The 132,966-nt window shown below is 38.0% G+C and overlaps 1 protein-coding gene across 6 annotated transcripts; it reads left to right on the top strand.

Moving 5' to 3' along the window:
* Positions 1–15,237: 15,237 nt before the first annotated feature.
* RBM46 (RNA binding motif protein 46) lies at positions 15,238–74,023 on the top strand. Of its 6 annotated transcripts, none has more exons than XM_024977324.2 (6): positions 15,238–15,326; positions 28,952–29,113; positions 30,002–30,469; positions 30,956–31,738; positions 60,348–60,407; positions 73,007–73,092. In XM_024977324.2, exons 2-5 carry the CDS (start codon positions 28,963–28,965, stop codon positions 60,401–60,403), a joined length of 1,458 nt encoding a protein of 485 aa, XP_024833092.1. In that variant the 5' UTR covers positions 15,238–15,326; positions 28,952–28,962; the 3' UTR covers positions 60,404–60,407; positions 73,007–73,092. The 6 variants fall into 6 exon arrangements, with proteins under 6 accessions (XP_024833092.1, XP_024833093.1, XP_059732051.1 ...); XM_024977325.2 differs by lacking the exon at positions 73,007–73,092 and adding an exon at positions 71,964–73,000; XM_059876068.1 differs by lacking the exon at positions 73,007–73,092 and adding an exon at positions 64,376–71,957.
* The last annotated feature ends 58,943 nt before the right edge of the window (positions 74,024–132,966 follow it).

Here is a 132,966-nt window from a genome sequence, read left to right as displayed (position 1 = left end):
GAGAAACACCAAATTAACAACCTAACTTTACACCTAAAGCAAGGAGAAAAAGAAGAACAGAAGAACCTTAAAGTTAGTTGAAGGAAAGAAATCATAGAAATCAGAGAAGAAATAAATGAAAAAGAAATGGAGACTATAGCAAAGATCAACAAAACTAAACACTTCTTTTTTGAGAAGATAAATAACATAGACAAACAGCCAGACACATCAAGAAAAAAAGGGAGAAGAATCAAATCAATAAAATTAGAAATGAAAATCCAGAAAACACAACAGACAACACAGAAATACAAAAGATCATGAGCCTACTATGAACAATTATATGACAATAAAATGGACAATTTGAAAGAAATGGACAAATTCTTAGAAAAGTATAACCTTTCAAAACTGAACCAGAAAGAAATAGAAAATCTTAACAGACCCATCACAAGCACGGAAATTGAAACTATAATAATAAAATCTTCCAACAAACAAAAGCCCAAAACCAGACGGTTTCACCAGTGAATGCTACCAAAACTTTAGGCAAGAGTTAACACTTATCCTTCTCAAACTCTTCCAGAAAACTGCAGAGGAAGATAAACTGCCAAACTCATTGTATGAGGTCACCATCACCCTATTACCAAAACAGACAAAGATGCCACAAAAAAAGAAAACTACAGGACAATATCACTGATGAACATAGATGCAAAAATCCTCAATGAAATGCTAGCAAAGAGAAACCAACAACATATTAAAAAGATCACACATCATGACCAAGTGGGCTTTATCCCAGAGATGCAAGGATTCTTCAATATTTGCAAATAAATCAATGTGATATACCATATTAACAAATGGAAAGATAAAAACCATATGATTACCTCAATAGATGCAGAGAAAGCCTTTGACAAAATTCAACACCCATTTATGATAAAAACTCTCCAGAAAGCAGGCATTGAAGGAACATACCTCAATATAATAAAAGCCATATATGACAAACCCACAGCAAACATTATCCTTAGTGGTGAAAAATTGAAAGCATTTCCTCTAAAATCAGGAATAAGACAAGGGTCCCCATTCTCACCAATACTACTCAACCTAGTTTTGGAAGTACTAGCTACAGAAATCAAAGAAGAAAAAGAAATAAAAGGAATCCAGATTGGAAAAGAAGTAATATTCTCACTGTATGCAGATGACATGTTCCACTACATACAAAACTGTAAAGATACTACCAGAAAATTACTAGAGCTAATCAATGAATATAATAAAGTTGCAGGATATAAAATTAATATACAGGAATCCCTTGCATTCCTATACACTAACAATGGAAAAAAAAAAAAGGAAGAAAATGTAAGGAAACAACCCTATTAACCATTGCAATGTAAAGAATAAACTACTTAGGAATAAATTTATCTAAAGAAAAAAAAGATGTATATATAGAAAACTATAAAACACTGAGGAAAGAAATCAAAGATGACATAAATAAATGGAGTAATACACCATGTTCATGGATTGCAAGAATCAATACAGTGAAAATGAATATACTACCTCAAGCAATCTATAGTTTTACTGCAATCCATATCAAGCTACCATTGGTATTTTTCACAGAAGTGGAACAAATAATTTCACAATTTGTATGGAAACACAAAAAACCTCTAATAGCCAAAGCAATCATGAGAAAAATGAATGGAACTGAGGGAATCAACCTTCCTGATTTCAAATACAAAGCTACAGTCATCAAGACAGGATGGTACTGGCACAAAGACAGAAATATAGATCAATGGAAAAAAATAGAAATCCCAGAGAGAAATCCATGCACCTACAGACACCTTATTTTTGACAAAGGAGTCAAAAATATACAATGGAGAAAAGACAATCTTTTTAACAAGTGGTGCTGGAAAACTGGTCAACTACATGTAAAAGAATGAAACTAGAATACTTTCTAACACCATACACAAAAATAAACTCAAAATGGATTAAAGATCTAAAGGTAAGACCAGAAACTATACAACTCTTACAGGAAAATATAGGCAGAACACTCCCTGACATAAATCATAGCAAGATCCTCTATGACCCATCTCTCAGAGTAATAGAAATAAAAACAAAAATAAACAAATGGTACCTAATTAAACTTAAAAGCTTTTAAGCTTTTAATGAAGGAAAATATAAGCAAGGTGAAAAGGCAGCCTTCAGAATGGGAGAAAATAATAGCAAACAAAATAACTGACAAAGAATTAACCTCCATAATATATAAGCAGCTCATGCAGCTCAATACCAGAAAAACAAAAAACCTAATCAAAAAGTAGGCCAAAGAACTAAAGAGACATTTCTCCAAAGAAGACGTACAGATGGCTAATAAACACATGAAAAGATGCTTAACATTACTCATTATTAGAGAAATGCAAATCAATACCCTAATGAGGTATCATCTCACATCAGTCAGAAAGATCACCACCAAAATGTCTACAAACAGTAAATGCTGGAGAGGGTGTGGAGAAAAGGTAACCCTCTTACACTGCTGGTGGGAATGTAAACTGATACATCCACTATGGAAAATAGTGTGAAGATTCCTTGAAAAACTGGAAATAGAACTGCCATGCTGCTGCTGCTGCTGCTAAGTTGCTTCAGTCGTGTCCGACTCTGTGTGACCCCATAGACGGCAGCCCACGAGGCTCCCCTGTCCCTGGGATTCTCCAGGCAAGAACACTGGAGTGGGTTGCCATTTCCTTCTCCAGTGCATGAAAGTGAAAAGTGAAAATGAAGTCGCTGAGTCTTGTCCGACTCTTAGTGACCCCATGGACTGCGGCCCACCAGGCTCCTCCGTCCATGGGATTCTCCAGGCAACAGTGCTGGAGTGGGGTGCCAGCCATATGAACCAGCAATTCCATTGCTGGGCATACACACTGAGGACACCAGAACTGAAAGAGACATGTGTACCCCAACGTTCATTGCAGCAGTCTTTACAATAGCTAGGATATGGAAGCAACCTAGACGTCCATCAGCAGACGAATGGATAAGGAAGTTGTGGTACATACACACAACGGAATATTACTCAGCTATAAAAAAGAACACATTTGAGTGAGTTCTAATGAGGTGGATGAAACTGGAGCCTATTATGCAGAGTGAGGTACATCAGAAAGAGAAACACCAGTACGGTATATTAATGCATATGTATGGACTTTAGAAAGAAAGGAATGACAATCCTATATGCAAGACAGCAAAAGAGACAAATGTACAGAATAGACTTTTGGACTATGTGGGAGAAGGTAAGGGTGAGATGATTTGTGAGAATAGCATTGAAACATGCATATTATCATATGTAAAACCAATCACTAGTGCAAGTGTGATGCATGAAGCAGGGCACTCAAAACCAATGCTCTGGGACAACCCAGAGGGATGAGTTGGGGACAGAGGTGGGAGGTGGGTTCAGCATGTGGGGACACATGTGCACCCATGGCTGATTCAAGTTGATGTATGGCAAAAGCCACCACAATATTCTAAAATAATTATCTTCCAATTAAAATAAATTAATTAATAAAGAAATTTACTCAAAAAGTGGAAAAAAAAAAACACTGATGAAAGAAATCAAAGGTGACACAAACAGATGGAGAAATATACCATGGTCTTGGTTTGGAAGAATCAATATAGTGAAAATAAATATACTACCCAAAGCATGCAATCCCTATCAAACTCCCAATGGTATTTTTCACAGATCTATAACAAATAATTTCACAATTTATATGGAACCATAGAAGATCCCAAATAGCCAAAGCAATTTTGAGAAAGAATGGAACTGGAGGAGTCAACCTTCCTGACTTCAGACTATACTACAAATCTACTGTCATCAGGACAGTATAGCACTGGCACAAAGACAGAAATATAGAACAATGGAACAAAATAGAAAGTCTGGAGATAAATCCATGCACCTAGAGATACTTTATCTTTAACAAAGGAGGCAAAAATATACAATGGAGAAAATAACAGTGTTTTCAACAAATGGTGCTGCGAAAACTGGTCAACTACGTGTAAAAGAAAGAAACTAGAACACTTTCTGACACAATACACAAAAGTAAACTCAAAATGGATTAAATATCTAAATGTAAGACCAGAAACTATAAAACTCCTAGAGGAAAACATAGGCAGAACATTCTCTGACATACCTCATAGTAAGATCCTCTATGACCCACCTCCCAGAGTAATGGAAATAAAAATAAACAAATGGGACCTAATTAAACTTAAAATCTTTTACACAATGAAGGAAACTATAAGCAAGGTGAAAAGAGAGTCCACAGAATGGGAGAAAATAATAGCAAATGAAACAAATGACAAAGAATTAATCTCCAAAATATATATGCAGCTCATGCAGCTCAATACAAAAAAAACAAAGAACTCAATCAAAAAGTGGGCAAAAGAACTAAACAGACATCTCTCCAAAAAAGACAGGCAGATGACCAATAAGGCACATGAAAATATGCTCAAGATCAGTAATTATTAGAGAATTGGAAATCAAAACTAAGAGGCATCACCTAATGTCAGTCAATATGGCCATCATTAAAAAGTCTAAATAAATGCTGGAGAGGCTGTGATGAAAAGGGAACCCTACGACACTGCGGGTGGGAATGTAAATTGGTACAGCCCCTATGGAGAACAGCATGAAGATTTCTTAAAAAAATAAAAATAGATCTACCATATGATCTAGCAATCCCATTCCTGGGCATATATCCAGAGAAAATTCCAACTCAAAAAGATATTAAGATGGTATGGAAAACATGAAGGAATTTTTGGCCAACCAAATACATGCACCCCAATGTATGTGTGTGTGTGTGTGTGTGTGTGTGTGTGTGTGTATGAATACTACTCAGCCATAAGAAATAATAAAATAGTGCCATATGCAACAACATAGATGGACCTAGAGGTTTTCATGGTAAGGAAATTAAGTCAGACAAGGGCTTCTCAGGTGGTGCTAGTCGTAAAGAACCCACCCACCAGTGCAGGAAATGTTAAGAGACCTGGGTTCGATCCCTGGGTTAGGAGGATCCCCTGGTGGAGAGCCTGGAAACTCAATCCAATATTCTTGCTTAGAGAATCCCATGGACAGATCAGCCTGATGGGCTACAGTCCATAGGGTCCCAAAGAGTTCGACATGACTGAAGCGACTCAGCACACATGCACACAAGTCAAAGATAAATATATTCTATCACTTATATGTGGAATCTAAAGAATGATACAATCAACTTATAAAACAGAAGTAGACTCACATACATAGAAAACAAATGATGGGCTCACTAAAGGACAGAAATGGTATGGACCTAACAGAAGCAGGAGATATTAAGAAGAGGTGGCAAGAATACACAGAAGAACTGTACAAAAAAGATCTGCATGACCAAGATAATTACGATGGTATGATCACTCACCTAGAGCCAGACATCCTGGAATCTGAAGTCAAGTGGGCCTTAGAAAGCATCACTATGAACAAAGCTAGTGGAGGTGATGGAATTCCAGTTGAGCTACTTCAAATCCTGAAAGATGATGCTGTGAAAGTGCTGCACTCAATATGCAGCAAATTTGGAAAACTCAGCAGTGTCCACAGGGCTAGAAAAGGTCAGTTTTCATTCTAATCCCAAAGAAAGGCAATGCCAAGCAATGTTCAAACAACTGCACAATTGCACACATCTTACATGCTAGCAAAGTAATGCTCAAAATTCTCCAAACTGGGCTACTGGGCTTCAGTAATATGTGAACCGTGAACTTCCAGATGTTCAAGCTGGTTTTAGAAAAGGCAGAGGAACCAGAGATCAAATTGCCAAAATCCACTGGATCATTGAAAAAGCGAGAGTTCCAGAAAAACACCTATTTATGCTTTATTGACTATGCCAAAGCCTTTGACTCTGTGGATCACAATAAACTGTGGAAAATTCTTCAAGAAATAGGAATACCAGACCACCTGACCTGCCTCTTGAGAAACTTATATGCAGGTCATGAAGCAACAGTTAGAACTGGACATGGAACAACAGATTGGTTCCAAGTCGGCAAAGGAGGCCGTCAAGTCTGTATATTGTCACCCTGCTTATTTAACTTATATGCAGAGTACATCATAAGAAATGTTGGGCTGGAAGAAGCACAAGCTGGAATCAAGATTGCCGGGAGAAATATCAATAACCTCAGATATGCCGATGACACCACCCATATGGCAGAAAGTGAAGAGGAACTAAAAAGCCTCTTGATGAAACTGAAGGAGGAGAGTGAAAAAGTTGGCTTAAAGCTAAACATTCAGAAAATAAAGATCATGGCATCTGGTCCTGTCATTTCATGGCAGATAGATAGGCAAACAGTGGAAACAGTGGCTGACTTTGTTTTTCTGGGCTCCAAAATCACTGCAGATGGTGACTGCAGCCATGAAATTTAAAGATGCTTACTCCTTGGAAGAAAAGTTATGACCGACCTAGATAGCATATTGAAAAGCAGAGACATTACTTTGCCAACAAAGGTGTGTCTAGTCAAGGCTATGGTTTTTCCAGTGGTCATGTATGGATGCGAGAGTTGGACTGTGAAGAAAGCTGAGCGCCAAAGATTTGATGCTTTTGAACTGTGGTGCTGGAGAAGACTCTTGAGAGTCCCTTGGACTGCAAGGAGATCCAACCAGTCCATTCTAAAGGAGATCAGCCCTGGGTGTTCTTTGGAAGGAATGATGCTAAAGCTGAAACTCCAATACTTTGGCCACCTCGCGCAAAGAGTTGACTCATTGCAAAAGACTCTGATGCTGGGAGGAATTGGGGGCGGGAGGAGAAGGGGATGACAGAGGATGAGATGGGTGGATGGCATCACCGCCTCGATGGACATGAGTTTGAGTGAACTGCAGGAGTTGGTGATGGACAGGGATGCCTGGTGTGCTATGATTCATGGGGTTGCAAAGAGTCAGACACGACTGAGCGACTGAACTGAACTGAACTGAAAGGGGAAAAATAGAGGAAGGAATAAATTAGGAGTTCGAGATTGACAAACACACACTACTATAAATAAAATGGATTAACAACAAGGACCTGTTGTATAGAACATGGAAGTATTTTCAATATCTTGTAATAACCTATAATGGAAAAGAATCTGAAAAAGAATATACATGCATACATATATATGTTTGTGTATAACTAAATCACTTTGTTGTATACCTGAAACTAATACAGCATTGTAAGTTAACTATACTTCAATTAAAAAAAAATAATAAAGAACCCCCCCCAACAAATAAACCCCCCTAAAATATACATACTGCATTGTGGATTATAAAGGCATTTTAAACATTTTCCCCTTAGAGTTCCATGGGCTTTGTGGTCCCTGCATATGAGAAAATGCAAACTCTTTTTGGCCCAAAGAACAAGTATCCTTCTGCTTCCTCTGCCATGACAAATGAGAGTTGGACAGGCAGAGCTGGAGTCATCAAGAGAGGGCACCACCTTAGATGGAGCAATAAAAGAGAAGTCACACCTGAGGTACTGCTTTGCCTCAGGCAGCCTTCCTGCCCAGGGGTACTAATGTCTCTGAACCAAAGCTGACTTCAGCCAAAGTCATTTTCTTCATTGAATATATTTATGGTGGCACTTTAAAAAGAATCTTTAAAAGTTCAAAGTCCAATTTGAAGTCTGTGAGAGCCAGTACATAAGACTGGAAGTCAGAGGTGAGCAGCTGGGCATCTGGTACTGCCACTGACTGGCTCTGGGACGTGGGCCCAGCGCTCCGGCTGCTCCCTACTGGCCTGATAACTCTTAAGGTGTCTGTAAGCTCTGGTACCACTGTACCTCATTATTCAACTACTCCAGTGAGTTAACATGGGAAAGAGTTTATCATGCTCTCTCCCCAAACAAGTGTTCACGTTTTTAAACTTCTGGAAAAGGTCAGTTTTCATTCCAATCCCAAAGAAAGGCAATGCCAAAGAATGCTCAAACTACCACACAATTGCACTCATCTCACACGCTAGTAAAGTAATGCTTAAAATTCTCCAAGCCAGGCTTCAGCAATATGTGAACCGTGAACTTCCTGATGTTCAAGCTGGTTTTAGAAAAGGCAGAGGAACCAGAGATCAAATTGCCAACATCCGCTGGATCATGGAAAAAGCAAGAGAGTTCCAGAAAAACATCTATTTCTGCTTTATTGACTATGCCAAAGCCTTTGACTGTGTGGATCACAATAAACTGTGGAAAATTCTTCAAGAGATGGGAATACCAGACCACCTGACCTGCCTCTTGAGAAATTTGTATGCAGGTCAGGAAGCAACAGTTAGAACTGGATATGGAACAACAGACTGGTTCCAAATAGGAAAAGGAGTCCATCAAGGCTGTATATTGTCACCCTGTTTATTTAACTTCTATGCAGAGTACATCATGAGAAATGCTGGACTGGAAGAAACACAAGCTGCAATCAAGACCGCCAGGAGAAATATCAATAACCTCAGATATGCAGATGATACCACCCTTATGGCAGAAAGTGAAGAGGAACTCAAAAGCCTCTTGATGAAGGTGAAAGTGGAGAGTGAAAAAGTTGGCTTAAAGCTCAACATTCAGAAAACTAAGATCATGGCATCCGGTCCCATCACTTCATGGGAAATAGATGGGGAAACAGTGGAAACAGTGTCAGACTTTATTTTTCTGGGCTCCAAAATCACTACAGATGGTGACTGCAGCCATGAAATTAAAAGACTCCTACTCCTTGGAAGGAAAGTTATGACCAACCTAGATAGCATATTCAAAAGCAGAGACATTACTCTGCCAACAAAGGTTCGTCTAGTCAAGGCTATGGTTTTTCCAGTGGTCATGTATGGATGTGAGAGTTGGACTGTGAAGAAGGCTGAGCACCAAAGAATTGATGCTTTTGAACTGTGGTGTTGGAGAAGACTCTTGAGAGTCCCTTGGACTGCAAGGAGATCCAACCAGTCCATTCTGAAGGAGATCAGCCCTGGGATTTCTTTGGAAGGAATGATGGTGAAGCTGAAACTCCAGTACTTTGGCCACCTCATGCGAAGAGTTGACTCACTGATAAAGACTCTGATGCTGGGAGGGATTAGGGGCAAGAGGAGAAGGGGACAACAGAGGATGAGATGGCTGGATGGCATCACTGACTCGATGGACTTGAGTCTTGAGTGAACTCCGGGAGTTGGTGATGGACAGGGAGGCCTGGCGTGCTGCGATTCATGGGGTCGCAAAGAGTCGGACACGACTGAGTGACTGATCTGATCTGATCAGAAAAATCTTTTTCCATATGTCAGTTTTGTCATGTCATGAGTTAAGTCAGAGGGGGAAAATGTTTTTTTCTGTATTGCCTAATACTATTTCTAATATTATAGTTTATTAAAAAAATTAATTGGATGACTAGATTTTTTTAACTGAAAATGGGATACCAAGGGTCAGATGATCAGCATAGCACTATCATTATTGACAGATGATACTACAGAAAGATGAGTTATTAGCATTGCATATTCTGATATTTATTGCACTTTTTCTATACTAAGAAGGCTACAACAAATTAATTTGGTGACCCCAGCATAATACTTCCTCCATTCTTTTTTTAAATTATTTTAATTTTTAAAATTGAGGTACAATTGACGTAACACTATGCTAGTTTCAAGTGTACAACATAATGACTCAATATTTGTATATACTGCAACATGATCACCACAGTATGTCTAATTAATATCTACCCCTATATATAGCTACAACTTTTTCCTTGTGATGAGCACTTTCACTATCTCCTTATAGCAACTTTTAAATATGCAATACAGTATTATTGACTAGATGTCATGCTGTACGTTACATATTACACTCCCTTGAATTCATTATTTTATAACTGGAAGTTTGTACCTTTTCACGTCCTTTACCCTTTTGCCTTCATTTCACTTCCTGCTTCTGGGAACCACTAATCTGTTCTCTGTATCTGTGAGCTTCTTTTCTTTTCTTTCTCCCATTTCTTCTTTCTTCCATTTCCCATCCCTACATTCCTCTCTCCCTCTCTTTCTTCTTTCTTTCCATATATAAGTGAAATCATCAGATATTTGTCTTTTATGCATGAGTTACTCAGTCTAATGCCCTAAGATTCCAACCATGTTGTCACAAATGGCAAGATTTCATTCTTCTCTTATGCTTAAGTAATATTCCATTGTATGAATTCATGTGCATTTATGTATGTATGTACATATATGCCACATTTTCTTTATCCATTCACCCACTGATGTGTGTGTCTCCAGGCCTTAGCTATGGGTTTATTCTCCATGTAGAGCATTAATCTATGTAGGAAGATCCAAAAGATTTGCTGCCTTGGAAAGACAGGTTGTTAATCATGGGAGATACACTGACTGGATTTAAAGACGGTGTGGTATAACCTATCACCCAAACTAAAGAACACACTATCGTACTTTCATCTTGGTACTGACATTCACATCCCAGAGTTATGAAAAATTCAAATTAAACTGTCAGGCACAAAGCAGCAAATCCGGGTGAGAAAGTAAGGGTCAGCGAATTGAATGAAACATATTTACTCTAAGTATTGAAAAAGCTCCTATACTTCTGAAAGGGTTTTGAGAGATCATTTAGATTGGAGGGTCACCAAATTAAAGGAGGTTCTCTAGCTCCCATGCTGTGTTCATTAATTTTATAAATATGCAAGTAGTTGCCTTTTTTTTTTGGTGGATCTGTGCCATCACTGCCAGGTATGGTTAAAGAAGGCTCCAACACATCGAAAACAAAGCAGACCACTGCATGATGCTCTTTCATATAAAACTGTTCACTTCTTTCCTTCTTTATTAGGACCAAGTTGGATTTTAAACATTTATAAGGACTTCTCATGGCTTTTTCTTTCCCTTTTGGGGTTTTGTATTTTACAGAAGGTAAATGAAGACAATTTAATCCAAAAAGCTTGCATTTAATATAGGGAAAATACATTTACATAGTAATCCAGATCACTTTATCTAACTATATTTTGTACACCCCTTCCAATTTTTTATTCTAACTTTTCCATTGCATTTTCCACAATATTATTGATCTTTTTGGCATTTACAGAGCTCCCTTTCTACTTTTTCCCTCACCAATAAGTATCTTTCAACTTTGGCTTTTCATTCAAAAACACCTCTACACAGTTTATCTTCCTGTTTATTTGTATCACATTTTCCATAAATTTGCAAATAAACTTCTAACAAAGCCTAACTTGGGATCTATTCCTGAAAAATAATTCAAGTTGGCATAACTGTTTTAGATTCTCTTTTCTAGGAGCCTTGAGAAACAAAGCTAAAGGTCACTCCTTCAATTTTACTTGTAGAGAGCACAGTTTTAATAGCTTTTGATAAATACAGAGGCAATGGGTAATAAAAGATTTGGGCTTCCCCAGTGGTTCAGCACATGCCCTGGAGAAGGAAATCGCAACCCACTCCAGTATTCTTGACTGGGAAATCCCACAGGCAGAGGAGCCTGGCAGGCTACAGTCCATTGGGTCACAAGAGGCTGACACGACTTAGAGACTAAACCACCACCACCACTGATGACTCGGCAAGTGAAGAATCTGCCTGCAAGGCAGGAGTTGCAGGAGACTTGGGTTCAATGCCTGGGTTGGGAAGATCCCTTGGGAGAGGGCATGGTAACTCACTCTGGTATTCTTGCTGAGAAAAATCACATGGACAGAGGGGTCTGGCTCCATGGGGTCGCAAAGAATCGGACATGAACTAAAGTGACCAAGTACATTGAGCAATAAAAGATTTTGAAGGAATCTGACAAAAAGGACATATAATGTAAGCATCAGATCAGATCAGATCAGTCCTCCGTCGTGTCCGACTCTTTGCGACCCCGTGAATTGCAGCACGCCAGACCTCCCTGTCCATCACCAACTCCCACAGTTCACTCAGACTCAAGTCCATCGAGTCAGTGATGCCATCCAGCCATCTCATCCTCTGTCGTCCCCTTCTCCTCTTGCCCCCAATCCCTCCCAGCATCAGAGTATTTTCCAATGAGTCAACTCTTCGCATGAGGTGGCCAAAGTACTGGAGTTTCAGCTTTAGCATCATTCCTTCCAAAGAAATCCCAGGGCTGATCTCCTTCAGAATGGACTGGTTGGATCTCCTTGCAGTCCAAGGGACTCTCAAGAGTCTTCTCCAACACCACAGTTCAAAAGCATCAATTCTTCGGTGCTCAGCCTTCTTCACAGTCCAACTCTCACCTCCATACATGACCACTGGAAAAACTATAGCCTTGACTAGACGAACCTTTGTTGGCAAAGTAATGTCTCTGCTTTGGAATATGCTATCTACGTTGGTCATAACTTTCCTTCCAAGGAGTAGGAGTCTTTTAATTTCATGGCTGCAGTCACCATCTGTAGTGATTTTGGAGCCTTGAAAAATAAAGTCTGACACTGTTTCCACTGTTTCCGCATCTATTTCCCATGAAGTGATGGGACCGGATGCCATGATCTTCATTTTCTGAAGTTGAGCTTTAAGCCAACTTTTTCACTCTCCACTTTCACTTTCATCAAGAGGCTTTTTAGTTCCTCTTCACTTTCTGCCATAAGAGTGGTGTCATCTGCATATCTGAGGTTATTGATATTTCTTCTGGCAGTCTTGATTCCAGCTTGTGTTTCTTCCAGTCCAGCGTTTCTCATGATGTACTCTGCATAGAAGTTAAATAAACAGGGTGACAATATACAGCCTTGATGGACTCCTTTTCCTATTTGGAACCAGTCTGTTGTTCCATGTCCAGTTCTAACTGAAGCATCAGAGGGGTCTTAAAATAACACTGTCTTATCTAAAGCAAGGTTCTTTGGCCTGACTCTAATGCCTATTGAGGAACTTTTCTTTATTTGATTTCCTTTATATTTATAGGAAAAGAAAAAGGAAAAAAGAAAACTGGAAATGTAAAACAATTTTTCAGTCTACTTCCAAGAATGTCTTGTGCAGCTCACAAGACAACATCTGCACTTTAGTGACAGTGAAGGATCTTCAGCAATTCCTTAAAAAATATTAAACTTGTCAGACTAATACGTCTAACACAATTTTAGTTGAACTTTGAAAATATGTATTTACAATGTGTATTACAGTGAATTACTTGGAATTGAGGAGGCACCAACATGAAAATTAAGAATGTAATTTTTTTTCAGAGAAATAAATGAGCAGCCACAAATAGTAATCAATATAAGAGAATAAGTATCATCCTTGTGGTTCCCAAAATATTTTTTTATAAAAAAAAATCTCAAGTATCAATAGGAATTGTCTATCAGTCTAGGTTTTCTGGTTTCTGTACTTTGAAGGCATGCAGCCTTCATAAATGAGACTGGTGTTCACTGCCTGAAGGGTAGAGAGTTTAGGGAAGAGTATTTCTTGAGCATCTAGTATGCACTTGGTTTTACGGCACTTGTTTCTGCACACATTTTGAAACAGTAAAACATACTTGTTTTGTCTGAAGGTTTCAAACTGGGGCCACTTACTTGCTAAACGACCTTCAGTAAACTACATACAGAGAAGGCAATGGCACCCCACTTCAGTACTCTTGCCTGGAAAATCCCATGGATGGAGGAGCCTGGTAGGCTGCAGAAGAGTGGGACACGACTGAGTGACTTCATTTTCACTTTCATGCATTGGAGAAAGAAATGGCAACCCACTCCAGTGTTCTTGCCTGGAGAATCCCAGGGACGGGGGAGCCTGGTGGGCTGCCATCTATGGGGTCGCATAGAGTTGGACACGACTGAACCGACTTAGCAGCAGCAGCAGCAAACTACTTAAGCTCTGTGTGTCTCATTTTCTTCATCTGAAACATGGGACTGCAGGGGGCTAGCATGTTTGCCAAAGTTACTTGGAGAAATAAATGAACTAATATGTGAAAATCCTTTAAAGTTGTTTCTGGCACACAGTAAGTACTCATTATTTGTTAACATAATCATTTAAACACCCTGTCCCATTTTAAACTGGGGCTCAGAGAAGTAATTCGTCCAAGGTATCATAATCATAAAATGGTAACACAGGGAGTTGAGCCCAAATCTGTATGATTCTAAAATTCTTATTCATTCTTTACTGTTGGAATATGTTAATATATATATTAAATGTACATATCTGTTTATATATATTATATATGTATGCACACGCTTGTTAACTAAGAAAATTTAAGACATTCGTTAGGCCTCCAACATATGGAATGATAAACTGAAATCACTAGTCTAGAAGAAAGCATCACGTGGTTGTGAATTAGGGGGCTGTGTTACTGTGTAACTAACTCAGTGGATTATTCTGGGCATCAAGTTTCTCCTTTGTTAATGGAGAAGCTACATGATCTAGGATCAATCTAGTTCTAATATTCTTTCAGTCTGTTTAGGAGCTGGTTCCTAAAGCCATCTTTTTCTTTTTTTGTCTGCCATATAAACCCAAGCTCTATCTTTAAAGGAGGCAAAATTCAGTATTATGCATGCAGAAAGCCACACAACTGTATCCTTGAAAAGCTGGTTTTACCCAAGCATACAATCTGGTGCATCAGCTTGGCCACAGCCAAATAACTTTCCAAACTGATCAGCGGTAGGTTACTAGGTCTCCGATTCAGCCCATTTTCTTGTGCACTTAAACCATTCAAACTTTGTGAGTCTACTGCAAATCCGCCTTATATTTCCCCAACCCCTCCACAAGTCTTTATTTAAAGAGGTCCATGGACAGAGGTGCCTCGTGGGTCACAAAGGGTCACAGAGTCCGACACGACTGAAGTGACTTAGTGCGTACGTGCACAAACGTACGTACGTACACAAACACACACACTCTCTCTCTCTCTGACCGTGCTGGGTCAGACTACCAGCTAAAGACTTGAAAACTCAGAAAACTTTTACAATGCATCCACATTCTTCCCAAGTAAAAGTTGTAATGAAGTTCAAGTCACAGCCCTTGCTTTATAAACACCTCAACAAAACAAGCACGATCTTTTTTTTTTTTGAATCAGTCTATGGGCACCTGCCCGGATAGCTGGCTCTTCTCCCTCCAATTGGCTAAAGTGTCTGTCACTCCAAGCATTTACCACCACCACCCCGCCCCCCCCAACTTCCCCCGCCCTAGAACTACCTTCGGATTTAAACCTAGGGCCAGGACCCCCGCCCTCCTTCCTGGGGCTGGTCGCTGATTGGTCGAGACGTCCCTCCACGTGCGCTGCCTAGGCCACCGCGCAGCGCCCGCCGGGAGCCGGGCTGTGAGGCTCGAGGACCTCGCGAGCGTCTCCTCGTGGACTCCCCTCCCCCTTGCTGCGACAACCCCCCTACCGCCCTCTACCCCCGCTCCGACCCCACTGGTCCCCGAAACGGTGGCGGCGGTTTGTGGTCGTTGGTCCCACGGATTTAGGACCAATATTTGAAGATCCGAAGGGGTGAGGAGGGGATGGGGGCCGCGGGGTCACTGCCAAACCGCCTGTAACGGCCGGAGACCGTGCCTCCTGGCCGCAGAAAGCCAGGTCCAGCTCCCCGTCCCGGCAGCCGCGCCGCTGGGACCCGCGCTTGGCTGCAGGCGGCGTCTGCGGGCTGCGCCGTACCCCCGTCCCCGTCTCGTGGAGCGGCAGGAGGACAGGTGCCCTCGGCCGGGCTCCCCACTCCTGGGCGCCTTCTGAGGTGCCTGCACCCGCGGTTGCCGCCAGCGCCCACTGCCCGTCCGGCCGTCGGGCCCCGGCCCCGGGCTCCCGTCGGGGCCCCTCGGCGGCGCCCTCCGCGGCGCCCGGCCCTCTCCCCGCCTTATTTCCGCTCTGTGCCGCCGCCTTCCGGCCGTCCCCACCTGCTGCCCTCCATGTTCTCCTAACACTCTCTCCGTCGACCGCCGCGGGTCCAGGCCGTCTGCCGCGTCCGTGCGGCCGTTGTCGGGCCCGCGCGTTCCTTCTGGAGGCTCTGGGACAGCGCCCCGGGCGTCTGACTGCTGGGTGAGGTTTGGCAATCGCGTCGTCCTTCCCATCGTTGAAACGGGGATGAGCCTCGAACTCTCTCCCTCGCCCTTGATGCCCCTTCCTTCCCTGCCCGAGGGTTCGCGTTTGTCGGGTGTTGACAGCCGAGGGCTGCGGGTGGAGGGGACCGTAACTGACCCCTCTCCCGAGACTAGCAGTGCGCGGCCATGGACGGCGTGCGGGCGGGCGTACACGCAGGGTACCATCTTGTTTCCTAATGCCAGATAGTTTTCATAACTAAGTTTAAAAATACTTTCTTTGGGGTACTGAAAAGACCTCTGAGTCTGGAGTCGGGAGACTTTAGAGTTCATCTTGGCATTGATATTCTGAAATCCTTGTGAAACTGCTTTATCTGGACAGTCTTGCCTCATATGTGAATTTAGTTTATCTAATGTTGACGTTTCTTTAAGCTATCTCTTTACACTCTTGATTAATGCTCTATAGCTTTTATCGTGTATGGCGATTCTAATACGGGTCAATATCAGACGGGGCATCTGCAGGTGCTTTTCAAGGACGTGATTTCTTTTACGGATCTTCCGCTTTGTGTTTGAGGATTGCTATAGAACCAGGAAGCAGGATACGTTGCGTGTAAAAGTAGGCTAACATAAATAACATTGGCGTGTTGATAGAATTTTGCTTAAGGATGTATTTTTCTTTCAAGAATCTTCAGTAGTTGGACCAACTTCCATTTAGAGCCTTTCAGGATTAAACTTCATCATGGGCTCTAATGATAGACTTCTTTCCAGAGAACACATTTAAAACATTGTTTGAAAATTAGCTTGTTTGCAATTACGTACCCTTATAGACATAAAGAGACTTCCCTGGAGGCTGAACTGGTAGAGTCCGCCTGCCGTGCGGGAGACCTGGGTTCAATCCCTGGTTTGGGAAGATCCCCTGACGAAGGGAAAGGTTACCCACTCCAGTATTCTGGCTGGAGAATTCCATGGACTGTATAGTCCACGAGGTCACGGAGCGTCGGATACGACTGAACGACTTTCACTTGCATAGACATAAAGATTACTACTGGTGCTTCAATCAGTGCTGTAATTAGAACTGTTTTGATTGCTAATTTTGACTTAAGATTGAGTATTCAACTTGAACATTATAATACTTGAAATATGAATGTGAAATGTGAAGTATGAGTTTTATTGAAATGTACGACGTAGCCTTACTGAATATATGATGAGGTAAAAATTATCAGGCATACAAGAATATGCCTAATTTATGGACCGAAATTAAGGTTTATATTTTTAGTGGTGTCATGTTTGTTGTTAGGAATCTTAGACATGCTTATTTAAGGAGGATTTGGTGTAAAATCTGACCAGATATGCATATTAATGCTGTGTTTTTTGTTTTATTACCTCATGGTTGGTGAGGAAAGAAAATACGACCAAAATCTGTTCAAATTATAACAGGTTTCACATGACATTGATTATAGAAGACCTTATATAAGCAATAGTAAATGCATAATTTTGTAGCAGTACACAAGAATTTTGGTTCTATTGTAAATAGCTTTATCCTGAGTTCAAAAAGCATATAACACTTCCGTATTCAAAGCACTATTTTAGACACTTATTAGTTCCAGTTATTTTTAAAGTAGTTCAATTTTTAAGTGTTTTCTGAATTTAAATCTGCCGTCCACAGTATTACTGCTGCTTCTACTGCTGCTGCTAAGTCGCTTCAGTCGTGTCCGACTCTGTGCGACCCCATAAACGGCCTCCCACCAGGTTCCCCCGTCCCTGGGATTCTCCAGGCAAGAACACTGGAGTGGGTTGCCATTTCCTTCAATGCATGAAAGTGAAAAGTGAAAGTGAAGTCGCTCAGTCGTGTCCGACTCTTAGCGACCCCACGGACTGCAGCCTAACAGGCTCCTCCGTCCATGGGACTTTCCAGGCAAGAGTACTGGAGTGGGGTGCCATTGCCTTCTCTGACAGTACTACTAGAAGTTGTGAAACACCGAGTTCTAAAACTTTTTATACATAGATATATTTAACTTAGGAGTAAAATGTAGGAATAAAAATACAGAAATAAAAATGTGCTCTCATCTGTAATAAAAGTAAAGTGGAAGGTAATGGAACCACTACACCCTTTTATTTTGAAATAAGCTTAGACTTACACATCCATACATTTTCGATTATCCTTCTCATTTTTCCAACCATATTGCTATAGTGCAGTCTGTCACTAAAATGAGTTGTTGCTAAAAAATCTCTGTTGATCTGCTAACCATGTACCACCGTCAATAACAACTGAACGAACAAGTCAGAAATTTAATGCCATGTAATTTAAGGGATACCTTAAAGATCTAATGTGCTTTTTATAAGTGTGTTTTGATATTTTTGAAATTAATATTTTTTCACTGTTAAATTAGTTTTTAAAAATCAAAATTTATAAAATGTTCATTTTCACAACTTCATAAATTTTTACGTAACAAGTTGAAGTTTGAATTTAAGTATAGCTTGAACACAACTGACATTCTTTTAGATGAATGATTTTCACTTATATTTTGTTAAAATTGTGTTTCTTATTTTTCATTAATATATTTTCTATTTTGAAACTCAGTAGGAGTTTGAAACTTGAAATTTTTGTTATTAAGATGCTTAACACTAATGAAGATACAGTTAACCATTTCAGGCTAAAGACTTGATTCAGATTGCTGCTTGAGTATCTGTCCTGTGATTGGCTAAATATTTTGGTCCTTCCACTTTGGTGGATTTTTTTTTTTTTCTTTTTTTCTTCTTTTACTTTAAAATAGAGATGAAGAGAAATCTTTGAAAGTCCAAAGTTTGGGGAAAAAAGACTTATCTATGAAAGCTAGAGTCCACATAGGGTACAACAACTTTTAATCTACCCTTCCCAGTTTTTGTTTTTTATAAACATGGTATGCCATTCCCATGTTCAGAATCCTCCTTCGTTTACTCAGATTATTTGGGTCAACAGGGGAAGGAGAAAACCTTGTAAAACACATAGCACTGTGAATCCACAGCTGAAAGTGCCAGAGGACTAATTGAGTCTTGGAACCTTCAATTGATAATATCAGCTTTGTCATAATGTATAGGACTGCTATGCCTCTTTGGAATTTTGGTAATTCTCAGATTCTGAAACATTTTGAAATGAGTATAAAAATACTGTATGCCTGCTTTAGATTTGACTTATGATTCTCTGGTTGAGGTTCTTGAATTCTGGCTCTTTTGTAAACATTTTGGCTAAATAAAGTATGGTCTTCATGTTAGATATTTTTCAGCTTTCTTAAATGTGAATTAGATATATGTATATGTTACTTTTGTTTGGGAGACTTTAAGATAAGAACATACTCTTTTTAAAGAGAGTGGGATTGGTGACTCTCCAGTGTATCTTATACTTCTGCAATTTCAAGTTTTTGTATTTTGATTGAGATTTCTTGAAATGTACTAAATATAGCATACATTTTTACTATCTCTTTAGAGAAAAAGTCTTTAATGTGGGGTCTGGCCTATTATTTAAACATGGGACTCTAGATAATATCTTTAAAACACAACTTTGGTGACATGGGCTAACTGAAGATATATATCTATAAAGTAATTGGGAGGGTGGGGTGGGTTGCAGAAATCAGCCATTTGGAGCAGGCTGTGCATTATACTTAAAAAAAAAAAAAAAAAAAAGTCCAGAACTGTTTTGGATAAAACAGAAGCAGAATCTGTATTTATCTGTTGTGCTTATAGGCAGTAAATTTCATGTGTGAGGTAACATATTAAACTAGAGTCTCTCTTTGCTCATCCTTTTTCTTGCAGCATGTTTAAAAAATGGAAATCTCACACTTTCCTTTTCTCTACATTGTGTCAACATGATGTCATTAGTGTAGTGGGCCAGTATGATGTCCTGTGGGATCCATTAAGGTCCCTCTAGAATAAATGATGGGCTTCCCTGGTGGCTCTGACAGTAAAGCATCCACCTGCAATGTGGGAGACCTGGGTTCAAATCCCTGGGTTGGGGAGATAGATCCCTTGGAAGAAGGCATGGAGAACCAACCAATTCTCCAGTATTCTTGCTTAGAGAATTCCCTGGATAGAGGAGCCTGGCAGGCTGTAGTCCGTGGGGTCGCAAAGAGTCAGACAGGACTGAGCAACACACAGAATAAATGATGGAAGAGAGCCAGAGTTTATAAATCTCTTAGAGTTTGAGGGTTTGGGTCCCAGGTCTTTTCAATGACTAGTTTTATGACCTTAAGCAAGTTTATTTACTCTTAATTTTCCAGTGTGTAAAATTTGAGGGATTTAAGGTCCACTTGCAATTCTAGTATTTTCTTACTGCAGAGTCTGCAGTAATGGTATAATGGCAAAACCTAGAATAAAACAGTCTTAAACTGAGAAATGTAGTTATATCATTTAAAATGCTCTTAATTTTAAAGGAATGATAGTAGAAAAAATTGTGTTTATTCAAAGACGAAAGGCTGGTTAGCTAATATTTAATGATTCTGATTGTCAAAGAGTATCATCTCGTTTATAAGAAACTATTAATAATAGTTTATTGGATTTATATCACATTAATAAAATATATTCCTAAAGTATAGTGTAAGATACACAGCTGGATATACAGACTTAAGACTTTTCCTTGGATAAGGCTTTTTTTCTACTTCTGTCAGTTAATAAATGTATGAGGCCAGTAAATTAGAAGAATCTGAAAAACGTATAAAGAGAAATGAGACATTACCAGCCATGGTGAAATGAACATGGAAGGAGAAATTGAAGAAAAGATGAACAGCTTTCTACCTTTTCTGGAAATGGGCCTTTACATAGTAGATGTATTATTTAAAACAAGAGTTCTTTAGGATACCAGTTATACCTGTTCTTCAAGTGTAAATACATTTTTAAAATGAATTGTTAGTACCCAAATAATATTAATGAGTAGATACTCTCTTTTATTATAAAGATGACAGAATGTTTTAATCTGAATCAAAGATGAATAAGAATGACTATTTAAACCAGTATTGAATTCTGTTACTATCACTAGTCAGACTTGGGAAGATTTAAGTTGCTTTTTGATTATCTTTGGAAAGATAGCTATTGATTAAACTTGAAAATATGTGAGAGTTGTGTCCTGGAAGAGGAGAATAAGTGAAGTCATTTCATGAATGGGGCACAAGTTGATAAAATATTAGAGAGGAGGGTTGGAGGAAGTGGTGAGTTGAACCTAAGAAGGTGAAATTCAGTATGAGTCTAAAGTCTGGTTACTTGTTATAGGCTAAGGCAGATGTAGGTTTTTTGTTTTTTTGACAGTTTGCTTAATTTGAACTGTCAGTGTCATGCAGCTGTGTCAAACACTAATGTCTTTCTTTGCACTGGTGGCCTTTTCAGTTTCAAAGGAAAGAGGTTAGTGAGGAAGCTTGAAACTATCATAGAAGCAGTTGATACACTCATTTTCCAAATGGCTCTCTAGAAAGCTAATTACCAAGGAAAGTTAGAATATCATATTGAAATGTTTGGGAAACACAGAGTTAAAGCGGAAAGATTTGTTTTTATTAAAATTTTTGTGGCCTTAAATATGCTGCTGTTCATTGTGATGCTCCTAAGAGGGAAGTATAGTGATTCCCAGGTATTAGGCATAAAACACATTTTTGAGGCCTGCTAATAGCTTCTAGAATAATCATTTTAGGAATATCATTTTAGAAAATGTTGGATTAAAGAAACTGAATCTGCCTGTCTTGTAGAAGACACGGGTTCGATCCCTGGGTCGGGAAGGAACCCTGGAGAAAGGCATGGCAGCCCACTTCAGCATTCTTATCTGGAGAAGCCTATGGACAGAGGAGCCTGGTGAGCTACAGTCCATGGGGTCGCAAAGAGTAGCTCATGACTGAAGCAGTTTAGTACACATGCACAATAATGTTTAGAAGGAGAGAATCGTTTTTCAAAAGCAGTTATATGAAAGGGGCATGTTCAGTTTGGCCAGAAGGATAAAGTCAGAACCTGTAGGTGAAAGTTAAAAGGAAAAAGATAATGATTCATTAAAAAGACCTTTATTAAAGAATTAGCCCAAGTTATGTTGTTATAAGTATTCAAAAATAAGATGGGTGACTGCTTTGCAGCAAAATTGGTTGAATTAAATGATTTTAAGATCTCTAATTAAAGTTTGAAGTTATTTTATTAGTTTTCCAGAAAGTTTCCATTGATGGATTCCCCCCCCCAAGTTTATACAGTATTTTTAAAAAATCACACTGTAGTTTTAATTGATTTGTTACTTTAAACATTTTTAAAAAAACTGTTATTGTGAAAAAAAAATCTGGATTCAGGTTATATGATCTCAAGTAAATTATGTTACTTTCTGGACATCTCAGATTTTTAAATAAGTAAAATGAGGGTAATATAAAGTAGGGGTTTAGGAATCCCATATTTAGGCAGATGGGCTTCTAATTTGCATGTCTACCCTACCAAGCACTATCAATTTATAGGCACTATGACTTTTACCTCTCTTATTCTCAGCTTATTTATTTTTAAAATGGAAAATAATATCTTAGAGAGTAAGTACTAGATGAGATAATGTGTGTAACATGCTTGTCATCATGCAGAGTATAAATGTGCTAAATAAATGAATGCAGAAATAAGTGTACAGTGGAATTTCAGAAATTAGTAAAGGTAGAAGTGTAAAGTGATTTGTCAAAGATCTGTTGACTGAGAACTAGAACCCATGCCTCTTATGTTTATTTAGACCACAATGTATCTTCCTAAGCTAGTGAATGTGCCAGGGAATGTACATTGTGGTAGGGATTTGGGAATCAAAGACCAGACTCTGCTTAAGATCTGTCAGGGGTTGGGGAATGAGGGGGCGGCAGGGCCCAACAGTCCCTCACTCTGAGATGGTAGCAGTACAAAAGGATACAGCATCTAATTTAGCATGGAGAAGGGATGGTTTGTTTTTGCTTGTTGGGTTTTTTTTTTTTTTTTGGAAAATATTAAGTTTGGGAGAGGCAAAGAAAGCAAGAGAGGACTGTGGAGCAGCCTATGCAGAGGCTGGTGTATGAGAACATGGTGCGTTTGCAGAATTGCAACTAGATAAGCTTTGTTGTTGACATACAAGAAGCGAAGTTTGAGAGAGATAGGCTGGGCTGGTGAGGAAAGGACCTTTATGATGCTTTTAAAAGAGAGTTTAGATTTTGTCTTTAAAGAACAGTGGAAAATCCCTGAAATGACCTTTTGCTTTTAGTAAAAGTAGCATATGCTCTTGATAGTTACAGAAAAGCGACAAGTTAAGGTCCCTTAACTCTTAGTTCCTACTTATAGATGATAACTACTGTTAAAGTTCCCTGTAAATTTTTCCAAATCGTGTGTCTTTAATTTTTGTGTTCACGAACATCTGTGAGTATATACATATATATCTTTAAACAAAAAACACGGTTGATACATAGTCAATATATTGTTTTCCAACTCATTCTCATGTGATATTTCTTAAATATTTTTCCATATCAGCACACACAAATCTATGACATTCTTTAATAGCTGCATAACATTCCATTATGTAGGTATACCATAATTTTAAAATCAGTCCTCTATTGGTAGACCACTAGAAATTTTTTAGACTTTTTATTTTGAACACAGTGTTTCAGTGAACATGCTTGTGTTTATATCTTTATATACTTGTACAACTATATCCGTAGGTTAATTTCTTAGTAATTACTGAGTATATATACATTTTAGAATTTAATAAGATTGCCAAATTTTCCTTTAAAAATCATTCTAATTTAATGCCTAGAGTGTATGAAATCATGTTAAGGTTTTTTTTTTTTTAATTTTCTGTTAGCATCTTCATCTAGCAAATAATTACTAAGTACCTTCTGTGTACCGAGCACTGTGTTGGGTAATAGGGAAAGTGTTCAAGGCACATAGGAATCTCTGCTTTTATGCATATCAGAGTTTAAGCCACAGAATGTCTGCAGCTTTTTTGTTTGGTTTCTACAGTTTTTGTTATTTATAATTGAATTAATTTCCAGGGTTTTCTTTTTTTTTTTTTTTTTAACCCTGCAACATTTTGTTTTCAAGAAACCATGAACCTCTTGTAGAGATCACTTCAGTTCAGTTCAGTCGCTCAGTCGTGTCCAACTCTTTGTGAGCCCATGAATTGTAGCACACCAGGCCTCCCTGTCCATCACCAACTCCCGGAGTCTACTCAAACTCATGTCCTTAGAGTCGGTGATGCCATCCAGCCATCTCATCCTCTGTTGTCCTGCACCTCCTCCTGCCCCCAATCCCTCCCAGCATCAGAGTCTTTTCCAGTGAGTCAACACTTTGCATGAGGTGGCCAAAGTATTGGAGTTTCAACTTTAGCATCAGTCTTTCCAATGAATACCCAGGACTGATTTCCTTCAGAATGGACTGGTTGGATCTCCTTGCAGTCCAGGGGACTCTCAAGAGTCTTCTCCAACACCACAGTTCAAAAGCATTAATTCTTCAGTGCTCAGCTATCTTCACAGTCCAATTCTCACATCCATACATGACTACTGGAAAAACCATAGCCTTAACTAGATGGACCTTTGTTGGCAAAGTAATGTCTCTGCTTTGGAATATGCTATATAGGTTGGTCATAACTTTGCTGCCAAGGAGTAAGCGTCTTTTAATTTCATGGCTGCAATCACCGTCTGCAATGATTTTGGAGCCCCCAAAAATAAAGTCTGACACTGTTTCCACTGTTTCCCCATCTATTTCCCATGAAGTGATGGGACCAGATGCCATGATCTTCATTTTCTGAATGTTGAGCTTTAAGCCAACTTTTTCACTCTCCTCTTTCACTTTGATCAAGAGGCTTTTTCAGTTCCTCTTCACTTTGTGCCATAAAGGTGGTATCATCTGCATATCTGAGGCAAAAAAAAAAAAAAAAAATGCAGGCTTAAAACATAGAAGGAAGCTGACTGCATGATGATGATATTACTCTTTCCTGGATTGTAGGTCCTTTTAAAAAGGCAGAGTCTATGCTTGAACTCCGGAGAAGGCAATGGCACTCCACTCCAGTACTCTTGCTTGGAAAATCCCATGGACGGAGGAGCCTGTTAGGCTGCAGTCCATGGGGTCGCTAAGAGTCGGACACGACTAAGCGACTTCACTTTCACTTTTCACTTTCATGCATTGGAGAAGGAAATGGCAACCCACTCCAGTGTTCTTGCCTGGAGAATCCCAGGGACGGGGGAGCCTGGTGGGCTGCCGTCTATGGGGTTGCATGGAGTCGGACACGACTGAAGTGACTTAGCATAGCATAGCATGCTTGAACTCTCTTTGTATTAAATTTTGGGAGGAATATTAAAAGCCACATGGTCCAGCAATGCCCCCTTTGCTTGAATCTCTCCAGCATGTCCAGCCTGTGTTTGAATACTTCAGTTAGGCAGGAAGACATCTTCTGGTCAGCCGTTTCCAACTTTGTGCAGTTCTGTCTGCTTGGCAGAAAGTCCCACTGAGTTAATCTGTCCTCTGCTGTCCACCTGAGTTGTAGTCCTGCCCCTCAGGGTCATCCACATGAATAAAAATCCAGAAAAATGCTTGTTCATAGAAAACATTCAGTAAATGTGTAGAAACTTGAACTGAATTGTGAGAGTTTGACTCATTAATTTTTTTGAGTTGGAATTTGGGTAACATATACCCTAGATTAAGTTTGAACATAATATTCTACCAGATTACATTTTAATCATGCCATTTTTATGCTGTGAGTATTTGCAAATGTAAATGGATGACATGTTAATGCAGCTCCTTGACTCAAATTTTAAGAATTGAGAGATTATACATATGAATCTGCAGATTTCCGGCTTCTCCTGAAACCTTGGAAAATTTAGCGTAACTGGGCAAACTGGGGATTTCCTCACAGTAACAGTTTGCTAGAATTGAGTATCCACTGCCTTTTCCCAGTGTCTTTCTTGTTAAACACAATCCACAGCACTTGTCAGAATCCTGTGGTTTTGCCTTTTGTTTTCACTCATGTAACATTCGTTGCCATGGCCTTATAGGCATTTAAGTTGGTCATTTAGTGGGTATTCAAACTTAGCAGGCCCAGAACTGAACTCTGCTCTTACCCCTAAGTATAAGTTCTAAGTTCTATCTCAGCCTTCCTTACTTCCTTGATGCTTGTAGATCAGGCCAAAACTTTGGTGTTATCCTTGACATCTCTGTTTATCTCATATCCAATCTGTCAGAAAGCTATTGGACGTACCTTCTAATTGTATCTCACGTCGGAGACTCCCCTCCACCTCTACCTTTCTGGTCCATGGCACTATCATCTCACCTGAATTTTAGTCTTGGTTTTTGTTGGTCTCCTTGCTCCCACCTTTGCTCTTCTACAGACTTCACAGTACAACAGGCAGATAATCCTTTGAAAATGAAGGAGCATATTACTCTCGTGCTCAGAATCTCCAGTGGCTCCACATTTACTCAGAATCAATGCTGAGGACCTTCAGCACCTGACTTAGAAGATTTGTGAGATGTGGCAGCTTGTTACCTTGCTGACTTCATCCCCTGCTGTTCTCTTCTTGGCTTTACCATACTGGTCCCCTTGCTCGCCTCATATGTGCCATGCACACTTCTATTCTCGGGCTTCTGTCCTCATTTTTCCTTTTGTGTTGTTCTTCCCAAATAACTCCAATGGCCAGGTTCCTCAGTTCTTTGCTCAAATGTTATCTTCTCAGGAACCTCTGAATATTAGTTATCTGATTAAAATTGTACACTCTCTTCTGCACACCTCTTCCCCAACCATGTACCCTGTTCATTTTCCTCCTCCTGTTATCTTTTAACATATTATCTACATATTACTTGTATTATCATTTGTTTCTCTTCTTGGAGTATAAGCTGTGCAAGGGAGCAGTTTTGATTTTTACCTTACTGATGTATCCCAGACTTAATGAATAGTGTCTGGCATACAGTTTGTCCTTAATAAACATTCATTGAATAAATGAATGAGTGAATTCATGTTTGCAGTCCCTGGTCAGCAGTTTGTTTTTTTTTTTTTTTTATTAATTTATTACACAATAGGATTATTTTCCTAAAAGTTAACTTTAAGTATATATATTATTGTATTAATTAGATAATAAATTTATAATGCTTATATCCAAACTACTATTTTAAGCCCTTTATGCTTAATCCTGTCAGCAATCTTATGAAATAGAAACTGTTATTTTCTACTTTTAGAGACAAACTGAGGCCAAACTTGCCCAAAGCCATAGGTAATATGGGGAGGAACCAGAGATCACATCTAAGCAATCATTTAGGTACCTGAGTTTGCTCTTAATTATCATACCATGTTGCTCTTTCTATTTTAAGAAAATTAGGTTTTTATTATGTTGTGTTGCAGATCATTTCACCCCCGTTTGTAATTTTCTGCCTTCAAAATAGTTAATACTTACATAGTAAAAATGAAGTGAAAGTCTCTTAGTCGTGTCCAACTCTGCGACCCCATGGACTCTCCAGGCCAGAATATGGGAGTGGGTAGCCTTTCCCTTCTCCAGGAGATCTTCCCAACCCAGGGTTCAAACCCAGGTCCCCCACATTGCAAGCGAATTCTTTACCGTTGGAACCACCAGGGTAGTAAAAGTAATTTAGTACTATTTTTCTTTGAGGTTTTTTTGTTTATTTCTTAGAAGAGCCTTCTTGGTTCTAAGATAAAGTAAATTCACTCATTTCCCCTTTAGTTTTGATCTGTAGAAGCTTAAAGTAGTCAGGTACATATTTTTATATCATCTTGACAGCACTGAGATTTTGTCTGAAGGGGACAAAATCTCTGGAACAATGGTTAGGAACCTAGCATAGTCAGCTCTCTGTATCCATGGTTCCACAACTGCAAATTCAACCAACCTTTGATCAAAAATATTTGAAAAATAGTTCCAGAAAGTTCCTTAGACTTGAATTTGCCACACATAGTGGCATATATAGCATTTGCATTGTACTTACAACTCTTTACATTATGTTTATATTGTAAGTAATCTATAGAGATGGTTTAAGTATATGGGAAGATATGCATAGGTTAGCAGCAGCAGCAGCATAGGTTATAGGCAAACGACTATGCTATTTTATATGAAGTTTGAGCATATGTGGGTTTTGGTGTCCTTGGGAGTTCTAGAATCATCCCCTGTGGATCCTGAGTGATGAAAAATGACTATGCTGATTCAGGTAAGATATAATTGAGAACAGGCTGTGGGATATACAGGAAAAGATTGATTTCAAGAAATATTTAGAAGGGAAAATATGTAGGTTTTTGTGGCTGATCAGCTGAGTCAGAGGAAGGCCTCAGGATTAAGTTCCTGAGTTTCTGGTTGTGACAGTTTGGAGAAGGAGTAATAAATAATCCTTGTGGTGTCATTATCAGTTGGCCAGATGAATTGATGGAGGTAAGGTAAAACAGGAAGGAACAGGTTTGGAGGATAAAATGACATTCAGTTTTAAAATATGTTGAATTCAAGATGCCAGTTAAAAATCTCATTCTTAGTGCTTGCTAGGCAAACTCAGTAGGCAATTTGATGATGACTGGTAGCTTAATACAGAGCCTTGGACTGCTGCATTTAGCTGTGAGGGTGTGTGAGCTACTTTCCTTCTATGTTGTCTTCAGAAGTGTATCATTAACACAACTGGATAGCTTGGGAGGAACCGTAAAAAGACTTTGTGGGTGTGGTGTGTATGATAATGGATGTTTGTAGCTATATTTCTCATCACTCAGAAGAAAACTCAGATATTTTAGAACTAAGAAGGACTTTCTCAGGTCACCTAATTTTAGCTATATCATTTTAGAATTTCTGAGTACTTTGTTACTATTTCTGCTGGCTGTTTCCTCCTCTAACTCCTTTCACTTACTCCTGTTTTCCCACTTTTGTTTTTGTTGTTTCTTTGTTTTTTTCACTTTTGCATCCCTTTCTTTGTAGCTTATGCCTTATAAAGGTACTGCTTAACTGACTAGAGACATTAAAAGAGGTTTCCAGCTTCCCCTGTAGGGAAGAACTCTGGGGCCAAGGCTTCAGTGATCTCTGAATATAGCAGCCACAACTATTCTTGGTTTTTTGCACCTAGAGAAAAGCTTCATAGGTTCCTCCTGGAGCTCTGTGTCATAAACACTTCTCTTAAACTTTGCTTTAGGAACTGCAACCATGAGTGAAGAAACTATAGATGGAACAAATGGATGCAGCAAAGTACGGACTGGTACTCAGAATGAAGCAGCATTGCTTGCTTTGATGGAAAAGACTGGATACAACATGGTTCAAGAAAATGGGCAGAGGAAGTTTGGTGGTCCACCTCCAGGTGTGGATTTTTTTATGTTCAAAAAATTGGATGTTTAATGCAGTCATTTACATTAGATATATATCTCCACAAGTATCCCAACAAATAGCTCTTTCCTTGAAACCACTTTAAGACCTCAGCAGTCATGTTTACTGTTGTGAAGGAAAAGAGGTAGATTATATTTGTTATGCGTGTCTTTCCCTGAACATTCTACTGTTGATTTAAGTAGCAGTTAAGAAATAAGTCAGGATTAGGTCAGTGGGGAAAGTGGGCTCTAGCTATGAAAGGGGAGGGCATCTGGGGAGGAATCAGAAAGAGTAACAAGTAGAGGAGTGGTGTTTATACTAGATGCAAGCAGATTATTAGATATATTGTTTTGCCTTTCTACCAATAGCCAGTACAGTTTCCTTGCTCAAAACCCTCCAGTTAACTTTCTGTGAGACAGAATCGTAGCCTCTAACGGCAGTGACGGCTGCTTTGCCTGTCATTTAACTCCTCCCTCAAGTATGCTTTTCCCATACAGACCTGCTTGCTGTGTGGTGTTCTAATATAACTAATATAAAAAGCACTTGCTTTTCCTTTTTTCTGATATATTCTCAAGGCTCATTCCTCCATTTTATTCAGATCTCTGCTTAAACCTCACATGCTTAGAAAAGAGGTACCTGATTACCAAAAATATCAACCCTTCTGTGGCTTTATTTTGCTTCATAGCACTCACTACTCATTGTCTTCTTTTTCTATTGAATATCAGCTTCATGAAGGAAGGAGGCTTCTAGTTTGTTCATTTTTGTATCCCCATTATGTATAATAGTGCATGGCATATAGAAGGCTCACAGTAAACCTGTGGAATGAATTATTGAATAGTAAACATAAATACCTTATTAGAATTTGTCTATTTTTGTCTTTCAGGTTGGGAAGGTCCACCTCCGCCTCGAGGCTGTGAAGTTTTTGTAGGAAAAATACCTCGTGATATGTATGAAGATGAGTTAGTTCCTGTATTTGAAAGAGCTGGGAAAATATATGAATTTCGACTTATGATGGAATTTAGTGGTGAAAATCGAGGTTATGCTTTTGTGATGTATACTACAAAAGAAGAAGCCCAGTTAGCCATTAGAATTCTTAATAATTATGAAATTAGACCAGGGAAATTTATTGGTGTGTGTGTAAGCTTGGATAATTGCAGATTATTTATTGGAGCTATTCCAAAAGAAAAGAAGAAAGAAGAAATCTTGGATGAAATGAAGAAAGTTACAGAAGGAGTTGTAGATGTCATTGTTTACCCAAGTGCAACTGATAAGACCAAAAATCGTGGTTTTGCATTTGTGGAATATGAATCTCACAGAGCTGCTGCTATGGCTAGGAGAAAACTAATTCCAGGTAAATGTATCCTTTTTCAAAGGTTATTTTTCTATGTTAACCTTACTATACATTTGAAAAAATAGCAGTACCTCGTAGATCAACTTATGAAGATATGTAGTGCCCTTGAAGAGGAATAGAAATTAAGAAAGTAAAACAAATGATTCTAAAAGAATATGATCCTATAAAATGAGTCATTTATAACAGTTTACTGATTTACTGAATTATACAGTTTTGTTTAGCTGTTGTTTGATAAAAATAAAAAGGACAGTACCTAATCCTTCTAATAAAGGTCTGTCTTTGAATTGTATTTGTTCTTCTGACTCTCAAAATTAATTTCACTGTAAGTCTGTCTCAGTTCACCTTAGTAAAAACTTGTGTGAATAGGAAACTAATACTTTACCAAATACATTATATGTATTTGAGTTTCTGTTTCTTTGGAGAAACAGTTTTACTTATTTTTGATTTTGATTTATTTTAATTGTCTTCAAATTTATTTTTTTACAGGAACCTTCCAACTGTGGGGCCATACCATTCAGGTGGATTGGGCTGACCCAGAGAAAGAGGTTGATGAGGAAACTATGCAGAGAGTTAAAGTTCTCTATGTACGAAATTTAATGATCTCAACTACTGAGGAAACAATTAAAGCAGAATTCAATAAATTCAAACCTGGTTCAGTTGAGCGAGTAAAGAAACTTAGAGATTATGCTTTTGTTCACTTTTTCAACCGAGAAGATGCAGTGGCTGCCATGTCAGTAATGAATGGAAAATGCATTGATGGAGCAAGTATTGAGGTAACACTGGCAAAACCTGTAAATAAAGAAAACACTTGGAGACAGCATCTTAATGGTCAGATTAGCCCCAATTCTGAAAACCTGATTGTGTTTGCTAACAAAGAAGAGAGTCACCCCAAAATTCTAGGAAAGCCGCCAGCTCTTCCAGCTCGTCTCAATGGCCAGCATAGCCCAAGCCCCCCTGAAATTGAAAGATGCACTTACCCGTTTTTTCCTGGAACAAAGCTTACTCCAATTAGTATGTATTCTTTAAAGTCCAATCATTTCAATTCTGCAGTAATGCATTTGGATTATTACTGCAACAAAAATAATTGGGCACCACCAGAATATTATTTATATTCAACAACAAGTCAAGATGGGAAAGTACTCTTGGTATATAAAATCATTATTCCTGCTATTGCAAATGGATCCCAGAGTTACTTCATGCCAGACAAACTCTGTACTACGTTAGAAGATGCAAAGGAACTGGCAGCCCAGTTTACATTACTTCATTTGGGTAAGTTTATAAGTACTTTAAACAATAGAGTAGAATATGAAATTAGAAAGTATTGTTATAGATTATTCATAAATGTATTTTGTTTGAACTCAACATTAGTGGTGAGTATTTAACATAAATTTGTGAACTCATGCTAAATTTTATTGAGACTTCTGCTTGATCTTCCTATATTTAGCTTTTTATTTATTATTTACTGGGGGGAACATTTGGTTTTGATTTACTGAGAGTTCACTATCTTAATTTATCAATTTACTGTTTTTGTAGTGACTAATCTTCATTTGAAATAATTTCTTTATAAGTTGCAGTATTTATTACTTAAACCAGTTTATAAGAATGTTTCTACATCCTTGGTGAAGTCTACATGATAATCTTTTTTTGAGAGCAGGCTTAGGCTTAAAATCAGAAGCATTTCAGATGGGTCATGTGTAGACACAGTTTATGCTCACCAATCTGGAAATCTGTCATTATTAACTCATGAAAAACAAGAAGCATCATTAAGAGATGTTTATGACCATTCTCTTTATTTTTTTTTTTTTTTTTTTTTTTTTTTTTTTTTTTTTTTTTTAAATTTTATTTTATTTTTAAACTTTACATAATTGTATTAGTTTTGACAAATATCAAAATGAATCCACCACAGGTATACATGTAATTTCATGCTTTTAAAAAAGTTTCTCTAAAGCATTTGAGGGATAATTAAGACACGTTTTGGGCCATATGCTAACTAAATATTTGGCCTTGTGAAGAAAGAGATGTAATGTCACTCTGGTATCTGCCTTCTGCTGTTTTTACTGTTCTGTCTTAGTCTCTCTGGACTGTCCTTCCCTTGCACTAGTTTGTTTCATTTTTTAATGCAGTTGTAGATTTCAGTTGGTTATTACTTTGTGTTTAAAATAATATTTATTAGAAGAATACTGGCTTATTGAAAGTTACAATAGAATGGAAAGGTCTCCTACTAAGGATTATAATTGCTCTTGATTATAATTGTCAATCATAGCTTAAAATTTATTATATAGTTGTAGAATCATATTACTGAATATTGCATCTGTTTAAAATTTACATTCTCAAATTTGTTAAGGAGAGGAAATTAAAAAGGAAAATCATTGTTAAAGGGAGAATAATTTTTGTACCTCATTACAGACTTGCTTATGTATCATGGCCACTCCCATGGTATTACAAATATTTTTAGGAGATTCTTATTTGGAGGTGGAGTCAGAAGTTTAGGGCTGAAGGGAGGTTCCCTACAAGAAACTTTTCAGCAGTGTTCTCAAGTATTAGTTTGGAATTTGGAAATTTTACAGTCATCTAAGTTAAGTCTTAGATGTGATTTCAGTTAATGTACAAAACATTGGGTTGGCCAGAAAGTTTGAGTTTTTCTGTATGATGATACATATATGTGTGCTAAAGTCACTGCAGTCATGTCTGACTCTTTGCAACCCCATGGACTGTAGCCTACCAGGCTCCTCTGTCCATGGGATTCTCCAGGCAAGAATGCTGGAGTGGTTGCCATGTCCTCCTCCAGGGGATCTTCCCAACCCAGGGGATGAACCTGCATCTCTTATGTTTCCTGCATTGGCAGGCGGATGCTTTTACCACTAGTGCCACCTGGGAAGCCTGTATGATGATAGAGAAAAACTGAAACGACCTTTTTGGTCAACTCAATAGAATCCTTCAGTTTTTCTTTTAATAAAGACAGTCTGAGTTAAAGATAAAATTAGGTGGATAGCAAATGATTAACAGTGTTCTTAGAGAAAATGGATCAGATTATTCTTTCAAAGTGGAATGTTTGGCATTCAATTGCTGAGCAAGATACTTGTGCTTGAAACGTATTTTATTTCTATATCTGTTCATTTTCTTTACAAATTTAAATTTGCAAGATTCTTAAAACTTTTTTTTTAGTTTGTCATATTTTCTATTTAGACATAGTTGACCCATCTACTTGTAAATTCCATTATTAAGATGTTTTTCACTTGAGTCCTAGGGCCATAGTTAACTCCTGTTCACCTGTAGTTCCCAAAGACAACCCCTGTTGAGTTATAGTATTTCCAACTTGAATATGTTCATTAGGGATACAGTTAGTGTCAAGGAATGAAGTTCTTAGAGGGCACAGACAATTTGCTTTAGTCTTCTTTACAGATTTTATCAGCATATATCAAAACTGCTTATAATGAAAAATTGAACAGTTTCTGTTTTATTTTATTTTTCAGTTTCAGTTCATCATCAGAGACAAAAGCCAAGATCCAAATGCAAGCCAAATTTTGAATTTCATACACAAGGCTAGAGGCCTTGTCCATAGATAGTAGCACACAAACTGTGATTGACTAGAAATACGAATGAAGGCTGAGTTAAGAGGCAGCTAAGCAGGAAAAGAGAATTCAAGGAAGTGGAAGAATCAGAAATCAGAAGTCTAGAAATCTTTAATAAGAAAACAAACATCAGACCTTCAGAGGTCTTTAAAGTAGGCAGCTGGAAAGTGACACATTGCCACAAGGCAGGTTAGGAATAGGCTGAATACTGTTGGCAGTGCTTTGGCATGCTTGTTCCTTCTGTCACCATTGGGTCCTTTGGGCTTTAATGAGTTGTGCCTTTTTATGCGCGGTTTCCTTTAAATAAAGGTTGCAGAGTTTCACTGGGTGCCTCAGGGTTGAGATCAGTTGGTGATAGTGTTGTGTTTTTAGAGGGGAAGAGGTGCTGTGTTACTGATGTCCTGCATGTTTCAAGCATTAGATTGTTCCAAGATCTTGCGAGGTTGCTACTGGTTCCTGGAATTCCTCGAATGTGAGTGAAAGTGAAAGTCTCTCAGTCCTATCCGACTCTGTGACTCCATGGACTATACATATACAGTCCATGGAATTCTCTAGGCCAGACTACTGGAGTGGGTAGCCTTTCCCTTCTACAGGGTATCTTCCAAACCCAGGGATTGAACCCAGGTCTCCTGCATTGCAGGCAGATGCTTTACTATCTGAGCCACAAGGGAATCCCAAGAATATTGGAGTGGGTAGCCTATCCCTTCTCCAGTGGATCTTCCCAACCCAGGAACTGAACCGGGGTCTCCTGCATTGCAGGTGAATTCTTTACCAACTGAGCTATCAGGGAAGCCCCCTCAAATATAGTTCATTAAATATGAAATCATATTTTGGCTCTATTTTCTTGAAGAATTTGAATCTAATTTCCTAGGTAGTGAATTTAACTGCTATTAATATTTTAAGATGTTTTCTTTAGGTGTAGCATTTTATTTGCTTTGACACTCTTCTCTTTCAGTTTTGATGCTATTCTGATGCCATTAAATCTTACCTTAATGATCTTTGGCTGTTCTATGCTATATAAACAGTCATTTGCCTTTTTGTCTCAGCTCTTTAAGAGTGTGCTTTCACTATCCACATTTGTTTTAGCTTCACTATGCCTGTTTTTCAAGTCTGAAAAATAAAAGAGAAAAAAAATAGATTTCATTTAGTTAAATGATTATTGGTGTTGAGGGACATAGAAGTTTTTTCAAGGAAGAGCAGGCATTATTTAAGTACCAAATCAGAGTACTTCTGGTGACCATTTAGTGCTCTTACTAGAATCCAAAATATTCTTGTTGCATAGTAACATAAAATGAATTTTTAAAATATTCTGGGTTTTTTTTTGTTTCCATTTATAGTAAGCTTTATTTTAAGCAAGATAATTTACGAAAAGCTGGAAGCTGGGGTTCTTGCCAAAATTGAACCCTTATTATTATTATTTTTTACTTCAAAGATAGAGACTGTCTTCATCTTCAGGATGTCAGAGAGTAACTTCCCTGGGAACTCAGTACCCAACCAACAAGATAAGAAATTATCTGTCATTTGATTATTCAACATTAGGAAGCTGTAATAAATGGGATACTCAGTGGGTTTAAGGACTTCCCTGGTGGCTCAGCAGTAAGGAGTCTGCCTGCAATGCAGGAGATGCAGGTTCAGTCCCTAGGTTGGGAAGATCCCCTGGAGAAGAAAATGGCAACCCACTCCAGTATTTTTGCCTGGAAAATTCCAGGGACAGAAGAACCTGGCAGGCTACAGCCCATGAGGTTGCAAAGAATTGTACACGAATTAGCAACTAGACCACCACACCACCATCAGTGGGTTTAATGTGTAGAATACAGACTTGGGGGCTAGGAGATAGGTTCTATACTAAATATTTGATGTATGGAAACATCTCGGGTCATTCCATATCATATCTTTTTACATAGGCCTTTTCTGTCTCATAATTTTTATCTGTTTAATAATTGACCAGACTATCAGTGTGAATAATCCTGCTTTTCCTAAAACTTTGCCTCTGTCTTGAATCTTCCAATATTGCCATGGCTTTTCTCTGGAGTAGTCTTTGCTATTGAGGAGACAGAAATTGAGGAGATAAAGAAAAGTCCTAGTTTTGTAAGAAGAAAAGTCCTGGAGAATACTTACTGGAAGGAGGGAGGTAGCCTCAGTTAAATAATTTACTAACAAATAACTGTAGGCAAGACATTTCTCATTTCTGTGTGTGTTCATTCCTGATGCAAATGGTAGATTTTTACTTGAATGACACCTAAAACTCTTTAAAAAAAAGCAGGAGTGAAGAACCTGTCACAAACCAGCTTGTTTGTGACAGTGATTTAATTTTGTCTGAAATTTTGCACTATTGCTATGACTGATAAAATTTAATTAAAGAACAAGCTTTTTTGAATGCCTCTTTTGTGTGAATTGTACTTTACTAAGCAATCTGGACCTAAAGGTAAATAAAATACTATTCTGGCTCTTAAGGAGTCAGATCTGCTGAAGAAGGCAGAGGTGTGAACTCTACGCATAGTTACTTTGGGAACACAGAGATGTGCTTTGGTGATTTCAGTCAGATTTTTAGAATTAGAAATAGAAAATATGTGGACTTTAGTTAATGTAAATTTCATTAGTTCTATTTTTTGAAACTTTGTGGATATTTTCTTTCTTTTTTAGTACAGCTATGTTGATTGTGCTTGCTTTTGCTTTTTCTCTGTGCAAGCAATGTTTTTCTTAGATGAATCCATTTTGATTTGTGTGGACTATTTTATGTGAGAATGTTCATCTTTTTTTATATATTCTGTACTTTTTTCAGCGTTCATTTTGTGGCTGACCTGAATGTTGCTTCTCATATTTGACTTTGTAATGGCATACATCATCAGAATCTAGTTTTTTCTGGTCATTGAATGCTAAAATATTAAATATATATTCTAAGCATGTGGCCGTTGTATTTGCTATCCCTTTAATATCATTAAAAGATTAGGGGATTCGGTTTTTATTTCTGTTGTCACTTGTAACTTGGTTGAAAGTTATGAAATACAAGACACAGTAAGATGAAGAAATACTATTCTGAGAAGTTTTCATCTGAAAAATAATTGGTGCTATTTTTTATGAGCTATCATTATTTCCAGATTGATGGGCAGAAATTCAAAAATAAAATTTTAACTTAAAAAATTTGCCAATAAATTGCTTTGAAACAAAGAGAAACTTCTCTAGTTTTTTAAATTTAAGAAATTTTAGGAGAAATGGACGGAGGAGCTTGGTGGGCTACAGTCCATGGGGTCGCTGGGAATTGGACACGACTAAGCAACTTCACTTTCACTTTTCACTTTCATGCATTGGAGAAGGAGGTGGCAACCCACTCCAGTGTTCTTGCCTGGAGAATCCCAGGGACGGGGGAGCCTGGTGGGCTGCCGTCTATGGGGTCGCACAGAGTCGGACACGACTGAAGCGACTTAGCAGCAGCAGCAGCAAACTAAAAATAATATAATGTTTATAGTGAAATTTTAAAATTAACTAGAAAAATTGATACTTTTAGAAAGTTAATATTTTCTTTCCAGTTTTAATTATGGATCTAACTTTTATACTATTTCAAACTTATATTTTAAAGAACAAAAGTAATTTTCTGAATTTGCTTTAAAATTCACCTAGTTAAGTGGGATGATCACCAACATTTTATACATTAATATGTTTTCATATGACCAAGTGGTGAGATGAAAATTCCATTAACTCAACTATGTGTCTTTGGACCTCTGAGAGGGCCCCGTGTTTGTGAAAATGTGTTTTTATTCCTCTTGAAACCTAGTTTGTTTTTTTCCCCCCAGAAGATCATCATTTGATATTACTCATAATTTTTTTCTTACACTTGTTTTAACGGACCATAATTTTTACGAAGTTGCTGCTGTGAGAGAAGCTTAATAATGAGTAATCAAGTAAAAGAAGCTATAGTCTCAGCTGCCAACAAAATGTGACCATGAAATGATCCACCTTTGTGTACCTCAGTGCCTTCATCTCTAAAATATCAGGGTTTTACTTGGTGACTTCTAAGGAGGTCACCTCCCCCAAATTTATGGTTTTGTTTAAAATATGATAAAAACTCTGTAAAGAACCAAAAAACAATATTTGAGTTTTTCTTTTGCATACTGAGACAGAATTCAAATAGTTTAAAATTAAGAGCTGCTTTTGTCAGAATTAACCCTTTTCTCAGTTTAATGCTCCTTTTTTATATAATTCAAACTTATGTTTGTCTGCTTCACAGCAAAACAGATTTAGAAAACGAGTTACCTATTTCATTTTCATGATGACAAGTAATTGTTTTTTCTTTCCATGCATTTGTCAATTCATTATAATCAAAACCAAGATTTTATAAAACAACCTAATTACTTAGCAATTTGGAAATTGGTTTTTGTACCAGTGAATCTAGGAAATTAATGATGTATGTTAAAACATGTATGACCAGTATTTATTCCATAGTTATATTATTAGCTGACAAATTTGATCGTGTGATTTCATTTATTTTATACATTTATTTAGTCATGCTTGATCTTCTGTCCTACAGTTTCTTAGTATCTTTGGTTGATACATATCTAAAATTCTTTTTCTAATATACTAGTTTTAATAGTAGCTACTGCTTTTTAATTTATAAACTTAATGTATGATATTTAATATTTAAAAAACCTATGGTTTGTAAATTTTCTTCTAGTGTTAAAGGCCACAGTAAATTTTGCATATGTACATTCTTAGATGTCAGCAGCAACTCAAAATTTTACCACATTGTATCTCCTAAATATATTTTTCAATGTGGCTTTAAAAGAAATTTCAGTGTTGTGTTGATTTTTTTCTCTCCTCTAAGCTTTTAAACCCTCCGAAATAAGTAAGCTTTATACATGTTTTGGAGGGTTTAGAATAGTGAAACTGTGTAGAAGCTGCACTTTTGTGCCTTTATTTCTGCTTCCTACTTAATATTTAGTAGACAGTAATTACTGATGCTGTAAAATGAATGGACTAGTGAATAGGGAAGCTGTTTTGGAAAAATGGTTTTATTGTGATGAATTTATTCAAGTGATCATTTGTGATTTTAACCACTTTAAAACTGCTCAATGTCAGTTGCTTCCAGGCCTTTTGGTGAGGATTAAAGGTAGTACCTGATCTTACTAGTTAATTTCAGATATATTATCTATTCTAGAGCAATTCATCCTCTGTCATAGAGTGATACATATTCTATCCAAGACCTGATAGTGTGTTACCTCTAAGAAGAGTGTACTTGCCTCTGGAGAGTCAAAAAAAATGAAAAAAACCCTAATTTCCCAGGTGGTTAGAATCTCTAAATCACCAAAATGTTAATAACAACTTGGATTTTCTTTGCCCTTAAGTTTGAAATATTTGGTTAAAGGTCATATGTGGGCCTTTCCTTACAGCAAGTGACATGTAAGTTATAAAAATTATTTACAATAATTCATATTTTAAGAGAATCATTTATTTGGCTAACTGTATCTTTCTGCATTGCCTTTAGTAAATACAGTCTTACATACCACTGATAATGATTTCTACTATAAATGTATTTATAACTTCCAGTTAAAAAGCGTTATCAGAGTGTAATCATTAGAAAACATCAGTCCGCTCAATTATATTGCCTGATAATTTGATAAGTATACTCTAAGCTTCCTCATTTCTTACACGTTTAAACAGTGTAGCCTGATTTTTATACACAGAGTAATCAAGAGTAAATAAACTTGAATAAATAAAAATTTTAAACTTGAATATACAACTCGTTTCCTTTATACAATAGTTATCTATTGACCTTTACTTCATTTTTTCTTTCATGTTTTTGATTTTCCTTCGTTATATTTTCTAAGAATGTTATTTCTAGAGACGCTTTACTTTTTTTTTTTTTTGGTAATCCTCTTTTATAGGTGAATTGTTGTAAGACTGCAAGCCCATGAAATTAATTTTTCCTCTTATCTTCATTTCAGCATACATATTCCAGTCTGCTTGTTTACTGGGCAGATTAGGGAGTAAGCAAATTTGCAGCCCATGTGCCATAGTGTGTATGGCTTATTCCTTCTGTGGCTGTGTTAATTTTTGATCTAAAGGTGACCAAATATGTAGTTACAGATTTAGTAAAGTTCAATTTCACCCACTATCCAAAGTAGAGCCTTTCTGGGAAACCTTTTGTAAGCCAAATAGAATAAAGCAAAGAGGCTTAGGACACAGTCTTGCTAACAGAGGCACAGAGTAAACCAAGGTAGAGCACAAATGCTCACCCACACAGTTCAGAGCTCTTGACAGCTTGACGCTGAGACACTGTCATTCTGGGGGAAGGAGCTTGCCTTTGCTGGTCTGGATGTTTAGGCTGCATGCTGTCTTTATAGTGGAATTGCTACAGAATGAATGCTAAGCACTGTTTTTGCTTTCTGCCTTTTCTCATAGAGGAAAAATCCTCTTTGTATTTCTTTTGGTTAGCAAAAACAGATACCAATGTGTAATGTAAAGTGAACTTTCAAAAAATGGGGGATACCTTTATTGGATAACTTTGGGTATAGAATTTAAAACATTCCAAGTGAGCCATTATGATTCTTTGGAAAACAGGTTTAAATTGTATTCTGCACTATAAAGTTATAATCTTTACCAAAAGCAAAATAATTCAGAGTAATGTTTATTAATTTAAATGTCTCACTTGTGTGTTCAGGTGTCTACATCTGTTTCTTTGAGAGATCACAAATCAAGTTTCCTTGAGTGATTCATAGGTGTGAAATTTAGATATACCAACTATAGAAATAATGAAGATATCAGAGCACTGGAAAGTTACTTTTTTTCTCTTAACTAGAGGGAAAGGTGAGATACTGAGCAAAAATAGGATTACTTATTCTGTGAAAGCACTCTTAGCTTCTGAAGGGTATTTACAAATATGATGAGGTATCTGTGATTTGTTTTCCTTCTTTATTTCTTCTAAGTGTTTTCTATGATTTACTGATTTTAAGATTTTTAAGTGCTTGTATTGAAATGTATCTAGGGTAACTGTGACTCTAGGATATCTGCTCTTTTTACAGTTAACTTTCTTATGCACAGTGTATTTTTAAACCTTACTTTTCCTGATTTTTAAAAATCTTTGTACCTTATTTATTTTGGCTTATTGTGGTTTATGCTACAAGCAGGGACTGGCATATTAGTGAACATGACTTGAGGAGGAGGATTAACGGCCTTTTTCATCAGTCCTCTTAGGCCTTGGCGAGTATATTGATGTCAGCCAGTCTGATTTAAATTGGTAAATAAGGCAAATTTTATTGTCTTGAGATTTTGTCTGAATTTTTAGGCAATAATGATTTTTACTTTCAATTATTTTAGTCTGATGTTGTATTTTGAAAATTTTTATATGAAAAGAAAAATTTCTATAGCCAACTAGTAAATATTTATGTTTAGATTTATCAGTAATTTGAAACCAAGTAAACTGAGGTGTTGTTGCATTGTTTAATTATATTTATCCTAGGGTTCTTTAAATACATAGTTCATTAATTCAGGGAATTTATATAAATTCTAGAGCCCTGTTATAAAAATCTGACTTAGGAAAAGGATGGAAAGATGTTTAACTTCCCCTCAGCTCAGTTTCTGTTTGGGAGAGAGCGTGTTGTCTCATACTGATGGAGCAGCCTGACCCAAGTAGAATATTAATCTTACCTTTATCTTTTCTGTTTATTTTCTACTGGTATTGGGCTATCCACCATAGTCCCTGTCTCTCCCTGAAATATATGAGGTGGTTTATTAAAAATAGGTAAAGTATGAAAGGATTCAAATCTTAAAAATTGCAGGAATTAAGTCAATGGGAAATTACAAGTAGGAAAATAAAGCCAAGCAAAACTAAACAATATATTGTTTAGGAATGAAGGAATATATGGCAGAACTATAAAGGAAAGCCAGAGAATGGTTAACACTTAAAAATTAAGATCATAATTACTTTAAGGATTAAGAGGAGAGATTGAAAGTGATGCAAGAGATTTCGAAGGTATTGATGATTTTCTATTTCTAAACCTGTGTGATGAGTGCATGTTTTTATTTTTAAAATTATGTTGGCTGAACAAGGACCTACTGTAAAGCACAGGGAACTTTGCTTAATGTTATATAGCAATAAAAATTGTTTTTATGTATAGAATTTTCTAGGCAAGATTACTGGAGTGGGTTTACCATTTCTTATTTCAGGGGATCTTCCCGACCAGCATCTCTCGCGTCTCCTGCCACTGCACCACCTTGTTAACGTGAATGTTCATGCAGCAAATATTTATTGAACACTGTGCTCTCTGTGAAGTCCTGAGGGTCACTGTAGTGAATCACACACAGCTGCTGCCTTCATAGAATTCACATTCTATTGAGGGAGACAATTATTCAGTTACAGTTCTGATAAACACTATGGGGTGTTACGAGAAAATATAATTGGATGACCTGAGATGAGAGGGTCAGGAAATAGTACATTGCATTTTAGAATTACAGCAAAAGGAAGTTCAGTTCTTTAAATTTAGGATAACATACAGGCAACATTGAATATAAGAACATGGCACTCAGCTGAATTTCCTCAGTTCACATCCCAGCTTCATTACTTTCTTGGAAAAGTTACGTTTTTTTTTTTTTGAATATTCTTTTTTTTTTTTTAATTTTATTTTATTTTTAAACTTTACAGTATTGTATCAGTTTTGCCAAATATCGAAATGAATCCGCCACAGGTATACATGTGTTCCCCATCCTGAACCCTCCTCCCTCCTCCCTCCCCATACCATCCCTCTGGGTCGTCCCAGTGCACCAGCCTCAAGCATCCAGTATCATGCATCACTTTATCCTCTCTGTACTTGAGTTTCCTCATCTGAATGTTAAGAATATTTATCTCATAGAGTAATTATATGTATTAAATGAGTTAAAATTGTAAAGGGCCCACAGCAGTGCCTTTTATATTAAAATATACTGTATAAGTATTAAAAATCTTTATTCAGAAAACAGATCCAGGACAACAGATTTTCCAATCATGTATAATAATGAATTTTATTAGTAATAATAGTAGTTAAGATTCTTGGAGTGTTTACTGTATATTAGGTACTGTGCTAAATGCCTTTACATGATACTACATTATTTTGTAAACTCTTTGAGGTGCTATAGATATTATTTTTATGTCTTTTTATATAGATATTATTTTATTTTTATGTAGATAATATTATTTGTATAATAAATATTTATTATATTTTATGTCACCTTTTTTTAATAAGTGAAGAAACCAAGGCTTTAGTAGACTGAGTAATTTGTTCAGGATCCCCCAGTTGTCTAAGAAGTTGTGCTCTTAACTGCTCTTTTTTGTTGTTCCATCGCTCAGTTGTGTCCGACTCTTTGCAACCCCATGGACTGCAGCTTGCCAGGCTTCCCTGTCCTTCACTATCTCCTGGAGCTTGCTCAAACTCATGTCCACTGAGTCAGTGATGCCATCCAACCGTCTCATCCTCTGTTGCCCTTTTCTGCTCCTGCCCTCAGTCTTACCCAGCATCAGGGTCTTTTCCAGTCAGTTGGCTCTTAGCATCATGTGGCCAAAGTATTGAAGCTTCAGCTTCAGCGTCAATCCTTCTAATGAATATTCAGGGTTGATCTTTAGGATTGACTGGTTTGATCTCCTTGCTATCCAAGGGACTCTCAAGAGTCTTTTCCAGCACCACAGTTCAAAAGCATCAGCTCTCCAGCACTCAGCCTTCTTTATGGTCCAACTCTGACATTTCTATATGACTACTGCAAAAGCCATGGCTTTGACTATACAGACCTTCGTCAGCAAAGTGATGTCTCTGCTATTTAATATGCTGTCTGGGTTTGTCTTAACTACTGTTCTTATTTAACTACATGTTCCCAGTGAAAAACTGACCTTTGTGTAATGTTAAACATTTGATGACAGATCTGAATTTGGGGAAAATTATTGGCAAGTTAGTCTTCTAAAACTTAAAATATAGTGTAATGGGCTTTTGTATTTCATACTTTGCCTGCTTTTCAGAGACAGGTTTATCTTCCTAGTCCAACAAGCCCATATTCCCATTCACTCCTTGTATTAATAGTGTGCACCTAAGATACCTGTTTGAATCCTAAATAAATCATTCAAGTTACAGAGGAGTTGTGAACATACATTGTTTACAAATGAGCTTGAGATTTTTAAGTTTCCTCTGGGGTAAGCATTGCCAGCTGGTCACATATGTGACATGCTGGCAGAAGAGACTTGCCTTTTTTTTTTTCCCCTTCATCAGATACTAGACAGAATTTCAAATAGGCAAAGTCTGTTTAGGTCTGTTCATGGTATGTTGTTGCTTGGTATCCTCATTTTGCTTTTGTATTGTGCTCAGATGTCACAGCCGTATGTAACTCACCCGTGTAACTTATCACTGCAGTTATGTCTGCTGTTGCTTTTATCATCATCTCCTTGCTCAGGAGCCTACAGTGGCTTGCTGTTACCATGTATAGCATATCACGTCCTCTGAACTCCATATTCTCTTGTTCGGAATTCTCAGTTGTTTGTCCCCATCTTACCTAACAATAGATAGTATCTTTTGCCACTTTGAATCATTTTTCTTTTATATATTATTCTATCTTGATAGTAACTATTATATTGTGTGGTTTTATTTTTTTAATTATAAGTGATTAACTTTTCATTTATCTGTACTAATTCTTTTTTTAACTTACTACATTACATACAAACTGAAAAGTATGCACAGTTCCCGACTGAAAGCTTTGTGAATTACCACAGAGGGAGCACATGAGTGTAACCACTAGTGTGTGCTCAGTGGTTTCAGTCGTGTCCGACTCTTTGCAGCGCCATGGGCTGTAGCCTCCCAGGCTTCTCTGTCCTTGGAATTTTCCAGGCAAGAATACTGAAGTGTGTTGCCATTTTCTCCTCCAGGGGATCAACTTGTGTCTCTTTAAAGAGTCTCCTGCTGGCCGGCAGGTTTTTTACCACTAGTGCCACCAAGGAAGCTGTAACCACTAGGGGAAGACCAAGTACCAATACCCTAGGATGGTCCTCTGTGCTCCTACTCGGCTATCTCTGTTCCCAGAGGAAACTCATCTTCTGACTACTTCTGTTTTTGAAATTTGTACAGAATTTTGTATATTTTTGTCTGGCTTATTTTGACATGTTTATTCAATTGGCCTGTGTTGTTATATGTACTGTCTTCTATGTAAGGATTCCATCAGAATCATACAGTTTGCTATTTCTGTTGTTAGAAATTTGAGTGCTTCATATTTGAGCTGTTTGAATAACGATGCTGTGAATATTCTTGTACATGGTGGGTTTTTCTGGTGTACATTTGAATGCATTTCTGTTGAATACACAGGCATAAATGTGGTAGGTAATATTTTTAAAATTTGAGTGCATATGTGCTAAGTCACTTGAGTCATATCCTGTTCTGTGTGATGCTATAGACTGTAGCCTGCCAGGCTCCTCTATCCATGGAATTGTCCGGGCAAGAATGCTGGAGAGGTTGCCATGCCCTCCTCCAGGGGATCTTCTGGACCCAGGGATTGAACCTGAGTCTCTTAGGTCTCCTGCCTTGGCAGGCAGGTTCCTTACCACTAGTGCCACCTGGGGAGCCTTTAAAACTTGAGCAGATAAGGCCAAACAGTTTTCCAAAGTGATTATATCAATTTATACTTTACTGGAAGTGCATGGGTTTCAGTTGTTCCATATCCCTACCACCACTTTGGACATTATTATTAGTCTTTTGATATTGGATACTCTGGCTAGATACATATTGCTGTCTCATTACGATTATAACTTCTGTATCACTGTTGAGTAATGGATAGTGAGCATCTTTTAATAAGATTATAGGGCATTAAGATATCCTTTTGATGAAATGTCTCGTTTTAAATCTTTTGTCCCTTTTTTATATTGGATTGTTTGTTTTTTCTTTTTTAAAGTACAAGCCCTTTGTTGGATATATACTTTATAAATACCTTCTTCCACTAGTGGCTTACCTTTCTACTCTCTACATGATATACTTAGAAAAAGACAGAAGTTCTTAATTTTAATGTGGTTTACTTTATCAGTCCTTAAAAGTTGGTACTGTTTGTGCCCTGCCTAAGAAATCTTTGCTTACCTCAAGGTGATAAAATATTCTCTTGTATTATCTTTTAGAAATTTCTATCTTTCAAGTTTAGTGAGGTTGTGAAGTATGTATTGTATGTATATGTAGGTATACGTTTACATATATATTGGTGTAAGTCTTACTCTAGATTCTATATTCCCTTCCATTGATTTATTTTATTATAGTATCTTAATTATGAAAATCTTGATATTTAGTATTTTTTTCTTTTTTCTTTTCTTCACAATTACCTTGACTCATGTTAGCTTTTATAGTTCCATATAAATTTTAGAATCAATTGTAAATTTTCACCAAAAATCCTACTAGGGATTTGATTGGAATTGAATGTGTAGCTCCAATTGTGATGAAATGACATTTTTATAATATTGGGCTTTCTGATCCATGAAACTTATAGATCTATCCATTTATTTAGACTTTTGTTTAATTTCTGTAAACACTCAATAGTTTATAAGTGTTTGTGTAAATATCTCCTACATCTTTTATCAGATTTATTCCTGAGTCTTAATGTTTTTCACTGACATTGTAAATGCTGCCTTTTATTTTGATTTCTAATTGTTCCTGTTTATATAAATACAATTTACTTATTATGTATTGAATAATGCTATTTATTTGAGTATAATGGTTTGGCTCTATATCATTTAAAATTTTCCTACTTACACAGTCATATCAACCACAAAAAAAATGGGAATTTTGTCCTCCTTTTCTGTCCTTTCACTTTTCTTTTTTCCTCTTGCCTTATTGCACTGGCTAGAACCACTTATCCAGCCTTGACTACAAATAAGGATAGAAGGCATTCTTAAATCCTTTCAGTATTTCTCGTATAAGCTATGATGTTTACTGTGGTTCTTACAGAAGCCCTTTATCATGGCCTTTCTATTCCTAGTTTGCTCAGAGGTTTTATCACAAATGGGCAATAAAGTTTTTCTGCATCTATATGGATAATTATATCATTTTATCTATTCTTTTAATGTTAACTGCATTGATTGATATTTGAATGTGACACCAGTCTTGAATTTCTTAAATAAACCCAGTTGGATCATGGTATACATTATCCTTTTTATATATGCTAAATTTCATTTTTATATTTTCTTTAGGATTTTTAGATCTGTGTTCATTAATGAGATTGGCCTATACTTTTCCTCATAAAAACATTTACTAAATTTTTTCTCTTTTAATGTTCTATGGAAGAGTTTGGTTGGCATTATATGTGTATTTTTGGATATGTGGAATATGATTTAAGAAGTCATCTTAGAGTTTTCAGCCTTTCTTTTATTACACTGGGTACATTTCAAGGCTACAAACTGCCCTTTTAAGTGTGGTTATAGCTGTGTCACATATGTCTTGATGTCATTGATTGTTATCATTATTTATTTGAAAATACTTCATTTTGATTTCACATGAATATAAATTTTAAACATATGAAGATTTCTATAGTTATATTTTAGTTTTTTTATTTTACTATGATCAAAAAGTATATTATGGATCATTTCAGTACTTTGTCTTTTGTTTTTTAATGATTAATTAAATAATTCATACCTGATTAAAAAAATGTATTTCCAGTTGCTAATTGCAGTGTATTTAGTTTGCTAGGGTTGCTGTGGCAAAGTACAACAGTCTGTTTGACTTGAGCAACAGAAGTTTATTTTTCCGTAGTTTTGGAGTCTAGAAATAAGTTGGTTCCCTCTAAAGTTGGTAGGGGAGAATTTACTTGCACCTTTTAGCTTCAAGTATTTGCCAGCAGTCCTTTAATTCTTTGGCTTCTAGATGCATTACTCCAACCTCTGCCTCTGTTGAGTAAGATTATCTTCTCCTGTATCTTTCTGTGTCTTCATGAGGCAGTTTCTTCTCTATGTTTCTCTGTTTCTATCAGGATATCCAGCATATTAGATTGAGTCCCTGCTATGGGCTTCCCGAATGCTTCAGCAGGTAAAGAATCTGCCTGCAATGCAGGAGACACAGGAAATGCATGTTTCGATCCCTGGGTCGGGAAGATCCCCTGGAGGAGGAAAATGGCGATGCACTCCAGTATTCTTGCCTGAACAGTTCCATGGACAGAGGAACCTGGTGGACTACCGTCCATGGGGGTCACAAAGAGTCGGGCCCTGTTGACCAGCTGAGCACATACTACTCCAGTATGACCTCATCTTGACTAATTACATTTGTGATTAACCTGTTTCCATTTGAGGTCCCATTATGAGGTGCTAGGGATTAGGACTTCAGCATACCATTTTGGGGCACACGATTTAACTCATAAATTAGCCCAGGTTTACTAACCATGTGTAAAATCTTTCATCTTTCATGTTTTTCTGGTGCTTATTCTATTACTGTGAGAGTGTTGTGAAGATTACCCATTGTGACTACAAATTTGGCTTTTCCTCTTTTTGATTCTGTCAGCTTTTGCTTTATATAATTTTAGGTTGTATATTTTTAGGTACATAGAAACCTAGAATTGCTATGTTTTTCTGGTGAAGTGTACATTTTATTATTATACTGTGTCATTCTATCTCTATTATGCATTGCTGTTGTTTTGTTCAGTGGCTATGTTGTGTCTGACTCTGCAACCCCACAGACTGCAGCACACCAGACTTCCCTGTCCTCTGTCTCTCAGAGTTTGCTCAAACTCCGGTCCATTGGGTTGGTGACACCATCCAACCATCTCATCCTCTTTTGCCCCCTTCTCCTCCTGCCCTTATCTTTCCCAGCATCAGGGTATTTTCCAATGAGTTGGCTCTTCTCATCAGGTATTGGAGCTTCACCTTCAGCATCAGTCCTTTCAATGAGTAGTCAGGGTTGATTTCCTTTAGGATTGACTGGTTTGATCTCCTTGCTGTCCAAAGGACTCTCAGGAGTCTTCTCTGGCACCACAATAAAGAAGCATCAATTTCAGCCTTCTTGATAGTCTCTCTTATCTATACATGACTACTGGAAAAACCATAGCTTTAACTTTATGCACCAAAAGTGATGTCTCTGCTTTTTAATAGACTGTTTAGGTTTGTCATAGCGTTTCTTCCAAGGGGCAAATGTCTTTTAATTTTGTGGCTGCAGTCACCATCTGCAGTAATTCTGAAGCCCAAGAAAATAAAATCTACTGCTGTTTCTACTTTTTCACCATCTATTTGCCATGGAGTGATGGGACTGGATGCTATGATCTTAGTTTTTTGAAGTTGACTTTTAAGCCAGCTTTTTCACTCTCCTCTTTTCACCCTCATCAGGAGGCTCTTTAGTTCCTCTTCATTTTGTGATCAGAGTGGTATCTGCATATCTGAGGTTATTGATATTTCTCTTGGCAATCTTGACTCCTATCATTCTTTCCTGCCTTAAAGAATACTTTGATATTAACATAGGTTTCCAGGCTTTCTTTTGATTAGGGTTTCACACATTTATTTTCTTCTATTTTTAAACTTTTACTTTCCCTGTATCTTAGTTTTAAGGTGACCCCAGTGTAGAGTTAGTGTTGTTTTTGTTGCTGACATTTGGTTTTGTTGAAAGTCTATGTTTTAAGTGTTTGATCAGCTTGCATTTAATGTACTTACACGAATGTTTAAGAATTAAGTTTGTCTTGCCCTTTGCCTTCTATTCCTTGTTCTGAGTCCTTGTGTACTCTTCCCCTTTTCACCTTTCTTGCCTTCTTGTAATGGATTATTTGCTTTTTTTTCTGTCTTCCTCTTTTAGCTATATTAGTCATAGAGTCTTTATTATTCTAGTTTTAACCTTGTAGCCTCCACTATGTATTCTTTTTGGGGGGTTGCACCGCCTGGCATGCAGGACCTTTGTTCCCTGACCAGGGATTGAACTCACAAGCCCTGTGGTGGAAGTCCAGAGTCTTAACCATTGAACCACCAGGGGAGCCCCCAACATGTATTCTTAAGTTACTGAAATCTAATATTAATTAGTGCTTTTATTCCATTTCAGACAATGCAAGGGCCTTAATACACTCTAACTTATTAAATGTTCTCTTCCAATTTTTTGTAGTATCTTGATATTTCCGTATGTCTTAAGACTATGTTTTAACCCCCACATACCTAATTATAATAGTTTTTAGTTAACATAGATTTGTACTGTTTATATATCATTTCCTTTGCTCTTTATTTTCTGATATTACCAAGCATTAACTATGATTAATTCTTTATTCTGCTCAAAGAATATTCATTTGTGTTTTCTTTGGTATGAATATGCCAGTGACAGGTTACCTCAGTTTGTTTGCCTGACTATGTCTTTAATTCATCTGCCATTTGAAAGGGTATTTTTACTATACCAACTGTTACTTTCCATTAATTCCTTGAGGTTATTAATGCCATTCAGTCTTCAGGCTTCTGTTGTTTCTGTTGAGAGGTCAGCTGAAATTTGCTTTTACTCCTTTATTTATTTTAATTGGAGGCTGATTACTTTACAATATTGTGGTGGTTTTTGCCATACATTGACATGAATCAGACGGCTATACATGTGTCCCCCATCCCGAACCCCTCCTCCCACCTCCCTCCCAATCTCATCCCATCCTTCTGGGTCATCCCAGTACACCGGCTTTGAGTGCCCTGTTTCATGCATTGAACCTGGACTGGCGATGTATTTCACATATGGTAATATACATGTTTCAGTGCTATTCTCTCAAATCATCCCACCCTTGCCTTCTCCCACAGAGTCCAGAAGTCTGTTCTTTATATGTGTGTCTCTTTTGTTGTCTCTCATATAGTGTCATCGTTACCATGCATTAGTATACTGTATTGGTGTTTTTCTTTCTGACTTACTTCACTCTGTATAATAGGCTCCAGTTTCATCCACCACATTAAAACTGATTCAAATGCATTCTTTTTAATAGCTGAGTAATGTTCCATTGTGTATATGTCCCACAGCTTTCTTATCCATTCGTCTGCTGATGGACATCTAGGTTGCTTCCATGTCCTGGCTATTATAAACAGTGCTGCAGTGAACACTGGGGTACACGTGTCTCTTTCAATTCTGGTTTCCTCAATGTGTATGCCCAGCAGTGGAATTTCTGGGTCATATGGCAGGTCTATTTCCAGTTTTTTAAGGAATCTCCATACTATTCTCCATAGTGGCTGTACTAGTTTGCATTCCCACCAACAGTGTAAGAGGATTCCCTTTTCTCACACCCTCTCCAGCATTTATTGTGTGTAGACTTTTTGATAGCAGCCATTCTGACTGTTGTGGGCTAGTCCCTCATTGTGGTTTTGATTTGCATTTCTCTGATAATGAGTGATGTTGATCATCTTTTCATGTGTTAGCCAGCCATCTGTATGTCTTCTTTGGAGAAATGTCTATTTAGTTCTTTGGCCCATTTTTTGATTAGGTCCTTTATTTTTCTGGCATTGAGCTGCAGGAGTTGCTTGTATATTTTTGAGATTAATTCTTTGTCGGTTGCTTCATTTGTTATTATTTTCTCCCACTCTGAAGGCTGTCTTTTCACCTTGCTTATAGTTTCCTTCTTTGTGCAAAAGCTTTTAAGTTCACTTAGGTCCCATTTGTTTATTTTTGCTTTTATTTCCATTACTCTAGGAGGTGGGTCATAGAGGATCTTGCTGTGATTTATGTTACAGAGTGTTATGCCTATGTTTTCCACTAAGAGTTTTATAGTTTCTGGTCTTACATTTAGGTCTTTAATCCATTTTGAGTTTGTTTTTGTGTATGGTGTTAGAAAGTGTTCCAGTTTCATTCTTTTGCATGTAGTTGACAAATTTTCCCAGCACCACTTGTTAAAGAGATTGTCTTTTCTCCATTGTATATTTTCTCCTCCTTTGTCAAAGATAAGGTGTCCATAGGTGCGTGGATTTATCTCTGGGCTTTCTATTTTGTTCCAGTGATCTATATATCTGTCTTTGGGCCAGTTTCACACTGTCTTGATGACTGTAGCTTTGTAGTATAGTCTGAAGTCAGGAAGGTTGATTCCTCCAGTTCCATTCCTCTCTCTCAAGATTGCTTTGGTTATTCAAGGTTTTCTCTATTCCCATACAAATTGTGAAGTTATTTGTTCTAATTCTGTGAAAACTGCCATTGTAGCTTCATAGAGATTGGAGTGAATCTATAGATTGCCTTGGGTAGTATACTCATTTTCACTATATTGATTCTTCTGATCCATGAGCATGGTATATTTCTCCATCTATTAGTGTCCTCTTTGATTTCTTTCATCAGTGTTTTATAGTTTTCTATATATACATTTTTCTTTGTTTGATTCTTTAGGTAAATGTATTCTTAAGTATTTTCTTCTTTTTGTCACAATGGTGAATGGGATTGTTTCCTTAATTTCTCTTTATCTGTTTTCTCATTGTTAATGTATAGGAATGCAAGGGATTTCTGTGTATTAATTTTATATCCTGCAACTTTACCATATTCATTGATTAGCTCTAGTAATTTTTCGGTGGTGTCTCTAGGGTTGTCTATGTAGAGGATCATGTCATCTGCAAACAGTGAGGGTTTTACTTCTTCTTTTGCAATATGGATTCCTTTTATTTCTTTTTCTTCTCTGCTTGCTGTGGCTAAAACTTCCAAAACTATGTTGAATAGTAGTGGTGACTACTTGTCTTGTTCCTAACTTTAGGGGAAATGCTTTCAATTTTTCACCATTGAGGATAATGTTTGCTGTGTGGTAAACATACATGGCTTTTGTTATGTTGAGGTTATGTTCTTTCTATGCCTGCTTTCTGAAGAGTTTTTTTTTTTTTTTTGATCATAAATGGATGTTGAATCTTGTCAAAGACTTTCTCTGAATCTATTGAAATGAGCATATGGTTTTTAACCTTCAGTTTGCTAATGTGTATCACATTGAGTGACTTGTGAATATTGAAGAATCCTTGCATCCCTGGGATAAAGCCCACTTGGTCATGATGTGTGATGTTTTTAATATGTTGTTGGACTATGTTTGCTAGCATTTTGGTGAGGATTTTTGCATCTGTGTTGATCAGTGATATTGGCCGGTAGTTTTCTTTTTTTGTGGTGTCTTTGTCTGGTTTTGGCATTAGTGTGATGGTGGCCTTATAGAATGAATTTGGGAGTTTACCTTCCTCTGCAATTTTCTGGAAGAGTTTGAGTACGATAGGTGTTAGCTCTTCTCTAAATTTTTGGTAGAATTCACCAGTGAAGCGATCTGGTCCTGGGCTTTTGTTTGTTGGAAGATTTTTGATTACAGTTTCTATTTCCATGCTTGTGATGGGTCTGTTGAGATTTTTAGCTTCTTCCTAGTTCAGTTTTTGGCTTATACTTTTCTAAGAATTTGTCCATTTCTTACAAGTTGTCTATTTTATCGGCATATAGTTACTGATAGTAATCTCTTATGATCTTTTGTATGTCTTTGTTGTCTGTTGTGATTTCTCCATTTTCATTTGTAATTTGGTTGATATGAGTCTCCCTTTTTTTCTTGATAAGTCTGGCTAATGGTTTGTCAATTTTATTTATCTTCTCAAAGAACCAGCTTTTAGTTTTGTTGATTTTTGCTATAGCCTCCTTTGTTTCTTTTTCATTTATTTCTGCCCTAATTTTTGTGATTTCTTTCCTTCTACTAACCCTAAGTTTCTTCATTTCGTTTTTTGCTAGGTGCTTTAGTGTAGAGTTAGGTTATTTATTTGACTTTTCTCTTGTTTTTTGAGGTAAGCCTGTATTGCTGTGAACCTTCCCCTCAGCACTGCTTTTACTGAGTTCCATAGGTTTTGGGTTATTGTGTTTTCTTTTTCATTTGTTTCTATGCATATTTTCATTTTCTTTTTGATTTCTTCTATGATTTGTTGGTTATTCAGAAGCGTGTTAGAGAATGCAGTGGCAACCCACTCCAGTACTCTCACCTGGAAAATCCCATGGACGGAGCAGCCTGGTAGACTGCAGTCCATGGGGTCGCTAAGTCAGACATGACTGAGCAACTTCACTTTCACTTTTCCTTTCATGCATTGGAGAAGGAAATGGCAACCCATTCCAGTGTTCTTGCCTGGAGAATCCTGGGGATGGGGAAGCCTGGTGGGCTGCCGTCTCTGGGGTCGCACAGAGTCAGACATGACTGAAGCAACTTAGCAGCAGCAGAAGCATGTTATTTAGCCTCCATATGTTTGTGTTTTCAGTAGTTTTTTTCCCTGTAATTGACATCTAATCTTAGATGCTTGAAATGTTTTCAGTGTTTTCGAATTTACTAAGGCTAGATTTATGGCCCAGGATGTGCCCTAAACCTCACCCTAGGGATCCTAGAGAATGTTCTGTGTGTACTTGAGGAAAAGGTGAAATTCATTGTTTTAGGGTGAAATGTCCAGTAGATATCAATTAGGTCTGACTGGTCCATTTTATCATCTAAAGTTTGTGTTTGCTTGCTAATTTTCTGTTTGGTTGATCTATCCATAGGTATGAGTGGGGTATTGAAGTCTCCCACTGTTATTGTGTTACTGTTAATTTTCCCATTCATACTTGTTAGCATTTGCCTTATGTATTGAGGTGCTCCTATGTTGGGTGCATATATATTTTTAATTGTTATATTATCTTCTTGGATTGATCCTTTGATCATTAGGTAGTATCCTTCTGTCTTTTTTCATGGCCTTTATTTAAAAATCTGTTTTATCTGATATGAGTATTGCTACTCCTGCTTTCCCCTTGGTTTGAGGTGGGTCTCTTGGAGATAGCATATATGGGGGTTTGTTTCTGTATCCATTCAGCCAGTCTTTGTCTTTGGTTGAGGCATTCAATCCATTTACATTTAAGGTAATTACTGACAAGTATGATCCCATTGCCATTTACTTTGTTGCTTTGGGTTTGAGTTTATATACCTTTTCTGTGTTTCCTGTCTAGAGACAATCCTTTAGCATTTGTTGAAGAGCTGGTTTGGTGGTGCTGAATTCTCTCAGCTTTTGCTTGTCTGTAAAGCTTTTGATTTCTCCTTCATATTTGAGTGAGATCCTTGCTGGGTACAGTAATCTGGGTTGTAGGTTTTTCTGTTTCATCACTTTAAGTATGCCCTGCCATTCCCTCCTGGCCTGAAGAGTTTCTATTGAAAGATCAGCTGTTATCCTTATGGGAATCCCCTTGTGTGTTATTTGTTGTTTTTCCCTTGCTGCTTTTAATATTTGTTCTTTGTGTTTGATCTTTGTTAGTTTGATTAATATGTGTTTTGGGGTGTTTTGCCTTGGGTTTATCCTATTTGGGACTCTCTGGGTTTCTTGGATTTGGGTGGCTATTTCCTTCCCCATTTTAGGGAAGTTTTCAACTATTATCTCCTCAAGTATTTTCTCATGCCCTTTGTTTTTGTCTTCTTCTTCTGGGACTCCTACGATTCAAATGTTGAGGGGTTTAACATTGTCTCAGAGGTCTCTGAGATTGTCCTCATTGCTTTTAATTCTTTTTTCTTTTTTCCTTTCTACTTCATTTATTTCCACCATTCTATCTTCCACCTCACTTATCCTATCTTCTGCCTCAGTTATTCTACTGTTGGTTTCCTCCAGAGTGCTTTTGATCTCAGTTATTGCATTATTGACGGACTCTTCTTTATTTCTTCTAGGTGCTTGTTAAACATTTCTTTTGTCTTCTCAAGCTTTGTCTCTAATCTATTTATCTGTAACTTCATTTTGTTTTCAAGATTTTGGATCTTTACTATCATTCTGAATTCTTTTTCAGTTAGACTCCCTATTTCCTTTTTTGTTTGGTTTGGTGGGCATTTATCATGTTCTTTTACCTGCTGAGTATTTCTCTGCCTTTTCATCTTGTTTAGATTGCTGTGTTTGGGTGGCCTTTCTGTATTCTGGCAGTTTGTGGTTCCTTTTTATTGTGGTGGTTGCTCACTATGGGTGGGGTTGAACTAGGTGCTTGTCAAGGTTTCCTGGTTAGGGGAGCTTGCGTCTGTGTTCTGGTGGGTAGAGCTGGATCACTTCTCTCTGGAGTGCAGTGAAGTGTCCAGTAGTGAGTTTTGGGGTGTCAGTGGGTTTGGTATGGCTTTGGGTAGCCTGTCTTTTAATGTTCATGGCTGTATTCCTGCTTTGCTGGAGAATTAGCTTGATATGTCTTGCTGTGGAACTTGTTGGCTCTTAGATGGAGTTTGGTTTCAGTAAGTATGGAGGCTTTTGGATGTGCTGTCTGTTAGTGTCCCCTGGAATCAGGAGTTCTCTGATGTTCTCAAGGTTTGGAGTTAAGCCTCCTGCCTTTGGCTTTCAGTCTTATTCTTACAGTAGCCTCAAGACGTCTCCATCCATACAGCACTGATGATAAAACCTCTAGGTTAATGGTGAAAAGATTCTCCACAGTGAGGGAAACCCAGAGAGGTTCACAGAGTTACATGGAGAAGAGAAGAGGGAGGCAGGAGATAGAGGTGACCAGGAGGAGAAGAGGGGGAATCAAAAGAGGAGAGATCAGTCTAGCCAGTAATCAATTCCCTATGTAGTCTCCACAGTCTGGATCCCTCAGAGATGTTCACAGAGTTACACAGAGAAGAGGAGAGGGAGGAAGGAGACAGAGGTGGCCAGGAGTGGAAGAGGGTGAATCAAAAGGGGAGAGAGCAACCTAGCCAGAAATCAGTTCCCTAAGTGTTCTCCACAGCCCAGAACAGCCAGAGAGATTCACAGAGTTAAGTAGAGAAGAGAAGGGGGAGGGAGGAGATAGAGGTGACCTACGGGAGAAAAGGGAAAGTCAAAAGGGGAGAGTGCAGTCAAGCCAGTAATCACACCCCTGAGTGGAAATGGATACTGAAGATTAGATTCTTAAAGGTACAAAATTGGTAACAAATAACCCAAAAGCAAAGATTAAAAATCTAGAGGTTAGACTCTCAAAACTACAATATTAAAAATACAAAACAAAATCAATCACAAAATTATAAATATATATATATGTGAAATTTGCTTTAAAAAATGGTCTTTTGCAAGGTAATAGTAGGTTATAAAAATGAAAATTAAAGGAGTAATAAAGAACTAAAATTTTTTTAAATTAAAAAGTGATAATAGTAAAAACAGGAATTTCTCTGAAGCTGTTGTGGGCAGTGTGGGGTCAGTTCAGTTTTAGATAGTTCCTTGTTCCAGCTTGTACTTGTTCTCAAGATCTGTAGGCCCCCTCCAATGCTTAGTCAATGTTAACTACAGGATTTTAATATGATGGACCTGTCATTTCCAGAGCGGTTCTCTCTTATTTGTTTATTTTGGCTTCCTCTGTTTGCAAGTCTCTTCTAATTTCTGCCCTGACACAAGGGGTCGAACACCGTCATTTACCTAGGCTGACTCGCTCAGTTCTGTTGTGGGGAGGGAGAAACACTGCAAACAAGTACCACTGGCATGTGCAGGGAGTGCTTGCAGGGTATGGACCACACTGGGTTTGCCCCCGCTCACAGAGGCATGTGCTTTCCAGGTCTACACTGCTGAGGCTCCAGGGTGCTCTGCAGGGCACTGTCCAAAGCAGGCCCTGCTTTCTGTGCACTTCCCAGGTCTAAGCTGCTCAGGTTCTCGGGAACTCCACAAGGGCACAGACTCGGTTGGGCATCCATTCTGTGCCCTTTTGAGGTCCAAGAAGCTCAGGCAACCAGGTGCTTGGTGAGGGCACTGTCCCAGGTGGGCTGTGCGTCTTACCACCTCCCCTGTCCCAGCCACTCAGTTTCCCCGGTATGCCATGGGAGTGCCGTCTCAGCTGTGTATCTCCTCTGGGGAGCTTACCTCAGGCTGCAACCTCCTGGCAGGAGTCAACCATCCAGGATCCCAGGTAGACGTGGTTAGCAGCTGGGGCCCTGCTCACAGTCTGGTGGAGGGTGCCGTCTCTGGGGCTGAGACTGGAGCAGCCCCCCCCCCCCCCCCCCCCCCCGCCTTCTGGCTCTGACTCTCGCATGCCTGCCTCTGCCCTGGCAGGGGGTAGGGGGTGGGCTGTATGCAGCCCGGATCGCTCTCCTTTGATATTCTCTTAGTCCTTTGTTCTGTGAGCGGGCCAGGCTACGTGAAAGAGCCTTCCTTGGGAAAGTTCTCTCTCTCTTTATTTTTCCTCTCTAGTGATTCCCCAGTTTGGGTTGCTGTCTCACATTAGCTTCCTCAGATTGTCCTCAGGGCATTCAGGCCTGGTCCTTACCCCAAGGACTGATGATGCCACCCAGGCCTCCCTGTCCAGCCTCCACTCACTAGTGGTGGATGCGAGCATCTGGGCTGCTTCTCCGTTGGCAGTTGCGGTTAGGCACCTATTCTGTGCGTTTCCCCCCGCCCCCGCTCTGGGTTATGTTGCCCTCTGAGATTGCAAAAATCCCCACAGACCTGCCTGTGAGAGGGTTTCCTACTTTTTGGAAACTTCTTCTCCTTCACAACTCCCTCTCCAGATTGGGTCTCCATCTCTAACTCTTTTGTCTCTCTTTTTATCTTTAATATCTTGTCCCACCTCCTTTCGAAGAGAATGGGCTGCCTTTCTGGGTGCCTGGTGTCCTCTGCCAGTATTGAGAAGTTGTTTTGTGGAATTTGCTCAGCGTTCAAATGATCTTTTGATGAATTTGTGGGAAAGAAAGTGGTCTCCCCGTCCTATTCCTTGGCCATCTTGGGACCATTACTCCTTTATTATAAACTCCTCTGGCTACTTTCAATATTTTCTGTTTCTTCTGTGATTTTCAGAAGTATTACTATGGTAGACTTAGGTATAATTTTCTTACTTTTTGTCTTAATTGAAACTTTAACCCCTTCTAATCTGGATCAGTGTTTTTCACTTGTTTTAGAAAGTTCTAAGTTATTCTGTTTTCTTATATTGCTTTTGTCCCATTTTCTCTGTTTTTCTCTATGGTACTCCAGTTATGAACTGTTGGACCATTTTACTATATCCCATTTATCTACTGTGTTCTTTCTATACTTTTCCATTCTTTTGTATAATTAGTCTACATATTTTTTCAGGCTTGTCTTTCTGCTTATGAATTCCTTTTTTATCTGTGTCTAACATGATAAAGTAATTATTTGAATTTCTCAGCTCTGAAATTTCATTTGATTTTTTTGTTGTGATTTATATTTTTCTTCCAAAATTTTCAGTCTTGTTTTTTATTTCCTTGAGGATGGCAGTCATAATTATTTTGATGTCTAGTTCTGAAAAGTTTGTCTACATTTCCTATAGCTCTGTTACTGTTGACTTCTGTTTCTTGTGACTTTATTTATCTTTTTATATGATTGGTTCTTTTTAATTGAATGCCAGGTATCATATATGACAAACGTGATGATCTGAAAGTTAATATGCTTGCTTTAAAATGGTGACCAAAGGACTGGCAACCTCAGATTGTCTTAATCTTGGCAGATATTGAGATTTGAATTTAGTCATCTAAACTAAATTAAAATTGGTCTACTTCTAGTTCAGTTTTATTGAGGGTTCTAGACATGCTCCTCAACTCCAGTTTTTGTTCTCTTATCCTCAGAAATTTGTCTGTATGTTGCCATCTTCCTTTGTCTCTCAGATCCCTCTTCAGAACTTGTCAGTCTTTGTAGGCAAAACATACCTCCAGAAGATGTGCTTACCTCTTTGAGTTTCTTCTTGTCTAAGATCACAGTCCCACAGTTCTTCAATCTTGACCATTCTCGGTGCTTTTAGATAGTTAGCTTTTCTTTTAATAAATGTCTGGGTATTTAGTTCTCACTGGGAAGAGTTGACTAAATACCTAATTTATTACATAAAAACCAGAAAATATGGTGACTTTTTCTGCTGAGTTATCTGTAAGATCAGTATTTAAAAGTCTATAGTTTTATGTGGATCAAACATTTTTTACTTGTTTATACTTGAATACAGAGATCCACCAAAATGGATGGACATTCAAAGTTATACTGTATATAGCTAAGTTAGGCTTCAAGTAGATCAAGTTTAGCTGTTAATAAGTCAGATATTTTTTAAGGTTAGTATTATTTTGGCTATTTATTTCTTTTTAACACAGAGGGAAATGATACTGATTTTTTCAAATTCACTTAGGTTCTTTGGCTATCCACTTATAAAAAATCGGGCAATCTCATTTGTTTTTTAAATATTTTTCTTATTTTATTGATAGAGTAGTCCTTCTTGGAAAAACCAATAAGGTCTTAATTTGTATAGAAAGATATGTTAATTCTGTTAATGTATTAAATCGTAATTTTCATTCCGAAAGCAAAATACTGCTCTTTGTTCATCTTTGCAGAACTTCAGAAATAACTATCACTTGTTTCTTTTCCTCTAAATTTATTTTCATATTTACTGATCAGATAATTTTAACTGAAGTTATCAAGGATTCCATCACTTCCAAGATAGGGATAACATCAGTCTAAAGACTCAATTCTTTTCTGTCTTCACTGCTTACAGACAGGGAACACAGTCTCTTCAGCCTGGACCTATGTAGAAGAATTTGGAGAAAATAAGCAGGTAAGAAAAAGCTTCTTAGGAATATTAAGTGATATGTTTTGTTTTCAGAAAGCTAGTTATAAATTATTCTTCTTACAGTTTTAAGAAGAAATATTTAAAATTGGCCAATGAAACCTTGTGATAACTTTTGATGATTATAGCTTTGATTATTATAGACACATTACACAAAGTTTTAAAAAGTTAACCTGGTTTCCATATTTTAGGACTTCTCAAAACTTTAAACAGGCTAGTGTATACGTTGTAAAGCACCCAAATGACAAACAGTATTTTAAAGTAGATGTAGTTGAAATAAACATATCATAAGTAGATTACCCCAGATTTCTCAAACTAACTTGACAAGGGAAGGCTGATTTTTTCAGATTTATTAAACCAAATTATTATTGATACAGTTTAGAATAAAAACTAAATTTATTAGGATTCACTTAGTTTTTTCAGTATGGTACTTAGGAGGATAAATTTTAGTAGGAAATTAAAGGTAGTTTAGAGTTTGAGTAAAGATTATTAGTATCTAAATTCATTTTTACATATAGAGACCAAAAAAAAAAAAAGTTGTAGTTCACTGGGAAGTAACCTGTATGTTCTTGAGTAAGTTTTTTATCTTTCTGTACCTCAGTTTTCTCCATGTTAAAGAGAAAATTAGTAGTACTTACCTTGTAAGGCTATTGTAAGGATTAAATACTGCTAATCTTGAGTAGTTATTTTTTTGTACTTAGTAAGTGCTCAATAAATATTAACTATAACTCATACTTCAGATACTGATCATGGGGTTCTTGCGGCAAGAATACTAGAGTGGTTTGCCATCTGTTCCCCCACTAGACCTCATTTTGCAGAACTCTTCACTATGACCCAGTCATCTTGGGTGACCCTACATGGCATGGCTCATAGCTTCATTAAGTTATACAAGCTCCTTTGCCATGACAAGGCGTGATCCATGAAAGACTCACACTTTTGCATTGGAATGCAAAAGTAGGAAGTGAAGCAATACCTGGAATAGTAAGGCAAATTTAGCCTTGGAGTACAAAATTAAGGAGGACAAAGGCTAACAGTTTTGACCAGATGGTTAATCAGTTCAGTTCAGTTCAGTCACTCAGTCGTGTCCGACTCTTTGCGACCCTATGAATCACAGCACGCCAGGCCTCCCTGTCCATCACCAACTCCCGGAGTTCACCCAGACTCACATCCATCAAGTCAGTGATGCCATCCAGCCATCTCATCCTCTGTCGTCCCCTTCTCCTCCTGCCCCCAATCCCTCCCAGCATCAGAGTCTTCCAGTGAGTCAACTCTTCACATGAGGTGGCCAAAGTACTGGAGTTTCAGCTTCACCATCATTCCTTCCAAAGAAATCCCAGGGCTGATCTCCTTCAGAATGGACTGGTTGGATCTCCTTGCAGTCCAAGGGACTCTCAAGAGTCTTCTCCAACACCACAGTTCAAAGGCATCAATTCTTCGGCACTCAGCCTTCTTCACAGTCCAACTCTCACATCCATACATGACCACAGGAAAAACCATAGCCTTGACTAGACGAACCTTTGTTGGCAGAGTAATGTCTCTGCTTTTGAATATGCTATCTAGGTTGGTCATAACTTTCCTTCCAAGGAGTAAGCGTCTTTTAATTTCATGGCTGCTGTCACCATCTGCAGTGATTTTGGAGCCCAAAAAAATGAGTCTGACACTGTTTCCACTGTTTCCCCATCTATTTCCCATGAAGTGATGAGACCAGATGCCATGATCTTCGTTTTCTGAATGTTGAGCTTTAAGCCAACTTTTTCACTCTCCACTTTCACTTTCATCAAGAGGCTTTTGAGTTCCTCTTCACTTTCTGCCATAAGAGTGGTGTTATCTGCATATCTGAGGTTATTGATGTTTCTCCTGGCAATCTTGATTGCAGCTTGTGTTTCTTCCAGTCCAGCATTTCTCATGATGTACTCTGCATATAAGTTAAAGATGGTCAATACCAAAGTCAAATTGATTATACTCTTTGCAGCTGAAAATGGAGATGCACTATACAGTCAGCAAAAACAAGACCTGGAGCTGACTGTGGCTCAGATTATGAGTTCCTTACTGCAAAATACATACTTAAATTGAAGAAAGTAGGGAAAACCACTAAACCATTCATTACGACCTAAATCATATCTATTATGGTATGACCTAAATCATATCTATTATGATTAGTACAGTGGAAGTGACAAAAAGAGTCAAGGGATTAGATCTGGAAACAGAGTGCCTGAAGAACTATGGATGGAAGTTTAAAACATTGTACAGGAGGCGGTGACCAAAGTCATCTCAAAAAAAAAAAAAAAAAGAAATGCAAGAAGGCAAAGTGATTGTCTGAAGAGGCTTTACAAATAGCTGAAGAAAGAAGAGAAGCAAAAGGCAAGAGAGAAAGGGAAAGATATACCCAACTTTAATATAGAGTTTCAGAAAATGGGAAGGATAGATAAAAAGGCCTACTTAAATGAGCAATGCAAAGAGATAGAGGAAAACAGTAGAAAAATCTCTTTAAGAAAATTGGAGGTATTAAGGGAGCATTTTATGCAAGGATGGTCACGATAAAGGAAAGAAAAAGTAAGGACCTAACAGAAGCGGAAGAGATTCAGAATAGGTATCAAGAATATAGAGACAAACTATACAAGAAAGGTCTTAATGACCCAGATAATCATAATGCCATAGTCACCCACCCAGAGTCAGACATCCTGGAGTATGAATTCAAGTGGGCTTTATGAAGCATTACTATGAACAAAGCTAGTGGAGATGATGGAATTCCGATGAGCTATTTCAAATCCTAAAAGATGATGTTGTTAAAGTACTGCGCTGAATATGCCAGCAAATTTGGATAACTTAGCAGTGGCCATACAACTGGAAAAGGTCAGTTTTCATTTCAATCCCAAAGAAGGGTAATGCCAGAGAATGTTCAAACTACCATACGATTGTACTCATTTCACATACTAGCAAGATAATGCTCAAAATTCTTCAGGCTAGACTTCAGTAGTATGTGAATTGAGAACTTCCAGATGTACAAGCCAGATGTACAACTTCCAGATGCCTTTTAGAAAAGGCAGAGGAACCAGAGACTTAATTGCCAGCATTCATTGTATTGTAGAAAAAGCAAAGGAATTCCAGAAAAGCATCTGCTTCTGCTTCATTGACTATGTCTAAAGCTTTTCACTGTATGAATCACAACAAACTAGAAAGTTCTTCAGGAAATGGGACTATCAGACCACCTTACCTGTCTCCTGATAAACAAGAAACCTGTATGCAGGTCATGAAATAGCAGACCCAAACATGGTACAACTGACTGGTTCAAAATTGGAAAAGGAGTATGGGAGTGCTGTATATTGTCACCTTGCTTATTTAACTTATATGCAGAGTACACCATGTGAAATTCCTCCACCCTGAAATCAAGACTGCCAGGAGAAATATCAAGAACCTCAGATATTCGAATGATACCACTCTCATGACAGAAAGGGAAGAGAATCTAAAGAGCCTCTTGATAAGTGTGAAAGAGAGTGAAAAAGCTGGCTTCACTTACTCAAAAAACTAAGGTCACAACATCTGATCCCATCACTTCATGGGAAATGGTGAAAAAGTGGAAGCAGTTACAGATTTTCTTTTCTTGGGCTCCAAAATTATCTGTGGACAGTGACTGCAGCCTTGAAGTTAAAAGATGTTTGCTCCTTGGGAGGAAAGCTATGAGAAACCTAAGTGAAAGTGAAAGCTGCTCAGTCATGTCCGACTCCTTGTGACCCCATGGACTGCATGTCCATGGCATTCTCTAGTCCAGAGTACTGGAGTCAGTAGTCTTTCCCTTATCCAGAGGATCTTCCAGACCCGGGGATCGAACCCAGGTCTCCCTCAAGCAAGTGAATTCTTTACCAGCTGAACCACAAGGGATGCCCAAGAATACTGGGTTGGGTAGCCTATTCCTTCTCTAGCAGATCTTCCCAACCAAGGAATCTCTTGCATTGCAGACAGATTCTTTACCAACTGAGCTAACAGGGAAGCCCCTAGACGGTGTATTAAAAAGAAGACATCACTTTGCCAACAAGGTCTGTATGGTCAGAGCTATGGTTTTTTCATATAGTCACCTACGGATATGAGAGTTGGACTATAAAGAAGGTTGAATGCTAAGAATTGATGCTTTTGAATTATGATGTGGGAGAAGACTCTTGAGAGAGTCCCTTGGACACCCAGGAAGAAATCAACCTCGATCATTCATCGGAAGGACTGATGATGGTGCTAAAGCTCTAATTCTTTGGCCCCCTGATGTAAACATCTAACTCACTGGAAAAGACTTTGATTCTGGGAAAGATAGAAGGCAGAAGGAGAAAGGGGAAAAAGAAGGGTGCAGCAGAAGATGAGATATTTAGATAGGCTCACCAACTTAATGGACATGAATTTGAGCAAACTCTGGGAGACAGTGAAGGGCAGAGGAACCCAGTGTGCTACAGTCCATGGGGTAGGACATGATTTAGCAACTGAACAGAGAGCACCATACTTCAGATACAAGCAATATGTTTAAATTTGAAACTTAAAACTTTATTTGTATAGATCTTACTCTTAGTTAAAAATTTTAAATATGTGATGCTGTTTCAGAACTGCCTTCCCTACAATTTTTTTTTTGTTCAAATTTTAAAGTATGAAGGCTAAATTTACTGACGGAAATGAAACTTGAAAAGAGTTGCTATCTTTCTTAGAGCTGTGTCTTCACCTTGGCTCAGACAGTTTTTGTAGTGAGCTACAATTTTTAAGCTATACTGAAGCCTAGTTTTGTATGTGTGGTGTCGCTTCGGTCATGTCTGACTCTTTGTGACCTTATGGACTGTAGCCTGCCAGGCTCCTCTGGACCTCGGATTCGGACAGGAATACTGGTGTGTTGCCATGCTGTCCTCCAGGGGGTCTTACTAACCCAGGGATCGAACTCGTGTCTGTCTCCTGCATTGGCAAGTGAGTTCTTTACCACTAGCACCACCTAGGAAGCCTAGTTTGTTATAACTCAAATCATAATTTTCCCTCTCATAGGCTGCTCTTTTATTCTTCTTTTTCCAAATGGTATATAAACTAGCATTAAAAGGAATTTGACACAATTAAATCTCTTAATACAAAGGTAGCATACTGGAAGTTCTAGAAAGAATTTGTTTGGTCTCTTCAATTTTTTGACAGGAAAGCAGCTAGGTTTCACTTCAGTACAAATAGCTGAACACCTATTATTTTACATTTGGTCCTTTTTCAGCTCTTTTGTTACATCTTGGCCTCTGAAGACATTTGAGTTTATAATTGCTGTATTTAACATATTTTAAGAATTTTTCTGATTACTTTTTAATGTTTTCCCATTATATAGTAGTCTTATTAAAGGTTCTTCCTATACTGATTTGCACAGTTGTTCAGTGAAACAGCTGTTTCTGTGCTCACGTTTGGGAGGAACCATGAACTATATATACTCCCCTTGGAAGTTATAATGCATTGCAGTTAGCGTCCTGAATAACTATAGTACAATTTGTTTAGCTGTTAGATCCATCTTTCCTAAAATTTTCCTAAGATGTTTTTTGGCCCAAGGGATTCTTGTTTCAAGAATTGTGTGGGATGTAGTTTGGGAAACTTAAACTAACCCAGAGAAATGCTTGGGATTTCTTTCTAGCTTTTTTAAGGTATAATTAAAATACAATAAAATGCTCAAATTTAAAGTGTACACTTCTGGTCAGTTTTGCTTTATAAATTTGTGAAATCAAGAAAAAGAAGATTTCTGTCACCTTTACTATAATCCACTTATTCTTCTGGGTCCTCTTTCCCAGGCAGGCACTGAAACTGATTGCTTTCACTGTAGTGATATTAGTTTGCATTTTCAAGGATTTCAGATCTTTGTTTTGGGGTTTCAATTATAATCTTTAGATAATTTAGAATGAAACAGCTGCTAATAATAATACAGATAATTGACAAAATGTTTATGATATATGGTATCAAAAGTTTTTAGAGTAAGAATTTTAAACCCGTATCTTCAAAATTATATGGGAATTACACTGTAATGCGGAGAAGGCAATGGCAACTCACTCCAGTACTCTTGCCTGGAAAATCCCGTGGGTGGAGGAGCCTGGTAGGCTGCAGTCCATAATTTAATTAATAATTTCCCCTCAAAATTGAATCTGAGAAATAGAATCATCTAGTAAAATCAGAGAACTAATTAACTATAAGCTTATAAGGAAACAGTTATAGACAGTAACTTTCTTACCCAGCTACCTATTACTATCATATTCAAACCCTCCTATAAATCATATTAAAACAGAAATAACTGACCTCAGCTACTCTGTGGGCCTACTCTTAAAGAAACACATCGGTCATTGCATGTGTACTCTTTGCCCTTTACTGTCAGTCACCTGATAGGAAAAATTAAGTAGGAAATAAAAATACTTAAAAAAAATTTACTTGAAGTAGGGAAAGTAAATGAGGTAAAAATACCGGTAAATTTGATACTCCTAATGTAGTCCAGTCAAAAATACCACATAAAAATTTAGTTAATGATTTTTAAATATCTCATAGGTTATAGTTGCTTAATAATTAACAATTCTGAAAATGCTTTCCTCTGCTATACAGTTAGCTCTTGGTCTTCTGTACTAGGATAGAAATACAGCATAATGAATGATAAATGTTAATTGTTTTCTAACATACATGATTTTAATGTCTATGTTTGAACCCAGCCTTTTAAAAATACTCTAGATATATATAATACTGTTAGAAAAAACTATTTTAAAGATGAAATTCAGTGGTTCAGTAAAAGAAAGTTATTGAGTTACTATAGTTATGGCTATTAGAATATTAGAAATTGAAATAAAAAATGGTAAAATGAAATTTTTTCAAAATTTTGATAGAGATTTCATAGAAATCTAAAGAAATGCTTAAAATACATGTTAAAGGTGGAAATGTTTTTCACAGGTCAAAACATCGGGTGCTTCACATTGCTGTTGGGAGTGTTAAAATGGTATATAGTTTCTTGGAAAATCATTGGCAATACCTCAGAAAGTTAAACAGAGTTTACCATATGACCCAATAATTCCATTCCTAGTTATTCACTCTAGAGAATTGAAGACATATGTTCACACAAAATTTTGCGCACGTACTCTTTAGCAGTATTGTTCCCAACAACCAAAAGGTGAATGTCCATTGATAAACAAATGGATAAACAATTTGATAAACAAAATGCATTATCTCTATACGATGGCTATAAAAAAGTTCTGATACATACTACATGGATGAACCTTTAAATCATGCTATGTCAGTTAAGAAAGACCACCTTAATTATGTAATTTCATTTATATGAAAAATCTGTAATAGGCAAATCTGTAGAAACAGAAAAGTGAGTGGTTGCTGGGGCTGGAGGAGATGGAATGGGGAGTGACTGCTAATAGGTACATACAGAGTTTCTGTTGAGGGTCTTGAAAATGCTCTGGATAGTGGTGTTTGTTTGCATAACTTTATGCCTGTACTAAAAATCACTGAATCGTACACTTTAAAAAGGTACATCAGAAAGAAGAGGTGGATATCAAGGTAGAATTCACAGAGCTAACAAGGAGAAAGGAAAAAACCAATTACGAGGAATTTACTTTGTAATGGAAAATGAATTCAAAGAGTGTCTGGTTAGAAACTAAAAGAAAAAGATTAATATGAGAGGATGCTTTCTCGGAACTCACTTTCAGGTCTCTATTAAGGCTTTCTCCTTTGTATGAGACAAAAGCAGCTGGCGATTGTGTGATGTTCCATCAGGATGTGTAAGAGAGAAACAGAAAAGCAAGACTCAAACAGAATAAATCAGTATACCTATTTCTTAGTTTCCACTGAGAAACATATTGGTGGCGTTTGTCTCATGCTGGACAGAGAAGGGTCGGAGGCCACAGTGTGTTCACTGCAGAGGTAGGACTGGCAAGCAGGTGGGACATGTTCTGCCAGGCTCTGCACTCCCTCCCTGGCACCACGTGGCACCATGGCTATGACTCACGATCCTGCTCACTCCAGACATAGCTTCAGAGTCTTCTGGAATTAAGGGCCCTCTTAAGGTTAAGCCTATAAATCAAATTTATTCTGTAAAAATGTTTTCATTCAGCATATAAATATGGAATTTTAGAGGATTTGATTAAAATGATATCTCTAATAAAGCATTGTGTTAGAGCAAGTTACTCATAACATTTTTTTGTACAAAGGGGCCTTTTCCTTAAATGAAATGTTGCATAAAAGTTTAGCATTTAAAGCAAGGGAATGCAGAGTTGTGTGTTGAAGTGCAAAATGAGGGTGTGGGTAGGTGCAAGCAGAAGCCGGGTAGCTTAGTGTTAGTCACTCAAGCATGTCTGACTCTTTGTGACCCCATGACTGTAGTCCACTAGATTCCTCTGGTCAGTGAAATTCTCCATGCAGGAATACTGGAGTCGGTTGCCATTCCCTATATGAGGGGGTCTTCTCAACCCAGGGATCACACCTGGGTCCTCCCACATTGCGGGCAGATTCTTTACCAACTGAGCCACCTGGGAAGCTTCAGCGCTCTCTTTCTCTCACCCTGCCCACAACACCCTTTTGAAACACTTTCTCTCAACCCAGTGAGAAAATTGTCAGAGTAAAAGAGCTTGATCAGGTGAAAATAGTACTTTCCTAGGAGTTAGAAGGCCTAATTTTTGACTTGTTTTCTCTGTTTAACTGTGTGGAATATGGAAAAGTCACTCAAATCAACCATCTTTTGTTGGTAATATTCTTCAGTGAAAGAGGTGGTTTTAAGTAGAGACTTCTGAGGACTCAAGCTATTCCTATTTAATATTTTGATTTAGAGAATTTAATTAGTAAAAAACTTTATTGATATCAACAGTAAGAAGAAAAAAACCAGTAAGAATGATCAGTAAGTGACCATTTTAGTAAAATGTCTAGTTCAAGCCTTTGGGTTCATTTTTATTGCAAGTCACTGGGGTCAGAACCAAGACCTAACCAGGACCCTCATAAATCATAACAAAGAATCTTTTCAGATGCTACATGCAGTGAAATATGCCTGTAGCCAGCCTTTGCATCTCAGATCTTTGCAACTTGTCTTCTGCAATTTAAACAGCTTGGTTGTGTTCCACCAGTCTCTTGCATGCCACAACAAGTACGAATGTAGCCCCCATTTAGCAGGCTGTGAGGTTTTCTTCAACCCAGATTATCTGGAGACCTCTAAATTTTATGATGAAATTTTGTGAAAGTAAAAATGTTAGTCGTGTGTGACTCTTTGCGACCCTGTGGACTGTAACCCACCAGGGTCCTCTGTCCATGGGGATTCTCCAGGCAAGAAGCCTGGAGTGGGTTGCCATTTTCTTCTCCAGGGGATCCTCCCAACCCAGGGATCAAACCTGGGTCTTCTGCATTGCAGGCAGATTCTTTACTGTCTGAGCCACCAGGGAATCCTTAGACATAAGGGAAATACAAATTAAAACCAAAATGAGATATCATTTCATATCACTGCAATGTGTGTGTACTGCTGTAAATGCACTGTTTAGCTGTATCTGTCTCTACACTATCACCTAGCAATTCTACTCTTAGTTATTTACCCCAAAGAAATGAAAATATGTATTCACTAAATAACTTGTATAAGAATGTATATAACAGCTTAATCATAATTGTCAAAGTTAGAAACAACTCAAATTTTTATCAACAGGTAAATGGATAAAGAAATTGTGGTGTATTCATACAGTGGAATACTACTTACTCAACAATAAGAATGAACAGCCTACTGATATAACATGAATGAATCTAGACATAAAAAGTACCTTAAGAATTCATTTTATATAAAGTCCGAGAACAGGCAAAACTAAACTAATAATGCTAGAAATCAGAAAGTGGTTGCCTCCAATAGAAGGGCTCTGAAATGGATAATGGGATCTTCTAGATTGACGGATATGTTTTATATCTTGCTTTAGGTGTTGTTTACATAGGTTTTTATAGTTAGCAATACTCATTGTAATGAACACATAAGATGTATGCATTTTATTGTATGTAAATTGTGAAAGTGAAAGTCAGTCGTGTCCGACTCTTTGCGACCGCATGGACTATACATTCCATGGAATTCTCCAGGCCAGAATACTGGAGTGGATAGCCTTTCCCTTCTCCAGGGGATCTTCCCAACCCAGGGATCAAACCCAGGTCTCCTGCATTGCAGGTGGATTCTTTACCAGCTGAGCTATTAGAGAAGCCCCATGTAAATTGTACCTCAATTTAAATGTAAAATGTAAATTTTACCTCAATTTAAAAAGTGTTAAGACAGTTAAATAATTATCAGTGTGAAACAAATCCTGAAATTGGCTCTGTATCATTCCCATAAGAAGAAGGGGGGAGGGGAGTCCATATCCCAGTCTGAGGCAGAAACAGAGGATGAACAAGAACTAAGGATGTTCATTGGGAAGAAAAAGCAGAGGTGGGCAAGTAAATATATGTTAGGAATTTTAATTCATTTGTTAATTTGTTGTTTCATAGAAATCAGTGATGTTTCTGAGTTCTGTTGTCTGTGATACATAAATTATATATTAGAGGAAATACAATTCATCTAGATTTATCTCACAGGTATTATCTCAAGTTTGGTATGTATTATATTTTCTAGACACCCAGATGTTTTTCTGAATATATTTAGAGTTTTCGATTGCAAAAGAATTTTTTTTGAAATGCTTGTAAACATCTGAAGCCTTTTATTTCCCAATCTTCGTAGTATTAGGGAGAATTTTTTTTCTTTATTTATCCTCTATGAATAAAGCCATCAAAGTGCCCTTTTAATTTTATATTTTAGTCTCCTTCAGAATGTGAGACTACAGTGGTCATTAGTGTGTTTTTAAATTGAAGGTTTACAGTAGGGGTATATCAAAAATGCAGTTCTTCAGACCTAATGAGCACTCTGTAAGTAGCCAGTTGTCTGTATCTTCTTTGTGAAATCTTCTGAAAATCTCTCTCTCAGCCACATTCCATGAACAGGCTGCATTAGATCTTGAATGGATATAAACCCAAAGTGAAAGTGATTTTTCTGAAAACTTCATTTCCCCATACACAAGTATAACTATTTAAAGATCTGTTCTTTTAAATCATTTTGTCTGTGATTACACTGTTAAAATTTGAAAGCATGAACTATATGAATAAGGAATTGATTGTGTGATAATCTTTAGAATGAGAGGAGAGAATCAGAACTTTAAAAAAAACAATTATTAGAATTATCAGAAACATTAAGATTTCTGTTTATACTCAATATTGTAATGCTTCAGGCAAAGAGGATCCTTTAAAAGAAGAAAAAAAATTTCTATAATACCTGGATTTATGTTACTTTATTCTATAATACCTGGATATTAGGAAAGCAAATGGTATCAAATGGATAGTTCCTTATCCAGTTTCAAATATTGAAAATATTTTTAGCTGGATGTCTTGGTATTTGTCTTCTTGTAGCAAACTGCTTTCATTGATCTTATGGTACCATTAAAAGTTTATAAAAATTATTCTAATTAGAGTTTTACAGTGCTAGAAATTAAACTTACATTTAACTGATTTTTATTTTTTCCATTTTTTTTTCTTAACTAGGTTCTTTCTGATGTTTCTTGAGCTTATTCCCCTGCAGTTGATCTCATTCCTGTTGGCCTACTATTAAGTTCCATGACAATACTAAGTTAATGTTCATTTTTAAGCCTCATTTATAGTACCAGGAAAATGTAGAAAAAACTTGACCTATATATTAGATGACCTAATTTCTTCCATTCCTAGAAGTACCATACCTTTTATAAGTAATCATTTTATAGTCATTTTCACACTCTTTGACTTACTCTACACTAAAGAACATAGTTGAGTTTTTGGAAAGTACAGGATTTAACAGATTTGGTCTTTAATGGTCACACACATCTCTAAACATTATAATTAATGAAGCAGGAAATTGCATCTACATAAGATTAATGTTTATTTTGGAATAGTAATATTTCAAGTACTGGTTTTCAAAAAATAATTTGGATTAATTTTTGGATTTCTCAATATTGTAAGTTGATAATGGTTTCTTGACATTTATTTTATGAAGATTCATTTTACTGTTTTATGGTACTGGTAGGATTCTGATATTAAGTTGGTTTGTCGAGTTGTATAATTGTTTATATTAATATTTAAGTAATGTTAGACAATTTTTGCAATCCAGGGGTAAATGTTTCACCTAACACAATTTTTAAAAAGAAGCAAATAATGAATTCAGTGTTTTATATCTTTTCTTCATGGATGACCTACCCCTTAGTGTCAATATCAGATTTAACAGGAGCTTCATTGTGAATAGAGTAAGAGAAATCAGAGGTTCTCTTTTTTGGTGATCATAAAGACACAAAACAATTGATAGATATCCAAGAATGCATTCTAGTAAGATCTCTGAAGCATTGTGTCAGTGAAAGTTTACATAACTGATGAAACTGTCAGGATTTGCAATGCAGTGAATGCTGAAATAGTCTTTACCAGCAATATAAGATAATCAGGATTTTGAAAGTTTTAGAACATTATGTTAAACTGTGATTATAGTTATAATGCGTTGTCCCTTTGAGTTAAATTTGTAACCATAAAGATGTGCAGCATAATTGTTATGTATTTATTTACAGACTACAATTTCCGTCGCAGCTCAATAAATAGTCTTTCCCCTGTTAGTGCTACTCTCTCTTCTGGGACTCCCAGCGTGCTTCCTTATACTTCAAGGCCTTACTCTTATTCAAGCTATTCCTTGTCACCAACGATACCTCTTGCTAATGGCAGCCATGTTGGACAGCGATTATATATCTCCAATCAGGCCTCATTCTTCTGAAGAAAATACTGTAAACAGGAATATGAAGTTTCTTTGTAAAGCATGCACATTAAAATACTGTTTTATTTTAGAATCGGGTCTGTACATTTGGTTTTAAAATGAAAATTATATATTCAACATAGTAAACATCAGCCATAGTAAACATCAAAATAACCTACAATTGTAAAACTTGTAAAAATCCTACAGTTAAAAAGTTACTCAGTGATTTCTCTTGATAAAGGTATAACAAACTACTGTTCGTTTTAAATTTTTGGGATTTTAAATAACTTCTGATTCTTGAGTGGTCAATAGAACCCAGAAGTTTACATTACATTTTTTCATTGTAACTTTACTAAATAGAGTTTCACAAGTATTAAAGCACTAAATTTGATTACCAAGGATCACTTATCTGTATCAGAGATTAGAACAATCATATAACCAGAAGCATCTAACTATTATGTAAAAAGAAATGAAGGGCAAAAAGATTAAGATGCAAATTTTATGCAGTACTAAAGAAAAAGCAGTCTACCATTGTGGTCCTTGAAAATAACTATAAATATTTTAGTTAATAATTATTTGTTGTAAAAATAAATTATAATTTTGCTGTTAATATATTCAAGGTTTTTGTAGTTATACTTCTGTTTTTTTGATATTCGATGTATAGTTGAGTAAGAAGTGTTATGGTTTTTTAATGTTGAAATCATGTGTTGTTTAATTTTTGTACTTGAATTCAAATTCTTTGACATTAAATATACAGTGTTTCTAATATGCGTGTGTCTCACTTGTTTATTAGTATGCGCAAAAAGTTTAGTTCTCACAATTGCCTTGCCCTTCTAAAAACCAGTTTCCCTTACTTGGTTTCCATAGGCTCAGTGTCTTCGTTGGGATCAAAGCAAAGGATAATGCAGGAAGAAAATTAATAGTTTTGTGAAACATACTAACAAAGTCGTTTTTAGGGACCAGTAGAAATATTTTGTTGATTAACCCAGTGATGTTTTCCCCTCTTTCTTATGAATAATTAATGAACTCAGGTCATTTGGGCTGTTTAATAGTTCAGCAGCATACATCTGTGATCAGTTTCTAATGATGGTTTCCAAAATAGACAAAAATCTTTGCACTGGTTAGATACCAGATACTAGCTTTGATAATCATCTCATTGTATGGAATATAGGGTTTTGATAAGTAGAATATTAAATAGCTGCATGTATTTCTTCTGAAATTATTTTAGCAGAAGTTATTGGAGATAGTAAATTAGTCTTGATTGCATCCTCTAAAGAAGGTTCATTCCATTGGACCATACTTAATACTTTCTCTAGGTTGTTGCCTTAGATTTTCAAAATTGAATGAGCATAAACATTATCCTTAACTAGTGTTAATTTCTTTCTGACATCTGATTTTACAGTTTAACTTCTGTGATTCACAGCTTCATATCACTCCTTCAGCAAACATACAGTGAGTATTTTGTCAACTGCTATGGAAATACCCTTGAGATGCAGAGGTGACTCAGGTTCAAACCAGAAGATAAACAGACAAATTAATTCAGTTTTCCATAGAAATGTTTGGAATGGCCCAAATATAATTACAAGTTCCCACAAATATGGCAAAATCAATACAATATTGTAAAGTAAAAAAAAAAAAAAAAATATATATATATATATATATATATTATACAGTTGACCCTTGAACAAAATGTGTGTGTTCACTTATATTTGAGTTTTTTTCAATAAATATATTCTGCTATAGTACATCATTGTGGTTGGTTGAATCTGCCGGTATGGAAGCATGGATACTGGAATGTGGATACTCCTAACCCGCTGTGTTCTTGGAGGATCAACTGTACATCACAGTTCAGAGAGTTTACCAATCAATCACACAGTGCATTTGGAGATCCATAGTTATATGGTGGGAAACATACGAACTTTGGCCTTTGATTACCAGTTCTGCCATAGCTGCCATACCTGTATGGCAGGTATATACAGGCCTCAGGTTTGATTACCGGTTCTGCCACAGCCAAGTAATAACTCTGAGTTTGTACATGATTTTTAATCATTCGAAGCTATAATTTCAAATCTGTATAATCATGGTAACTTTACAATGTTAAAGGTAAAAACACTTCCAAGTAGAAAGCACTCAAGTGGTAGCCTGTATTGTTTAGGTGGAACTATATAATGTATAGTAGTCATTTAATGTACTGGTTTCTCATTCTTTCTGTTCCCTTTAAATAGAAATATATAAATCAGTGCATTCATATCAAGCGCTGTCTCTGTGATGTAATGTTTGAGCTTGTAATGGTTGATGTAATGGTTAATTTTGTTCATACTGCATATGAAATTTCACTTGTGAACATAGCTACTAATTACTTGCTGATTTAATTCTTATAGCACAGGCTCTATAATAAGCTATTAACCACAAGCCATTATTAATTGGTAACTTTCTTAGCTATGTCATGCTGTTCACTCGACAGGGAAACACTTCTAAAGACAGCCGTTGATCAAATTCTTTGTGCAACTTTGTGCAAGGAGCTATGACTGAAATACGAAGTACTAAGTAGCTATGATCCTTGGCTTGTTTAAAAACCATGGTAAGCAGAAAGATCAGAAAAGTTATGCAGAGAGTTTAACCTTACCTCTCTTCTCTGGTTTTCCTTTTACAATATTAGAGTGTGATGTTTTCCCTAACTATGACTCACAATCTAAAGGTCATCATAGAAGAAGGTGAAAGTCCAATTTAAAAAGGAAATCCTGTGTGGCAAGAAAATGCTAAAAGTTATGTCAAAAGAGAAATGATAAAACTTGAAAAATAATTGTGAATTGATTCACAAAGTGCTAATCTCTAATATTTATAAATATCAATGAAAAGAACGTCCACTCAAGAGGAAAATGGGCAAAATGTATGAAGACAGAAGACTTGGCCCTTAAACATATGAAAAAGTGCTTTATCTCATAAAAAAATGCAATCTGAAAAGTTAGATTTACAGGAATTCAAAAGGTTGATAAACCTTTGGAAGCATTGAATAAAATGAGCATTTTCATACATTTCAGGTGAGATTATAAATTAGTGTAATTCATGTAGAGAGCAATTATTCAGCTATCATCCAAAATTACAAATACTTAAATCTTTGATCCGGAAGTCCTACTTCTGGAATATACTTGCACATGTGTGAAATAGTATGTGTAAAACTATTCATTGAAACATTTTGTAACTGTAATACCCATCACTAGTGAAAGTTGCTTAGTCCTGTCTGACTCTTTGCGACACCATGGATTATACAGTCCATGGAATTAGCCTTTCCCTTCTCTACGGGATATTCCCAACCCACGGATTGAACCCAGGTCTCCCACATTGCAGGTGGATCTTTACCAGCTGAGCCACCAGGGAAGCCCAAGAATACTTGAGTGGGTAGCCTATCACTTCTTTAGCAGATCTTCCCGACCCAGGAACCGAACTGGGGTCTCCTGTGCTGCAGGCAGATTCTTTACTGACTGAGTTATCAAGGAAGCCCTCATTAGGGGACTGATTAAATAATACATTTATTGGTGAATAGGAAGAGTTGGACTGTAAAGGGGGCTGAGCACAGAATTGATGCTTTTGAAGTGTGGTGTTGGAGAAGACTTGCAAGTCCCTCGGACTGCAAGGAGATCCAACCAGTCCATCCTAAGGGAAATCAGTCCTGGGTGTTCATTGGATGGACTGATGTTAAAGCTGAAACTCCAGTATTTTGGCCACCTGATGCGAAGAGCTGACTCATTTTAAGACACTGATGTTGGGAAAGATTGAAGGCAGGAGGAGAAGGGGACGACAGAGGATGAGATGGTGAGATGGCATCACCAACTCAATGGACATGAGTTTGGGTAAACTCCAGGAGTTGGTGATGGACAGGGAGGCCTGGCGTGCTGCGGTTCATGGGGTAGCAAAGTGTTGGACACGACTGAGTGACTGAACTGAACTGAACTGAAAAGGTTGTACAAAATAATACTCTTTATTCCTAATATAGAAAGCGATGGGAAAAAAGTAAAGTTTAGAAATTGATGTATTTTGGGTAAAGAGGGAGAAAACATTTGTATGTGTTTTTATTAGGCTGTGGAAGGATTACAAAATACATGATTATGAGGAAAGCATATGAGGTCACACTTCTAGTTCCCTTCACTCCAGATACAGTGCAATGATAAATTGGTCTATCTGTCTCTCCTATATTTTATCTAAATTTCTTTTAAGTAAAAAGATATAACTTCTCAGAAACGAAGATTTTTAAGGAACCATAATCCAAACACACACATTAGGGAAAAACTACACTGGTGTATTTACTGTGTGATCAGAAGTTAATGGGTTTTGAATAGGGGTCTCAGGCAAAATATGGTGAAAGCAGCAATGTAATCAGCTATGCAGTTCACCAGTTTTGACTCAGTGGGTCCAATGTACTTGAAATGTGTCTAATTTCTGCTAGAAAAACAGTGAAAAAAGACCTCCAAGATTTGAAACAGTTGCATTTTCCTAGGCCAATAATTCTCTTCCTGAAAAACAGCTCTTCGTTTGTGATTAGGTTTAATAGAGATTCAGTTCAGTTTAGTTGCTCAGTCGTGTCTGATTCTTTGCAACCCCTTGAACCACAGCACGCCAGGCCTCCCTGTCCATCACCAACTCCTGTAGTCCACCCAAACCCATGTCCACTGAGCCAGTGATGCCATCCAGCCATCTCATCCTCTGTTGTCCCCTTCTCCTGCCCTGAGTCTTTCCCAACATCAGTGTCTTTTCAAATGAGTCAACTCTTCACATGAGGTGGCCAAAGTACTGGAGTTTCAGCTTCAGCATCAGTCCTTCCAATGAACACCCAGGATTTGATCTCCTTTAAGATGGACTGGTTGGATCTCCTTGCAGTCCAAGGGACTCTCAAGAGTCTTCTCCAACACCACACTTCAAAAGCGTCAATTCTTCAGTGCTCAGCTTTCTTCACAGTCCAACTCTCACATCCATACATGACCACTGGAAAAACCATAGCCTTGACTAGACGGACCTTTGTTGGCAAAGTAATGTCTATGCTTTTCAATATGCTATCTAGATTGGTCATACCTTTCCTTCCAAGGAGTAAGTGTCTTTTAATTTCATGGCTGCAATCACCATGTGCAGTGATTTTGAAGCCCAGAAAAATAAAGTCAGCGACTGTTTCCACTGTTTCCCCGTCTATTTGCCATGAAGTGGTGGGACTGGATGCCATGATCTTAGTTTTCTGAACGTTGAGCTTTAAGCCAACTTTTCCACAGTGTATTGTGGTCACACAGTCAAAGGCTTTAATAGAGATTGACCCTTATGAATTAGGTGTTCCTATATCACCAGGTATGAGCCTAGGAGCCCCACTATCAGGTTGAAATGGCATATCATGGTTTAAAGGACTCTTTGCTATACTCTCATCCTTTTCTCAGTCTCCTGTATTATGGGGTTGACTAAAGTCAGTTGACTAAGGGGAAAAAATTTGGAATCTAGTTTCCTAAAGGTAATGGAATGCACCAAAACCCAGATGTCTCTTACACGTTTTCTGGAAACTATATAGAATAATCTAAAGCAAAGCCATGGATGATCCACACCTTTAGCACAACTAGAGAACACTACAGTTTGCAAACTACCTGTAAGTAAAAATAAATATGGATGAAAAATTGCCGAAGAGTTTTTATTATTATTGAGCTGTATTTCACATATAACACTATATTATTTTCAGGTATATAACAATGATTCAGTATTCGTATCTATAAATCTTAACACCCATCACCACACATAAGTAGACATTTTTTTTCTGATTGATAACTTTTAAGCTCTATTTTTTAGTGATTTTCAAATGTACAGTATTACTATAACCACCATGCTTTACATTATATCCCATTATTAATTTGTAGCTGGAAGTTTGTATTTTTTACCCCCTTTATCTATTTTGCCTACTCCCAGACCCTTGAATCTGAACTCTGTACTTGTGAAATCAGATTTTTTGTTTTTTGCTCTTAGGTCCACACATGAGATCATACAGTATTTGTCTCTCTCTCTAACTTACTCCACTTTGGCGTAATGTCTTCAAATTACATCCATGGTGTCACAAATGGCAAAGTTTCCTTCTTGATGGTTGAATAATTTTCCATCATATACACACACATATTTTCTTATCGATTCATCCATCGTTGGATACTTAGTGTATTTTCCTGTCCTGGCTTTTGAACTAGTGCTACAGTGAACACGGGGTGCGGACGTCTTTCAGATCGTCATTTTTTTTCTGGCTTTTGAACTAGTGCTACAGTGAACACGGGGTGCGGACGTCTTTCAGATCGTCATTTTTTTCTTTCAGATAATTATCCAGAAGAATTCCTGCATCAGGTTGTAGTTAGTATATTTTTAACTTTTTGAGAAACATTCGTACTATTTTGCATAGTGGCTGCATCAATCTACACTCCTCCAACAATGCACAAGTGTGTCCTTCTCTCCACATCCTTACCAACACTTATTTCTTGTCTTTTTGATGATAACCACTTTCATAGGAATGAGGTGATACTTCATTGTGGTTTTGATTTGTACTTCCCTGATGATTTGTTATATTGAGCATCATTTCATGTGCTTGTTGATCTTATGTATGTGTTCTTTAGAAAAAATGAGTATTTTGCCCATTTATAATTGGATTTTTTTGCAGTTGAGTTATGTGAGATCTTTATATATTTTGGATACTAACCCCTTATCATATATTAATATATGATTTGGAAACATTTTCTCCCATTTGGTAGGTTGCTTTTTCATTTTGTTAATGATTTCCTTTGCGGTGCAGAAACTTTTTAGTTTGATGTAACCCTGCTGTTTGTTTGTGCTTTTTTTGCCTTTGGTTTTGGTGTCAAATATAAAAAATTCATCACCAAGATTGATATCAAGGAGCTTATGACCTAGAATTCCTTTTAGACTTTTAGAGTGTTAGGCCTTATATTAATGTCTTTGATTCATTTTGATTTAATTTTTGTGTATGGTATAAGTTGAAGTTGGGTCCAGTTTCATTCTTTTGCATGCTGCTATCCAGTTTTCCCAACAACACTTATTGAAGACTCTATGCTTTTCCCATTGTATATTCTAGGCTCCTTTGTTGTAAATTGATTGTCCATATATGTGTGCATTTATTTCCCAGTTCTTTCTTCTGTTCCAGTAGTCTGTATGTCTGTTTTATGCCAGTGCCATGCTGTTTTGATCATTATAGTTTTGTAATATAGCTTGAAGCCTGAAGCCTCTATCTTTGTTCTTCCAGTAGTTATTTTTCGAGTTTTTGATGCAAACTTTTGTGGAGGACAAAGGATGTGTTAAAGGTCTGGAAAATGTTAAAAAGGGATCTGGAAGTACAAAGCTTAAGGGTGAGCCAGCAGTCCACTTCAACTGTGAAAATACTGAAAAAAGTCCTGGTATATTCAAGCAGTCTCTTCTGGTAGAAGAAAGTCAAAGGAACTGGGGCATGTCCTTTGGATTCTGAATGGTTAACTGGAAAAAAAATTGAAGAGGTGAAATTCAGGATCCTATAAACAAATAACCATAAAAGAAAAGGGAGCACACAACTATCACCCACAAAACTGTCATCCGTTAAAGAAGTTGTTCTTTACTACACAGAGCAGAGAGCATCCTTAAACCTGGAAGCTTATAAGCCATTCAAAATTGCCAAGCCTGTCTGTGAAGTAAATAGATCAAAGCAGTTTACGTGTTCATAAAGCCACCATAAAAAGAAGACAGAAATGAGTATACATCTCAGCTGATGAAAATTTCCTGAAAAAAATGCTAAGTAGCAGAAAATAATTACACAGTACCTTAAACTGAAAAATCCTCAAACAAACATTTGGGAATATGAGAAAAAAGCCACTTTAGGCACTCATGGAATATCGTCCTGAGGCTTCCAGAGGAATCTACTAGAGGATATGACTAGGGAAACTTTAGGAAAAGAAATGATTGTGAGCATTTCATTAATTGAACCAAGTTGAACCAAGACTAAAAGGTGGGACTAAGGGTGGGAATATAATACATAAGTGTTATAACAAAGTAGAAATGATGTAACTGAAAATAAGGGAGAGAGGAAGGTGAAGTAAGCTCTTTTTTGTAAATGGTCACTGGGACTCAGAGAATTCCCTTAATGATGACAAATCAGACTGTAAAATGTCAAGAAAACAGAGACTAAAGGCTTTATAAAAAATACATGTAAAAAGGCTACCACCAAGGGGTTGGCCAGGACAGAGGGGTGGAAAAACCCTGAGCTCAACTCCCTTCACAAGCACACCAAAATCACAACTATTTTTCTAATTAATTTATTTTAACTGGAGGCTAATTACAACATTGTGGTGGGTTTTGCCATATATTGACATGAATCAACCATGGGTGTACATGTGTCCCCCTGTTCCAAACCCCCTGACCACCTCCCTCCCCCTTCCATCCTTCTGGGTTGTCCCAGTGTGCTGGCTTTGAGTGCCCTGTTAACTGCAGCGAACCTGGACTGGCCATCTGTTTCACATATGGTAATATACATGTTTCAGTGCTATTCTCTCACATCATCCCACCCTCACCTTCTCCCACAGAGTCCAGAAGTCTGTTCTTTACATCTGTGTCTGTTTTGCTGTCTTGCATGTAGGGTTGCTGTTACCATCTTTCTAACTTCTATACAAATGTGTTAATATACTGTATTGGTGTTTTTCTTTCTGACTGACTTCACTCTGTATAATAGGCTCCAGTTTCATCCACCTCATTAGAACTGACTCAAATATGTTTGTTTTTTATAGCTGAGTAATATTCCATTGTGTATATGCAAAATCACAACTCTTTGCAGGACAATCATAGATGAAAAAGACTGGAACCTAATAGAAAAGATCTACAACTAAAGACAAAAAGGATGAACCAAAATAAGACCAGTAGGCAGGGCAGACTCGATATAGTCAAGTCTCATAACCCTGGGTGGGTGACCCACAAACTGGAAAACAAATATATTGCAGAGGTTCTCCTACAGAGTGAGAGTTTTAAATCCCACATTGGGCTTTCCAGTCTGGGGATCCTGCACTGAGATGAGTCCTCAGACATTTGGCTTTGAAGACCAGTGGGCTTAATTTCAGAAATCTCACAGGATTGGAGGAAAACACTTCATTCTTAAAAGACACACCCAAAGTCTCACATGCTCTAGGACCCAGATCAAGAGCAGAAATTTGATAGGAAATGGCCATACCTACTTGCTAGTCTTAGAGAATCTCTAAAAGAGGCAAGGGGTGACTGTGGCACCCAGACGATATAGAAACTGGCAGCAGCCATTATTGGGAGTTACTTCTGCTGTGTGGACAGTGGTATGGGTGGGTGCCATTGCAGAATCTTCACTCTAGCTCATTAACTCCAAGACTTGGCCCTGCCCAATAAACTATAGGCAGTAGTGCTGGGATGCCTCAGTTCAGTTTAGTTCAGTTTCTCAGTCATGTCCAACTCATTACAACCCCATGGACTGCAGCATGTCAGGCTTCCCTCTCCATCACCAACTCCCAGAGCTTGCTCAGACTCATGTCCATTGAGTCAGTGATGCCATCCAACCTTCTCATCCTCTGTCATCCCCTTCTACTCCAGTCTTCAGTCTTTCCCAGCATCAGGGTCTTTTCCAGTGAGTCATTTCTTCACATCAGAGGGCCAAAGTATTGGAGCTTCAGCTTCAGCCCTTCCAATGAATATTCAGGACTGATTTCCTTTAGGATTGACTGGTTTAATCTCCTTGCAGTCCAAGGGACTTTCAAGAGTCTTCTCCAATACCACAGTTAAAAAGTATCAGTTCTTTGGCACTCAGCTTTCATTATGGTCAACTCTCACATCCATACATGACTACTGGAAAAAGTATAGCTTTGACTAGATGGACCTTGGTTGGCAAAGTAATGTCTCTGCTGTTTAATATGCTGTCTAGTTTTGCCATAGCTTTCCTTCCAAGGAGGAAGCATCTTTTAATTTCATGGCTACAGTCACCATCCTCAGTGATTTTGGAGCCCAAGAAAATAAAGTCTGTCACTGTTTCCATTGTTTCTCCATCTATTTGCCATGAAGTGATGGGACTGGATCCCATGATGTTTGTTTTTTTAATGTTGAGTTTTATGCCAGCTATTTCAGTCTCCTATTCCACTTTATTCAAGAGGCAAGAGCAAGTTCCTCTTTGCTTTCTGCCACAAGGGTGGTGTTATCTGCGTATCTGAATTTATTGATATTTCTCTCAGCAATCTTGATTCCAGCTTGTGCTTCATCCAATCCAGCATTTCTCAAGATGCAGTCTGCATATAAGTTAAATAAGCAAGGTGACAATATACAGCCTTGACAAACTCCTTTCCTAATTTGGAGTCAGTCTGTTGTTCCATGTCCAGTTCTAACTGTTGCTTCTTGGCCTGCATACAGATTTCTCAGGAGGTAGGTAAGGTGATTTGGTATTTCCATGTCTAAGACTTTTCCAAAGATGGTTGTGACCCACACATTTAAAGGCTTTAGCATAGTTGGTGAAAGAATAGTAGATGTTTTTCATTTGTTTTTTTCTATGATCCAGTAGATGTTGGCAATTTTATCTCTGGTTCCTCTGCCTTTTCTAAATCTAGCTTGAAGGTCTAGAAGTTATTGATTCACATACTGTTGAAGCCTGGCTTGGAGAATTTTGAGCATTACTTTCTTAGTGTGTAGATGAGTGCGGTTGTATGGTAGTTTGTTCATTCTTTGGCATTGCCTTTCTTTGGGATTGGAACGAAAACTAACATTTTCCAGCACTGTGGTCACTGCTGAGTTTTCCATATTTGCTGGCATATTGAGTGCAGCACTTTCACAGCATCATCTTTTAGGATTTGAAATAGCTCAACTGGAATTCCATCACCTCCACTAGCTTTGTTCATAGTGATGCTTCCTAAGGCCCATTTGATTTCACACTCCAGGATGTCTGGCTTTAGGTGAATGATCACATCTTTGTGGTTATCTGAGTCATTAGTATCTTTTTAATATTTTTCTTCTGTGTTTTCTTGCCACCTCTTCTTAATATCTTATGCTTGTGTTAGGTCCATACCATTTCTGTTCTTTATTGTGCCCATTTTTGCATGAAATATTCCCTTGGTATCTCCCATTCCATTGTTTTTCTCTATTTCATTGCAGTGATCACTTGGGAAGACTCTCTCTCCTTGCTATTCTTCGGAACTCTGCATTCAGATGGATATATCTTTCTTTCTCTCCTTTGCCTTTTGCTTCTCTTCTTTTCCCAGCACTTTGTCAGATCTCTTCAGACAACCATTTTGCCTTTTTGTCTGTCTTCTTCTTGGGGATGGTTTTGATCACCCTCTCTGTACAGTGAACCAGAGAAATGCCTCAGGCCAAGAAACTAACTGGGTTAGTTAATACATCCCCACCCATTTACCACAGGCTGTCTTAAGACCACTGGAGCCCACAGCCACTACTGGACACGGTCCTACCAATTAGAGAGCCCAGGGCATAGCTACATCCATCAGGCGACAGACAACAGATGCAAGGAAACCAAAATCCCACAGTGTGTGTACCCAGTGTGCCACAGCAGGTTAGACCCTGTCCTGGGGTCAACTGGGGCCTGGCCATGCCCAATAGCAGGCCAACCCAAGCTTCAGGATACCCTGTACCCTGTACCCAACTGTGTCAGGAATGTCCCTGTAACCAACCAGTGATCCAAAACCAGCTCTAGGATTCCTATGGTCTGGAGCCAGGCTCCATGACCCCATTATGCCTGCCAGTAGTCCAGCATTAGTCACTGGGCCTACCGGGTTTTGCAGTCTGCCACCTAGTGACCGGGCCCTGCCAGCCAGCACCTGGCAGCTTCTGCACAAAACAGGACCTGGCAGTCAACCAGACCAGGGGCCGATAAAGTCTACAAGATTGTCCACACAATCAGACCAACACAACAGAAGGACCTGCATAGCCCTCACAGGGGAAACTTCTAAAGCATATAGTTTGGGTGAAAAGAAGGAAGTGTGCTGCTTAGATGCATAGGCCATCTCATACAAAAGACCACTTCTCTAAGGTTCAGAAACATAACTAATCTACCAGATACATAAAAATATGAACAGAAACTTGGGCAAAATGAAGCAACAGAGGAACATGTTCCAGATGAAGGAACAAGATAAAACATCAGAAGAAGAATTAAGTGAAGATAGGCAGTCTATCTGAGTAGAGTTCAGGGTAATGATCATAAAGATGGTCAAAAGGACTTGGGAAAGAATGGATGCACAGAGCAGGAAGTTAGTGGTTTATAACAAAGAATTAGAAACTATAAATAATAACCAAATAGAGAAGAATATAATTAATGAAAAATACACAAGATGGCATCAACAGTAGAGTATAAATCTTTATAGAGGAATGCAACAGCAAACTGGAAGACTGGGCAGTGGAAATTACTGATGCTGAATGGAAAAAGAATGAAAAGAAATGAAAACAGCTTAAGAGACCTCTGGGACGTCAAGTTCACTAATATTTGTATTTTAGAGGGCCCAGGAGAAGAGAGAGGGAAAGGGCCTGAGAAAGCATTTGAAGACAAAATAGGTGAAAACTTTCCTTGCCTGGGAAGGAAATAGTCATCCAAGTCCAGGAAGTGTACAGTCCCATACTGAAATAACCCAAAGAATACACCAGGGCACATTGTAACCAAAATGGCTAAAGTTAAAGAGAGAATATTAAAAGCAGCAAGGGGAAAGCAACAAATAACAATCAAGGGACATCCCATAAGGCTATCAGCTAACTTTTCAGAATAAGTTCTGCAGGCCGAAAGGGAGTGTCATGATATGTTTAAAGTGATGAAAGAGAAAAACCTACCAAAAGTCTGAGTAGGAAATACTCTGCTCAACAAGGCTGTCATTCAGATTGCAGAAATCAAAATCTTTACAGACAACCAAAAACTAAAAGAAGTCAGCACCACCAAATCAGCTTTATAAGAAATATTAAAGGATCTTCTCTAAGAAAAAAAGAAAAGGCCACAACTGGAAACATGAAAATTATACAGGTAAGGCAAGAAATCATCTATACACAAAGCTGGTAGGAAGGTTAAAAGATAAAAAGTATGATATGATCTACAAGCACACTAAGAAGTTAAAAGATACACAAAACAATTCGGTGTAAAATATGACATCAACAATAATCGTGAGGGGGAGAGTAAAAATTCAGGGTTGTTATAATACATTTGAAATTAAGAGATTAACAATCACATGCATGCGATTGGTACATAAAATCTTCATGGTAACCACAAAAAAAATCTCTTATAGATAAGCACACACTAAAAAGAAAAAGAAATACAAATAAAATACCAAAGATAGTCATTAAATCACAAGAGAAAAGAGTATAAGAACAGAGGAAAAATAGACCTAAGAAAACAATCTCCAATTAACAAAATGGCATTAAATACATTGTTGTTATTTTGTGGCTAAGTAATATCCAACTATTTTATGACCCCATGGACTGTAGCCTGCTAGGCTCCTCTGTCCATGGGATTTCCCAAGCAAGAATACTGGAGTGGGTTGTCATTTTCTTCCCCAGGGGAACTTTTCAACCCATGGATCAAACCCACATCTCCTGAATTGGCAGGCCTATTCTCAGTTCTGCATTGAGCCACCAGGGAAGGCCATTAAGTACATAAATATCAGTAATTACCTTAAAATTAGCGCATTAAATGCTCCAACCAAAAGACATAGAATGGCTGAATGGATAAAAACATGAGACCCATATATTTGCTGCATGAAGGAGACTTGCTTCAGATCTAAAGATATACACAGACTGAAATTGAGGTGATGGATTAAGGTATTTCATGTAAATAGAAACCAAAAGAAAGCTGGAATAACAATACTTACATCAGACAAAACAGGCTTCAAAATAAAGACTATTAACAAGAGACAAAGAAGAATACTACATAATGATCAAGAAGTCAATCCAAGAAGATAAAATGATTGTAAATATATATACACCCAATACAAGAGCACCAAAATACATAAAGCAAATATTAATAGATATAAAAGGAGAAATAGAAATTAACACAATAATAGTAGGAAACTTTAATACCCCACTTAAATCAATGGACATTAAACACTGACCTACACTGACACATTAGATCACATGGACTTAATTGATATTTATAGAGCATTCCATTTGAAAGCAGCAGAACACACATTCTATTCAAGTGCACATGGAACATTCTCCAGGTGAAATCACACAGTGGGCCACAAAACAAGCCTCAGTCAATTTAGGAAATCTGAAATCATATCAAGCATCTTATCTGACCACAACATCACAGTGCTGGAAATCAACTACAAAAAAAAAAAAAGCAAAAAACAGAAACACCTGAAGGCTAAAAAATATGCTACTAAACAATGAATGGATAACTGTGGAAACAGAAAAAAAAAAAAAACAAAACAAAAAACACCTAGAGACAAATGAAAACAAAAACACAATGATCTAAAACCTATGAGATGCAGCAAAAGCAGTTCTAATAGGGAAGTTTATAGCAATACAATCTTACCTCAGGAAACAAAAAGAACCACAAATAAACAACCTAACTTTACACATAAAACAATTGGAGGAAGAAGAACAAACAAAACACAAAGCTAGTAGGAAAAAAAGAAATCATAAAAAATTAGAGCAGAATTAAAAGAGAGACTACAAAAAAGAAACTATCAATTAAACGAAAGGATTTTTTTTTAAAGATAGATAAAATTAATAAACCTTTAGCCAGATTCATCAAAAAATGGAGGGAGAGAGGGCCCAATTCAAAAATGAAAAATTACAACCACCCCCACAAAATAGGAAAGATCATAAAGCAACTATAAACAACTACAGGCCAATAAAATGGACTCCCTATTAAAAATGGACAGGTTATTAGAAATTCTTCCAAGACTCTATAGGGAAGAAATAGAAAATATGAAGAGACCAATTAACATTACTGAAACTGATTAATCTGTGATTTAAAAACCTCCATACTGTTCATACTATTCCTATTTTGGGGGCTCCAAAATCACTGCAGATAGTGATTGCAGCCATGAAATTAAAAGATGCTTACTCCTTGGAAGGAAAGTTATGACCAACCTAGACAGCATATTAAAAAGCAGAGACATTACTTTGCCAACAAAGGTCCATCTAGTCAAGGCTATAGTTTTTCCGGTAGTCAAGTATGGATGTGAGAGTTGGACTATAAAGAAAGCTGAGCGCTGAAGAATTGATGCTTTTGAAGTGTGGTGTTGGCGAAGACTCTTGAGAGTCCCGTGGACTGCAAGGAGATCCAAACAGTCCATCCTAAAGGAGATCAGTCCTGGGTGTTCATTGGAAGGACTGATGTTGAAGCTGAAACTCCAATACTTTGGCCACCTGATGTAAAGAGCTGACTCATTTGAAAAGACACTGATGCTGGGAAAGATTGAAGGCTGGAGGAAAAGGGGATGCCAGAGGTTGAGATGGTTGGATGTCATTACCGACTCAATGGACATGAGTCTGGGTGAACTCCAGGAGTTGGTGATGGACAGGGAGGCCTAGCGTGCTGTGATTCATGGAGTTGCAAAGAGTCGGACATGACTGAGTGACTGAACTGACTGAAAAACCTCCAAAAAAACAAAGTTCAGGGCTTGATATCTTCACAGATGAAATCCCTCAAATACTTATAGAAGAATTAACACATATACTTCTGAAACTATTCTGAAGAAACTGCAGGTAAAGGAATCCTTCCAAACCCATTCTGTGAAGCCACCGTCACTGTGCTATCAAAACCAGCAAAGATATCACAAAAAAGAAAATTACATACAAATTGTTAAATTATTTGTTCTACTTCTGTGAAAAATACAGTTGGTAGTTTGATAGGGATTGCATTGAACTATAGATTACTTTGGGTAGGATACTCATTTTCATGATAGTGATTCTTTGAATCCTAGAACATGTATGTTTCTCCATCTAGTTGTGTCATCTTTGATGTCTTTCATCGGTGTCTTATAGTTTTCTGTATATAGGTCTTTTGTTTCTTTAGTTGGATTCATTCCTAAGTATTTTTTTATTCTTTTGCAATGGTGAATGGGATTGTTTCTTTAGTTTCTCTCTTTTTTTAAAAATTATTTAACTGGAAGACAATTGCTTTACAATATTGTGATTTCTTTTTTCCCATACATCAACATGAATCGACTACAGGTATACATGTTCTGCCTCTTCTTGAACCCCCCTCCCACCCTATCCCTCCGGGTTGTCCCAGAGCACTGGCTTTGGGTGACCTGCTTCATGCATCAAACCTGCTCTGGTCATCTCTTTTAAATATGGTAATGTAAATGTTTCAATGCTATTCTCTTAAATCATCCCTTACCTTCTCCCACTGAGTCCAAAATTCTGTTCTTTATGCCTGTGTCTCCTTTGCTGCCTAGAATGTTGGGTTTTCAGTATTGTTTTTCTAAATTCCATATATATGTGTTAATATACAGTATTTGTCTTTCTCTTTCTTTCTTACTTCACTCTGTATAATAGGTTCCAGGTTCATCCATCTCATTAGAACTGAATCAAATGCACTCCTTTTCATAGCTGAATAATATTCCACTCTGTATATGTACCACAACTTCCTTACTCATTCATCTGTTGATGGACATCTAGGTTGCTTCCATGTCCTAGCTGTTGTAAATAGTGCTGCAATGAACATTAGGGTACATGTGTCTTTCAATTCTGGTTTCCTCTGGGTATATGGCCAGCAATGGGATTGCTGGGCCATATGGTAGTTCTATGCCCACTTTTTAAAGGAATCTCCACCCTGTTCTCCATAGTGCCTGTATCAGTTTGCATTCCCACCAACAGTGTAAGAGAATTCCCTTTTCTCCATGCCCGCTCCAGCATTTATTGTTTTTAGACTTTTTGATGATGGCCATTCTAACCAGCATGAGAAGATACCTGATTGTGGTTTGGATTTACATTTCTCTAATAATGAGTGATGCTGAGCATCTTTTCATGTGTTTACTAGCTGTCTGTGTGTCTTCTTTGGAGAAATGTCTGTTTAGGTCTTTTGCCCACTTTTTGATTGGGTTGTTCATTTTTTTCTGGTATTGAGCTGCATGAGCTGTTTGTATATTTTGGAGATTAATTCTTTGTCAGTTTTTTCATTTTCTATTATTTTCTTCCATTACGTCTTTTCACTTTGCTTATAGTTTTCTTCATTGTGCAAAAGCTTGTAAGTTTAATTAGATCCCATTTGTTTATTTTTACCTCCCATTACACTGGGAGGTGAGTCATAGAGGATCTTGCTGTGATTTATTTTGGATAGTGTTCTATCTTTTCTTCTAGGAGTTTTATATTTTCTGGTCTTATATTTAGGTTTTTAATCCATTTTGAGTTTATTTTTGTGTATGGTGTTAGAAAGTGTTCTAGTTTCATTATTTTTTGTGAAGCTGACCAGTTTTCCCAGAACCAATTGTTGAAGAGACTGTCTTTTCCCATTGTATATTTTTTTGCCTCCTTTGTTAAACATAAGCTGTCCATAGGTGCATGGATTTATCTCTGGACTTTCTACTTTGCTTCATTAATCTATATGTCTGTCTTTGTGCAAGTGCTATATGGTCTTGATGACTGTAGCTTTGTAGTATAGTCTGAAGTCATGAAGGTTGATTCCTCCAGTTCCATTCTTCTTTCTCAAGATCGCTTTGGCTATTTAGGGTATTTTGTATTTCCATACAAATTGTGAAATTATTTGTTCTAATTTTGTGAAAAATACCATTGGTAGTTGACTCTCTAGATTGTTTTAGGTAGTATACTCATTTTCACTATATTGATTCTTCTAACCCAAGAATGGTATATTTCTCCATCTATTTGTGTCATCTTTGATGTCTTTCGTCAGTGTTTTATGGTTTTCTGTATACAGGTCTTTTGTTTCTTTAGATGAATTTATTCCTATGTATTTCATTTTTTTAGTTGCAATGGTGAATGCAATTGTTTCCTTAATTTCTCTTTTTGATCTTTCACTGTTAGCATATAGGAATGCAAGGAATTTCTGTGTATTAAGTTTGTATCCTGCAACTTTACTGTATTCATTGATTAGCTCTAGTAATCTTCTGGTGGCATCTTTAGGGTTTTCTATGTAGGAGATCATGTCATCTTCAAGCAGTGAGAGTTTTATTCTTCTTTTCCAGTCTGGATTGCTTGCTTTTATTTCTTTTTCTTCTCTGATTGCTGTTGCTAGGACTTCCAAAACTACGTTGAGTAGTATTGGTGGGAATGGGCACTCTAGTCTTGTTCCTGATTTTAGGGTAAATACTTTCAATTTTTTTTTTACCATTGAGGATGATGTTTGCTGTGGGTTTGTCATATATGGCTTTTAATATGTTGAATTATGTTTGACATAATGTGGCATACAAAATGTATGCCTATTTTCTGGAGACTTTTTATCTTAATGGGTGTTGGATTTTGTCAAAGGCTTTCTCTGCATCTATTGAAATAATTATATGGTTTTTATCTTTCCATTTGTTAATATGATATATCACATTGATTTATCTGTGAATATTGAAGGATCCCAGCATCCCTGGAATAAAGCCTACTTGATCACAATGTATGATCTTTTTATTATGTTGTTGGATTCTATTTGCTAGTATTTTGTTGAGGATTTGATGAACATAGGTGCAAAAATCCTCAACAAAATTCCAGAAATCTGAATCCAACAACACATTAAAATCATCATATACCATGATCAAGTAGGATTTATCTCAGGGATGCAAGCATTTTCCAATATCTGAAAATAAATGTGATATGCTACAGTAACAAATCAAAAACAAAAAATGAGAAATATATGATCATCTCAATAGATGCTGAAAAATCTTTTGATAAAATTCAACATCTATTTATGATTTTAAAAAATATTCCCCAGAAAAAGGGCATAGAGGAAACATGCCTCAGCATAATAAAGGCCAATATATTAGAAACCCACAGCTAACATCACACTCATTGGCATAAAGCTGAAAGGTTTTTCTCTAAGATAAGGAGCAAGCAAAGAATGCCCAGTCTTTCTACTTTTATTCAACAAAGTATTTGTAGTCCTAGTGATAACAGTCAGACAAAAGAAGAAAGGAAAGAATAAAGGAAGATAGAAGAAGGAATGAAAGAAAAAGAATCCAAATTGGGAAGGAAGAAGTAAAACTGTCACTCTTTTGGGGTGATATGATACTATATACAGAGAATCCTAAAGACACTACCAGAAAACTACTAGAACTTTTCAATCAATTTAGTAAAGTAGTAGGATGCAAAACTAATATGTAGAAATCATTTGCATTTTTATATACCAACAACAAATTTTCAGAAATAGAGAATACAATACCTAGAAATAAACCTACCTAAGGAGGTAAAAGATCTGGACTCAGAAAAATATGAGACACTGGTAAAGGTAACTGAAGAATATGCAAACATGTAAAAATATATCATATTCTTGGACTGGAAGAATTAATAATGTTAAAATGATCATATAACCCAAGGCAATCTACAGATTCAGTGCAATCTTTATGAGTCAAAATACCAATGTCATTTTTCATAGAACTAGAACCATTAATTTTAAATTTTTTAATATAAATATATACTATATATATATATATATATATATATTTTTTTTTTTTTTTTTTAATTTTAGTGCTTCCTTGATGGCTTAGACTGTAAAGAGTCTGTGTGCAATGCAGAAGACCCAGATTCAATCCCTGTGTCAGGAAGATCCCCTGGGGAAGGAAATGGCAATCAACTCCAGTGTTTTTGCCTGGAAAATTCCATGGATGGAGGAGCCTGTCAGGCTACAGTCCATGGGGTTGCAAAGAGTTGGAAATGACTAAGCAGCTAACTCACACACATAAACATAAATGACTGAATAGTCAAATAATCTTGAGAAAGAAGAACAGAGCTGGAGAAATCACACTCCCTGATTTCAGACTATGTTACTAAGCTCCAGCAATCACAGCAGTATGGTACTGCACAAAAGCAGACACCTACCTTAATGGAATGAAAAAGGCCAAAAATAAATGGTCAACTATGACAAAAAAGAGGGGAGAATATACAATTGAGAAAAGACAGTCTTTTCAGTAAGTGGTGCTTTAAAAATTGTACAACTATGTGTCAAAAATGCAGTTAGAATATTCTGTAACATCATATACAAAAATAAAGAATGCATTCAAGACCAATGTATGATACAGGATTTTATAAAACTCTTAGAAGAAACTACAAGCAAAACACTTTTTGACATAAATCATAGCAATATTTTTTGACCTATCCCCTAGAGCAAAGGAAATAAAAATAAACAAATGGAACCTAGCTAAACTTAAAAGCTTTTGCACAGCAAAGGAAACCATCAACAAATCAAAAAGACAACCTACTGAATGCAGAAAATATTTGCAAATGATATAACTGATAAGGGGTTAATATCCAACATATAGAAATAGCTTGTACAACTCAACATCAAATAAACCAATTAAAAAAGAAAAAAAGATTTGAATAGAGGTTTTTCCAAAGAGGATATGCAGTTGACACACAGGCACATGAAAAGATGCTCAACATTGGTAATCATTAGGGTAACAAAAATAGAACCACAATGAGATATCATCTCACGTCTGTCAGAATGACTATCATCAAAAAGAACATAACAAATGTCAGCAATAATGTGGTGAAAAGGGAACACTTGAACACTGTTGGTTGAATGAAAATTGGTGCCACCAGTTTACCATTGTTGAAAACAATATGCAGTTTTCTCAAAAAACTAAAATAGAACTGCAATTTAACCTAGCAATTTCACTCCTGGGTATATATATATCCAAAAATCTCCACTAGTTAGAAAAGATATTTATGCACTCAAATGTTCATAGCAATATTATTTACAATTGCCAAAATATAGTAGCATATAGATGAATGGATAAAAAGATGTGGTACATATATACCCAATGGAATATTACTTAGCCATAAAATATGAAATTTTGCCATTTGCAGCAACATGGATAGAATTGGAGGATATTATGCGAAGTGAAATAAGTCAGATAGAAAGACTAATACTGTATGATATCATGTGGAACTTAAAAGATACAACAAACTAGTGAATATAACAAAAATCCAGCAGATTCACAGATACAGAGATCAAATGAAAGGGTACCAGGGATGAGAAGGAAAAGGGGAGTGGCCAAACAGAGGGAGGAGATTAAGAGGTACAAACTAGTATGTATAAAGTAAATTACAAGGATATATGTACAACACAGGGAATATAGCCAGTATGTTCTAATATCTATAAATGGAATATAAACTTTAAAAATTGTGAATCACTATATTACACACCTCTAACTTATATAATATTGTACATCAACTACACATCAATAAAAAATGTAACTGTCAGAGCACAAATGCAAGCCTTCTAAAATATTAAAAGGGTAGAAAAAGAAAGTCAGTTTGTAGAGAAAAAACAAATATAATGTAATACACATAGTAATTATGCCCTAAAATAATAAAATAGTTGTGAATTGCGTGTGTGCACATGTGTGTGCTGTCACTTCCATCGTGTTTGACTCTGCAACCCTATGAACTGTAGCCCATCAGTCTCCTCTGTCCATGGGATTCTTCTCTACTGGAGAGGGTGGCTTTGCCCTCATCCAGGGGATCTTCCTGACTGAGGGATTGAACCTGCATCTCCTGCATTGCAGGCAGATGCTTTACTGCTGAGCCACCAGGGAAGCCCAGTTGGATCACAAAGCAGTTTTCAACTCTGTGATGTATATGAGACAGAGGTAAAACAAAGCAAATTATGAATGCAAAATGTAAGGGACGACAAATGTATACCAGGCAAATGGAAATAAAAGTACATATGAACATTTCTATTCATTGCAGCACAATTTGTGCAAAATGTGGCAAACAACTTAAATATTCATAATGAGAACTTGGTTGGATACATTGGCACTTCCACACCATGGAGTACTATGAAACTATACAGAAAAAAATCTATAAACTGATGCAAGTCATTTGTTATTACTAATAAAGTAGTAAAGTAAATATTTCATTTCTTTAAAGAAAAAGACAACATTCAGAGAACTTTGGAGAGAAGAACACAAACCAAATTATCATCCACTGACAGCTCTTTGAATTTTGAACTGTCTTGAGTTGCCCAATACCACTTCAGTTGCTGCTCTCTGACCTTTTAAATTCCCCAGTCACTGAAATAGTACCTAATGATTAATGACCTTGGGTGCCACACAAGTAATTCTGGATAATATGCTGTGTGAACTAGGGAAAACTGTTCTCTAAGCAGACAAGACGGCACAGTTTTACAGGGTGAAAAATAGTATATGCAAAGGTGCATTGTGAGACAGCTTTACGTGAGTTGAGAATTTCCTGTGTTAAATTACTTTTTACTTGAAATATCTAGAATGGTTTCTGTGGCCTGCACTGGCAGGATGGGAAGTATATCCCTTGCTGACTCTGGTATGGAGTGCCCATCTTTACTAAGTTGCTGGCTACCTTAATCACTTAGTATCTGAAATTTTAACTTTTGTAGAGAAGTAAACTGTAAGATTGAAACTTGCATAGGTTTTTGTAAATGGAATGTCAAATATATCTAGGAAAAATGCTTAAACTTTTGGAAAATAAGTGTCATTAGATTCTTACCTCACATGATCCGTTAAAATGAAAAACTCAGTGGATGAACAAATAAAATGTTAAAAGTTTAATACATAGATAGGTGCACCCTGATAAGGGAGAATAACCTCAGGCATAAAATGTACCTCAGATCCTCATGGCATCATATGAATCAGTCATAAGCTACCTCACATTTTCCGCCATCACCTTAGATAGCCCTGCTCTGTGACAGAGAATCCACGGCTATTCTAAGGGCACATGGGAAGGAGATGCTATATTCTGTGTTGTTTGAGGTGTATGGGAAGGAGAAAACGAATGAGCATGTCCTCTTCTCCCTAGTTTGTCAAAATGTATGCAAAAGAACGTACTTCAATGGCTATTTCCTCCAAACTGCCTTTTCTCAGAAGCTCTTTGTGTTTTCTCCCCAATCCGAAGAGTGACTATTCCAGATGTATCTCCCTCCTGTAACAGTTTGTGAACTTACCTGAGTTTTCCTGCAGGGGGAAACATCCACCAGTTTATAAGGAAAAGAAAAAAAAAAAAATTAAAACCTGTAACAACAGCAAACTGGCTTTAGCAAAGATTGTAAGTGCTTTTTAAAAATAAAAGTTGCAAATATGTTTGCTTGATTCCTGTTCTATTTTCCCTGGGTGAAGGAATGTGTGCTATCTTAAGTAAATATTAGCTAACCATTTTATAGTATTTATTGCATATACAATTCTTGGATATCCACATAATCTAAAAATGTACCTGGTTACCTATTCTATTTAGTTTATCTGCAAAGCTATAAAAGGCTACTAGGCCACAGGTGAAAGTTAAAGGAACAAGAGAGATAGTCAGGAATGAATAAAATGGGGACTGCCATTCCCTCAATTTACTGAATGCCTCTCATGAGTGAGACACTGTGCTATGTGCTAGGGATACAAAAGTGAAAACATTTATGTTTCTGAGTTTGAGTTCAAAGAAAAAAGGCATAACTTTGGAAATAAAGTATTTGAAGACTTTTTTCAGTCTGATTTTGAAGATGTTTGTTTTTCAGGGAGATGAACTGAGACATGTTGTTGTCATCTTGCTTTATCTTTTGGCCTACAGAGAAGTTACTTTTACTTACTCCGGTTTTTAACCTTGTCCTCAGCCATCTAATGCTTCCCTGATGGCTCAGCAGGTAAAGAACCTGCTGGCAATACAGGAGACATAGGAGACTCCGGTTCTATCCCTGGGTCAGGAAGATCCCCTAGAGAAGGAAATGGCAACCCACTCCAGTATTCTTTTTTTTTTTTTTTCTTGACATTATCATTAAATTTATTTTGAAAGCATCAAGGTCTCTCAGTTAATCTAGGTTCTTCCCTCAAGAGTAACGTCTAGAAACAAGGGTGCAGAAAAATCTTTTGTTCCTCCAGTTTCCTGGAGCCCTGACAGTACTCAGTATAGGCTACCACAATGTAAAGTCATTGAAGTGAACTCTTTATAACATTAACAGAGTTGGGGTGGCCTACTTCAGGACTCCTGACTACAAAAACAGTAGTTTCTGGTCCCGGCTAAAGGGCAGGGGGAACTGGGGGTGAGGGGAGGAATAGGCCGGTAGCTCGGAGGTCAGCCCATATCTGAAACAACACTGGCTATCGTATTCAGAATCGTTCATTCAGTTCAAGATCTGTGTCTCGTAGGAAGCTCTTCCTGAAGTCCTCAAGCCTCAGATAAGTTGCATCTCTCAGTGATTTAATAGAAGCTTGAGCCTGACTCTCTGGTAACAACTTCCTTGTATAAGTTACTTCCCTAAAGGTTGGTCTCTCAACTATGAGGATGACAATCACCAGGTTGGGGGAGCCAGAAGGCTTAAATGAACTAAGGTGTGTGAGGTGCTCTGAACAGTGCCCTGTGAGCCTGTAGTTAAGTCTAAAAGATGGAGCTACTGCGATCACTCTGCCGTGACTCCTCACAGTCGGGGTCACTGATTTTAGCATTTCATCATATGCGTCTCATACTGCTGTGCCACAGTCTCCAGTGTGTACCTGTTTCCCTAGAGCCTTTAACAGAGACAAAGGCAAGGCGTATGTCTAACATGTCCACATCAGCTTCTGTGGAGCTTATTTGGCACAGGCTGGGCAAGGCAAAGGACAAGTGAGCATAGAGTACTTAGCCATCAGGGAGCTCAGAGACTGAGTGAAGGGACATTGGATGAAGCGGGTAGAGGTGCCACTCGGCTAGGACCTAGACTAATAGGTCTCTTTCACAGGGAATAGAAGCTTCATTGTTTCCTTGTTCCGTCTTACATAACACCCATATATCTATACACAGTGCTCTGTGGGACTGAATAAAAGAAAGAAATTCAGACAAACGCCACTTGAGAGGCAATCATCTCCAGTCTCTTAATGCAGTCTCTTAAGTGCTATAAAGGAAAAAAAGATAAGAGAAAGTGACTGATGGGCTTTTGTTTTTGCCAAGAGGCTTGGGATCTTAGGTCCCCCACTGGGCCCTGGGCAGTTAAAGGACAGAGTCTCAACCACTGGACCACTAAGGAGTTCCCCAGATGGGCCTTTTTATGTGGGAAGCAGAGTGACGTTTGATAAGACAGTGGACACTGTGGGCCCGGGCTACCCTGACTTGCCCCTCTGCTCCCCATGCTCGGCCCCAGGCTCCAAGTTCTAAGTTCTGCCGCTTGTACCTTACCAGGAATCCCTCCACTCTTCCAGTTTTTCTTTTGGTCTGTGCAAACTCTGGGTCACCATGCCTATCATCATTTTGGTTTATTATTTTTTTTAATTTTAAAATTTTTACTTATATTTTAATTGAAGGATAATTACTTTACAGAATTTTGTTGTTTTCTGTCAAACCTCAACATGAATCAGCCATAGGAATACATATATCCCCTCCCTTTTGAACCTCCCCCCATCTCCCTCCCCATCCCACCCCTCTAGGTTGATACAGAGCCCCTATTTGAGTTTCCTGTGCCATACAGCAAATTTCCTTTGGCTATTTTACATATGGCAATGTAAGTTTCCATGTTACTCTTTCCTTACATCTCACCCTCTCCTCCCCTCTCCCCGTGTCCATAAGTTTATTCTCTATGTCTGTTTCTCCATTGCTGCCCTGTGAATAAATTCTTCAGTACTATTTTTCTAGATTTTGTATATGTGTGTAAAAGTATAATATTTATCTTTCTCTTTCTAAATTATTTCACTCTGTATAATAGGTTCTAGGTTCATCCACATCATTAGAACTGACTCAGAGGTGTTCCTTTTCATGTCTGAGTAATATTCCCTTGTGTATATGTACCACAACTTCTTTATCCATCCGTCTATGGACATCTAGGTTGCTTCCATGTTCTAGCTATTGTAAATAGTGCTGCAATGAACACTGAGGTACATGTGTCTTTTTAAATTTTGGTTTCCCCAGAGTACATGCCTAGGAGTGGGACTGCTGGGTCATATGGTGATTTTATTCCTAGTTTTTTAAGGAATCTTCGTACCGTCTTCCATAGTGGCTGTATCAACTTACATTCCCATCAACAGTGCAAGAGGGTTTCCTCTTCTCCACACCCTTTCCAGCATTTATTGTTTGTAGACTTTTGATGATGGCCATTCTGACCAGTGTAAAGTGATTATCTCATTGTAGTTTTGATTTCCAATTCTCTTATAATGAGTGTTGAGCATCTTTTCATGTGTTTATTAGCTATCTGTATGTCTTCTTTGGATAAAGGTCTGTTTAGGTCTTTTTCCCACTTTTTGATTGGGTTGTTGTTGTCCCCCCCCCCCCCCCCCGGTATTGAGTTGTGTGAACTGCTTGTATATTTTGGAAATTAATCCTTTGTCAGTTGTTTCCATTGCTATTATTTTCTCCCATTCTGAGGGTTGTCTTTTCACCTTGCTTATAGTTTTCTTTGCCAAGTTTTTAAGTTTGATCAAGTCCCACTTGTTTACTCTTGTTTATATTTCCATTAATCTAGGAGGAGGGTCATAGAGGATGTTGCTTTGATTTATGTCATCAAGTGTTCTGCCTATGTTTTCCTCTAAGAGTTTTATATTTTCTGGTCTTACATTTAGGTCTTTAAACCATTTTGAGTTTATCTTTGTGTGTGGTGTTAGGAAGTGTTCTAATTTCATTTTTTATATGTAGCTGTCCAGTTTTCCCAGCACTATTCATTGAAGAGTCTTTGCCCTATTGTGTATTCTTGTCTCCTTTGTCAAAAATAAGATACTAATAGGTGCATGGGTTTATTTCTGGGCTTTATATCTTGTTCCATTGGTGTGTATTTCTGATTTTGTGCCAGTACCATACTGGCTTGATAACTGTAGTTGTGTAGTATAATCTGAAGTCAGGAAGGTTGATTCCTCCAGCTCCATTCTTCTTTCTCAAGAAAGCTTTGGCTATTCAGGGTCTTTTGTGTTTCCATATGAATTGTGAAACTTTTTGTTATAGTTGTGTGAAAAACGCCATTGGTAATTTGATAGGGATTGCATTGAATCTGTAGATTGCATTTGATAGTATAGTCATTTTCAAAAGATTGGTTGTTCCTACACAGGTCAGGAAGCAACAGTTAGAACTGGACATGGAACAACAGACTGGTTCCAAATAGGAAAAGGAGTACGTCAAGGCTGTATATTGTCACCCTGCTTATTTAACTTCTATGCAGAGTACATCATGAGAAACGCTGGGCTGGAAGAAGCACAAGCTGAAATCAAGATTGCTGGGAGAAATATCAATAACCTCAGATATGAAAATGACACCACCCTTATGGCAGAAAGTGAAGAGGAACTAAAAAGTCTCTTGGTGAAAGAGGAGAGTGAAAAAGTTGGCTTAAAGCTCAACATTCAGAAAACTAAGATCATGGCATCTGATCCCATCACTTCATGGGAAATAGATAGGGAAACAGTGTCATACTTTATGTTTTTGGGCTCCAAAATCACTGCAGATGGTGACTGCAGCCATGAAATTAAAAGACGCTTACTCCTTGGAAGGAAAGTTATGACCAACCTAGATAGCATATTGAAAAGCAGAGACATTACTTTGCCAACAAAGGTTCGTCTAGTCAAGGCTATGGTTTTCCCAGTAGTCATATATGGATGTGAGAGTTGGACTGTGAAGAAGGCTGAGTGCTGAAGAATTGATGCTTTTGAAGTGTGGTGTTGGAGAAGACTCTCGAGAGTCCCTTGGACTGCAAGGAGATCCAAACAGTCCATTCTAAAGGAGATGAGTTCTGGGTGTTCTTTGGAAGGACTGATGCTAAAGCTGAAACTCCAGTACTTTGGCCACCTCATGTGAAGTGTTGACTCATTGTAAAAGACCCTGATGCTGGGAGGGATTGGGGGCAGGAGGAGAAGGGAACTACAGAGGATGAGATGGCTGGATGGCATCACTGACTCGATGGACATGAGTTTGGGTGAATTCTGGGAGTTGGTGATGGACAGGGAGGCCTGGCGTGCTGCAATTCATGGGGTTGCAAAGAGTCGACATGACTGAGCGACTGAACTGAACTGAACCCAGGAACATGGAATATCTCTCCATCTGTTTATGTCATCTTTGATTTCTTTCATTAGTGCCTTATAATTTTCGATGTATAGTTCCTTTGTCTCCTTAGGTAAGTTTTTGCTTCCTGGATATTTAATTCTTTTTGTTGCAATGGTGAATGGGATTGATTCCTTAATTTCTCTTTCTGATTTTTCATTGTTAGTATATAGAAATGCAAGTGATTTCTGTGTATTGATTTTGTATCCTGCAACCTTGCTAAATGCACTGATTAGCTCTCATAATTTTCTGATACTATCTTTAGGGTTTTCTTTGTACAGTATCATGTCATCTGCAAACAGTGAGAGCTTTGCTTCTTCTTTTCTAATCTGGATTCCTTTTATTTCTTTTTCTCTCTTATTCCTGTAGCTAGGATTTTCAAAACTATCTTGAATAATAGAGGTGAGAGTGGGCATCCTTGTCATGTTCCTGTTCTTAGAGGAAATGCTTGCAGTTTTTCACCATTGAGAATAATGTTTGCTGTGGGCTTATCATATACGGCCTTTATTATGTTGAGGTAGGATCCTTCTATGCCCATTTTTTGAAGAGTTTTAATCATAAATTGACGCTAAATTTTGTCAAAGGCTTTTTCTGCATCTATTGAGATGATTATATGGTTTTTATCTTTCAATTTGTCAATATGGTGTATCACATTGATTAATTTGCATATATTGAAGAATCCTTGCATCCCTGGAATAAACCCAACTTGATCATGGTGTATGAGCTTTTTAATGTGTTGTTGAATTCTGTTTGCTAGAATTTTGTTGAGGATTTTTGCATCTATGTTCATCAGTGATACTGGCCTGTAGTTTTCTTTTTTTGTGTTGTTTGTCTGGTTTTGGCATCAGGGTGCTGGTGGCCTCATGGAATGAGTTTGGAAATATTCTTTCCTATGCAATTTTTTGAAATAGTTTTAGAAGGATAGGTATTAGCTCATCTCTAGGTGTTTGATAGAATTCACCTGTGAAGCCATCTGGTACTGGACTTTTGTTTTTTGGGAGGTTTTTGATCACAGTTTCGATTTCAGTGCTTGTAACTGGGTTGTTCATAATTTCTGTTTATTCCTGGTTCAGTCTTGGAAGATTGAACTTTTCTAGGAATCAATCTATTTCTTCCAGGTTATCCATTTTATTGCCATACAGCTGTTCATAATAGTCTCATAACCCTTTTTATTTCTGCATTATCTGTTGCAACCTCTCCTTTTTCACTTCTTTTTTTTTTAAAAAAATGTTTATTACAATAGATACAGTTCACATCTGACTAGTTTTGTTTTCTGTTCCCTCCCACAGCCATGCTTATTGGGCAATTTCCTCGTATTTGAGAAATCAATGTACTTTCAGCACACATGCCCAGCAGTACTTTAAGTCCGTTTTACAGGGTCCAAATGGATTTCAATAATTTATACAAACAAGTGGGTTTTACTCAATTACTGCAATTTTAAGCTACTGTATACAGGAATGAAAAGATTATAGAAAAGTGCCATAGCAACAGTACCTTAACAAAGGAGGAAAAGGGGAGCCTTAAAAAATGGATAACATCAGATCATGGATTTCAGAGGGGAATGGAACACACGGAAAATGAAAAACATTTCTCTGCAAAACAAATGGAGAAACACTGCTCTTGATCAGGTGCAAGTGTGGAAACAATTGTTTCATGATATTTTGTATACTGCCCATATGGTTCAAAATCACATCCTTAGAGACAGATCACCAGGCACTTGCACTGAATTTTTGAAAAGGCAAAAATTCTGAGTGATAAATTAACCTCCCCCCCAATTTTTTTTTTTAAAATGCTAATTTTGCAGACAGGTTTACACGTAAAAGGCCAAGTATTTAGCCACCTCAGCATTGATTAGTTTTGGATGGCTAAGCTCTGTTACACATAGCTTCCCATGGCATCATCCTGCAAAACATATTTACAATGTGAAGAATACATCTACAAGAAATCTACTTTTCAAAGCTTTTACAAATCAATCTTGTATCTTCCCCCTGAATTCAATCTCACAGACCCTGACCCCTTGTCATGTCCTTTGCCCAGCTTAATGGTCCAAAGTCTACTTAGTTCAGTTCAGCTCAGTCGCTCAGTCATGTCTGACTATTTGCGACCCCAGGAATCGCAGCACGCCAGGCCTCCCTGTCCATCACCAACTCCCGGAGTTCACCCAGACTCACGTCCATCGAGTCAGTGATGCCATCTAGCCATCTCATCCTCTGTCATCTCCTTCTCCTCCTGCCCCCAGTCCCTCCCAGCATCAGAGTCTATTCCAATGAGTCAACTCTTCGCATGAGGTGGCCAAAGTACTGGAGTTTCAGCTTTAGCATCATTCCTTCCAAAGAAATCCCAGGGCTGATCTCCTTCAGAATGGACTGGTTGGATCTCCTTGCAGTCCAAGGGACTCTCGAGAGTCTTCTCCAACACCACACTTCAAAAGCATCAATTCTTCAGCGCTCAGCCTTCTTCACAGTCCAACTCTCACCTCCATACATGACCACTGGAAAAACCATAGCCTTGACTAGACAGACCTTTATTGGCAAAGTAATGTCTCGACTTTTCAATATGCTATCTAGGTTGGTTATAACTTTTCTTCCAAGGAGTAAGCGTCTTTTAATTTCATGGCTGCAGTCACTATCTGCAGTGATTTTGGAGCCCCCAAAAATAAAGTCTGACACTGTCTCCACTGTTTCCCCATCTATTTCCCATGAAGTGATGGGACCAGATGCCATGATCTTCATTTTCTGAATGTTGAGTTTTAAGCCAACTTTTTCACTCTCCTCTTTCACCTTCATCAAGAGGCTCTTTAGTTCTTCACTTTCTGCCATAAGGGTGGTGTCATTTGCATATCTGAGGTTATTGATATTAATTCCAGCAATCTTGATTCCAGCTTGTGCTTCCTCCAGCCCAGCATTTCTCATGATGTATTCTGCATATGAGTTAAATAAGCAGGGTGACAATATACAGCCTTGACGGGCTCCTTTTCCTATTTGGAACCAGTCTGTTGTTCCATATCCAATTCTAACTGTTGCTTCCTGACCTGCATACAAATTTCTTAAGAGGCAGGTCAGGTGGTCTGGTATTTCCATCTTTTGAAGAATTTTCCACAGTTTATTGTGATCCACATAGTCAAAAGCTTTGGCATAGTCAATAAAGCAGAAATAGATGTTTTTCTGGAACTCTTTTGCTTTTTCGATGATCCAGCAGATGTTGGCAATTTGGTCTCTGGTTCCTCTGCCTTTTCTAAAGCCAGCTTGAACAATTGGAAGTTCACGGTTCACGTATTGCTGAAGCCTGGCTTGGAGAATTTTGAGCGGTACTTTACTCGCGTGTGAGATGAGTGCAATTGTGTGGTAGTTTGAGCATTCTTTGGCATTGCCTTTCTTTGGGATTGGAATGAAAACTGACCTTTTCCAGTCCTGTGGCTACTGCTGAGTTTTCTGAATTTGCTATCAAATTGAGTGCAGCATTTTCACAGCATCATCTTTCAGGATTTGGAATAGCTCAACTAGAATTTCATCATCTCCACTAGCTTTGTTCATAGTGATGCTTTCTAAGGCCCACTTGACTTCACATTCCAGGATGTCTGGCTCTAGGTCAGTGATCACACCATCGTGATTATCTGGGTCATGAAGATCTTTTTTGTACAGTTCTTCTGTGTATTCTTGCCACCTCTTCTTAATATCTTCTGCTTCTGTTAGGTCCATACCATTTCTGTCCTTTATCGAGCCCATCTTTGCATGAAATGTTCCCTTGGTATCTCTAATTTTCTTGAAGAGATCTCTAGTCTTTCCCATTCTGTTGTTTTCCTCTATTTTTTTGCATTGATTGCTGAGGAAGGCTTTCTTATCTCTTCTTGCTATTCTTTGGAACTCTGCATTCACATGATTATATCTTTCCTTTTCTCCTTTGCTTTTCGCTTCTCTTTTTTTCACAGCTATTTGTAAGACCTCCCCAGACAGCCATTTTGCTTTTTTGCATTTCTTTTCCATAGGGATGGTCTTGATCCCTGTCTCCTGTACAATGTACGAACCTCCATCCATAGTTCATCAGGCACTCTATCTATCAGATATAGTCCTTTAAATCTGTTTCTCACTTCCACTGTATAATCATAAGGGATTTGATTTAGGTCATACCTGAATGGTCTAGTGGTTTTCCCTACTTTCTTGAATTTAGGTCTGAATTTAGCAATAAGGAGTTCATGATCTGAGCCACAGTCAGCTCCTGGTCTTGTTTTTGTTGATTGTATAGAGCTTCTCCATCTTTGGCTGCAAAGAATATAATCAATCTGATTTCAGTGTTGACCATCTGGTGATGTCCATGTGTAGAGTCTTCTCTTGTGTTGTTGGAAGAGGGTGTTTGTTATGACCAGTGCGTTCTCTTGGCAAAACTCTATTAGTTTTTGCCCTGCTTCATTCCGTATTCCAAGGCCAAATTTGCCTGTTACTCCAGGTGTTTCTTGACTGTCTACTTTTGCAGTCCAGTCCCCTATAATGAAAAGGACATCTTTATTGGGTGTTAGTTCTAAAAGGTCTTGTAGGTCTTCATAGAACCATTCAACTTCAGCTTCTTCAGCATTACTGGTTGGGGCATAGACTTGGATTACTGTGATATTGAATGGTTTGCCTTGGAAATGAACAGAGATCATTCTGTCGTTTTTGGGATTGCATCCAAATACTGCTTATAAAGTGTGGTGTTGGGAAGACTCTTGAAAGTCCCTTGGACTGCAAGGAGAACCAACCAGTCCATTCTAAAGGAGATCAGTCCTGGGTGTTCTTTGGAAGGACTGATGTTAAAGCTGAAATTCTAATACTTTGGCCACCTCATGCGAAGAGTTGACTCATTGGAAAAGACTGTGATGCTGGGAGGGGTTGGGGGCAGGAGGAGAAGGGGATGACAGAGGATGAGATGGCTGGATGGCATCACCAACTCGATGGACATGAGTTTGGGTGAATTCTGGGAGTTGTTGATGGACAGGGAGGCCTGGCGTACTGCAATTCATGGGGTCGCAAAGAGTCAACTAAGTGCCTTTACCATTTATTATAAAGCTGGTTTTAGTTAAGGAAAGAATTTACTAAACTCAACATTCCAGTGAGTTCAATAATATTAGAAAAATAAATAAAAAGTATAATTATTAAAAAGAAGAAACACAGCTGCCATTATTCACAGAAAGTTTTTAAACGGTTTGCAAATACAATATACATAAATTGAATTGTACAGATATCATTCGCAAACTGTCAAAAATATAAAGCACTTTGAAATAAATTTAACAAAATATATAGCAGGCTTCTAAGATTATTTAAATAATTGTAAAATATTTTTATTGAAAAGATACTACAACAATGGATAGATATGCACAATATTCACAAATTGGAAGACTAAACAACATCCAGGCCAATTCATTTAGAGAGTCAATGCCATTGAAATCAAGATCCCCTTAATGCTTTGCATGTTACTTGGCAAGCTGAGTCTATAATGTATACAGCCTACAATAGGCAAAGCTCACCCTGAGAAGGAGCAAATTGGGAAGATTTGCTTACTAGATATCAAACTTTTTTTTTGTAATATAGTAACTAAGGCAGCTCAATGTTGGTGGGAAGAGACAAGCCAGTGGAACAGACTAGAGAGCCCAGAATCATATCCACAACATACAAGTACTTGATATTTGAAAGAGGCAGTACTACTGGTCAGGGGAGATGAAATTTATTCCTGTTTATAACTGAAAATAAATGAAAGTGAGTGTCGCTTGGTTGTGTGTGACTCTTTGTGATCCCATGGATTATACAGTCCATGGAATTCTCCAGGCCAGAATACTGGAGTGGGTAGCTGGTCCTTTCTCCAAGGGATCTTCCCAACCCAGGGATCGAACCCAGCTCTCCCACATTGTAGGTAGATTCTTTACCAGCTGAGCCACCAGGGAAGCCTGCAGTTGTATTCATGTGGAAAAATATGAAACTTGATCCTACTTCACCTCATGCACAAAGAACAATTTCAAACGAATTAACTCTTTCCATATGATTCTAACAGGCACATTTTAACATTCAAATATCTCTGAAATCAGAATGTCTTGATAATGACATATCATAGTTTATCTTTTTTGTGTGTGTTGAAATGTAGTCTTTATTTTCTGTGTTGAAAAAATTGATGGTGGGTCTTATATTTGATGATGACTTCAGTTTAGTTCAGTTCAGTCGCTCAGTCACGTCTGACTCTTTGCGACCCCATGAATCGCAGCACGCCAGGCCTCCCTGTCCATCACCAACTCCCGGAGTTCACTCAGACTCACATCCATCGAGTCAGTGATGCCATCCAGCCATCTCATCTTCTGTCGTCCCCTTCTCCTTCTGCCCCTAGTCCCTCCCAGCATCAGAGTCTTTTCCAATGAGTCAACTCTTCGCATGAGGTGGCCAAGTACTGGAGTTTCAGCTTTAGCATCATTCCTCCCAAATAAATCCCAGGGCTGATCTCCTTCAGAATGGACTGGTTGGATCTCCTTGCAGTCCAGGGGACTCTCAAGAGTCTTCTCCAACACTACAGTTCAAAAGCATCAATTCTTCGGCGTTCAGGCTTCTTCACAGTCCAACTCTCACATCCATACATGACCACAGGACAAACGATAGCCTTGACTAGATGGACCTTTGTTGGCAAAGTAATGTCTCTGCTTTTCAATATGCTATCTATGTTGGGCATAACTTTCCTTCCAAGGAGTAAGCGTCTTTTAATTTACCATCTGCAGTGATTTTGGACCCCCCCAAAATAAATTCTGACACTGTTTCCACTGTTTCTCCATCTATTTCCCATGAAGTGATGAGACCAGATGCCATGATCTTCGTTTTCTGAATGTTGAGCTTTAAGCCAACTTTTTCACTCTCCTCTTTCACTTTCATCAAGAGGCTTTTGAGTTCCTCTTCACTTTCTGCCATTAGGATGGTGTCATCTGCATATCTGAGGTTATTGATATTTTTCCCGGCAATCTTGATTCCAGCTTGTGCTTCTTCCAGCCCAGCGTTTCTCATGATGTACTCTGCATATAAGTTAAATAAGCAGGGTGACAATATACAGCCTTGACATACTCCTTTTCCTATTTGGAATCAGTCTGTTGTTCTATGTCCAGTTCTAACTGTTGCTTCCTGCATACAAATTTCTCAAGAGGCAGGTCAGGTGGTCTGGTATTCCCATCTCTTTCAGAATTTCCCACAGTTTATTGTGATCCACACAGTCAAAGGCTTTGGCATAGTCAGTAATGCAGAAATAGATATTTCTGGAACTCTCTTGCTTTTTCCATGATCCAGCTTGCCCAAGATGCTGGACCTGATTTGTATGATCGTTTATGTTTTCCTGACTTCTTAGATCTCTGCATATAAATCAAATGCTTTTCTATCATAGGCCTGACTCTATGCTAGTTTTAGAAATCAATTCAATTGTTGGGTTTGTGGCCAATTATATGTGTCTAGTTCTGGGTTACCTTGTTAAATTTCTCTACTACAAGACTCTAACTGGTTGGCCCTGAGAAAATTTACTTAAAAAAAATTATAGTCATGTTCAGGTTATTGTGATATTACTTGATGGGATCCTCTCACTGGGCCAATTAATTATGCCTGCTCTGACTCTGGCCATAAATTTGAGCTTTTTTCTATTACTCAAGCTCAATCATAGCAACAAGAAAAGTTTCAGCAAAGGAGGAAAAAATCTCCCACAATTATGGGGTGGATTTATATAGGTAACACCAGGCTATGGTAATTTAGGTTTAAAGTCTCCTCTGTGTTGGAAACAATTAGATCATACTAAGGGCAGACACACTGAAACCATACTCACAGAAAACTAGTCAATCTAATCACACTAGGACCACAGCCTTGTCTAACTCAATGATGACGACTTAGGTTTGATGAAATATGGTGGAACACTTTGGGTTTGATTAGTAAAATAAAACTCAAACTTCCAAGAATAAAACATTTTAATGCAGGCAATTAGAAGTTTCCACAACTAACAGAATGACTAAGGGAGTGAAGAGACAAGAAGGTGCCATTCCTGATCTTACCAATCAATGCTTGAGAGTTCACATGTAGGCAGCTGTAAATCTCAGGACCTCCAAGAAGCTACTGACCACTCCCTCAGCTCAGGAAGCCACTTGTAGTGATCTCAGAGACCTAGAGCACCCCAACTTCTTAATTTGAAGATATGCTTTCCTATGAGCTTCTGACACTGTTCAGTTCAGTTCAGTTCAGTTGCTCAGTCGTGTGCGACTCTTTGTGACCCCACAGAAATGCAGCATCCCAGGCCCCCTGTCCATCACCAACTCCCGGAGTTCACCCAAACTCATGTCCATCGAATCGTTGATGCCATCCAACCATCTCGTCCTCTGTCGTCCCCTTCTTCTCCCGCCTTCAATCTTTTCCAGAATCAGGGTCTTTACAAATGAGTCAGTTCTTCACATCAGGTGGCCAAAGTATTGGAGTTTCAGCTACAGCATCAGTCTTTCCAATGAATATTCAGGATTGCTTTCCTTCAGGATGGACTGGTTTGATCTTACTGCAGTCCAAGGGACTCTCAAGAGTCTTCTCCAACACCACAGTTCAAAAGCATCAATTCTTCAGGGCTCAGCTTTCTTTATAGTCCAACTCTTACATCCATACTTCACTACTGGAAAAACAATAGCTTTGACTAGGTAGACCTTTGTTGGCAAAGTAATGTCTCTGCCTTTTAATATACTGTCTAGATTGGTCATAGCTTTTCTTCCAAGGAACAAGTGTCTTTTAATTTCATGGCTGCAATCACCATCTGCAGTGATTTTGGAGCCCCCAAAAATAAAGTCAGCCACTGTTTCCACTGTTTCCCCATCTATTTACCATGAAGTGATGAGACCAGATGCCATGATCTTAGTTTTCTGAATGTTGAGTTTCAGGCCAACTTTTTCACTCTCCTCTTTCACTTTCATCAAGAGGCTCTTTAGTTCTTCATTTTCGGCCATAAGGCTGGTGTCATCTTCATATCTGAGGTTATTGATATTTCTCCTGGCAATTTTGATTCCAGCTTGTGCTTCCTCCAGCCCAGCATTTCTCATGATGTATTCTGCATAAAAATTAAATGAACAGCCTTATTTATATATTGTTTTCCTCTATTTCTTTGTATTGATTGCCGAGGAAGGCTTTCTTATCTCTCCTTGCTATTCACTGGAATTCTACATTCAAATGGGTATTTATTTTCTTTCTCCTTTGCCTTTCACTTCTCTTCTATTTGCAGCTATTTGTAAGGCCTCCTCAGACAACCATTTTTCCCTTTTGCTTTCCTTTTCCTTGGGGATGTTCTTGATCCCTGCCTCCTATACAGTGTCACAAACCTCCATCAATAGTTTTTCAGGAACTCTGTCTATCAGATCTAATCCCTTGAGTCTACTTGTCACTTCTACTGTATAGTCATAAGGGATTTGATTTATGTCATACCTGAATGGCCTAATGGTTTTCCCCACTTTCTTCAATTTAAGTCTGAATTTGGCAATAAGGAGTTCATGGTCTGTGCTATAGTCAGGTCCCAGTCTTGTTTTTGTGGACTGTATAGAATTTGTCCATCTTTGACTGCAGAGAATATAATCAGTCTGATTTTGGTATTGACCATCTGGTTATGTCCATGTGTAGATTCTTCTCTTGTGTTGTTGGAAGAGGTTGTTTGCTATGACCAGTGCGTTCTCTTGGCAAAACTCTATTAGCCTTTGCCCTGCTTCATTCTGTACTCCAAGGCCAAATTTGCCTGTTACTCCAGGTGTTTATTGACTTCCTACTTTTCCATTCCAGTCTCCTATAATGAAAATGACATCTTTTTCAGGTTTTAGTTCTAGAAGGTCTTGTAGATCTTCAAAGAACGATTCAAGTTCAGTTTCTTCAGCATTACTGGTTGGGGCATAGATTTGGGTTACCATGATATTGAATGGTTTGCCTTGGAAATGAACAGTCTGTCGTTTTTGAGATTGCATCCAAGTACTGCATTTCGGACTCTCTTGTTGACTATGATGGCTACTCCATTTCTTCTAAGGGATTTTTGCCCACAGTAGTAGGTATAATGGTCATCTGAGTTAAATTCACCCTTTCCAGTCCATTTTAGTTAGCTGATTCCTAAAATGTAGATGTTCACTCTTGCCATCTGCAGTTTGACCACTTTCCAATTTGCCTTGATTCATGGACCTGACATTCCAGGTTTCTATGCAATATTGCTCTTTACAGCATTGGACTTCCCTTCCATCACCAATCACATGCACAACTGGTTGTTGTTTTTGCCTTGGATCCATCTCTTCATTCTTTCTGGAGTTATTTCTCCACTGATCTCTAGTAGCATATTGGGCACCTACTGACTTGGGGAGTTCATCTTTCAGTGTCCTATATTTTTGCCTTTTCATACTGTTCATGGGTTTCTCAAGGCAAGAATACTGAAGTGGTTTGCCATTCCCTTCTCCAGTGGACCATGTTTTGTCTCCACCTGTTTGCATAGTGTTATAAGGAAGTGATGTGATCAGGCCAGAATTTGGTCCTCATTGTGTATTGTATGTCCCCTGAGAATGATGTAGATACATATCTAACTTCTTTCTAGATTATACATTTTCTGGGCTTGAGGAATCACTCTGGACTAGATGGAGAAGCTGCTCATCATCACTCAGGGTTCCAGAATTTTGAGCTGGCTGCAGTAACTGGATGGAACTTTGAATATTTTTCCTTGGAAGAAGGGTGTTGAATGTTCAAGGAGAATGGTGTGAAGGTTACTTGGGTGGACAGAGGGACAGACTATTGCTAACTGCAAATTGCTTCTTTCACTGAAGAACTTATTGCTGTTTCCATTTGCTAGGTCAGTGGTAATTTGCTCTTTAAATCCCTCATCAGAGACAGTTTGGTATGAAACTGTGTGTTCAGTTCAGTTCAGTTCAGTCGCTCAGTCATGTCCAGCTCATTGCGACCCCATGAATCGCAGCACGCTAGGCCTCCCTGTCCATCACCAACTCGTGGAGTTCACTCAGACTCACGTCCATCGAGTCAGTGATGCCATCCAGCCATCTCATCCTCTGTCGTCCCCTTCTCCTCCTGCCCCCAATCCCTCCCAACATCAGAGTCTTTTCCAATGAGTCAACTCTTCGCATGAGGTGGCCAAAGTACTGGAGTTTCAGCTTTAGCATCATTCCTTCCAAAGAAATCCCAGGGCTGATCTCCTTCAGAATGGACTGGTTGGATTTCCTTGCACTCCAAGGGACTCTCAAGAGTCTTCTCCAACACCACAGTTCAAAGGCATCAATTCTTCAGCACTCAGCTTTCTTCACAGCCCAACTCTCACATCCATACATGACCACTGGAAAAACCATAGCTTTGACTAGATGGACCTTTGTTGGCAAAGTAATGTCTCTGCTTTTCAATATGCTATCTATGTTGATCATAAGTTTCCTTCCAAGGAGTAAGCGTCTTTTAATTTCATGGCTGCAGTCACCATCTGCAGTGATTTTGGACCCCCCAGAAATAAAGTCTGACACTGTTTCCCCATCTATTTCCCATGAAGTGATGGGACCAGATGCCATGATCTTCATTTTCTGAATGTTGAGCTTTAAGCCAACTTTTTCACTCTCCACTTTCACTTTCATCAAGAGGCTTTTTAGTTCCTCTTTACTTTCTGCCATAAGGGTGGTGTCATCTGCATATCTGAGGTTATTGATATTTTTCCCGGCAATCTTGATTCCAGCTTGTGCCTCTCCCAGCCCAGCATTTCTCATGATGTACTCTGCATATAAGTTAAATAAGCAGGGTGATAATATACAGCCTTGACGTACTCCTTTTCCTATTTGGACCAGTCTGTTGTTCCATGTCCAGTTCTAACTATTGCTTCCTGACCTGCATATAGGTTTCTCAAGAGGCAGGTCAGGTGGTCTGGTATTCCCATCTCTTTCAGAATTTCCCACAGTTTATTGTGATCCACACAGTCAAAGGCTTTGGCATAGTCAATAAAGCAGAAATAGATGTTTTTCTGGAACTCTCTTGCTTTTTCCATGATCCAGCAGGTGTTGGCAATTTGATCTCTGGTTCCTCTGCCTTTTCTAAAACCAGCTTGAACATCTGGAATTTCACGGTTCACCTATTGCTGAGGCCAGACATCCTGGAATGTGAAGACAAGTGGGCCTTAGAAAGCATCGCTACGAACAAAGCTATTGGAGGTGATGGAATTCCAGTTGAGCTATTTCAAATCCTGGAAGATGATGCTGTGAAAGTGCTGCACTCAATATGCCAGCAAATTTGGAAAACTCAGCAGTGGCCACAGGACTGGAAAAGATCAGTTTCCATTCCAATCCCAAAGAAAGGCAATGCCAAAGAATGCTCAAACTACCACACAATTTCACTCATCTCACATGCTAGTAAAATAATTCTCAAAACTCTCCAAGCCAGGCTTCAACAATACGTGAATGGTGAACTTCCAGATGTGCTGTCTAGGTTGGTCATAACTTTCCTTCCAAGGAGTAAGCGTCTTTTAATTTCATGGCTGCAGTCACCATCTGCAGTGATTTTGGAGCCCAGAAAAATAAAGTCTGCCACTGTTTGCACTGTTTCTCCATCTATCTGCCATGAAGTGATGGGACTGAATGCCATGATCTTAGTTTTCTGAATGTTGAGCTTTAAGCCAACTTGTTCACTCTCCTCTTTCACTTTCATCAAAAGGCTCTTTAGTTCTTGTTCACTTACTGCCATAAAGGTGGTGTCATCTGCATATCTGAGCTTACTGATAAATCATTTTTCCTGGCAATCTTGATTCCAGCTTGTGTGTCTTTCAGTCCAGCGTTTCTCATGATGTACTCTGCATATAAGTTAAATAAGCAGGGTGACAATATACAGCCTTGATGTACTCCTTTTCCTATTTGGAACCAGTCTGTTGTTCCATGTCCAGTTCAAATTGTTGCTTCCTGACCTGCATACATGTTTCTCAAGAGGCAGGTCAGGTGGTCTGGTATTCCCATCTCTTGAAGAATTTTCCAACGTTTTTGTGATCCACACAGTCAAAGTCTTGAGCATAGTCAGTAAAGCAGATAGATGTTTATCTGGAACTCTCTTGTTTTATCGATGATCCAGCAGATGTTGGCAATCTGAAATCTGGTTCCTCTGCCTTTTCTAAAACCAGCTTGAACATCTGTAAGTTCATGGTTCACATATTGCTGAAGCCTGGGTTGGAGAATTTTAAGCATTACTTTACTAGTGTGTGAGATGAGTGTTATTGTGCAGTAGTTTCAGCATTTTTTGACATTGCCTTTCTTTGGGATTGGAATGAAATGAAAACTGACCTTTTCCAGTCCTGTGGCCACTGCTGAGTTTACCAAATTTGCTAACATATTGAGTACAGCACTTTCACAGCATCATAGAAATCATTTTAGGATTTGAAATAGCTTAACTGGAATTCCATCACCTCCACTAGAAATCCCTACCATTTCTGTCCTTTATTGAGCCCATCTTTGCATGAAATGTTCCCTTGGTATCTCTAATTTTCTTGAAGAGATGTCTTTTCTTTCCCATTCTATTGTTTTCCTCTATTTCTTTGCACTGATCACTGAGGAAGGCTTTCTTATCTCTCCTTGCTATTCTTTGGAACTCTGCATTCAAATGGGTATATCTTTCCTTTTCTCCTTTGCTCTTTGCTTCTCTTCTTTTCTCAGCTATTTGTAAGGTCTCCTCAGACAGCCATTTTGCCTTTTTCCATTTCTTTTTCTTGGAGATGGTCTTGATCCCTGTCTCCTGTACAATGTCACAAACCTCCATCCATAGTTCATCAGTCACTCTATCAAATCTAGTCCCTTAAATCTATTTCTCACATCCACTGTATAATCATAAGGGATTTGATATAGGTCATACCTGAATGGTCTAGTGGTTTTCCCTACTCTCTTCAATTTTAGTCTGAATTTGGCAATAAGGAGTTCATGATCTGAGCCACAGTCAGCTCCTGGTCTTGTTTTTGCTGACTGTATAGAACTTCTCCATCTTTGGCTGCAAAGAATATAATCAATCTTATTTCGGCGTTGGCCATCTGGCAGTGTCCATGTGTAGAGTCCAATGTCTTGTGTTGTTGGAAGAGGGTGTTTGCTATGACCAGTGTGTTCTCTTGGCGAGACTCTATTAGCCTTTGCCATGCTGCATTCTATACTCTGAGGCCAAATTTGCCCCTTACTCTAGGTGTTCTTGACTTTCTACTTTTGAATTCCTGTCCCCTATAATGAAAAGGACATAGTTTTGGGGTATTAGTTCTAAAAGGTCTTGTAGGTCTTCATAGAACCATTCAACTTCAGCTTCTTCAGCATTACTAGTAGGGGCATAGACTTGGATTACCATGATATTGAATGGTTTGCTTTGGAAACAAACAGAAATTATTCTGTCGTTTTTGAGCTTGCATCCAAGTACTGCATTTAGGACTCTTTTTTTGACTATGATGGCTACTCCATTTCTTTTAAGGGATTCCTGCCCACAGTAGTTGATATAATGATCATCTGAGTTAAATTCATCCATTCCAGTCCATTTTAGTTCGCTGATTCCTAGAATGTTGATTTTCATATTTTTTAGGTGGCTTTGCATACCTACATTAATTTTTATGTCTTGAAAAAAGGGGTGAAAATGAGATGGTCTTTGTGAGTATTCAGTATGAAGATTATATAAGAAAAACATAATATCATACATGAAACGTCTTAATACAGAGAGTGACAGATGAAGGGGAGTAGTAGACCTTAATTTCTCTTCCATTTATTTTATAATCATTGTTTTTTTTTTCACAGTTCATTACTTTAAAAAATATGTTCCAGTGTTCTGCAGGTTACTGGGTTTCCCTGATAGCTCACATGGTAAAGAACTTGCCTGCAATACAGGAGACCCAAGTTAACTATTGCTGTTAATTAATAATATCAAATGAAAAATTATTATTATTTAAATATATATGCTAATTGCTCTGACTTCTAAAGATAGACTTAAAATTAACTTCATTGTAAGAAGAGTCCTAATAAATCACTGAATCAGCAGCTTCAGGGTTTATGGTAGGGGTAAAAGGATTATTATTTTTTTTAACTGAAATAGCTTAACTCTTATAGCAATATATTATGGTAATCAAATTCAACAGATTTAGTCTCAGAGTGGTAAAATTAAGTCCCACAGATCATAGACTATCTGCTTTTCAGGAAGAAAAGGTTTTTTTTTTTTTTTGATGGTTTGATTCTTCATACATGAAGAATTAGATACAGCCATTCAAAATAGTTTTAGATCTTTGCAGTTAAAAATATATCTAACTCCGTCTTCATGTATATCTTTCTCTCTAGCTCCACTTTACCTCCTTGACTGTCTCTATGTCTAGATTTTCCTATTATGTACATCTCTTATATATGTATGCATGCATGCTAAGTTGCTTCAGTCATGTCCAACTCCTTGTTATCCCACAGACTATAGCTCACCAGGTTCTTCTGTCCTTGGGGATTCTCCAGACAAGGATACTAGAGTGGGTTTCCATGCCCTCCTCCAAGGGATCTTCCTGACCCAGAAATGGAATTTATGTCTCTTATGTCTCCTGCATTGGCAGGTGGGTTCTTGACAACTAGCACCATATGGGAAGCCCTCTCTCATATATATGTGTCATTAATAATATACTGCCATGTAATACAAAAAAATATGACACAGTACATTTCAGTAAATGGAAATGTTAGCAGGTAATTATATTAAGAACCAGTCTGAGCTAACATTAACCTTTTCAGAATGATATGTACTTCTTTGGTGAAAAATGAAAAAAATGACCACATTACTAAAATTTAATTTAATAAAAAAAACATATGGGAAAAAACTAAGGTCATAGTCAATTTAATGGTTCTTTTCCATTAGAATATGTTCACTTGAACAAAGTTTAAATGGACTGCGTTAGTTTAATCTGAAAGAAATACATGGCACCAAATCTATGTTCTGACATTTTCATGTAAAATTATTCCATTAAGTTGTACTCTAATCAGTATTCAAAAGAATTAGGATTTGTTTAGCATTCGGAAATTCACTGAAAATATTTTCTTAATATCTTTCAGCATTTCTACTTCAGTCTTGAAAACAATAGCTATGTGCTTTTTCCCTGAATACTTACCTTAATGACTCTCTAGACACCCACCCTAATGAATGTACGAAGTCTCTCGAGCATTCTTGTTTCTTTATTTTGATTTCATTCTGATGGTTAATGATATAACACACGGCTTGATTGTATGCCCAAACAGTTCCTAGTATCAGGGGGTGATAATTGACTGGCTTTTAAAGGGCCATGAAATCAAGCATTTACAATAAAGGCACCTCTGGAAACACTGCATGTTTTTGTCTCTGTGAACATTTTAAGCCCCCCATTTCCATCTCAGGTTGTAGTTGTAGGTTTATGGAAAATCAGTCAACCCAGTGTCTTAATGGAACTAGCCTTCCTGGGGAGCAGTTTAAGACTGCTGGTGCTGCTGCTGCTAAGTCGCTTCAGTCGTGTCCGACTCTGTGTGACCCCATAGATGGCAGCCCATCAGACTCCATGTCCCTGGGATTCTCCAGGCAAGGACACTGGAGTGGGTTGCCATTTCCTTATCCTATGCATGAAAGTGAAAAGTGAAAGTGAAGTCGCTCAGTCGTGTAGGACTCTCAGCGACCCCATGGACTGCAGCCTACCAGGCTCCGCCGTCCATGGGATTTTCCAGGCAAGAGTACTGGAGTGGGGTGCCATTGCCTTCTCCAGCAGTTTAAGACAGATGCTAACAAATCCTTTTGAGTCCTGTAGTTGAGAACTATTCAATGTTCCTCTGCATTTGGTTCTGAATCCTTACACTGCAGACAGAGCAACAGAGAAAGGACAAATTGGGTGAAGTTATTTGCAAAATCTAAAACCAATGATGAAATAATATTTAGAATAAATAAGAAACTTCTTCAAATCATTGAGAACAAGAGAACAGAAGACTATTAATATGAAATTAACAGAAGGTGAGCCCCAAAAGAGAGATTCTCACAAAAAGTCCATAAAAGAACATGTAAACATAGCAGCTTTTATGAGGGCAGAGAGCTTGAGGCAATCCAGTAGCTACCGGGAGAAAAAGTAGATGGGTAATTAAAACAGTGGGGGTACCCTTTCAGAACTACTATGTAGCAGTTTGAAGCTAGATATTATAAGGAATATGAACTATAAAAATCATGCAAGAATCATTATGTAAAGTGTATTTCACCTCATTTATGAAAACTTAAAAACAAGTCATCAGAGAACAACAAAACGTATTTTGCAAGAAGTAGGAAAAGAAGGCAAATGGGAGCCTAATCAAATAGAGTAACCCTGAAGACTTAATAAAACAAGGTACATACTGGTGAGCTCATTCTATTCCTCTTTTGGATGGACAAGTAGAATTTAGGGCAATGGGAACACAATTTGTTCACCAACTAAACTAGAAAATAAAATAATTGTTCAGTTCAGTTCAGTTGCTCACCCATGCCCAACTCTTTGCCACCCAATGGACTGTAGCACACCAGGCTTCCCTGTCTGTCACTTGGGAGCTTGCTCAAACTCATGTCCATCGAGAAGGTGATGCCATTCAACCACCTAACCTCTGTATCCCCTTCTCCTTCTGCCTTCAATCTTTCCCAGCATCATGGTCTTTTCCAATGAGTCAGTTCTTTGCATCAGGTGGCCAAAGTATTGGAGCTTCAACTTTAGCATCAGTTCTTCCAATGAATATTCAGGTATGATTTCCTTTAGGGTTGACTGGTTTGATCTCCTTGCAATCCAAGAGACTCTCAATAGTCTTCTCCAATATCACAGTTCAAGAGCATCAATTATTCGATACTCAGCTTTCTTTATAGTCCAACTCTCATATCCATACATGACTACTGGAAAAATATTAGCTTTGACTAGACAGACCTTTGTCAGTAAAGAATAATGTCTCTGCTTTTTAATAAGCTTTCTGGATTTGTCATAGCTTTTCTTCCAAGGAGCAAGAATCTTTTAATTTTATGTCTGCAGTCACCATCTGCAGTGATTTTGGAGACCAAGGAAATAAAGTCTCTCAGACATTGTTTCCATTGTTTTCCCAACTATTTGCCATGAAATTATTGGACTGGATGCCATGATCTTAGTTTTTAGAATATTGAGTTTCAAGCCAGCCTTTTCACTCTCCTGTTTCACTTTCATCAAAAGGCTCTTTAGTTCCTCTTTGTTTTCTGCCATAAGGGTGGTGTCATCTGCATATCTGAGGTTATTGATATTTCTCCTGGCAATCTTGATTCCAGCTTGTGCTTCTTCCAGCCCAGTATTTCTCATGATGTACTCTCCATATAAGTTAAATAAGCAGGGTGACAATATACAGCCTTGACGTACTCCTTTACCAATTTGGAACCAGTCCATTGTTCCATGTCTGGTTCTAACTGTTGCTTCTTGACCTGCATACAGGTTTCTCAGGAGGTGATTTGGTATTTTGATCTTTTTAAAAATTTTACACACTTTATTGTTATCCACACAGTCAAAGGCTTTGGAATGGTGAATAAAGCAGAAGTAGATGCTTTTCTGGAACTCTCTTGCTTTTTCTGTGATTCAACGGATGTTGGCAATTTGATCTCTGGTTCCTCTGCCTTTTCTAAATCCAGCTTGAACATCTGGAAATTCGAGTTCACATACTGTTGAAGCCTTACTTGAAGAATTTTGAGCAGTACTTTGCTAGTGTGAGATGAGTGCAATTTTGCAATAGTTTGAACATTCTTTGGCATTGCCTTTCTTTGAGATTGGAATGAAAACTGATCTTTTCCAATCCTGTGGCCATTGCTGAGTTTTCCAAATTTGCTAGCATATTGAGTGCAGCACTTTCACAGCATCATCTTTTAGGACTGGAAATAGCTCAGCTAGAATTCCATCACATCACTAACTTTGTTCGTAGTGATGCTTCCTAATCTTCACTTGACTTTGGACTCCAGGATGCCTGACTCTAGGTGAGTAATCACACCATCATGGTTATCTCAGTCATCAAGATCTTTTTTGTATAGTTCTGTGTATTTTTGCCACCTCTTCTAAATATCTTCTGTTTCTGTCAGGTCCATACCATTTCTGTCATTTATTGTGCCATCTTTGCATGAAGTGTTCCCTTGGTATCTGTAATTTTCTTGAAGAGATCTCTAGACTTTCCCATTCTATTGTTTTCTTCTATTTCTTTGCATTGATCACTGAGGAAGTCTTTCTTCTCTCTCCTTGCTATTCTTTGGAACTCTGCATTCAGATGTGTATATCTTTCCTTTTCTCCTTTGCCTTTAGCTTCTCTTCTTTTCCCACCTATTTGTAAGGCCTCATTAGACAACCATTTTGCCTTTGCATTTCTTTTCCTTCAGTTCATTTCAGTCGCTCAGTCGTGTCCAACTCTGCGACCCCATGACCCCGCAGCACACCAGGTCTCCCTGTCCATCAGCAACTCCTGGAGTCCACCCAAACCCATATCCATTGAGTTGGTGATGCTATTCAACCATCTCACCCTCTGTCATCCCCTTCTCCTCCTGCCCTCAATCTTTCCCAGCATCAGGGTCTTTTCAAATGAGTCAGCTCTTCGCATGAGGTGGCCAAAGTATTGGAGTTTCAGCTTCAACATCAGTCCTTCCAATGAACACACAGGACTGATATCCTTTAGGATTGACTGGTTGGATCTCCTTGCACTCCAAGGGACTCTCAGGAGTCTTCTCCAACACCATAGTTCAAAAGCATCAATTCTTCAGGGCTCAGCCTTCTTCACAGTCCAACTCTCACATCCATATATGACTACTGGAAAAACCATAGCCTTGACTAGATGAACCTTTGTTGGCCAAGTAATGTCTCTGCTTTTGAATATGCTATCTAGGTTGGTCATAACTTTCCTTCCAAGGAGTAAGCGTCTTTTAATTTCATGGCTGCAATCACCATTTGCAGTGATTTTGGAGTCCCGAAAAATAAAGTCAGCCACTATTTCCACTGTTTCCCCATCTATTTCCCATGAAGTGATGGGACCGGATGCTATGATCTTAGTTTTCTGAATGTCTCCGCCTCCTGTACAATGTCATGAGCTTCCATCCATAGTTCCTCAGGCACTCTGTCTATCAGATCTAATCCCTTGAATCTATTTGTCACTGAATAAAATAATTGTACTTTCTTCCAGTAATCTGAAACTGAACTGTGATATACAGATAATTCTGTAAATGGAAGAATAGAAGCTTGAAGGCATTGCTGGTAAAAAAATATAGATAGTGGCATTGGTGATCACAGGAGCACTGCAATTTGAGGACCTTGATTCCATAATCACTCTCATCAGTTGTGCAGAGTGCTAGGTGACTTCTACATAATTTTGTCTGTAAACTCTGGACAATTCAAAAGGTACAAAAAACGTTTTTTTTTTTTTTTTTTTTTTTAATCCCTCCATGTTGTAATTTTATATTATATTCTCTAAACCTCTCTAAGAATTCCCCCTGGAAATTCAGACTTTGGGTCCATTATACACCAAATCATATTTCAGTGGGCCCAGCTCTTGAGTGAACCAAATCTGTCAGTAGACTAGTTACACATGAGATCATCCTCTCATTCACCTTTGGACAAACTTGTCAACATTCTGCCTCTTGTTACTGCTTTGGCCAGGAGTTGGAGATCTCACAGCCTCTATCTTCCATCATAATTCTGTCATCAATAGTAGCAACACTACCCTGTCCATCTGATCCTCCTGGACAAGTTCATCATCTTTAATGAGGAAGGGCAGTGAGAAGGCTTTCCCACTCATATGTGTAGTCCTGTGATTGGCTTGTGTCCAGTTTGCAGCTAGTGTCCAATAGGTTATCCTCTTCCATACAGGATTCTTTATAATGTACAAAAACGGATATTTTTCTAACATTGCTAGTGTTACAAAGCATACATTATATGAGCCTGCTCTTAGATGCTGCTGATAGATATTCTATCTTACCAGCTACTTGGAAGCATGGTCATTAAAGTAGACCTCTGAAGAGCCCATAAACTGGTGCTCTAGATGCTCCTCAATTTTAATATGCTCTGGTGTTTGGGGGCATGAGAAAATTAGCCAATATGAAGACACTGCAATAGTAACTATTCAAAAGGAGACACTCAGAGGAAAAAAAAATTGAAAAAGAAAAACAAGCATAAATGAGATGCTGGAAAATTCTATTGGTCTATCATATATGCAGCTGAAGTCACAAAAGGAAAGGAGAGGAATGCATAAAAATATATTTTTAAAAAGTGACTGAGTGCAGATTGGTTCAAGATTGCAGAGTAGAAGGATATGAAATCATCTTCTGCAAGAGGCCCCAAATCACAACTAACTGTTGAACAACCATTCACAGGAGGATACTGGAACACATGAAAAAAGATAGCCCATATCCAAAGACAAAGGAGAAACTTCAATAAGAAGGTAGGAGAGATGCAATCATGATAAAATCAAATCCCATACCTGAAGGATGAGTGACCCACAAACTGGAGAACAATAATACAAAGAAGTTCTCTCACTATTGTGGAGGTTCTGAGCTCCATGTCAAGCTCCCCAGATTGGAGATCTGGCAAAGAGACTAGAAATACCAAGGTAATCTGACTTTGAAGGCCAGCTGGATTTGATCGCAAGACTTCCACGGGAGTGCGGGACACAGAAACTCTACTCTTGGAGGGCACAAACAAAACACTGCATGCAATAGGACCAAGGGCAGAGGAGCAGTGACCCCACAGGAGACTGAACCAGATCTACTTGCCAGTGTTGAAGGGTCTTCTGTGGAGGTGTGGGTTGGCAGCAGCTCACAACAGGGAGAGAGGCACTGACAGCAGCAGTCCTGGGAGGTGCCTCTTGGTGCAAGCCTTCTTGGAGGTCACCATTAGCCCTATCATGGAGCCTGTAGACTTCAAGGCTTGTCACCTGAAGCTAAACGACTCTCAGGGAGGGAGTACAGGCCCACCCATCAATAGACAACCAGATTAAAGTTTTACTGAGCACATACCTGCCCAACAGAGCAAACCCAAGTTTCCCCACCACCAGTCCCTCCCATCAGGATGCTTTCACAAGTCTCTCCTCTTAGCCTCATCCTTTGGAGGGCATACAGAAGAAGTAAGAAGCACTACAATCCCACAGCCTCTAGAATGAAAACCACAATTAGAAAGTTAACCAAAATGAAGAGGCAGAGGAAGAATGAAGGAACAAGATAAAACCCCAGAAAAACAATGAAATGAAGTGGAGATAGGCAAACTTTCAGAAAAAGAATTCAGAAGAAATGATAGTGAAGATAATCCAGGATATTAGAAACAGAATGGAGAAGTTGCAAGAAAAATTTACAGAAGACCTAGAAGAACTAAAGAAACAAATGAACAGAGATGAACAGTACACTGAAAGGAATCAATGTCAGAATAACTGATGCAGAAGAATGAATAAGTGACCTGTCAGCAGAATGGTGGAAATCACTTCTGTCAAATGGACTATAGAGAAAAGAATGAAAAGAAATGAAGACAGTCTGAGATCTCTAGGACTACATTAAACACACCAACATTCACATTATAGTGGTCTCAGAAGGAGATGGGGCTTCACCATGTGGCTCAGGTGGCAGAGATTTCACCTGCAAAGCAAGAGACCTGGGCTCAACCCCTGGGTCAGGAGGATCCCCTGGAGAAAGGAATGGCTACACATTCCAGTATTCCTACCTGGAAAATCCAGTGGACAAAGGAGCCTGGAGGGCTAGTTGGACATGACTGAGTGACTAAGCAATCAATGACAGATCAGATCATCAGACAGAAGATTATTAAGGAAACATAGATCTAAAATGACACTTTAGATTAATTGGACTTAACTGACATTTATAGAGCATTCCATCCAAAAGTAGCAGGCGATGCATATTTCTCAAATGCACAAAGAACATTCTCCAGGATTGACCACATGCTTGGCCACAAGGCAAGACGTGGTTAATTTAAGAAAATTGAATATCAAGCATCTTCTCTGATCACAACACTATGTGATTAGGAATAAACTACAAGAAAATAACTCCAAAAAAAAAAAAAAAATGACAAACACATGATGGCTAAAAATATGCTACTAACAGCCAGTGGATTACTGAAGAAATCAAAGACTAAATTTAAAAAAGTACCTAGATACAAATGAAAATGAAATCACAGTTGTCCAAAATCTATGGGGATGCAGCAAAAACAGTTCTAAGAGGGAACTTTATAGGACTACAATCTTACCTCAAGAAACAAGAAAAATTTCAGATAAACAACCTAACTTATACTTGAAACAACTAAAGAAAAAAGAACAAACAAAACCTAAATTAGTACGAGGAAAGAACTAATAAATAGCAGAGAAGAAATTAATGAACTAGAGAAAAGGAAAACAATCCTAAACATCAGTGAAGACAAAACCTGAAAAGATAAAAACTTTGAGCCAGACTCATCAAGAAAAAAAGGGAGAGCACTCAAATCGATAGAATGAAAAAGAAAAATTACAACTGACTCCACAGAAACAAAAAGGATCATAAGGGACTACTATGAGCAACTATGTGTGTGCCAAGTCACTTAAGTCATGTCCAACTCTGTGTGACCCTATGGACTGTAGCCTGCAGGTTCCTCTGTCCATGGGATTCTCCAGGCAAGAATATTGGAGTGGGTTGCCATTTCCTTCTCCAGGGGATCGTCCCAACCCAGAAATCAAACCCATGTATCTTACATCTCTTGCATTGGCAGGTGGGTTCTTTACCACTAGCGCCACCTGCGAAGCCCATAAGCCAATAAAATGGACAACTTGGAAGAAATGAACAGATTTTTAGAGGGTTCAGGATGGGGAACACATGTATACCTGTGGTGGATTCATTTTGATATTTGGCAAAACTAATACAATTATGTAAAGTTTAAAAATAAAATAAAATTAAAAAAAAATAAAATGAATGAAAACAACTCTCAAAAAAAAAAAAAAAAAAGAAAGAAAGAAAGAAAGAAAGGTACAGCATCCTAAGACAGAACCAGGAAGAAATAGGAAATATGAACAGAACAATCACAAGTACTAAAATTGAAACTGTGATTAAAATCTCCCAACAAGCAAAATTCTAGGACCTGACGGCTTCACAGGAGAAGTATTTAGAGAAGTACTTAGAGAAGATTTAACACCTATATTTCTGAAACTGTTCCAAAGAACTTCAGGGGAAGGAAAACTTCCAAACATATTCTATGAGGCCACCATCACCCTGATACCAAAACCAGACAAAGATACCATAAATAAAGAAAATTATAAGCCAGTATTATCAGGTGGCTCAGTGGTAAAGAATCAGCCTGCCATTGCAGGAGATGCAGGTTCAATCTCTAAGTCAAGAAGATCCCCTGAAGGAAGGAAATGGCAACTCACTCCAGTATTCTTGCCCGGAAAATCTCACAGACAGAAGTGCTTAGGGGATTACAGTTCACGGGGTTGCAGAGTTGGGCATGATTAAGGGACTGGGTATGCATATCACTCACACATTGCTGATGAAAATAGATGCAAAAATCAACAAAATACTAGCAATTTGAATCAAACAATAAAATATCATATACCATGATTAAGTAGGATTCACCCTAGGAATTTTTCAGTATCTGTAACCAATCAACCTGATACACCACATCAACAAAATCGAAGAATAAAAACCACATGATCATCTCAATTGATGCAGAAAAAAGTTTTTGACAAAATTCATCACCCATTTAGGATAAAAACTCTCCAGAAAGTGAGCATAGAAGGAACACACTTCAACACAATAAAGGCCATATGCAACAAACCTATAGCTAGCATCATACTCAATGGTGAAAATCTGAAATAATTACCTCTAAGATTAAGAACAAAACAAGGATATCAACTGTAGCCAATTTTATTCAGCATAGTTTTGGAAGTCCTAGCTATAGCAATCAGAGATAAAAAAAGAAGTAAAGGAAATCCAAATTGGAAAACAAGAAGTTAAATTTTCACTGTTTGCAGATGACATGAATACATCAGTTCATTTCAGTTCAGTTCAGTTGCTCAGTTGTGTCCAACTTTGTGACCCCATGAATTGCAGCACTCCAAGCCTGCCTGTCCATCACCAACTCCCGGAGTTCACTCAGACTCATGTCCATTGAGTCGATGATGCCATCCAGCCATCTAATCCTCCGTCGTCCCCTTCTCCTCCTGTCCTCAATCCCTCCCAGCATCAGTCTTTTCCAATGAGTCAACTCTTCGCATCAGGTGGCCAAAGTATTGGAGTTTCAGCTTTAGCATCAGTCCTTCCAGTGAACACCCAGGACTGATCTCCTTTGATCTCCTTTAGAATGGACTGGTTGGATCTCCTTGCAGCCCAAGGGATTCTCAGGAATCTTTTCCAACACCACAATTCAAAAGCATCAATTCTTCAGCGCTCAGCTTTCTTCTCAATCCAACTCTCACATCCATACATGACTACTGGAAAAACCAGAGCCTTGACTAGACGGACCTTTGTTGGCAAAATAATGTCTCTGCTTTTCAATATGCTATCTAGGTTGGTCATAACTTTCCTTCTAAGGAGTAAGCATCTTTTAATTTCATGGCTGCTATCACTATCTTCAGTGATTTTGGAGCCCCCCAAAATAAAGTCTAACAGTTTCCACTGTTTCCCCATCTATTTCCCATGAAGTAATGGAACCAGAAGATCATAAATATGCTAACGGAAAACTACTAGGACTCATCAATGAATCTGGTCAAGTTGCAGATTATAAAATTAATGTATAGAAATCTTTTGCATTTCTATACACTAACAATGAAAGATCAGAAAGAGATACTCAAGAAACAATTCCATTTACTATCACATACCTAGGAATAAACCTCCCTGAGTAGACAAAAGACCTGCACTCCAAAAACTATAAGATATTTATGAAAGAAACTGAAAAAGACACAAACAGATGGAAAGATATACAATGTTAGTAGATTGGAAGACTCAATAATATGAAAATGACTGTTCTACCTAAGGCAATCTACAGATTTAAATTACAATAACATTAAAATTATCAAATTTATCTATCAAACTGCCAATGGTATTTTCTAACAGAACTAGAACAAAAAATTTCAAAATTTGTACAGAGAAATGAAAGACCACAAATAGCCAAAGCAATCTTGAGGAAGAAAAAGAGAGCTGGAGAAATCAGACTGCCTGACTTACTGCAAAGCTATAGTCATTGAGTCTCAGTGAACTCCGGGAGTTGGTGATGGTCAGGGAGGCCTGGCGTGCTGCGATTCATGGGGTCACAAAGAGTCGGACACGACTGAGCGACTGATCTGATCTGATCTGGTAGTCATCAAAACAGTATGACAGTGGCACGAAAATTGAAATATACATCAGTGGAACAGATAGAAAACCCAGAAATAAACCCATGCACCTATGGTCAATTAATCTATGACAAAGGAGGCAAGACTGCACAGTGTTGCGAAGACAGTCTCTTCAATACGTGTAAAAAATGAAATTAGATTATTCTTTAACACCAAATACAAAAATAAGCTCAAAATGGATTAAAGACCTAAATGTGAGAGCAGACACTTTAAAACTGCCAGAGGAAAATGTAAGCAAAGCACTCTGTGATATAAACTGCTGCAATATTTTTTTTATCTGTCTCCCAGAATAAAGGAAATAAAACCAAAAATAAATAAATGAGACCTACTTAAATTCAAAAGCTTTTGTATAGTAAACAATAATGAAAATGAAAAGCCAACCCAAAGATTGGGAGAAAATATTTGCAAATGATGTGACCGACAAGGAATTAACCTTCAAACTTTACTAATAGCACATGACTCTTAATAGCATTGCAAAAAGCAAACCCAATCAAAAAATGGGCAGAAGAGCTGAATAGAGATTTCTTCAAAGAAAACATACAGATGGCCATGAAAAGATATTCAACATCACTAATTATTAGAGAAATGCAAATCAAAATTATAATAAGGCATTACCTCACACTAGCAAGACAGTTATCATCAAAAGATCCACAAATGATTAATGCTGCAGAAGGTGTGGAGAGAAGGGAACCCTCCAATACTATTGTTGGGAATGTAAATTGGTTCAGCCCTTATGAATATCAGTATGGGGGTTTCTTAAAAGCTAAAAATATAGTTACCTTATGATCCTGCAGTCCCACTCCTGGGCAAATACCTAGAGAAAAACATGGTCTAAAAGGATACATGCACCCCAATGTTCACTGTGGCACTGTTTACAATAGCCAAGACATGGAAGCAACCTAAATGTCCATTGACAGAGAAATGGATAAATAAGATGTGGTACACAAATGCAATGGAATAGTATTCAGCCATCCATTAAGAAGAATGAGATAATGCCACTTGCAGCAACATGGATGGACGTAGAGAGTGTCATACTGAATGAAGAAATTTAAACAGAGAAGAAGAAATAACGTATGTCATCCCTTATATGTGGAATCTAAAAAGAAATATACAAATGACTTACTTGTGAAACAGAATGAGACAAACATAAGAGAATGATCCTATGTTGCCAGGGGAAGATTGTAGCCAAAGGATAATTAGGAAGTTTGGGATGGACATGTACTCCCTGCTATATTTAAAATGGATAACAAGTAAGGACTTCCTGTATAGAACATGGAACTCTGCTCCATGTTACATGGCAGCCTGAATGGGAGGGAAATTTTGGGCAGAATGAATACATGTGTATGTATGGCTGAAGCCCTTCATTGTCCATCTGAATCTATTACAATATTGCTAATCACTTATACACCAATATAAAACAAAAAGCTTTTTAAAAAGTGACTGAAAAATTTCAAAATTTGGTGGAAACTCTTAACCCACATACTCAAGAAGCTCAACAAAGACTAAGTACAGACACATGAAGAAAACTATAATGAGGGTTTGGATTCCATATGTTAGGAGCTTGGAAGTCACACTCCATCCTCACAACAAGTAAAACCTAAACAGACTAAAAAAATCAACTAATTTTGGATCCATAAAGAAGGCAAGGTAAAGCAAATGAGTGCCTATGATATTGGACAGACAGACAGGTTAATATAGGGAGTCACAACTTACCAGGGCAAAGATGATGCTGGTAGAACCAGCATCAGGACAGGAAAACATCAACTGTAATAGATAAACAGATGGAGCTCAGTGGGGACAATTCTGAGAATTGAAAACTCCAAAGAAATCCAGTCTTAGGAAGTGGGGGACACCATATTTTGAGATTATCTCCAGCAGCTTGATCAGTTTCCCCACAGTGAGTAATAGAGAAAAATTCCTTTCTGCTTCTGGCAGGAGTAGGGGAAAAGGAACCATTTAAGAATACTCCAGAACATTCTACTCTTCTTCATAATCCCTGGCCTCAGGAGAAGCTAATTAACCAGAATCAAACTCAGTGGGTTTTATTAGAGACTAAGTGACCTGGGGCAAAGGAAATAACCCAACTCTAGTTAGGTCTAGTCTTCCATGTGGGAAAAGGGATATACCTAACTCTGACTCTAGTCACCCTGTGCCACCTAATAGGGAAGAAAAACAACTGAGAAACACATGTGAAGTCCACAGTTCAGAGACATAGACTGCAAAAAACGAAGATTTAGTCATAGGACCAGAAAAAATTTCCCTTCCTCCACAACTCACCTCCACATTACTAAACCCTAATTACTGCAGTTCTTGTTACCCAGAACACCATGTTCAGTTATCACGAAAAAGTTGCAAGGCATACAAAACGACAAAAACACAATCTGAAGAGACAGAGCAAGCATCAGGATCAGATACAGAAGGCATGTTGGAATTATCAGGCTGGGATTTTAACATAGGTATAGTTGATATTCAAAGGGCTCTAATGTATAAAGCAGACAGCAGACAAAAATACATGAACACTGTAAGCAGGAAGATGGAAATCCTAAGAAAGAACAAATAAGAACTGCCAAAGATAAAAACACTGTGCATGCGTGTTGCATGCTCAGTTGCTTCAGTCGTGTCTGACTCTTTACAACCCCATGGATGATAGACCATCAGCTCCTCTGTCCATGGGATTCTCCAGGCAAGACTACTTGAGTGGGTTGCCATGCCCATCTCCAAGGGATCTTCCCAACCCAGGGGTCAAACCTGCATCTTCTGTCTCCTGCATTGTCAGGTGGGTTGTTTACCACTAACACCACCTGGGAAGCATTCCCCTCCTGCCCCCACACCCCTCCCCCCCCAAAAAAAACATTGTAATCGAAGTGAATAATGTTTTAATGGACTCACTGGTAGAGTTAGACATGACTGAAGAAGGGATGTCCGAGCTTGGGCATATATCAATATAAACTGCAAAAACTGAAAAGCAAAGAGAACAAAGACTGAAACAGAATGAAATACAAAAAAATACTGTGGGACAACTACAAAAGGTGTAATATATGCATAATGGAAAAACAAGAAAGAGGAAAAATAAAGGAACATAAATAATTGAAGCAATATTAACTGAATATAACATCAGACAAAAACCACAAGCCTAGGAAACTTAGAGAACACCAAGCAGAATAGATACCAGAAAGTAAACAAGCAAAACAACAACAACAACAACAACAAAAAACTAGAGCTAGGCTAATCATTTTCAAACTACAAGTAATCAAACATGAAGAGAAAATTCAAAAAGAGCCAGAGCTATGTGTATGGGGCGGGCAGTGAAACTACTCTACCTAACAGTTCAGTTCAGTAGCTCAGTCGTGTCCAACTCTGTGCGACCCCATGAATCGCAGCAGGCCTCCCTGTCCATCACCAACTCCCGGAGTTCACTCGAACTCGTGTCCATCGAGGCGGTGATGCCATCCAGCTATCTCATCCTCTGTCGTCCCCTTCTCCTCCTGCCCCCAATCTCTCCCAGCATCAGCGTCTTTTCCAATGAGTCAACTCTTCGCATATGAGGTGGCCAAAGTATCAGAGTTTCAGCTTTAGCATCAGTCCTTCCAATGAACACCCAGGACTGATCTCCTTTAGAATGGACTGGTTGGATCTTGCAGTCCAAGGGACTCTCAAGAGTCTTCTCCAACACCACAGTTCAAAAGCATCAGTTCTTTGGCACTCAGCTTTCTTCACAGTCCAACTCTCACATCCATACATGACCACAGGAAAAACCATAGCCTTGACTAGACGGACCTTTGTTGGCAAAGTAATGTCTCTGCTTTTCAATATGCTATCTAGGTTGGTCATAACTTTTCTTCCAAGGAGTAAGCGTCTTTTAATTTCATGGCTGCAGTCACCATCTGCAGTGATTTTGGAGCCCAGAAAAATAAAGTCTGCCACTGTTTCCACTGTTTCCCCATCTATTTCCCATGAAGTGATGGGACCAGATGCCATGATCTTTGTTTTCTGAATCTTGAGCTTTAAGCCAACTTTTTCACTCTCCTCTTTCACTTTCATCAAGAGGCTCTTTAGTTCCTCTTCACTTTCTGTCATAAGGGTGGTGTTATCTGCATATCTGACATTATTGATATTTCTCCTGGCAATCTTGATTCCAGCTTGTGCTTCTTCCAGTCCAGCGTTTCTTATGATGTAATCTGCATATAAGTTAAATAAGCAGGGTGACAATATACAGCCTTGATGTACTCCTTTTCCTATTTGGAACCAGTCTGTTGTTCCATGTCCAGTTCTAATTGTTGCTTCCTGACCTGCATATAGGTTTCCCAAGAGGCAGGTCAGGTGGTCTGGTATTCCTAACTCTTTCAGAATTTTCCAGTTATTGTGATCCACACAGTCAAAGGCTTTGGCATAGTCAATAAAGCAGAAATAGGTGTTTCTCTGTTGCTTTTTCAATGATCCAGTGGATGTTGGCAATTTGATCTTTGGTTCCTCTGCCTTTTCTAAAACCAGCTTGAACATCTGGAAGTTCACAGTTCATGTATTGTTGAAGCCTGGCTTGGAGAATTTTGAGCATTTCTTTACTAGTGTGTGAGATGAGTGCAATTGTGCGGTAGTTTGAGCATTCTTTGGCATTGCCTTTCTTTGGGATTGGAATGAAAACTGACCTTTTCCAGTCCTGTGGCCACTGCTGAGTTTTCCAAATTTGCTGGCATATTGAGTGCAGCACTTTCACAGCATCATCTTTCAGGATTTGAAAGAGCTCAACTGGAATTCCATCACCTCCAGTTGATGCTACCCGATTTCAAGATTTATCATCAAGCTACAGTAATGAAGATGTCGTGATATTGGATAAAGAATAGAATAGATCGTGGACAGAATAGAGAACCCAGAAATAGGCTCACATAAATATGCTCAACTGATACTTGATGAAAGTGCAAGTGAACGTTGCTCAGTCTTGTCCAACTCTTTGAAATCCCATGAACTATACAGTCCATAGAATTCTCTAGGCCAGAATACTGGAGTGGGTAGCCTTTCCCTTTCCCAGGGGATCTTCCCAACCCAGGATCAAACCCAGATCTCCTGCATCACAGGCGGATTATGTACCAGCTGAGCCAAAAGGGAAGCCCAGGAATACTGGAGTGGGTAGCCTATCCTTTCTCCAGTGGATCTTCCTGGCCCAGGAATCGAACTGGGATCTCCTGCATCGCAGGTGGATTCTTTACCAACTGAACTATCAGGGAAGCCCAAAGACAATGCAAAAGAGCAACAAATGGTGCTGAAAAAAACTGGACCTTCACATATAAAAAAAGTCTATCTAGATACAGAACTTACATCCTTCACAAAAATTAACTGAAAATGAATTATAGGCCTATATGCAGAACACAAAACAACACAAGATAACATAGGAGAAA

This window comes from Bos taurus, chromosome 17 (assembly GCF_002263795.3).
Source record: "Bos taurus isolate L1 Dominette 01449 registration number 42190680 breed Hereford chromosome 17, ARS-UCD2.0, whole genome shotgun sequence".
In the NCBI taxonomy this organism is placed as follows: Eukaryota; Metazoa; Chordata; class Mammalia; order Artiodactyla; family Bovidae; genus Bos; species Bos taurus.
This window is presented reverse-complemented; position numbering and strand designations above follow the sequence as displayed.

Bases quoted from the DNA above. Each gene is read 5' to 3' on its own strand.
- RBM46 (XM_005217439.5), top strand. From the start codon at position 28,963: ATGAGTGAAGAAACTATAGATGGAACAAATGGATGCAGCAAAGTACGG. The intron at 30,470-30,955 runs GTAAATGTATCC...ATTTTTTTACAG, and splicing joins TAGGAGAAAACTAATTCCAG to GAACCTTCCAACTGTGGGGC. The intron at 31,739-73,006 runs GTAAGTTTATAA...ATTTATTTACAG, and splicing joins GTTTACATTACTTCATTTGG to ACTACAATTTCCGTCGCAGC.